The following is a 144179-nucleotide window of genomic DNA, read 5'->3' on the forward strand; positions in this document are numbered from 1 at the left end:
AAAGGTACTGTGTCCATCTATAACTAAAAAAAAAGTAGTGCTCTGCTATATTTCAAAAGGGTTCCTTCTTCCCTATCTCTCCAGGATCTTGAGGGAATTTTTCTCATTCACTGTGAGAACCTAGTCAAGTTTATGGAGGTAAAACTCAAAAAATGTGGATTCCCTTTCTCTTCCAATGATGGGGTTCCCTTGGAGCTTTTGTGTCTCAGGCTTGTACACAGTGAGCTTTCAGCAATTCATTGATTACACTTCAGGGTTTCCTACCCTGGCAATGGTTCCCTTAGAGGCTCATACTCCTTTTTGTTCGTGGATTTCTGCTGATTTTAGTTTGAGATTCTACATTCACTTGTCAATCTCTCCAATTTTGAGGGTGGCAGTTTGTTCTGTTACCTCACTTTCTGATGAATCTAAGAAGAGTTGTTGAGTCTTATGTAATGGAACATGGTTATATTCCCAGTTACACAGGAGGCTGAAGCAGGAGGATCACAAGTTTGAGGCCAGTCTCAGCAACTTAGAGAGACCCTATCTCAAAAGAAAAAAGTAAAAAGGGCTGTGTGTATAGCTCAGCGGTAGAACACCCCTGAGATCAATCCCTGTTCTAAAAAAAAAATAAATTTAAAAAGTTGTTAATTTTTCAGTTTCTTCAACTTTTTACTTGTTGGTAGGATGGAGTAGCAACCTTTCAAGCTTCTTAAATGCTGATTGGGAACCAGAAATTACATTGTAAAATTTAAAAGGAAAAAAAAAAGAGTTTAACCATCTCAGTAGCTCTTATAGCTTTATATATACAAACAAAAAACATGTTTATTAAAAAAAATATTTATTAATTTTTACACCTGCTGCATAGCACAAGACTATTAACACTATAACTCACTGAATGTACAAGAAATGTTCACATTTAAATAATAGGATAGGGTCAACATATTCAACCAATGGGTAAGCTTTAGCATCTCATGAAGTGCTTTTTAGCCCTAGCTATCTTAAGACTTTTCTGAAAGGATAATTCCAAGTCAGAAAATAATTCAAGATCAAAACAAAAACTTTTTCCAGAAGAACAGAAATTTTACATGATGAAATGTCTATTTGGGTATAAATCAAACAATAAAAATGTAAAATTTATATCCACCCTACACCAAAATATCACTCTGCACTGAATAAAGTCTACAGTGTCAGTGTGTTTTGGGAGTGGCCACAAAACAAACATTGGCTACATACGTGTTTCCCAAATTAGGTCTTCAGAGGAATTATACTCTGCTATCTCTTCAAATCCAAGTCCTTTTGAAAATATTACCTTGGAATTAATGTGCACAATACCTGATCCTAAAGAAATGTTGTTTGGCTTTAGTGCCACCTGCATCTCTGGTTGATAACGTTAGTTTTAGAGTCTTAATTTATTCCACATAAGGACTAAAAAAGACAAAGGAAAAACTTAGAAGGGAAAGAGACGAAGTTCTTCAACAAGACCTTCCTCTGTGTATTTTAAAACTTAAAATAACTGGCATAAAACGAACATTCTATTCAGTGATAATTTTTTATTTTAATCAATAAGTTATTCCTGAGAAGAGGGAAGATTCCTTGCTGGATCAAATTAAAAAGAACCCAACAGGGCCAAATATAAGTTACAAAAACCCAAACTGGACCTTTGGAAAAGTCTAGTATTCTCCTCCTAACAAGTCTTTCTAGAGGGCAATAGGCTACTTACAATCATTACATTGTGGAACTTTGGGAACTAGAGTCTGCGTTTTGTGACTCAAGGTCAATGTTTTCTGTTGAAAATATCGATGTTACTTCTTTGTTACCAAAGATAGAAAGTCCATTTTCAGTTTCCAAACATTTTTGAAGAATCTTTCTCAAGTCCTCTTAGTGCCCAAATTTTCAGAGATAGCTATGTGAATGAGGTCTCAAAAATAAAGTGCAAGATCTACATATTAGTAAAGTTAGTAGAAAAGAATTCTTTTTACTTTTCAGAAAGATACCTTTACCATAAAGAAGCTACTATGCTTCTTAATTCATAGAACCAGTTTTCACTCAGAAATATAAATAAAATAATTAGTTGACTTCATTTTAAACGTATTTAGGTCTTCTTGATCTGGATTGATAAATTCACTATACAATAATTATTCTAAAAATGCATGTCACAAAATGTTGTTAAAATATGTACTGACTGAAATGTTTCACAGGTACAATTGGAATGTACAGTAAAAAGAGGGTAAATACTTTTCCCCACTGAATTCATAGCACACAAGACTCCTACTAAACAGGAACACATATAAGACAAACCATTTCCTCTCCCACCTGACAGTATAATATTCATAAAGAGACAATTTCTTCCAGATCCTTTATATTATCCTCATATATTATAAATGGTCCCTGCATTTTAATTTCCCCCTAAGTGTGAAATTGGTCATCTCATAAAAAGGTCCAGATGAGTTACAATATGTTTAAAATTAAAAGTCTTTAGAAATAAGGAAGGCCACCTTTCCATCCAACTTTAAAGAATGTTCATTTTAAGACAGCATTGAAAGTATTAAAATACACTGAATGCTGTGAACAAGAGTTAAATGTAGGGGCTCAAGGTGTAATTCAGTTATTAGAGCACCTGCCAAGCATGCTTGAGGCCCTGGGTTTAAGCCCAGCACCACACACACACACACACACACACACACAAAAAAAAAAAAAAAAAAAAGAGTGGCAGGGGGAGTTAAATGTATACTTGGTAAGAACAAGGAATTCAACTTTTACCAATTAATGATAAATGGATGCTGCAAGGCAGGACAGTGTTTCAGGTCCCCCTCTCCGCCCCCCGCCCCCACAGAATAGTTTTAATTTGGGTAAATTCTCTTGGTACCAATATGCCCTTAATACAACTGCAACCAGAGAATGGAAGGCAAAAGTTTCATGTAGGGGCTTAAATTCTGCTAACATCTAGCAGTCTTTTCTATTTTGGGGAGTCCACCCACCGTTGTGAAATAATAAAGAAAGAACTATCAGGACATGAGGTTCTGCCCTAATCTGCTGAGGACCAAGATCTGTGAAAAGTATTATCAACCACTAACCATAGTCTTTTAATATATGAAAATTAAAAAAAAAAAAAATCATGGTGGCCTGCCTGTAATCCCAGCTACTCAGGAAGCTGAGGCAGGAGGATCACTTGAGCCCAGGAGTTCAGGACCAGCCTAACCAACATAGCAACACCCCTATCTAAAAAAAGAAAAAAGAAAAGAAAGTCAGCAATAAGAAAATTTTAAATGACAGTTTTCCCTTCAGAACACCACTGTCAAACTTTTGTCTCATCATTTTTATTTTCTTATCCAGTAAGCTCCCTTTGTTAAATTACTGAAAACTCAAACTTACAAGTCCTGATTTAAATCACACCTGTGAAATGCCCATTCTCCTTTGGTGCCTGGCTTGGAATTCAGAAGTCCAATGACCATGGACTTGGCACAGCCTGTCTCCACCTTTGGTATGAACACAAATATGCCACTTAATATTTCCATGAAGGAAAGTAAGGCTTATCAGTATGGTAAAAAACCAACTCGAGCAAGACAAAGTTTCTCCATCCTGAAATCTACTTTCCCCTGAAAGATCTCCATTTCGTGGCAGAAGCTCTGAGGGCTTGAAGAGTCAATTTGGTAATGAAGACCTTGGCAAAATAATCCCCACATATGTGTGTGTGTGTGTGCGCGCGTGTGCGCGTGCGTGTGCACGCCAAAATTGTAGTCTTCAAATTCTTTGAGTGAATACTAAATCTTAAAAAAGAGGTCTGGGTATCAGAAGCTTCAGACTTATGAATGAGAAAATACATGATGTGAATGCTCCACGCTAGCTCCACGGTGAAAACTAGGGTTTAGTGATGTGCACTTCACTACTTCCATTCCCATTGGTCGTGGTGGTGATGATATACTGTGTGGTCTGCTGTTGGCTGGTGGTTTGGGAATCCAGAGAGTCACTGTGTGCAGATGTCTGAACCTGGACGCCACTGGAAAGGGCAGAAGTTTGCTTTTCCTCCAATTCTGTTTGACCGTCTGATAATACATAATGACCCTAAAGCAGAAAAAGAAGGATCTTTAGAAACTTAGAGCCTATGAGGGAGGAATAGGAGCTACTAGAGGAGAGGAGAGGGAAACATGCAAAGAAATGTTACAGGGGATCCAAAATAGACACCTATAAGAGATGCTTTACCTATATCCTTTAGAGAGGATAGGGTGGTCACAGTAACTGAATACAATGATAATTCAAGGAAGTACTTGAATTACCTTTGTTGTTACCACTGTATCATTTGGTAACAACAATTACCTTTGTTGTTACCAAACGATACAGTGAAGAACTTCAGATATAGAAATTTGCACGTGGTAGTAACCTATCTGGCAAAGAAAATATGCACTTTTGTACTGTTCCTAAGAACTTAGAATTTCAGAAAAAATATTGCCGTCAATCAAATGTTAAGATTAATGCAAAATGGATCAAAGAAGTGATAAAGAATCCTTAAAGAAGCAGACTGCCCCCCACATAGTCAAGATCAGTGGTTCCCAGATTTTAAGACTTCAAAAACCAGCAAAATTAAAAATAATATTACTAGTCGCAAAATTTTGTTTTGCCTAGTAAGGACATTTAAAATGTCATTATATCCTACCATCAAATATTCACTTTAACATTAAGAGTATAGGAAGGGGTAACTCAGAAGGCTAAGGCAGGAGGATTACAAGTTTAAAGCCAGTCTAACGCAAGATCTGTGAAAAGTATTATCAACCACTAAAAAGACTGTCTCAAAAAAAAAAAATTTAAAGGGCTTTTGCATGTAGCTCAGTGGTAAAATGCCCCTGGATTTAATCCCCAGTACTACAAAAAATAAAAATAAAATATCAGGATGTTGAGATAACTAGACAACCATACCACCCTCTTGGGAAATAATCTTCCCTTGGGGATTATCCCAATGTCCCTAAGCCACTGAAGAGTATTGTTCTTTTTTTCTCCCAGCATCTTAAAGGTATAAAAGAAAAATAAAATTATATATATTTATGGTATATAACATGATTTTTTGTTTTTTTTTTAATATTTCTTTTAGTTGTACACAATACCTTTGTTTTTATTTATTTATTTTTTATGTGGTGCTGAGGATCGAACCCAGGGCCTCACATTCACTAGGCAAGCGCTCTACTGCTGAGCCACAACCCCAGTCTTGATGTTTTAATATATGTATACATTGTGAAATAATTAAGTCAAGCTAACATAAATGAAAAAAAAAATCAAGCTAGTATACCCATCAACATATGTTTACCTTTTTGTGTGTATGTGGTGATAACATTTAAAATCTACTCTCAGTAATTTTCAACTATACAATGCATTACTATAAGCTACAGTCACCATTCTAGATCTGTACTCTGTACCCTAGATCTCCAGAACTTATTAATCCAAGACTATTTTTTTTTTTTGGAGCTGGGGATCAAACCCAGGGTCTCGCACATGCTAAGCATGCCGTCTACCATCAAGCTACACTCAGCCCAAGAATATTTTTCTCAATTTAAATTTGTGTATTGTCTTTCTAAAATGTAAGAAGCAGACCAGAACAAACACATGAAGAACAAAAGGAATAGGTACAATCAATATTGTACCTGCCAAAGTTAAATATTATGGCAATGTTTTTCACCTTGGAGTGGGTAAATTATTTAAAATAGCTCCATAATTGATTCATTATATTATTCTCTCCCAGCCCAGTTGAAGACCAATAGTTTTGAGGACTTGCAATATTTCCAATAAGCGTATAAAAAAAAGTGATCGTATGGATGGGTCTAGGAGGCTCATTATAGTTATTAGTTAAGCATTTGCTACAGTTTAGCTTCCAGAGCAAGGCAGAGGATTAAGTGATAGACACAGCTTCCAAGAAATCATCTACTGAGAAACTATAGAATAAAGCAATAAATAAAGACCAAATTGTGACAAGTGTTCTGGACAGGGTGGCTTACCGGAGTAACCGCCTTCACTTGGCCAGAAGTGACAGGAGTTGCTACACCACTGTCTGTAATCACAAACTGACCTGGGGGAAGTGTCATCATTTGAATCTCAGATGCTGAAAATAGGAAACATACAAATTTTTAATACAAGTTCCAGAAACAAATACAGATGCTCCTTTATTTAGATGATGGGGGTCACATCCCAATAAATCTATCCCACATTGAAAACATGATAAATCATATATGCATTTAATACACCTAACCCCTATATCACAGCTTAGCCTTGCCTAACTTAAACTTTCTCAGAAAATTTATAACAGCCTAAAGTTGAGCAAAAATCATCTAACACAAGATCAATTTTATAACAAAGTGTTGACTATCTCATGTAAATTAGAGAATACTGCATTGATAGTGAAAAACAGAATACAGCCAGGCATAGTGGTGTAGTCCCACCTACTCAGGAGGCTGGGGCAGGAAGATCTCTTGGGCCAGGAGTTTGAAATCAGCCTAGGCAACACAGCAAGAGATCATATCTCAAAAATAAAAACAAAACTCCCAGAATGGTTATATGGTTATGCTTCTACGTCATCATTAAGGTGAAAATCCTAAGTTGAACCATGGTAGTTGAACCATCTGTACCTAACCAGTGCTCATAGTCCCCACTGAGCTATTTCCCATAGATCTCCTTGCTGTGAGAGTCTTGGGATGCAGTGATTTTTTTGATAGAGTGAAAGTATCTCTGATAAGAATAAATCATATCATAAGGCACTACTAAAGAGCTACTAAATATCAGAGACAATTAATTCGTCTCCACTCAAATGTGGCTTCCAAATATCCTCAAATACAAATATTTACCTATTTTTTAAACCTGGAAATATATTACAAAGGCTTATCTTTTAGCTCAAAATTTTTAGCTTTTAGATTCATGTCTGAATTTATGGCACAAATGTATCCACAGTAATCACAACTAAATAGTAATCACAACTAAATCCAACTTGAATTATTGTCATTAAAGAAAATCAAAAGCAAAGTTTACCCTAGCACCCTGTTGATAGTCTCTGAATAATATTTTCTGCTAGAAGGAATTAGGTATTCTCGGGAAAATGGATGATTCCAGCTCTGAGCAGAAGATGGGTAAGATAAGCCTGGAACATCATGTTTTGGGCTTATAGAGTCATATGAGAAAGATGCAGGAGACAGTTTGAAGAGACTCCTGCTAGGCAAAAATGAAATAATCTGAACATCAATAAGGAAAATACTGCAGTAGGTTCAAATATGTCATGTGTTGTAATTCATGAGTACAAAATGACACTAAGACACATATACATATCCTTCATTCGTCACCTTGCATCACACTAGAAAACCCACTCATTATTTTGAAAACTGCTAAATGAAGGTGATTAATTGTGTATCAAAAGCATTTATCCTCCCTTTCCTACACAATCTGTACTCAAGAGTCATCTGGTAATTAGGATAAAATGTTTTTCCAACTAATTAATGAAGAAGAATTATAGAATCCAAATATCACTACTTTATAAGCCCTAATAAAACAATGAAGCTAAGGAATAAACATCAATGACTCCTTACATCACAAAAAGAGAGACAACCAAACACTGTATGCCTCCTGATGAAAGGACACACACCAGGTATGGTGTGAACCTGAACTTAGTCAAGCCTCTAGATTAATGGCCAGTCTACAGGAAATAAAAGAGACAGAAGAAAGTATATTAAACAACAACAATATGCTAGGCTGGTGATGCACACCCATAATCCCAGTGACTTGGGAGGCTGAGGCAGGAGAATCACAAGTTCAAGGCCAGCCTCAGCAACTTGGGGAGATACTCTCTCAAAATAAAAATTAAAAAGATCTGGGAATGTAGCTCAGTTGTAAAGCACCTCTGGATGCAATCCCTAATACCAAGGGAAAAAAACAATGACAAAGTCTGGTTCTCCTCTGACCCAATTTGAACAAACCAAAAGTTTGTTTTTTTTTTTTAATTTCTGAGACCATCAAAGAAATAGGAATACTGACTGGATATCTGAAGTAAATTTGAGGGGATTAAATAATTATTGTCATTTATTTTTAGGTGTGATAATGTTGTATTATGATAATGTTATATTTTTTTAAATGGTCTTTTTTTAAATGGAATATAGCTCAGTTATAGAGCACATGCTAAGTATGTGCAAGGCCCCAGGTTCAATCCTTAGCACAAACTGCACCCCCTCCCAACACACACATGCAAACAACAACAAATAACAAAAACACCAGACTTTTTAATTTTAGGGTTTTTTCCCTTTTCTTTTGGTAATAGGGATTGAACCCAGGGTCATGTTACCACTGAGTTACATCTCCAGACTTTTCTATTTTTACTTGGAAACAGGGCCTCTTTAAATTGCTGAGGCTGGCCTTGAACTTAAATCTTCCTGCCTCAGTCTTCTGAGTCACTGGGATTTCAGGTATGTACTACCATGTCCAGTCAACTTTTCCATTTTAGAGATATATACTAAACTATGTATGGATGAAATGATACAATGGATTATTATTGAGTTGGAGGATGGGAGAGAAGGATGGGATAGAGACGAAGCTGGATGTGACTTGGTAACTACTAAAGCTAAAGGATGAGTACTACCCAAGCATAATATTGGAATTTTTTTATGATAAAAAATTTCAGTTCCAGAATCTTATCTTCATATTAGAATGTTAGCTTATACTTTATAACCATAGATAGCTGGATATCTTTATCATTTACTGTGTTTCATAGGAATTAAACTAACCATAAACATCAGTCTATTTCCCAGGATTCTATTGGTATTTACTCTGGAGTCAGAGTGTCTTTCTATGACCAGAAACTAGATTTGGCCCTCATTGGAACCACCAGTATTTAATAAACAGATTTTCAAAATAACTAAATGGCAGAGCTCAAATCTGACTCCACAGCAAATCTATGTTATATAGCCATGGATCATCCATAACAGTGATGGGCCCCTCAAAAAAAGACATCAATAGTAGGAGAAAGATCAACACTACTTCCCTGCTTCTTAGGGCTCAGAATTCCTACTTGCTTCTATTAAGGTCTGTTATCTCTCTTCCTGTTCCTTCCACATTTTCCATAATAAAGTCTCATATATTTCTAGCCCACACCCAAGGTTTACATTCCAACCTTGATTTCTACCTATTCTGACTTCAGGCAGCTAACCTGATACTCTTCCATAACACTAATGTCAGGGTTTTATAATACATTACATATATATATTTTTTTCCTTTGCTAGATGATTATCTTTCTCTTTCTTTTGGTACCAAAGATTGAACACAGGAGCATTTTACCACTGAGCTAATCCCCAGACCTTTTTATTTTTTATTTTGAGACAGGATCTTACTCAGTTGCTGAGGGTCTCACTAGGTTGCTGAGGCTGGTCTCAAACTTGACATCCTCCTGCATCAGCCTCCCAAGTAGACAGGATTACAGGTGTGTGCCACCCTGCCCAGCAGATGATGATCCCTTTGACCCAAAGACTATTTTATTAAGAGAAACAGCACAGCAGGATAATTTAGAGTATAAGATTTGGAGCCAGACAGCATGGGTTCTAGTTCTCCAGTGACTAGTTATGTCTCTTAGATAAGTTGTTATGTCTAAATACAGTATAAACTGCCTTATCGGTAAAATGCAATTAACAATTGTACTTATCTTGTAGGTTGCTGTCAATACTGAATGTGATATACATAATTTAGAATCATTCTCAGCATACATTAAGAGCTTAATGAAAATTGGCTTACAGCTAGGTATGGTGGCACATGCCTATAATCCCAGCAGTTTGGGAGGCTGAGGCAGGAGAGTCACAAGTTCAAGGCCAGCCTCAGCCACTTAGCAGGGCCCTAAGAAACCTAGTGAAACCCTGTCTCAAAATAAAAAATAAAAAGAACTAGGATATAGCTCAGTGGTAAAGTTAAAGTCAAGTCCCTGGGTTAGATCCCCAGTACCAAAACAAAATTTTAAAAATTATTGTTGACATTGACATTATTGTGTAGCATTACTGATATTAATGTCAACATTAATCTTTGTATACCCAGGGTCTAGCACAGTGATTAATATATAGATATTTAATAATTATTGATGGAAGGGATGAATCATTACCATTGACATATTCTCTCTTCATCTATTCTATTTAAGTCACCTACCTATACTTACTTTATCAACATACCTAATGTCTCTGAAAACATTATATCAAACTGGCTTTCTGAGATCAAAATGCTGCCTTGAATTTTGTAATGAAACTCATTCAAATATATATACCATAGAGTGAAAAAAATGCCCAATTGATATTTTAATCTAAAAACCTATTATAAAGCTGATGAGATGGTTCAGCCCATGAACTATATACAACACTGTACCCATTTTTCTCACTCACAGTAGCCTCGGAAAGAATTCCAAGCATTGGGAAGGTACGTGTGTTGCACAGAGGAGTTTTGCTGCTGCTGCTGCTGCTGCAGAGTCTGCCCCTGTGTGGAAGAACTGCCTTGTATATGGGAGGGGCTGAGCCCCTGCTGAGGCTGCTGAGCGGAAGGGCTCAGTGGCTGCCCAGCCACCTGGGGAGAGGGAGAAAACAAAAGCAGGAAATTATGAAATTTCTATAGATCTAAGACCTGCAAATAACTGAAGGAAATAAAGCAGAATAATATGAATTTTATAAGCCAAAGTATATCACTGCTAAAGTACTAATATTTTTAACTAAGAATGGAATGAACAAAAAAGCAATCAAAACCCTGAAATTCTAATTTGTTTTCAGAAGATAATCTACAGAAGTATCCAAAAAATTAATTTCAATAAACCTTCTAGATAAATGAATGAAAGCATAATTGCATATGTTATATAAGATTAAAAGAAATGAGAAGTAAAATAATTTGCCTATGTCACAAAACTAATCTGGGATCCAAATGAAAATATAACCCACAGATCACAATTTCCATTAAATTGTGCTAAATAATCCCACCCTGGTTGTGGAGTGAAACACAGGGACGCATTCAGACATCTGGTGTAGAGGCTTACTCCTATCAGATAGGACCATTCTCTGTCATCTGCCATTCAAGGTCCTCCAGAATCCAGCTCCAAGCTACTTTTCCTACTTTCTTTCCAAACATCATTTCCCATTCCTAAATAGAATCACTCAGTTTCCTCTAATATACCACAATTTCACAACTCTGTATTCTTACTCACAACTTGAGCTTATGCAGATCACAATGCTTCTATACCCCCTCAAGACCTAATTCAAAGACCACATCCACACATAATTTCTACATAGTCTGCTATATATAACTTCCCTCTCCTCTTTACTCCCATGCTTACTTAATATCTCAGTGACAGACTCAATCATGCAAACACAATACAGAGTAGTACTCCACAAAGTCATTGTTCCAAATCATAGAAGCAATTTAGCAATGCCATTTAAAATGAGAAGAAAAGCTAGTGCTGTTTCTAGGATATCATATCACAGGGTTCCACAGGGACAGGGGAAGTTAATAACTTAATGCAACTGGATACACCTTACTAAAATAAAAATTGGAGGCAAAGGTAAGACTTATTAATTGAGGTCCAAAAATAACAACATAATCTCAGTAGTGGTGGATAATGTCTTTACTGTTCCCTTATGGTCCTTGAGGCCACATTAACTCCTCTGAACAGTCCATAGAGAAGATACCTGGGATGATGACGGGGCTGAGGTTGTGGGCTCAGTGACTTGGATGTGCTGCACCTGGATAGCATGTTGTGTGTAGGTCTGAGGATCATGGAGCTGTCCAACATCCACAGTGGACTGCTGAGACTGGTGAGGGGAAGTGGCCTGGTGGGAGAAAAAAACAGGCCCAGAAACCAAATATATATCACTTGAGGTTAAGGGAAATCTTACCAGAGAAAAAGTTCAGTTAAAAATAATGTCCCAATAGAAGAATAAGTGATACTTCAGAATCTAATGCTGTACATTGCACTCCCAGAGGGCCAAGCTGTCCAGGATTAAAATTCTAAAAATGCTTCTAAAATATAAGGTACTAAAATTCTGGAAGACAAGGAGAAAGAAAAATATGGTTCGTAATAATAAGCTACATGACAGTTGGGTGCAGTGGTATACACCTGTAATCCCAACTATTCGACAAGGAGCAAGTTTGAGGCCAGTCTCAAAATTTGGCAAGAGCTTCTTTCAAAATAAAGAAGTGAAAAGAGCTGGGGATGTAGTTCAGTAGTAGAGCAACCCTGGGTTTAATCACCAGTGCTATAATATAATAATTAGATGATGATAATAATATCAGTAATAAACTGCATGAGAATCTCTCAGAAACCAACAATGTTTTTCCTTTAAATTTCATTAATTTAGTGTCCTATCAGTTAAAAGAGACCAAGGAAGAGAACTTGCTTTTAGTTTATCACTACCTGGTATATGCTATCACTAGGTATTCTTGTAACTATATCTATAAAAGCAATATAAAAAGTATTATTCCAAGAGTAAAACAAAAAATTATAAGAAATACCACATTTTTTTAGTTGTTGATAGACCTTTATTTTATCCATTTATTTATATGTGGTGCTGAGAATTGAACCCAGTGCCTCACATATGTGAGGCAAGTGCTCTACCACTTAGCCACAACCCCAGCCCAAGAAATCCCACATTTTATGAGCAGTTATACACAAAACTATTATAGTGTCTTGAGAGAAGTGCCTCTTAATCATAATAAATTCATCAGTATAAAATGTATACTAAAGCTTTAGTGAAAAATAATATATTTTATACTGATACTGTCTCCCTTTAAAATTAAATGTTGCCAACCTACTGTATGATTCTGGGTACAAAATTATACGTGAAATCCTTGGCTATTCATTAAAAAAGAATTACTTTAAAAGATCTGCCAATAATTATTTCCAAATGTGGGTGCCCATTTTAATAGTAGTCTTAATTAGAACAGTTGAAAAATGAAGATAACAGTAGTGCTTTTTATGTTCAGACCCACTAAAACAGTGGTCCCTGACCTTTTACATATCACAAACATGTTTGAAAATCTAGCCAAAGTATTGCTGGCCCCTTTTTCCAGAGTCAATATATATACATATCATGGGAATGTTTGTTGTTGTTGTTCTTTTCTTTTGTGATACTGGTGATTAAACCTGAGAATGCTCTATTACTGACCTATATCCCCACCCCTTTTTAAGTTTTTATTTTGATACAGGATCTCACTAAGTTGCTGAGGATAGTCTCAAATTTGCAATCCTCCTGCCTCAGACTTTTTAGTCACTGAGATTATAGGCATGCACCACCTCACCTTTCTTCACATCATGTTTAACACAAAACTACAGGGCCTCATAGATTCTTAGCATAAAGCCAAGAACTGTTCCATGTGGGGGGAAAAAAGAGTAAAGAATCGTTGCCAGGCACAGTGACACATGCCTGTAATCCTAGCCCTAGCTACTTTGGAAGCTGAAACAGGAGAATTCCAAATTTAAGGCCAGTCTAGGCAATTTATGAGATCCTGTCTCAAAGTAAAATTTAAAAGGCTAAGCATGTAGCTCAGTGGTACAGCACTTGCCTAATATGCATGAGGCGCTGGGTTCCATCCCCAGTGCTGCAAAAGCAAAAAAGAATAGTGAATGACAGTGGTAACTTCCATGTTGGTTTTAAATTTTCAAAACCAGCTGATTTCAAAGCAACAAGTCCATTTGTGTTTTGAATATACATTCTCACAGCATAAGCGAAGGAAAGAGCCAGGCACAGTGGTGCCTTCCTGTAATACCAGCAACTCAGGAAGCCGAGGCAGAAGGATTGCAAGTTTAAAGCCAGCCTTAGCAATTTACCAAGGCCCTCAGCAACCTAGCAAGACTTTTGTCTCAAAAAAATAAAAGGCTGAGGATGTAGCTCAATGGTAAAGCACCCAATTTCAAGCCTCACTACCAAAACAAACACACAAATAAATAAACAATAGTTCTGAGAGGATTTCTTCTTTTTGCTCCCTAATGAATAAGAATGAGCTATTCATTATCTAGTAGAAAGAACATAGTTAAAATTCTATACTAAAAAGATACTAATAAATAGTCATAGACTGAATCAAAATTATATTTTACAACCTCTCAAATGATACAAGCCATTTGATACCCAAATAGGGATTAATCAAACTAGTGCATTATCAAGTAGTCAACCTGGATGCTACAGCACAAGGATTCATAAGAGGCTAGGTGTCATTAGTACCTGCACACTATGTATGCTAGAGCCTAAAATCTCCTGACTAGGATAGAAAGAAATCTTTTACACTGCCAAGTCCAGAGCCTGCATCACCCTGGGAAGGACAGTAGCAATGGTGTTTTACAAATTCCCCAGATCCAGAATTTCCATACAGAAGCACATTATGTAGAGCCCATGTCCATTTCTGAGACCTGGGTGCTTTCATTGACTCTAGCTACCATCTTGGCTAATAGCAATATGATGCTTTTAAAGATAAACAGAAGTAAATGTCACACAGTACCGGGGCCACCTGTACCACTTGAAGCTGTATATGCTGAGGTTGCTGGAGCCCAGATGCAGACTGGGATACAGGGATGTACTGAATCCTCTGGTAGTCTCCCTGTGGTGTTCGGTAATCAGTTGTTAAGGTCTGAGACAATTCTGTCATCGCTTGGGTTAGCAGGTCTGTTGTCTAGAAAAATCACACAGAACACTTTAGTTGATAAACTACTGATTGTAGCTCTTTCAGTGCTCTTAAATCCTGTTAAAATTTAATTAATCATGCCAATGGACCATGGAACTACAAAATAATCCTGAGTGTCTATCTCTTGCTCAACGGAGCTACCCTACAGATTCTGATAATATTGCAGTGAAGGAGTAACACTGAGAATTCCTTGCTACTTCTTTGACAGAGAGCTTTGGAAAACACTGACTAGGAGACCCAATCACAAGCATAATGCCTTATATAGCAAACTGAATGATAATGGGCTCTATTTGCAGCCAATTAAAATAACAAGATGAGTATTTATAAATATGATGGGCATCAAAGGAAGTTAAACGCTCTCCTAGTCATATACTTACCACCACAGTCTCTCCAGTGGCACTATCTGTTGTCAGAACAGCTGGGGTAGCACTGATCACAGCTGTGGTCAGGGGCGTCTGGATGGTGTTGGGAAGCTGAGCATACTCTGGATGTTTCTTTCGAATATGTTGGACCATCTTGGTCTGAAAAATTTAAGAAAAAAAATCAAGAATAATTACTAAAATTAGTTGTTTTTAATCCTTTTCATATGCAAACCATCCAATGTTTCTGAAGGTCTTTTATTTTGTGCCCTTACAAAATAAAAAATCAGACAGGCTCCATGGCATACTCCTGTAGTCCCAGATACTTGGGTGGATGAGACAGGAGGATCCCTTGAGCTTAGGAGATTGAGGCTAGCTTAAGCAACATAGTTAACCCCATCTTTCAAGTTAATTAAGTAATTAAAATAAAATGAAAAATCAGAGCAACATCAACTCTATGCCTGCATTTCCAAAAGTAATATAAGGATATGAAAGTGAAAGAAAAAAAGTAGGTGGAAAAGTAAAAACTTACATGATCCTACACCATCAGGCAAGTCCAAAATCTTCACAGCATCCCTCACCCCCTTAATATCCATAACAATCAGTCACAATCCCCATCACCAGCACAAATGACCCCCTTTTCAAGAACCACCATTTCAGTTCCTACATAATGCTTCCATAAGCCTAAGCTTATAAACTATGAGTGCAGAATATTCAAATCTGAGACCCTCAACATGCCAAGGGCAGAGGAGAACAGTCAAGTGTTCAGGCACTAACTCTAGGAGTGTACAACATTCTCCTCCCACTCATCACTGTGGGAGCTACCCTAGAGGTTCTGATAATATTGCAGTGAAGGAGTAGCACTGAGAATTCAGTGCTTACAGGGACTAGAATGACGTCTCTTTCAATCCCCCATCAATTAGAAAGGAGACCTCTCGGCCACCTGGATGAGTAGTCACCTTCTGTTAAGACATGAAAACCTCATGTAGAGGTTTTGCTGTCAGATGTGGTCAGAAGGTGGTGCCATACCTTGCTGCTGTACTGCTTGGAGCAGTGAGGGCAGCAGACAGGAGGGGTGGCAATGGTGCCCGTCAGTTGGGTGTGGGTGCTCAGCATGGGGTCTGGCTCTCCAGGACCAGCAGGACGAAGTTTCCGAATGCTTGGTGGGAGCTCAGCTCCTGGATGGTTCTTCAGAATATGGGCTTTACGCTTGCTGGCACTTTTATAAACCTGTAAGTTCAAATACTTTGCCATGAAAGCAGTGTACAATTCCTTTTTCTTGCTTAAAGCAAACTAACAATTTCACTCTAAGGAAATTAAAAAAAAAAAAAATGATAATGCCCCAAAGAAAATATATTAACAGATCTTCTGAAGAATAATATACATAAATACACAGAATAAAACAAGTAAATACTACAGATATGCCAGGCATTTTCCTTGAATTTTTCTGTATATATCTAAGATTTTAACTATAAAAATATCCTTTACCTGAAAGCTCAAAAGGAGGACATAAAGAAATAGAGATTCGTTTTTAAGGCTAGTACATCCTTTAGTCTATCTGTAAAAGCTCTCATATGATGTATGTGACCAACTACTAGGAACCAAAGAATCTTCAAATGGCAAGTTTAATAGCAACTAGTAGCTTTGGTAGGGACTCTATATTTAAATCATATTCTTTACTTTTAATCTGACATAACTACATTCTACAAGGCTATATTATACACACTATTATAATAATCAGTATGTTCTCTTTCTGTCTTTTTTGTAACTACACAAAAATTAAGAATGAAATAGTACAAGTAGAGTACTCTACCATCACAAACTTTTTCACATTCCACTCAGTCCTCTAGAAATCTACCACATATTTACAAGTAAGATGATAAATACTCTCATGTTAAGAACTTAGGAATAAAATGAATTCATATTCTAGGCTCTTGGTAACAAGCCTGTTCTTTTGTAACAAAAGTCATAGAGAGAAGAAATAATAAGAAAAACAAATTCTTAAGAAAAAAAAATTTGGCTAAAAATGAAACTGCATTTGTAGCCCTTTCTGGTCTGAATGGAAAACTACTAAGAAGCAGGGAACCATCTGTTAAGAGTAACTAGTATATATTTACACACATAGACACACTTGGCTCTGAGCAGGGCTCCCACAGTGGCACAGCAGGAAGGATATTTTGCTCTTACCTTACCTTATCACAATACTGGCAAAAGTAATCCCGATTTGGTTTTATGATGGGTAGAGTTAACTCTGGCACTTCTTCTATCTTCATGTCTGGATGCCTCTTTGATAAGTGATTTACCTAAAGTGGAAAAAAAAAAAAAAAAGAAAAGAAAAGAAAGAAAGAACAAATGAGAAAGAGACCCCATTACAGACAAAAGCTAAATAAATGCCTCTGATGATGAGTGCTAGAAGTTGAAATTCTCTGACACAGTGCCTCAAAATAATAAGGTATTTGCCCAGAACCAACATCATCAGACCCATCTGATACCAAAGCATGTTAATAGTTGCTAATAACTTGGCAAATAACTGAGGGGGAAATGGGTCACTCCAGGTCCCATCAATAGTCTCTACCTAAAAGAAATACTGTTAGAAAAAGGAAAATCACATGAACATGAATTTCTTCCATGAATTCTCCTGATGCAAACCTGTCTTTCATTGGAATTTAGTTGCCCTAGCTTTACTGAGAACACTGAATGAATTGATACAAAGTAAGGTTCTGAATTTTGAATATTGTCCTATGACTCTCTAGCTCTTGCAGAAATATTTTCTGCAACAGTTACAAAGTCAAAATAAGTTGAGAGCAATAAATGACTATCCTGATATTGCCTCTAGTCTGGAACCACATACCCTGCTTCGATGGAGAGTTTTCTCCCATTGCTGCAGTTCCCTAGCTGGTAAAAAAAAAGAATCAAAAACGGAGGACAGTTGGGGAGGAGGCAAAAATCCTGCCAAAAATAATATTCAGGAACACAAAAGAGAAGGATGGAAATAAAACAGGACCAGAGCAAAAGGATTAAGAAGGGTTAAAAAAACAAAACTGGTAATGAAAAGTGGTAGAGGGCTGGGTGTGTGGCTCAATGGCAGAGCACAAGTTCAATATGCATGAGGCTTTGGGTTCAAACCCTAGCGCACCAAAAAAAAAAAAAAAATGGTGGCAGAAAAAGACCTCTTTTAAAGGTCACCCAAGAGAGGAACAGTTGTCCAAACCTATAATCCCAGTTATTCAGAAGGCAAAAGGATCACAAGTTTGAGGCAATCCTCAGCAACTTAGCTAGACCCTGTCTCAACATAAAAATTAAAAAGGGCTGACGATGTATCTCAGTGGTAGAGCAATCCTGGGTTCAATCCCCAGTACTACAAAAAAAAAGAGGAAGAGGTGTCATCTAAGAAGTGGTACTGAAGGGCAAAGGCAGATTGGAAAGAAGAAAACTCCAAACTGGGAACTATTAACCTGTTTCTTCCCCTAGCTATTGATAAAAGCTACTGACAAACATAACTTAGTACAGAATAAAAATACCAAAGCCATCATCATTGACAAAAATGAGGTTTGGAGTCAGGAACCTGCCTCCATCTGGCACTAACCAGCATGCCCCGTCGCCGGAAGCCCATCATGCATAACCGGCACTTGAAGGTAAAGCTGTCGTAGTCCGTGGATGTGATTCGAGGTTTGAAGGTCTTGGAGCGGCTGATACGGTCAGCTTTCTTGGCTTCCCTCTCAGGATTATGCATCCTTTGCATGTGTTCCCGTAGTTTGTCTTTTCGCTATTGAAAAGAAGTTTTGGAAAAGGAATAAGAGTGAGGGTAAAACATTTTTATTTGAAGGAATAATAGAAAATATCGATACAAATCATCAATCACCACAACTCACTCAGAGGCATCTGAGTGGCTACAGTGTTGGGACAAAAGTGACTAGGAATCTGTTCACCAGCAAATTAGTGTCTTCTAATGAGCCTTGGTTTAAAGTGGCCACCAAATATGTATTATACTGATATCTGAGAGGAAAGATTTCACATTTATGTAGAGACAAAGGGTACATGGAGTAAGTTAGGTATTAAGAACTATAAGACAAGTTGGGTGCAGTGCTGCACATCTGTAATCCCATCAACTCTGGTGGCTGAGGCAGGAGGATCACAAATTTGATGCCAGAATTGCCAACTTATCAAGACCCTACCTCAAAAAGAGCTGGGAATGTCATTCAGTGCTAGAGCACTGGGTTCAATCTCCAATACCACAAAACAAAACTTATAGTTTTGATAACGAAGGATAGGCAATACTGGATTTACAAAAGCCATACATTTCAACAAACATAATGATTTCCTTCTAAATCGCAAATGAACTTAGGTAAGAAATCTCTCCATTTGTGGACTTAGAAGTTCAAATGTACTGTCCACTACAGGTAGACATCATGCTGATATGAGGCCAAAGAGAGATAATTAGCTGAACACATCCTGAATAAAAACAAATTCAACAATTGCCAAGTCCCTTATCCAGTAGGGCTCTCTGCTCTTTAAAATATCATTAAACTGTTATTAGTCTTGTAAAGATTTTTAATCTTCCTATAAAACTAGTACTTCTGGGGCTGAGGCTGTGGCTCAGTGGTAGCACACTTGCCTGGTATGTGTGAGGCACTGGGTTTGATTCTCATCACCACATATAAATAAATAAATAAAATAAAGGTCTGTCAATAACTAAAAATATATTTAAAAAAAAACAACAGTATTTCTGCTGGGCTTAATAGTGAATGCCTATAATCAACAGCAATTCAGAAGGCCAAAGCAGGAGGATCACAAGTTCCAGGGCAGCCTCAGCAACTTAGTAAGACCCTGTTTCAAAATAAAGAATAAAAAGAACTGCGGATATAGCTCAATGGTAGAGAGCCCCTGGGTTCAATCTCTAGTACAAAAAAAAAAAAGAAAGAAAAGAAAAATAATTCTTCCCATCTTTTGGAACAGGGAATTTTTTTAACACTTCATTTTTCCAGCACATTTATTCCACAAATATTCTGGGAGTGCCTACCAAGTATCAGGAATCATGCTAGATGCTGAGTTCCAATGTGAGGTACCCTTCACTTCTTCTATTATGGATATAACTGCTCTTCTTCCTGTTCTACCACCTCTCATTCCTGGAACGCCCAGGAGAGAATATTCAGAGTTTCTTAGTCTGCAGTAAAATTTGGGTTAAGGTTGGTTGTAGTGGTGCACACCTGTTAATTTCAGACTCAAGAGGCTGAAGTAGGAGGATTGCAAGTTTGAAGCCAGCCTCAGCAACTAAGCAAGGCCTAAGCAACTTGGCAAGACCCTGTCTCAAAATAAAAAATAAAAATGGCTGGAGATGTAGCTCAGTGGTAAAGCACCCCTGGGTTAAATACTCAGAAAAAAAAAAATGGGTTAAAGACACTGCTTTAAATAACAATATTTCTCTCAGTACAGATACAATGATAAAGAACCATTGCCTTTCCACTTTTTCCTGACCATCAATCTCAAATGTTTCTCCCATCTATTCCCTTTAACAGACCAATTCCCCTTAACCAAATAATTTCCTAAATCTCAAAGCTAATACTATATCATATCATAAATCATATCATATTAATACTATATCATGTCATGTTTATAGTGACGAGATTTGAATATCAAATCTCCATGGCTCCTTTCCATCCCAAAATCTCCAAAACCAGATTTGTTATCTCCCCACTCTCTCTCCTTCCCATATGTACCTCCTTGGTATCCACCCTCCCTCCTTCACCCTCACCCAGACCCAAGGTCCTGGGAGTTCTCCTTCCAATGTCTGCCTTCAGTATGGACTCTCTTCTTCCTGTCCACAGCCTCTGCCTGAGATTAAGCTCTACTCCAAAAAGCCTCTGGCTCCCTTCACCAAAACTTTGGTTACTCAGCATAATAAACTGGCTTAACTTACCTCTCTGGCTTCATCCCACCACTAGCCTCTTCCCATGTGCCTCACCCACTCTACCTTTCACCGTCTCATCTCCTTAGTCCCTGCTGCTCCCTCTGCTCTGCACGTCTTCATTCCTCCCTTGTTCCTCATCCACTTCCCTTCTTCAGCTGGCAAACTCTTCCCCATCCTTTAGTGAATCCAAAAGTGTCACTTTGGGATGGTGGTGTAGGTCAGTGCAGAATGTTTGCCTAGCATGTATGAAACCCGCAGTTCCATCCCCAGTACTGGAAAATAAAAAATATCAGCTCATCTATGAACTCCCCTCAGCACTTTGTCCTTTCTTTTATTGTAATATCAAATACACACACACACACACACACACACACACACACACACACTCTCTCTCTCTCTCTCTCTCTCTCTCTCTTTTTTTTTTTTGGCTACCAGAGATTGAACTCAGAACTCAGGGGCTCTTGGCCACTGAACCACATCTCGCCCTTTTTTTGTATTTTATTTAGAGACAGGGTCTCACTGAGTTGCTTAGCACCTTGTTTTTGCTGAGGCTTGCTTTGAACTCACAATCCTCCTGCCTCAGCCTCCCGAGCAGCTAGGATTATAGGTGTGCACCACTGCGCCTGGCATCAATAATATTTTTAATGTCTGACTTTACATTTAAGGTGTACACTCCCTAAAGTCAGAAAGTCCTACCTTATCTTTATATATATGCTGCCCCCTTGGAAATTACAGTTAGCAGGACAGACAGTTGCAATACACAAGTATTAGGGACACCAAGAAAAGGTCTTATGGGAATACATAGAAGAAACACTTAACCCAGGGACCAAGAAATGTCTCTAATGAAGTGACACTAGCCAGGTGAAATGATAAGAGTCTGAAAGTTTATTTAAAGCCAGGGATTGTGAGGGGGAACAAATGTAAGGGCCCAGGGAAAGACCCCATGATGAAGCGGATCCAACTAATTCGTAAAGCCAGAGTGCAAAGTAAAGTGGAAACTGGAGAAACAGTGAGAAAACAGATCTTATACTATCTTTTAGGTGGCAAGAGCTTTGGGATCCATCTGTATGAGTAGCTATTAAAGGATTTTTCAGAAGGGTCATGACATCAGATTGGTTCTTCAGAAAAATTATGCCAGTTATAATCTGAAAAAATATAGTATAGGTATATGGTGGCTTTGCAGTGTGTCAACTTGACTAAGATGAACTGTGTTTAAATGGAATCCCCTTCCAAGCATTGTTCCAGGTTAGAATTAGCCAAAAGAAACACTGGCACCAGATTGGGAGGTAGGAACAAAGCCACCTGGAGGTGGTATTGGTATGGAGGTGCCAATGGATTCCCACTAATCCTCTCTCCCTCCCACTCAGCCACCAGCTCTCTTCCTGACCCTGCTGGTCAATTCCAAGCAGGCTGCCAGATGCAGCCACAATGGACTTCCATGGACTGTGCCAACTCTCCTTTTTGAGCCCACCTTGCAGTTGGAGGTGCCTGAGTACCCAGATTCCCAGGTAAGCTGCCATTTGTCCACTCACAGCAGTGCTTCAGAGGTTGTGCTGGAGACTTCTCTGATTCCCCAAATTCTCCCTTCAGACCCTTAACTCCTCTAACCTCTCCTATAATTAATTTTTTTATCCTTTAAGAAAATTCCTTATTCTATAAAATTATGGTAGTTTTACCTTGATGATTGAACCCTATCTAATATACTGTGTGAATTAAAGGAGAAAATTAAAACAGGTTTTTTTTAATATTTATAGGTATTAAAATGAATCTAGCATGAAAAGGGTAACCAGCACCATAAATATATAAGAAAGCAGATAAAACCCAGACCACTTTTATTTTTCACATTAGAGTCTCCTACACAGTTCTAAACTATGTTATTATATATCGAAGGTCATCACAATTATGTTTGGTAACACACATACCTCAAGACATAGCTTTAAAGGTATTTTCCGTTTCTCTTTGTCTTCACATCCTATACAAATATAACCTGAGTTTTCCCTTGGAAATTATTTTCCAATTTCTATGAACTGTGATCAACAATCATATTCGATAGTGTCTCTCAATAACATTTCTGTAGAATTGCCTGATTTCTGCATACATACATTTCTGCATATATATATATAATTTTTATTATTTTCACATTTATTTATGCAACTCTTATCTCTGAGCCTCCTGCTAGCTTTTCTTTGTTGTCTTCTAAATTCCAGGAGATTAGTGATACTTATTATTTTTTACTTTAATCATTAACATTCTCCAAAGTAGCTTTCACCTTCTCAATGTTCTTCACATTTCCTACCTGTTAGATGAGAGTACTACTACCTATGAGCTCAATTACAGGCTTTTAATACTTAATAAGTGTTCAATAAAAATCTCTTGATTTGAGTGGTATGTAAATGTATTGACCTCAGGAATTCCTCAAGAGCAATTTAGTATACATTTGCTCTTAAAATTAATATACATTTGGATTCTTTCAGGATATGCATTATTAGTCTATTTGAGGATTTGAATTAGTTATTTTGAAAAAAATAAAGTAAGGTAAGCTTTTTCCTTAATATAAATAGGGTATATTTGTATAGGATGTGAAGAGAAAGTACTTTTCAAAGCTTATATCTTGTTGTATGTGTGTTACCAAACATAATTGTGATGACCTTCAATATTATAAACAACTAAGTCAAACATGAAGCCCAAAATTCATCCCAAGCCCAGTATTTCAAAAGTGAGTGGTAAACTGGTGAAATTAATAGGGTTTTTTTTTTTTTTTTTTTTGGCAGCACTAGAGATAGAACTCAGGGCCTCACATATGCTAGGCAAGCATTCCACTATGGAGCAATATCCTCACCCCTTAGCTACAGGCATGTATCCTTAGCTTAACATAATTCCATTGCCTGTGAGTACCACACTTCAATCTGTTTGTTGGCTTCATACCTTAAACTGCTTCCCACAGGTAGAACATAGGAAATCTTTTCGGTCTGAATGCCGGAGCATGTGGAGTCGCAGTTTGTCAGGGCGGCAGAAGGCTTTGTCACACTCTGTACACTGGTAGATCTTTTCTGAGTGGAAGCTGCGCACATGTTTTTTCACCTGGCAGTAAAAACCGGGAAAACTCAGGGACTCTGACATCAAAAGAAATGACCAAAGGTAGCTATCAACGCTAGAGGGAGCCAAAGCATTACCATGGATTTCATCAACCTGGCCATGACTTCCAATCAGATGTGATAATTGGCCTCAATACCACATACTGTCCCTGTCACAAAGAAACAAAACAAGAAGCCAGAAAACCTTTCAAATCTTAACCTCCCAGGTGACCTGAAGAGTAGAACAAAATGTTGCCCATGTTCTTTTTCTTTTTTTAAGACTAAGCAGGGTTCCTTTAGGTTTGAATAAATCTTGCTAATATAATCTATGAGAAGACAAAAAATAATTCTTCCTCATTTTTTTTCTGCCTTCAACACATATTGAAGCAATTTAGCCCCTTTTAGTAAATGATCCTTTTACATCTCCCTATAAATCAGGTTCTGGATAGTGCTGGGGATATATAGTTCAAATGGTGGAGCACTTGCCTAGCATGTATGAGGCCCCAAGCACTGAAACAAACAAACAAAAATATTAGTTTCTGAAGAATTAAATACATGAATTAGATAACAAAGAAAACATTACCTATATATGATTACAACATTGGGGTCATTTCTCCTAAATTTGGACTTATTCTCTTTGCTTTTAGATAACCTTAATTAAAGAATATAGCTTCATCCTCAATTCAATTCCCAGCATACCCTCACCCCCCAAAAAAGAATATAGTTTCTGAACTTACAGCCATCAAAATCACATGAGAAAGAACTATGGGTATAACTAAGTCGTGAGTCAGATGAAACTATTCCTATAAGACATTTTGCTTCATTATTTTTGGAGTTTCAATTCTGCCTTAGCAAACTTTATAATTGTTCGTGTGAAGTATGAAAATTTCTAAGACTAAACACAAGTAGAACTATAATTAAATCCTAGTCTACTTGTGCTTTGGGAATTTCAATAAGTGTATTTTTACAAGTTATTTAATTATTCACTGACTAGCATATAAAAATATAAACACTTAAAGTCCAAATGGAATAATGAATATTTTGGGATTTATCTTCACCTATTTTGTTCCAACAGACAATAAATACTACAGGGAAGCAGTCAGTGCTTGAAAAAAAATTATTAAATACTAATATATTTCTCTTATTTCACTTCCAAAATGCATAACCTTATAAAGTAAGATAAGAAACCACAATGTAGGAAGATGTTTCCAGGAAATGGGAGTATATCTTTTATAGATTCTCTGTAATATATGAGAAATGGATATTAACAAGGTTACAATAGACATTTTAAAAATTATAACCAGATCTGGGTGTTTTTTACTTGCAATATGACTTGAATGTTTAAATACCAATGACTGATCAGGATAATTGTTATAATACTCTTGTTTATCAAAAGTAGTTTGAAAAAAAATATTGTTCTCAATTATAAAGCTGTTTCAAAGAAATTATGAAAATGCAGGTGCTAGGCATTAAAAAAAAATCAGTTTCTTTTACCAAAAGAAGGAAGCAGACATAAATCTCAGTAGCAGACACTCACCTGGATAAAATCTGGGAACCGTTTCTTACAAGTTGGGCAGGTGAAGTAGCCATCATTGATATGAATGGCCACATGATCTTTCAACAAATCAAGGCGGTCAAAGGATTCTGGGCAAAAAATGCAAGAGTAAGTCTTCTGGTCCGAATGGAGCTTCATGTGGCTCTCCAAGGAGGCGCTGCTGATGAAGCCCTTGTTACAGAGATCACAGGTCAATGGGCAATTCCCCTCCCGCCCATGGAAGCGCAAGTGTTGGTCCAGTTTGTCCTTTTCCCGGAAGGCCTTCCCACACTGCAAACACTTAAAAGGCCGGAAGGACTTCCGAATAAACAGATGCTGAAGAGCTGCATTCTGAAAGACAGACACAAATACAATTATGTAGTGAGGAAATGAGTATGTATGTGGATCACACTTCCACAGGGAAACAAAGGATGATCCCTGCAGGACATTCACAGTAGAAAGATTTTTCTGGTGAAAATGCTGAAAATGAATCCCTCCCCAAAAAAGTTTATCTTAAAAAGAAAAAAATTTGTGGTTTATGTCTGTGTATACGTGTTTTTGTTGCTGTTGTTGTTGTTTTGTTTTGTTTTTTAAAGATTGAGATGGCATTCAAAAAAGCATTCCCAACAAAGACTTGCATAAGAAAATAAACTCCAGAGTGGAAAAAGACAAAATTTGGATATTTGGAAAAAAGGACTCGGGGTAAATGACACATGCATGAATGAGGTTGTAGCACATTAGTCAAGAATTATTTCCTGAAGCCCCTGATAGGAAAGAATTTGAAGAGTAATTAAAACATCTAGCAAAAAAAAAGATAATACAAAGAATCAAAGGGTAGTTAGTTCTTACCAGGAGTTGGAGAAAATGGATTTGGGTAATAAAAATGATCTGGAATTATAGTGATGATTTGAGATAAATTGATAGAGATAAGGATAGATAGATAGATAGATGTAGGTATAGTGATGATAGCTATACAGCTTTAGGAACATTCTAAAAACTACTTTAAAAGGGTGAATTTTAGCTGGGTGCAATGGTACATGCCTGTAATTCCAGTGTTTTGGGTGACTGAGGCAGGAGTTTTGTAAGTTAGAGGCCAGCCTCAGCAATTTAGAAAAACTCTGACTCAAAATAAAAATAAAAAGAGCTAGGCGCAATGGTGAACACCTGTAATTGAAACTGCTTGGAAGGCTAAAGCAGAAGGATCACGAGTTCAAAGCCAGCCTCACAAAGCTAGGCACTAAGCAACTCAGTGAGACCCTGTCTCTAAATAAAATACAAAAGAGAGCTGGGGGTGTGGCTCAGCCGTTGAGTGCTCCTGAGTTCAACCCCCAGTACCCAAAAATAAATAAAGCAAAAAGGGTTGGGTATGTAGCTCTGTTGAAGAGTACCACTGGGTTAAATACCCCTAAAGAAAAAAAAATAGTAATAATATAAAATAATAAAAGAGTGGATTTTAGGGCTGAGAGCGTAACTCAGTGGTAGAGTATTTGTCTATTATATCAGAGGCCCTAGGTTTTAGCCCCAGCACACACAAAAAAATGTTTTTTAAAATGTGTGTGTGTGTGTGTATATATATCTATATACACACACACACACACACACATACACATACATGTATGTATACATACATACATAAAAATGTATATATGTGTATATGTATGTATATACACACACAGACACAGACACAGTGAATTTTATGCTATGTAATGTCAGATCTCAACTTAAAAAGAAAGAACTGAAAGGGGGATGAAGAATTCAGATTTATGTGGATGTGCTTGTTCATGAGGCATGACATGTAAGGACACATCATAAATAGAATATATGCATTGCATTACTTCCTTCTTAGAAAATGCAGAGGACAAATTCCTGGGGTAGCCAGTTAGGTCTACTAGTTAGAATGCCATGCTAACAAAGTTAAACTTATTGCTGTGTTTCCTAACTAGGGCAATTTCTCCCCCTCCCTCTCTTACTCTCTCTCTCTCTCCCCCCCCCCCTTTGGCAGTCACAGATTGCACTTCTAATGCTGATTAGCCATCTTGTAAACTCATGCAGTTGTTACAGGGGATTCAAGTGAGAGAAGATGGATATTCAGAGCAAATCCATCACGATTGCTAGAGAAACATCCATGCTCCACTGGGAGCAGACCTACAGAATCATCTTCCACACAGAGAACACAGAATATTTAATTGTGCTATTATGGAGACTCATTCATAAGTTCCTCAAAAACACCAATGGAAAGCTCTAGATAGCTTTAAGGGAGAAAAATCCCTCAAAAAGTACACCTGTTGAGTGAGTATGTCTGTTAGCTATAAAGGAGTAGTAATTGAAGGATTAATGAGATCTTTGTGGTATGAAGAAATTACAGTGAACACTACTTTAACTCTTAATTACTTAGCAGCAACTTCTACACTAATGTGAAATAATCATTTGGGAGGAAAGCAAAATATTTATATTTAATTTATTAAAATTTCTAAACATACTTCATTCCATATAACAGAAAATTGCCTTCTCTAGCTTTCTCTAATAGGGTTAGGAGAGATGTTTAAAGATGCTACCTACGCATTTATCTTGAGTAGGTAAATAACAATTCTGCTGTCTTTCCAAGCAGACTGGGGCTGCTAAGGAGAGGGGGAGGACATCATATTTTATTCATTTATTAAAGGATTAGCTTAGCTCATAGGATACATCCAATAGTAGTTTGAAAATTAATAAAATATATTTCAAATAAAACTCAAAAAATTATTTCTAGTTTTTTTCTACAGTATCCATGAAGATCTTTACAAACAGACCTTTTCAAATCAGCCACAGAGCTTGCTTTCACTTCCTCATAATGCTTAGCTATCACCTCATCTTTTTACTCTATCTGGACACATTTTTACATTACATAAAAGTTCTTACTATTTTCTCTACTTTCAAAACTTTATGGAAAGATGCCATATAACAGATGCTATTCTTAGGTTGAGAGAAGATTCAAGATTTAGAGCATGTCTGCCATGGAAGAATAATTTCCTTTATCCAACTTTGGTCAAGTTTCCAAGGACAGACACAATGCACAACAGTTGACAATGGTCCCGCTAAGGATTCCATTTCTCCTTGGGTGCCAAATCCAAAGCTAAGTTTTGCTTTGGTCCATTATGCTAATCAGTCTTCTGTCATTTCTGATTAGCATGAATACCTTCAGACACTTGATTTAAATTGAGCAGCCTCTTGACTCCACTTCCTTAGCTCTATTGACAACTCTTATCATCCCTTTGATTTCCATGGAGCCCAGAACACTGTCTAAATACTCAAGAACTAGCCTGTATTTCTCTGAGCTAATGATACTTATGTGATCCCCATATTACAAGGTAGTAAAAGTGCTGAAACATTTCCCATCCTTTGACCCACTTGCAGGCCAGCTCTGCTCTAAGGTAACTTCTATAGTGTAGAGCCACAAATGGTCCACTTTCTAGAAGAAATCATGGCAACTGAAGAGGCAGCACATAGATGTATCAGGATCTTCTGATCCCTGAGCACCTGTCAGTCAACCACATCACACTGTATGGCACATCTGCTGCTCTAAGGATGCCAAAACACTATTTTTGTTAAGTTCTGTGAATCACATTGCAATGAATTCTGATACAAGATTCTTTGTTTCTAAAATGTTCCTAAAGTTTGATATTAATAGCTAATGGAGTGTCTGGTATGGTGGCACAGCCCTGTAATTCCAGTGGTTCCAGAGGCTGAGGCAGGAAGATTACAAGTTCAAAGCCAATCTCAATAATTTAGTGAAGCCATCAGCAACTTAGTGAGACCCTGTCTCAAAATTTAAAAAAAAAAAGGGCTAGGGGCTGAGGATATAGCTCAGTTGGTAGAGTGCTTGCCTCACATGCACAACGATCTGGGTTCAATCCCCAGCACCCCCCCCAAAAAAAGAGGGGGCGGCTGCAGATGTGGCTCAGTTGGTAAGCACCCCTAGGTTCAATTTCCAGAAACCAACAAAAAAAGCTAAAGGAATCTACATTATTGACCAATTTTTGTACTATTTTAATCCTGAGCCTAAAAAGAAATAAAATCATCATGCTTGTTTCTTGGTTGTTTGTTTTTAACAACTTTTCCTTGGACTATTTTTGGATTTTAAAGCCTTTGGTGGACTAGACTTGCTGAATATACCTCATTCTCCACTATTCTTCACTTACCACCTACTCTAGGGTCAAGCTACTGTTTGCACTGTCCTATAACTACACCAAGCACATCCCTGTGTCTGAGATTCTAATTTGATGGCTCCCCTCCTCTGGGATGATTTACCTTCTAGAAGAGACTCTCTGTTTCAAGGACTCACTCTATGTCTCCCCTCATTTATTAATTATTCCCTGCCTCCTCCACCTTTCTTTAGTCTTTCACTCCTCCAAGTTCCTAGAGCAATTATAAGCTGTACTTTTACATTTCACATATAACTGTAAACAATCTAATGCTATTTTTAGACTGTCAGCTTTTAGATACAGAGCTCAAGGGAAAGTTCTGTCAGATACCTAGACAGTTAGAACTCAGTACCACTCCATAAGTAATTCAAATTATTTTAGAACTGGAAGGGACCTTGGAGATCACTTAGTCCTAACCTCCATTTCATACAGGAAGAATATGCAGCCCGTAATTTACTCATGAATCTATTTGCAAATGAATTATAATTATTCATTAATATGCATTTACTGGAGCAACCAAATTGTGCTTTTCATCAGGATTTAGTAAATAAAGGTTGCAATGAACAGCAGGTCAGGCAAACACTTAAATAACATTCTGTTATGTGAAACACAGGAAACAAACCTACCTGCAGCTCCAACTGAGCAGGCAGCATTAGAGGAGAGAAAAATAGTTACATTACCAATTGGATTGGAAGACTTCCCTTCAGTTGGTCATTACCAATCTGGATAAAAAAGATGAAAAAATACATAGCCCTGCTTTTTAGAATATGTAAGAGGAAAAAACAAGATAGGTCAACTAAGACTGACTTCTAAAAGCCACATGCCTGTGGCTTTTGTTGTGACACAAGGAAACTTATACAGAACCTGTACCCCAACTTCTTCAAGAACAAGTACAGAATACACTATGCTTATACATCTACAGCTTCACTACATGTGTAAGCTTAAAGTCTTTTCCTTCAAAGAAAAAATAAAATAAAATCTAGCAAGCATTTCTCTGGACTTAGTAAAATATCAGAATAGCCAAAGCAGAAAAGATAGTAATTGAAAAGAGAAAAAAGTGAAGATTGGGAAATAAAGTAGAACAATGGATAAGAAGATATTCATAGCTTTTTGTTTTTCTGGCCTATGTTTACATGTTTATCGATCCTTTTGAAGTAGTACACACTGAGCCACAGTTGTATGTGTTTCAGTTTATAGGACCCTCATAAAGGGTACTGAGATAAAGAGTTCTTAAGAGCCCCTCAAAGCTGTCATGTACCTATGAACGTTTAAAAGTATTTTTACATGAAGGCCTGGACTATTTTTCAAGGTCCCTTCTAGCCTATAGGCAAATAAGAAAACCAAAAGAGGTAGCTGAACCCAATTTCTCTTACCCACAGCAAGATCCCTTCGCAATGTTATCTGTACCTACTACCATGGACCCTCTGAATACAGTTTAACTTATCATCTTTTTTTTTTTTTAAAAAAAAAAAAAGAAGACCAAAAGAAACATAATCTAAACCAATCATCCATTTAAAATTTGTAAAGCCTGGGAAGTTGTGTAAAAAATCTTTTTCATCTAAAGTCAAGTACAAATCAAAGTCTTTTTATGTTCAGCTGGCCACAAACATGGGTTTTATGTCATTGCTTTTTGTCTGCATAGACATCACACAAAACCATACTGTTTTCTACAATGCAATCCCTGCAGTTACTGAGACTCAAATGCTGACTGTGAAATAGTAAGAGAAACACACATCTTAACTGGAAATCATGGAAGCCCTGTAGTCTCATGATCTAAGGCCAAGACACAGGTCACATAAGCGAGATGTTAGTTAGCTCCTGACATACAACTTTACTTCATGCTGTCCCAAGTGTGTGGACTATACCTGTCATATCAACTTGGACACAGTTCCCTTTGCATTGACAAATAGTAGTGACACTTGCCAGTCTCCCCTTGGAAATAGTAGATAACCAATTTTAGTTCCCCACAATTAACTTGAGAGCTATGATTAGAAACAGACAAGCCTGGCTTAAAATAATTAACATAAATAATTAGGGATAGGGATGTAGCTCAGTGGAATAGTGCTTGCCTAGCATGCAGGAAGCCCTAGGTTCCATCCCTAGCACCAAAAAGAAATAAAAGAAAAATATATATATAATAATTATAATTAAGTATACTTATTTCTCCATTTCTAATCTATGAACTTAGAGATGTGAAGAGCTATCTTATTTTTACTATACTAATCCAGGAGCTGCCAAAATCCAGGCTGATAAAATCTAGGACCAGCCATGCCAGCCTGCCATAGGATATGGAAACATTAAGAAAGAGAACTTTCTTGCAAGCATATGATAGGCTAGATAACAAGATTTCAAAGTGGATGGTGAACAGGCTGGAACACCATGCGTTGAGGGGAAGAAGGAGACCAGCTGTAAGAATGAGCATCCCACTTACTCGGATGCGTTTGGCCCTGCGCATGTCATCTGCGGTCAAAGTGCTCTGGGTGGGTACCACACTCTCTTCATGCTGTGGCTGTAGGTGAAGGGTGTGAGTTTCTGGTTCTTGTTCCAGAGACGACCGAGTTTCCTGTGGCAGCTGAGGGATTGGGATAGTGGTCTGTTCCGGTTGATCCAGCCCATTCAGAGTAGCTGGTTCAGCCTCATCAAACTGCTCCTTTGTGGGAAAATGTAGCAAGTCCTGAAATTTGCAATAACCAAGAATTATATACTTACCTAGATAGAGATCAGTGCTAGAAGGACTACCGGCTCAGATTTAGAATTGCTGCTTTTTAAAAAATTTTTCTTAAGAGACAGCGGCTTGCTATATTACCTGGGCAGGGCCCAAAATCCTGTACTCAAGTGATCCTCCCCACTCAGCCTCTCAAGTAGCTAGCCACTGTGCCCAGCTATTGCTTATTTTTAAATGACCAGATTCATAATACTCAGAGAAAAAAAAATACTCTCCCTCTGGGAAAATTAATTAAATACACACAAAATACAAAAATCACGAGATATTTCAGACCACTGAATGGGGAGGATCATGATATGAACCTTCACAAATATCAAATTTTGTAATGGTTTAAATTAATAAAACAAAATTGCCTCTTTAATATCTCTGGCCAATATCAAATTTTGGGGGGGCAGCAAAGTTGAGTTTTTGAATAACTGTGAATAATTGTGAATAACACTTGAAAATACATGCTTTCTGCCCTTCTCCAAATCCCACTTAAGTTAACAAGCAGCAAAGCTCTGATTCTTTGACAGGACTATTAACATCTGAAAGGTGCTTGTGTTTAAATCCAGCCAGAGTTCTGAAAGTTCTCTAAACAAGCATCTAAGAAGGAGTTCTTTCCCAATTCCCAGTACCTGTGTCCCATCATCACTTTTCTCTCCATTTTCACTGGTTATTTCCAAGCGGATAAATTTTGGAGGACGCCCTGGCCTTCGACCTGGACCAAATCGTCTCTTGCCTCGTCCCCTCCCTCTGCCTCTTGTTCTGGGGACAAAAGATTGGGTTACGGATAGTTATAGTTACATCATACTCCATAAAATGTTTCCCTAAATGGTCGTTACTAACCCCAGATTTTGAGTTCCCCTCACTTGATTAATTTCCCTGATTTTTTTCTCTAATGGAAACACTTTCTAAAGTTCTTATCTTTGCCCTCTCTAAAGCATAAAGAGGTGTCTTCAAATTATTCTGGGGGAAAAAAGAGAGCTATGTAAACACAAAGTGCTGACAACATTTTGCTTCTGAAAGGAGGTGAGAAATGCAGACAGAACATGCTAAGCCTAGTGTGTTTTGAGGACATGTTATCTTAAACAAGATTCCAGCCTTCCTCTCTTAACCTCAGTTCAAGATTTCTTCCACAAAATGTGGCTAAATGCAAAGTATTTTGTTTTACCAAAATCTTCAGGAGAGGGCTGGGGATGTGGCTCAAGCAGTAGCGCGCTCACCTGGCATGCTTGCGGCCTGGGTTCGATCCCCAGCACCACATACAAACAAAATCTTCAGGAGGGTTAGTACAAATTTCTAATTCAACTATTCCAAACACCAAATTGTTTTATTTTATTTTATCTTGCTGTTGACATTGTAACTGGCACAACCCTTTTGTTTCCACATTTTTTTATTAATGCATTATAGTTGCATATAATGGTGGGATCTGTTGTGACATATTCATTCACCACACAATATAATATAATTTGGCCAATATCATTTTCCAGTATTTCCCCTTTCCCTCCTATCCTTCCTTTCCTTGGTCCCTTCCCCCTACTGATTGCCCTTCCATTTTCATGAGATCCCTCCCACCTTTCCTTTTTCCTCTCCAGCTTCCACATGAGAGAAAGTATATGACCCTTGACCTTCTAAGTTTGGTTTATTTTGCTTAACATAATGTTCTCAAGTTTCATCCTTTTTCCTGCAACTAACAATTTCATTATTCTTTATGGCTGAATAAAACTCCATTGTGTACATATACCCATTTTCTTTATCCATTCATCCATTGATGAACGCCTACTTTGGTTCCACAGTTTGGCTAAGATACTGAATAAATTTTACCTCCTTTAATGAATGACTAACATACAAAAATTCCTTATTAAGATATTTCAAAAGTACATCACAAAACATCTTTTAGATATTTTGTGAATATCCATCATATCATACTCTTCTACATAGCTATTTAACAAAATTTTTCTTTTCTTTTTTTTTTCAATGTTGCCCAGGCTAGTCTCAAATTCCTGAGCTCAAATTCCTGCCTTAGTCTGCCAGGTAGCGGGAACTACAGGCACATGCTCTCTACTCACTCTCAAGTATGGAAAATTCTAAACACACACAATACCATTATCACACCTAAAAAAAAATCAGGTAGTTGCTCAATATTATTATATCTAGTCAAAATTCAGATTTTGCTCATTTGTCTCAAATTTATTTTATCAGATAGAAAGTGAACACTTTTCTATGTGTCATACACTATGCTTGGCACTAAAGATATCAAGTTAAAGGTGATCTTATCCTCAGAATTTAGCAGAGGCAGCAGGCCTGTAAGTCAAAAATCCTAATATAATATAAAAAATGATGTAATAGAACCATGAAAAGTGAGAAAACCTAGGAGTAAATATCTTGAATCTCATTGCATCCATCACCTTCAGATATTTATCCCCAAGGTCATATCTTAGACCTGTCATCCTCAATACAATCCCACTGCCCCTGTTTCCACAAAGGCCCATTCTGACACACTATCTCCTACCTCTCCAGCTCACTCTCTCCAATACCCAAATTCAATAACCCTTCCACTCCCGTCATCTCCCAGTCCAATCCTTCCTTTGTCCATAGCACACCTCAAAGGTCATTCACTGCAATCAATCCCTTGTATTTTCTCTGATCCCCATCCGAGTTGCTGCTTCTTTGTTGTCACTGTGTTGGATGCTCTCAGCAAAACCACATTTTTTGTAACCCAGTTCCCTGCCTGCACTGCAGCAGCTGGATGGGGCTCGAAAACAACATACAGTCTTGCTTGTAGTCTCTCATTTTATGACTGTGAACCTCATATGGACATTCAGTGTTGCAGGCAACTGTACAGTACTTCCCTAGAATATTCTCTTTCCCACTTTCCTAAGTGAGGTTTCACACCATCTTGTATCTTTCCAAATCCTTTAAGTGGACAATCCTACATCTGTCCCATCTAATCTAAAGAACACTCTTTCCTCACCTGAACTGTTGCAATAGTTCTGACTGAACTCTGGGTCTTTCCTCTTACTCCAATATACCCTTACCCTGATGTTTAAATGCTATCTGAAGGATTCCTACTTCATAATCTCTAGTTAAGGGAGACTTAACTGAAGTAAGGGGATTTTCCATTGTTGGGTATTGGTTATGCTAGAAAAGCAATAAATAGTAAATAAGGAAGGGGTTAGTTATGAAAGACAATCCTCGATAGCTACCTAACTGGTTACCTGTGTAAGCATACACACTCATTAGTCTATGTACAAAAATGATTCCAAACCTGATTTGTGAGCCTTTGTCCTCATACATACCTGCTAAACACATCCAGTTTCTCATCATGAGAATTGAGATGCTGCTGCAATTGCTCTGAGCTTATAAACCGGCGGTTACATTCATAGCAGGGCCAATTCTTCTCTTGCTCTCGAAGAACTACAATCACAGGAGAGAAATCATGAAAGCTGATGATCAACAGACACCAGGAAAACTCAGATGCCTGTTTTCTCTGCCATTCTTATCTTCCTGCAGACAGTATCTGCTATTTGTATGACTTTCTTGTTATAAAATCAAAGACTAGAATTTGGCACAGAGGTGAGTTATAGGCTCTTATTTTCTGACACATTCATGCAGGACATCAAAGGAACAACACGCTCACACCACTCTACACACACACACACCCTTCACCCAGAAAGAGAGAAAGCACTGTAAGGAGATCTGTATTTAGATAATCCACTGATTCAGATCCAAGTTTCATAATATTCCTTTTCTTTTATGGTACTGGAGATTGAATCCAGGGGCAAGTTTTACCACTAACCTATATTCTAGCCCTTTTTATTTTCATTTTCAAACAGGGTCTCTAAGTTGCTGAGGGTCTTGCTAAATTGCCCAGGATGGCTAGATTTAAAGGTGCGATTCTCCTGCCCTAGCTTTCTGAGTCACCAGAAATACAGGTATGCACCACTATGTCCCGCCCAAGTCTCATAATTTAAGGGTATATTTTATCACAAATAACTTAAAAATCAATGCCCAATATAATGACTTCAGTAAAATGTTTGGAAGTAACTCCTAAAGCTGAATATATGCATAACATAGGACCCTGTAATTCCACCCCTAGATGTACACCTAAAGGAAATGTGCACACGTGTTCACCAAAGACATGTACAAAAACAGTCAGAGCAGGCACTTTTTAAAACAGCCCAAAACTACGAACAATCCTGATATAAGATAAAGAATCTGGCCAACCTTAGTCTCTGGCTCCTGGGAGGAAAGCTCTTAGTAGCTGGAATTTCCTGAGTGATAGAAGTGCCTTTGTTATCATCATGGCCCCTCATCCTACCTGAGTTTATGCTAAGGAGATGACTCAGAGTCAGGGGTAGCAGTGTTAGAAAGTTCAACCTTGTGATTAGGTTGGTGCTTTGCCAGGTGCTTGGCACACACCTGTAATCCCAGCCACTTTAGAGGCTAAGAAGAGAAAATCACAAGTTCAAGGCCAGTCTGAGCAACTCAATGAGACCTTGTCTCAAAATAAAAAATAAAAAGGACTGGGATAGAGCTCAGTGGTAGAGCGCCCTGGCTTCAATCCCCAGTACCACAAAAAAAAAAAAAAGGAGGGGGGGGGGGGTTGGTGCTTTGAATCAGTTAATACCAGCCCTACCTCCCAGAGGAGAATGAGAGCTAGAAATTGAGTCCAATCACATGACCATTAATTCAATCATGCCTATATAATAATGCCTCAATAAAAACTCTGAACGGCAAAGCTTAAATGAGTTTCTATGATTGGCAATGATACATCAATGTGCCAGGAGAATGATATATCCTGAGAGGACACAGAAGCTTCATTGGGGACCCTCCTAGACCTCACCCTAGTTCTCCTCATTTGGCTAATCCTGATATATATATCCTTTATAAAAAAACTGTGACCATTAAATAAAGTGCTTTCCTAGGTTCTCTATTGAGTCATTCTAGTTAATTATCAAACCTGAAGAGCAATAGAGAGCTCCCTAAATTATAGCTAGTAGTATAGGTAGGTTGGGAACCACGGAGCTTGCATCTGATATCTGAAGCGAGGGGACTCTTAATGAAAACTGTGCCCTTAACCTGTGAAATTTGACCTAATTCTGGGTACTTACTATGATAATTGCACTGTACAATCAAATCTACAGCATAATAGATAAATAAATGGTTATACATTTATACAACAGAATACCAAACAACAATAAAATGAATAAATTGCAATCATATCCAATAATATGGATGAACCTCACAATGCTGAGTAAGATGCCCAGACACAAAAAAATGTATATATAATTCTATTTATGTGCAATTCAATAACAAGTAAATCTTATGTGTGGTATTGAAAGTCAGGAGAGTAATCACATTTGGGAACTTACACAGAGAGTAATCACATTTGGGAACTTACATGAGTTCACTGTAAAAATTCATCAAGCAGTATACATAATAATTTGTTCACCTTTTTATACAGAGATGGCATTTCAGTTAATATTTACATTAAAGATAAAGTGAATGCCTGCTTTACCATGTCCTCAAAGATGTTCAAGTCCAGATAAGAATTCTCCTCTGATCTAGGTTCTAATTTAGTATTTGCAGGTTTTTATTATATTAAATACTATTTTCTAGCACCCATGAAAGAAATGTAAATATGTCATTGTAATTTGATCCTACAGTTAGATGGAGGTGTGTAGCTCTAAGAACCTGGAATATCTTCTGAAATACACTGAAATGAAAAAATTAGAGGTTGCATGAAGATGTAACATATACAACTTAGAATTCATGTAGAAAATATACAATATAAAAGTCCAACCACCTTTCCTTTCTTCCTCAGAGATGTCATGAATTTTCTGGTTCACAAACTCAGCATAGGATGCAGCATACCACACCTGCAAGAACCAAGGACATCAAGAATTAAGGAACATCACCAGATGTGCTTTGCATGCTTACATTATTTCTCCTGTTAAATGAAACAATTCAGGCTTTTTCACAGCCCATTAAAAAAAAAAACCACACTGTGAACCTGGCTCCCCAACACCCATCTGGCAGATCATCTGTCAAGAAGTCAAGACACATTGCCTGTTTTCTTTTCCCTTTTTAAAAATTCTGTGTTTTTTTTTTAATTAGAATAACTCCAGAAGAACTTTATTCATAGTCTCTTCATCTAGATAAAATAGCCTCTTCTGATTTGTAAAATAATAATAATAATAATAATAATAGAGCTATATTTAAACACAGATTTGAATACAACTGCAATCATAGTGGCTGCCACCAAATAACTCACACTGTGATCACAAATGGGACTGTACCAAACACTTCCACATTCTCCCAGGGCTCTTCTCTCCTACGCCAGTGATAGCTGTTTCTCTCCTACCCCAATAGCTGCTTCTGCTCACTCACCTTAGCTGGCTCCTCTTCCACCTAACTTCCCAATATTAGTGTTCCTCAAAGCTTAATTCAAGTCCTGAGCCTTCTTATTTTTCCCTCCACTGATCACATCAATTTCTAACCACTCTATACTAATGATTCCCAAATTAATACCTTCATCCCAGATGCCCCTTCTCTGATCACTCCAAATGTATTCTATTTCTGATCTGATATTTGGGATATTTCACAAACAACTTAAATTTAACATGCCCAGAATGGAATTCTTGATGCTTCCCAACTCATATCTCCACCTCTACCTAACTTCTCATTTCAATTGCCTCACCTTCCCCCGAAGTGCTCAGACTTAAAACCTAAAATGTATCTTTGGTTTCTCCATTTGCTTCTGTAATCCTTCAGTAGAACTGTCACTTCCTCAGGTGTTCTCCATCTCTGCTTCTTCCACCTGGAGGCATGCCACCACCATCTCTTGCCTTCAAACTAGCCTCCCTTTTTCCTTGCAATCCACACAGGAGCCAAAGTCTTCTTAAAATAATTGTCTTCTTAAAACACAATTGAATTTTGTTTTACCAGAAATGGCTTATTTCATAATAAACCTGAAATGTTCATGATAATCCTCCAAGGGCTCCATGATCTCCTCTATCTTACTAAGAAACCTCAGCTCCTATCACTTTGCCCACCTTTAAGCCAAGATGGCCTACACTCAGCAACTCAAACATGCCCAGTGCCTTCCCATCCAAGCCTTTGCCCTTGTTGGCTCACCCCCTGGAGTGCAAGGTTCTTCTCCTTTGCTCTTCTTATAACCCTCTGCAGGACTGGTCTCTTCTCATTCCCAGTCCTCAGCCTATCACCTCTTAAGCAAGGCTTTTTCTATGAAGCACATCTAAATTGGTCCCTTTCCCGTTATTTGCTCTTTCTGCACCATGAAACTTAACTCCTATTGGATATTATTTATTTGTTTACATCTTTCTGTCCACTTCCCCCCTAGAATGCAAGTTCCCTGAACACAGGGAAACAAGCTTGTTTTTTTCCTACTGTCTGAAACACAGTAGGATTTCAACTTATTAATCACTAAATGACTTAATCATATGTAACTTTTATAGAACATTAATTTAAATATAAGGGAATATTTATAAAGGCAGACTTCATTTTGAATGGTGGAGTAATATTATGTAGAATCTGTATTCCATAATAGACTCAACTGTGCCCCTATGGTTGTACTTTTAGGTGGTTTATATTTTGCTATTACAAACACACACTAATCCATCAATTCCAAGATGTATCTTTTTTCATATTTAACATCTCAGAAATCAGAAAGCATCTCCCACTCTGGTTGGCATCCTACAATTGCTGCCATGATGCAGCACTCAGAACCTGCACAACACTCCTGCACAAGTCTGGCCCAGCTCTCTGCACTGTTCTTACCTCATTCAGTTATAAGCCCCCTTTGGGTTCCATGACTTGTTGACACCTGCCAAGCACTACAAATGAAAGCCAAAAAAACTGCCATTTCCCTCAGAATAAGAAAAAATTTCAAAGTGGTTAAGAGACTGGTTAGCATTCTACAGGCCTCTCATTAAGGCTTCAGTCAGAACTGTCAGAAACTTCCTACTGACTTGATCAAAAAACACTTCGCTTCCAAGGGCCTGTGATTCAATTTAGGAAAAAGACACAGATGAATTCAAATGAATGTGAAAGCACAATATTCAAACTTGATAGGGGTATGGCTCAGTGGTACAGCACAAGTGTCAGGCCCAATTCCAACCACCATGCATACAAAAAGTTACGTGGTATGGAACAAGATCCCAGAGGCAATAGTGGAATATTTATTTTTTTACTACCTTTATTTGTTTTATTTTGATGTGGTGCTGGGGATCAAACCCAGTGCCTGACACATGCTAGGTAAGCACTCTACTACTGAGCAACATCCCCTGCCCTGGACTATTTATTTTTAAAAGATTGTGAGGAGTTGGGATATGGCTCAGTAGTAGAACAAAATCCTACCGCATGCGAGGTCCTGGGTTTGATCCCAGGCGCAAAATATATATGTAAATATACATATAACAATACCAAGGACTGGAAATATACATATAACAATATCAAGGACTGGGATGTGGCTCAGGGGTAGAGTATTTTCACAGCATGCATAAGTACCACACACACAAAAAAAATATATCATCAATATCATCTTAATGGAACAGAAGATGGCAGAAGACAGAAAAGCAAAAACATGAGGCCTATACTTATAATCCCAGGTACTTAGGAGGATTACAAGTTTGAGGCCAGCCTATGTGACTTAGTGAGACCTTGTCTCAAAATAAAAAACAAAAAGGGCTGGGGAGGTAGGTCAGTGGAAGAACATTTACCTTAGATGCAAGAAGCCAGGAGTTCAATCCCCAGTACTGCCCCCAAAAATCACAGACATCATGATGTAAACCAGTGATTGAAAGGGGAAAAAGTGACAATGCATAAAAAGCAGTTTTATATCTTAACTTTTTACCTAAGTATGCATTTTCATGCATGCACAAGGATGATATGATTTAAAAATTATTTCTAATTAAATCTAAAATAGCTCTTTTGATAAGTATAAAGTAACCATGTTTATCAATTTAAAAAATGCAGGCAGGGTGAGTGGCTGGACCAGCAGCGGTGGGTACAAGGCCAATTCTGGGTGCTTGGGATCCCCATTATGAACAAAAGGAGAATACGCCTGAGAGAAATAGCAGCAAAAAACAAGCCGGAAGATGGTGGGAAGAACAATAGTAGCCATGTAAAAACTGGTTTTTCTTGGTTTTGTTTTTGTTTTTAAAGCTGATTGAATGTCTGCCAAAATGTTCAAGTCCACCAAAAGAGAGGCACTGTTGTGACACTAATGAGAGATCATGACACAGCTGTCCTTGGTTGGATTTCTTTTTAATAATGTGTGACCTTCATCTTTGATCCCCTGATCTGCATTACATTAGATAACATTTCATGTTTTAATTTAATTCTGTTTTTAAATTTTTGGTGTATATGTTGGAACATCTCATTTCTCAAAGCTTAGCACACTGATTTCCTTTAAGTGATAATGAATTTGCAAACTGTCGTCTTCATGTTCTACATTATAAATCATTTTAGTTTTAAATACACACACACACACACACACACACACACACACACACACACACATATATATATATAAATAAAATTTTAAGCATTTAAAAATAGTTTAATTGGGGACATTTTTTTTTTGTTTTCTCTTTTGTCCATTCTGGATATGGAACCCAGGGCCTCATACATGCTCACTCTACCTCTAAGCTATAACCCCAGCTGCACCACACCCTCATGCACTATTGGGGAATGAACTTTACCACTAAGCTACATTTCCAGCACCTTTCCTTATTATTTTGAAATAGAATCTCATTATGTTGCCCAGGCTTATCTCAAACTTTCAGTCCTCCTGCCTCAGCTTCTTAAGTCACTAGGATTACAGGTATGCACCACCACACCTGGATTAAGGGTTAATTTTTTTTTTTAACATTTCTTTTCCCTTTGTAAATAGAGTCTATTCTTGGTATTTGTTCATTTGTCCATCTGGATGTAGCTAAGTTGAAGGTATACAACTCTTTGTATCAGTCATCATACTTAAAATCTTTTACCCTGTATTACAAATACTTCCCCATTTTCTCATTCCTTCTATCTGTTGTTTTGGTTGTTTTATTGTACTCAAATATTAAATTCCTATTTAATTATTTCTATTCATCTTAACCTCTACAGTTACACTTACTTTTTTACAAGAGAAAACAGAGCTAGAGTAAGTTAGTTCAGTGGTGCAGCACTGGAATAGATGGCATGAGATGTTAATCTCCTTTGACATTCTTTTTACATATTTTCTTCATGGCTGGTGGATTATCTAGCTGATGGTTTCCAAGACAGAGGTTTTGCACCTTTTGAATAAAATCCAGGACTTTGTTCTCCCACTAAAGAGGAGCAATCAGTTTCTAACATTGAGACACTATGCAATTCAGTGTTCATGTACTGATATAATCATTTCTCATCTATTTTGTTATTTACCTCAGGAAGTTAAAGACTACTTTGGCCCCCCTCTTTTGTCCATGTTCCTAATATATGCTAAAGAAGGAAGGAAGGAATCTTGGGCAGGAAGAGTTGCTTATTGATCAAGCACTTGCCTAATGTGTAAAGCCCTGGGTTCTATCCCTAGCAGCATAGGAAAAGAAAAAAAAAAAGAATTTTTCTTTTGGAATCATACCAAAATTTCATTATGTCATCAAAAGTCAATATTTAGACAAATTCTAACAGGGTTACCCCCAAAATACATATTTCTGAAATCAGAAGTCAAAGAATTCTTTGAATAAAATGAAGTATTCAGATAAAGAAAAGGAATCTTGCCCATCCATCTGAATTTTATTTTATAAAATCCCACATTTCACAACAAATTCTTCTTTAGTTATGTATAAATGACATTAAGTGATACTATCTTTAATTACCCCATCACAAATATCAGTCAGCTCCCCATACAATCACTTTCTTATCCCCAGACCTAATGCCTTTCTGTAGGCTCTTGATGAGAACAGAGCCCATCTACTTCTCATTGTTTTATTTACAAGATTATTACTGATCTGTAGTACATAGTACAGTCAGCCCTCTATATCCATGGATTCCCCCAACTGCTGACCAAAAATACTGTCCAAAAAAATTACATCTGTACTTAATATACAGAGTTTTTCTTGTCATTAGTCCCTAAACAATACAGTATAAAAACATTTATATAGCACTTATATTTTATTAGGTATTATAAATAATCTAGAAATAATTTAAAATACATGGGAAGAATGTGTAAGTTCTATGCAAATATTACACCATTTTACATAAGGATCTTGGGGGAATCCCGGAACCAATTTCCCCTAGGGATGGCTCCAGAGGTAAATAAATTACCAGTAAAGAACCATTTTAGTAAGAATCATACTTACTAGAAGGAAAAAATTAGGATAAGTTCTTTTTTAGCAGAGAGCCCTCCAGATCCAGCACTATACCTTCAGTTCCTGCTTGGGTTCCACATTCTTTATCGTTGTATAATACACATGGTGGCCATATTGGTAAGCCACCAGGTTCTGCTCCAGGTGGTTTTGGGCTGGACGTACAAACATCATCCAGTTACACAGGGTCTCATCAGACAACTCAAACCATAGGTCTTCATGCAAATCCCTGTCTTTTCTGTCCCCTTTATCAAGAGAAACCTGCAACCAAAGAAAAGGTAAAGACCCACACCAAAAAAACAAAACCTTCAATATACTATTAGCAATAATATACAAAATATTTCTCCTTAAATTAACCATATATCTTCCCTTTGTATCTAGAAAGATACTAGAATTGTGACTTACCAAACATAAAGAGAAAGAAAGGATACTTCCTGAAACCTCTCTTACCTATAGGAGAATTACATGGCAAAATCTAAAAGTTCACCAATAAAACTACATAGCTTTAGTTAATATCTCACAAAACTAGCACAACCAAAAATGCTGTAAATAAAAATCAAGCATAATACTCTCCACTTCATTATAATTTGCATCCTTTGGAGATTCAACTGTATCCATTTATAATATTCAGCCCAAAGACAGGTAATATTCTTGCTTGGAGATCTTGAGCATTAGTTTAAAAGAAATCCTCCCTACAACAGCAGCTAATTTCTCTAAATAACATTTCAGATATTCACCCTTTCTTACTGCCCTTTCTTAGTGCTTCAGAGTAGCTATTCAAAACAGCAGATAGTAAAGAGGGTTGGATAGAAGCAAAATCATTAAAAGTAAAGAATGCGATCAAAATAAATATTCTTCAACATACAGCAAACTTATTTTTTGTTGTTTTGGGGTAGGTTTCTTATTTGTTTTTTGTTTTTGTTTTTGCAGTGCTGGGGATCAAACCCAGGGTTTTGCACATGCTAGGTAAGAGCTCTACTACTGAGTAACAGCCTAGCCCCAGTGAACAATTATTTAACAGAAAAAATTCAAACCGAGCCTGTTTTAATATTGAAAAGTGGGGTATTTTGCAAACATTAATGGCACACAGCAGATTACATACATCCGTGTAATTTTCTGTATTCCAAAGTACTGTGTTTTGGGGCTGGGGATATCGCTCAGTTGATAGAGTACTTACCTTGCATGCACAGGGCCTGGGTTCCATCCCCAGCATCCAAAAAAAAAAAAAAAAAAAGTATCCAAAGTATTTTGTTTTTGTTTTCCTTTGTTTGTGGTACTAGGGATTGAACCCAGGGGCACTATAACACTGAGCTATACCTCAGCAAGCTTTTTTATATTTTTTATTTTGAGGCAGGATTTTGCTAAGTTGCCCAGTCTATCCTCCAACTTGAGATCTTCCTGCCTCAGCTTCCCAAGTTGCTGGGATCACATGTGTATACCACCATGCCCAGCCACATTCCAAAGTTCATTTTAAAAAAAGAAATGAAAAAAAAAAAAAAACCCACACCAATTTCTCTGTTTTGTGTTGAATTTTGTGTCCCTCAACCTCTAAGTCATGTGGGGACCCTGTAACCTCCAGTACTTCAGAATGTGACTGCATTTAGAGATAGAACCTTTAAAGAGGTAATGAAGTGAACATAACATAATTAAGGTACACCCTAATCTAATATGACTGGTCCATTTAATAAGAGGAAATTAGAAAAGACACACATAAGTACAGAGGAAAGACCCTGTAAGTGCACAATAAGAAGACAGTCATGTGCAGGTCAAGGAGAAACCTGCCAACACATTAATGTTAGATTTCTAACTCCAGAGCTGTGAAAAAAGAAATTTCCATTGCTGAAGCCTCTCAGTCTATAGCATTTTACTATGTCAATTCTAGCATATTACTACAGACCCTAAAAACCACACTTCTCAGAATTATTCACAGGGGTCTAAAATTATGACCTCCATTTTATTGGGGCGGGGAGTAATGTTTCCATTTAAAATTAAGCATAAAAAGAAAAATACTAGCAAATGACTGTTATGAAATGAAAACAAAAGACTCAGCAAAAGAAATGAATGCCCCTTGAAAAACTGTTAAAGAAGGGAGTGAAATAGGAAAAAGTATAAATTACCTTTAGATGAATGTAACAGTCTTTCAGTTCAGACCCCCTGACAAGGGGTCCCTCCACAGGGCCAAACTGGGTACGCTTGGGAATGCGCCTTTTTGAAAACACTCCTCCAAGGAACCTGTCTATGTAGAGGACCAGGGGGAGACTCGCTCTTGCCCGAGTGAGCACAGGCCGATTGGGGATGGGATGCAAGGGGCCATGCTTGGGGCACACTGAAGAATGGGCATTATTACATTCCTCACACCCTGCAAAAGAAAAAAACCTTGAAGAATAGTCAAGTTTCTTGACATCATTTTACTCTCAGGTAAAATGCATGCATTTCTAGCTCATTCTAAAAAACTCAGTTTGCACCAAGCCAGTCACATTTCCTGTTTGCCAGTAGCACCCATGTATACATTATCCACCAGAATAAGATGTACATCACCATAAAGCAGGGGAACAGTGGCTGGACCATACAGTATTCACATTCATGTTTCACCATTTCACCTCCTTCAGCAATGTGGTAATCTGGTTTAGATATTTTTAATTCCTATAATTCTCAAATAATGGAGAACAACTTTGTATTAATATTTATTATTAAAGTGGCTTTCTGTGCATTTGACTTAGGAGTTCCCCTGAAAACTTGTGAGTTCAAGGAAAAATTAAACAAGTAAGTTTTCTGTTGGGTAATAATTAAGTACAGGGCTGAACACTGGCCCCCTAGAGAGAGAGCTTACCAGCACCACATGGATGGCCCAGGAGAGGTACTGTAAGGCCACAAAGCTCTGAACAATCTCATTCACTCAAATGAACGAGGTCAGAACTTTGCTATATGTACGTGAAGATCCACAGATAAAACAATGATTTGGTAATGGAAACTCTTAATTTTTTTGTTTTGTTTTGTTTTTTTAGTACAAGGGACTGAACCCAGGAATACTTTACCCCTGAGCTTCACTCCCAGCCCTTTTTATTTTGAGACAAGGTCTCACTTAATTGCTGAGGATCTTGCTAAATTGCTGAGGGTCTTCCTAAATTGTTGAGGCTAGCCTTGAATTTACGATCCTCTTGCCTCAGCATTCTGAGCCACTGGAATTACAGATGTGTACCACTGCACCTGGCTGGGAAGCTCTTCTAGTGAAGAAAGTGACAAAGCAAACTTGTTAGAACTGATATGGCTGAATAGTCCAGGACTAGGTCAACTACAATAGAAAGCTGGTATCAAGAGTGACCAGACTCAGATGCCTCATCAGCCATTCACCCCATGTCACCCAGAGCAGTTGCCTAACCTATTCTGGGCTTGTTTCCTCATCAGGAAAATTGGAAAACAAATACAAGTGTCATGACTCCTTCCCTGGGCTACTGTGAAGATGAAGTGGGATGATGCACACAGAGCATGTGACACAATGTGTGGGATGTGGGAAGGATTCAGTGCAAATGAGCCATGTTCACATTCACACACACTCATAAAAAAGATCATGTGGCTTCCTTTGAGAGTCCAGTGACTGCACTTACACAAGTCGTGGGGGTCAAAGGGCCGGGGTGGGTCTGGCTCCCAGTCATCCAAATCTGTGTCTTCACCGTCTTCTTCCTCCTCTTCTTCAGTATCCTCATCCTCCTCCTCCTCCTCTTCTTCTTTTGCCTCCAGTCTAGCTATTGGATTCTGCAGAGTTGCCAAAGGGTCAGAACCATCCACACTTTCAATGGAAGGCAGTACCTGGTTATGCACAGGTAATGAGGCCTGGAGGGAAGTTTAAGGTGGAAAATAAGCAGACATCTGCTTTCAGTCAGTTGGCACACATGCATACACAGAGGATAGGCTGTGGTGGAATATATTCTTTAAACTAGTTCTCGGCAAGGAAAATGGAAAAATGGTTTCTACCTGTAGGCTGTAAGAAATAGTCTGACTCTTTCAGATGTCTGATGCTCACAGCTTTTAAGCTCAGCTCTCTTTCCTCCCATTCTGCCTGTTATCTGAAAGGCTAAGAAGAAAGCCTGGGTCTCTCTCCTCTGATTCCAGCAGGAGATTCAAACCTAACAAGGCCCTAATCTTAAGCATCTAACTCCATCCTTTAGAAGCAGTGATGCCAAGGCTCTATTCCTTGAATTGCACCCACAAGTCAATTCACACCTGCTCTAGAGGACCACCATGCTTCCTCAGAGACTTCCAGAATATGCAACATCTTTTCATCATCTCTTGGGGTATGGGGGATCCTCAGTCTTCACAGTATAAACTAAATCTGGGGTGAGGGTCCCACCTGCCCTTTCAGGATACCACCACACAAAGGAGAGAATGACTTGGCCACTCTTCAACCACTTTGTTTTTGTTTTTGTTTGTACTGGGGATTGAACCCAGGGACATTTTACCACTGAGCTACATTCCCAGCCCTTTCTATTTTTTTATTTTGAGATAGGGTCTCACTAAGTTGCTGAGGCCAGCCTTGAACTTGTAATCCTTCTGCCTTAGCCTCCCAAGTTGCTGGGATTATAGAACTGTACCATAGCACCTGGCTCTTTTTTTTTTTTTCCTCAAGAGATGGGGTCTTGCTATGTTCCCCAAGCCAGCCCCAAACTCCTGGGCTCAAGTGATACCCTGCTTTAGCATCCTGAGTAGCTGGAACTATAGGTGTGCACCCAGTCTGCTTTACTTCCACCACTTTTTTTCCCCCAGTTTTGAGGATAGAACTTAGGGTCTCCCTATGCTAGGATGCTGGGCAAGTGCTCTACCACTAATCTATATCCCCAGCCCCCACCTACTTCACTTTTAAATCCAAACATGGTACAATACATGGTTGGTTTAATTCTATGGTTGACAAGTCTCCTTTCAAACACTTCAGGGAGCTAAGGTTTTCAGGAAGGAACAAAGGAGATACCTATTGGCTTCCTGATGTTGAAGTCAGGCTCTTGCAAATAAAACAAGATTTGGGTGACATATTGGATCAATATTATCTCATCAAATACATGGGTAGAAAATAAATGGCACCTTAAGAAGTTCTCCTAAAAAATAAAAATTAAAAAAAAAAGAAGTTCTCCTGCTTCTCATGTGTTATGAAGTTATATTATACCCTAGATTCCTTTTATTCAGTATTATCTCTCCTGCCCAATTAGTTCATAGGTCATATTCATGTCATGTACCCTTCCCTATTCAATGAATCAAGCATCTAAATATATCTACTCCCTTTTCTTTCTACTTCTCATATACCATTTTCTTCTCCTAGAATGTTCTTCCCTCACCAATCTTCTAAATCAAGTTATGTTTCAGTTTCCCAATGAGCCCTATATGTTGCTTCTAGGCCTCTCTGACTAAACCCCCTATGTTCCAAATTCCTATAGCATTTAAGAGTCACAGAATCCAGATCTCCACAACCCTGAGCCTCATTTCCTTACCAGGCAGCCCAGATCATTCTGGGATAGCCCCAACAGCTTCTGCTTAGTCCAAATCTCCCCACACACATCTTCCATTCATTGGTCAGGGCCTAGGACTTTCCTCTGGAATTAGGTAGAATAAGTCTAATCCTTCAGCAATGTGAACTAAACACTTGAGGACCAAAAACCCCTAATTCATTCAATCATTCCTCACATGCCTGAACTACCAGGTCTCTGATCCTCTTGCCTTCATTTATTTCTCAATGGATTCCATATTTTTATGAATATAGCATCAAACAGTATTAGCATCTATGACATCTACTCTTCCAGTATGAACTGAACCTGAACTTGCCAATAATTAAAATTAATTGCCAAGTCCTTTTTTCCCCCTCACAGAGTTTATTAAACCATCTTTCCCCTCCTCAGGACTTAAATAGCTGCTTTTTTACTTAAAAGGGGGATTTTGCATTTATCTCCAATGAATTTCATTACTCCTGTTATTCCAGTCTGCTAAGATCTTTGAGAATTTTGATTCTGACATCTCACACATTAGCCATTCCTCATAGCCTTGTATCCATTGCCAACCACCATCTGCTTTGTCCCTGAGTATTCACTTCCACAAGTCCATCTTGGCTGTCCAACTATGCCTTAGGAAGTAAACCATGGTCTCAGAAATCAGACAGATTTTAGAAAGAGTCCTGACCCCACTACTTAGCAAGTTATTAAATTTCTCTGAACCTCGGTTTCATCATTTGTCAAATGGACACATGAATATATACCAAAATGGTTGTTGTGAGGATAAAGTGAAACAATATACATGTAAGGGCAGTAACAGCATCGTTGGCACTTAGTACTCAGCGTAATTATTATAATTATAATCTTAACTTCATTAAGAACCAAGGTGACGGGCTGGGGATGTGGCTCAAGCGGTAGCGCGCTCGCCTGGCATGCGTGCGGCCCGGGTTCGATCCTCAGCACCACATACAAACAAAGATGTTGTGTCCGCCGAAAACTAAAAAATAAAATATTAAAAATTCTCTCTCTCTCCTCTCTCACTCTCTCTTTAAAAAAAAAAAAGGACCAAGGTGACATCATATACTTCCTCTATAACTTTAAAAGACAATATTGCTGAGCATAGAGTATTTGTTCAACTAAGACTGTGTGAATATAGTTTGTTGAACTATATGTGGCCTTTTGGGAAATGACTTCAATCCCTTCAGGCAACTAGAAAAACTCTTTGCTACTATTCACAGAGACATTCTTTTGTTATTGTTGTTGTTATGCATCTAAATCTATGAAGAAACAGTACTGAATGTATTTATAGAACACAGCCTGTTGGGATAGTTTAAAGACCACTGCTCAATATTTGAAACACTCTGGCTCCAAAAATCACATAAAATCAGCTACCTCAAATAGAATACATGTTTATTTGTTTGGTTTTTTTTATTTTTTTTTTTTTTAGTTTTCGGTGCACACAACATCTTTGTTTGTATGTAGTGCTGAGGATCGAACCCACACGCATGCCAGGCGAGCGCGCTACCGCTTGAGCCACATCCCCACCCCTAGAATACATGTTTTATTTTTACTATTTTTAATTTTTAAAAACACTTTTATTAAAAGATGAGGTCTCACAGCTTGGGAAGCTAAGACAGGAGGATAACGAGTTCAAAGCCAGCCTCAGCAATGGCAAGGCACTAAGCAACTCAGTGAGACCCTGTCTCTAAATAAAAGACAAAATAGGGCTGGGAATATGGTTCAATGATTGAGTTCCCCTAAGTTCAGTCCCCAATACCTCAAAAGAGAGAGAGAGAGATGAGGTCTCAGCCAGGCACAGTGTTGTATGCCTGTAATCCCAGTGGCTCAGGAGGCTGAGGCAGGAGGACCATGAGTTCAAAGCCAACCTCAGCATCTTAGCAAGGCCCTAAGCAACTCAGCAAGAGTTGCTTAAAGAGTCTTAAAGAGTCTCTCTAAATAAAATATAAAAAGGTCTGGGGACAAGTCACCACTCCCAGCCTGCCTCAGCTTCAACAGAAACAGAAGAAAATACTGCCTGAGGGTGAGAACAAGGGGACATGGAGACAAAAAGAGGACAGGGGACTTCTGGCAATGCAATGGCTTTGGCCTCCTCATCACATCCTACAAGAAAGCTACTTCATTCTCCCCATTTCAGAGCACTGTTTACTCTGTCACCCTTTATTCTAAACCACTTAAATTTCATGCCAGCATTAGTGATGAATGTTATCACACACTAAACAAACCAAAGCATACAAACACCTCTGCTCCTCATAAATTCTTTATCTCTCTGCCAGGACATCCTGGAAGAATGAATTCAGCAATTCAGAGTTATACTAGAAAAGCTAAGATGATATATATTTTGTTCCCAATAAATGCTGTCAGGACTCTCATTCAGTAAGGTAGCTGTTGGTTTCTTGCCAGTGCTGAGAAAGCTGACATCAAAATATCACCACAATCTTCACCTCCCCCATGCTGGGATACTCCCAAAAGACTGTCAAAGGAAAGACTTGAATACTTCCACATTATCTTTTAAGGACTCATGCTAAAGCAGTTGAATGTACACCAGAACCAAGAAAACTACTGTTGAAGGGCTGGGGTGGGCCCGGGTGGGGGGGTTGATGATCGTGTCTAGATAAGAGCTATGTATTTCTAGCGAGTATAGACCTGAACACACAGTAGGATGCACTGCAAATTTGTCTGATTCAAATTCAACTGACATTTACTGAGTGCCAGGCATATATTTAAATTCCTTTGAGTCCAAGTGTTATCACACAGCTCCTAAAAGGCAGAGTGAAATTCAAATTTTGCCTCTGCCCTGCTTTTTCTACTTCATCACAATGGCCCCCAGGGAATTCAGAATTTGGAATTCAATCTATCCAACCAGGGCAGAAAAGGTAAACTTGGATGCCAGGGCAACACACATGCTCCTAAGGTATTAGCCAGGCAGTGAGTTGGTAAGCAACATGTGCTATTTTATTTACAGGAAAAGAATAAGAAATGAAATTATTTTAGTGTCTATATGTGTTGTCATGTACAATCAAATACAGTAAAAGGAAAAGGAATTGGTTTAAATTATGGTATTCTTTCTTCTTCCATTTAATGCCACTCTATAATTATTTCTGAAGCTACACAATGTATTTTAGGATACAATTTATCTGAGAAGTGGAATATGAAACGCCACTGGACAGCAGCAAACACGACAGAAGGCTTCTTGGTTCCTACTGAGACCAATTATCAGTGCAGCATATTTTCTTCTCAGTGTGTGGGGAGTCACACATGTTCATTTTCAGAAACAAAGTGGAGACTGTGCTTTCACGTCTAGAGACTATGCATGCTTTTCTTAAGGACAAGGGAAGGCACATATGAAAAGGACTTTAAACAGATTTTGCTACCACTAAAAACAATTGGAAATAGAAACCTTTTCACTAAGGCAACAATAACAAATGCAAATATCATCTGTGTTAAACCCTCATCCCAATTTTCTATCCAGAATTTATCCAGGTCACCACGTAGAATGACAACTGCCGAGGTATGAAAACCAGAAATAAAAGCTGTGCTGATTGAAAGGAAACTACAATAAAGAAAGATGCTGGGGCTAAGGGTGTAGTTCAGAGATAGAGCATGTGTCTAGCATGCACTAAGCCCTGAGTTCCATTCTCAGCATCAAAAAAAAAAAAGGAAAAGGAAAAGAAAGATGCTAACACAACAGTTACACTGCCTTTACAATGCCAGGATTCATGGGGATAAGAGCAACTTTCCTTTTGTACAAAACATGAAGTAAGTAGATTGTTTCTGGAGATTGGAAAAGATGAAGGGTGCTTTGAAGTGCAAACAGCAACAAGTCCTTTAATTAAATCTATGCCTTAATATTAAAATCCTCTGACCAACAAATCTGCCAATCTGATATTGCTTATCAGATTGGCAAAATTTGAAAAGAATGTAAATAACCAATGTGGCAAGGCAGCATGAAAACTGGCATACTCATATATTTTGGGTGAAAATATACATTTTTAAAATATTTTTTAGTTTTAAGTGGACACAAGATCTTTATTTTACATTTATGTTGTGGCGGGATCGAACTCAGCGCCTCAATCATGCAAGGTGAGCACTCTACCACTGAGCCACAACCCCAGCCCCAAGAATATCCATTTTTTCAGTATCCAAAAGCAACTTAAAGTCTTATCAAAATAGTTTTTTCCATTTGTAAAAACAAATTTCAAAAATATATCAAATAGAGAATATTATGATAAACCTAATGCACTTGCCATTCTACTTCAATAATTATCAACTCATAGCCCATCTTTTTTTTAATTTATATATGGCAGCAGAATGCATTACAATTCTTATTACACATATAGAGCACAATTTTCCATATCTCTGGTTGTATACATAGTATATTCACACCAATTCGTGTCTTCATACATGTACTTTTGGATAATAATGATCATCACATTCCACCATCATTAATAACCCCATGCTCCCTCCCTTCCCCTCCAATCCCTCTCCCTATCCCACTATGAATCGGCCTCTTTATATCAAAGAAAACATTCGGCATTTGGTTTTTTGAGATTGGCTAACTTCACTTAGCATTTCTTCTCTAACCCATCCATTTACCTGCAAATGCCATGATTTTATTCTCTTTTATGGCTGAGTAATATTCCATTGTGTATATATGCCACATTTTTTTATCCATTCATCTATTGAAGGGCATCTAGGTTGGCTCCACAGTTTAGTTATTGTGAATTGTTCTGCTATAAACATTCATGTGGCTGTGTCCCTGTAGTATGCTGTTTTTAAGTCCTTTGGGTATAGACCAAGGAGAGTGATAGCTGGGTCATATGGTGGTTCCATTCCCAATTTTCCAAGAAATCTCCATCCTGCTTTCCATATTGGCTGCACCAATTTGCAGTTCCACCAGCAGTGTATGAGTGTACCTTTTCCCCCACATCCTCACCAACACTTATTGTTATTTGTATGAATAGCTGCCACTCTGACTGGAGTGAGATGAGTGGTTTTGATTTGCATTTATCTAATTGCTAGCGATGATGAACATTTTTTCATGCATTTGTTGACTGATTGTACATCATCTTCTGAGAAGTGTCATAGCCCATCTTACATCTAACTAATCTCCTACACTTTCTTCCTCTCTAGATTATTTTGAAGCAAACCTAGATGTTATACATTTTCATTTGTAAATAGTTTAATATATATCTACAAAATTATTTTATATTTCATATATTATATCTAAAAAAATTGTCTTAGTGTTATCAATATCCAGTTAGTAATACTATTTCCCCAATTGTCTCATAAATATTTTTACCTTCAGTTTGTTCAAATCAGTTTCCAAACAAGGACCATATATTGCGTCTAACTAATAACGTTCCTAAAGCCTCTTAATCTGTTAGCTCTCTTACCTCCTCTTTTTGCTTGTGTTTTATTTGTAGGGAAAAAAAGTCAAGGACTAAGGGGGTAGCTTAGTGACAGAGCACTTCTTTAACATATATTAAGCACTGAGTTCCATCCCCAGCAAAAGAACAAATGAATAAATAAGCCAGACCATTTATTCTAGAGTTTCCCACAGGTTAGATTTTGCTAATTACAATCTTGTGTGTCTTTTTAACTTCATTAGTGAACCATGCTCCCTATAATCTGGCAGCTGAATCTAGAGACTCAATCAGATTCAGGTTTGATTTTGGGGGGATGAATACTTCACACATGGTATACAGTAATGTCAGAAGTACCCAACACCAGGAGGCATGTAATGAATGGTTTTCTCTCTTCTAGCAATACTAAGAAGGGTCAGAGGTTTAAGTTGCTATTATTCTGATTTATTATAAAATTCCTCTCTAAAACCAACTTTTCTTAGTGGTTTTAGTATGCTGTTGCTAATCACTGCCTAGATTCATATGTCATTAGGGAATACAAATGGTGCTATATTTATTAGTTGGAATGCTTCTATAAAGAAATTTCCACCATGGGCTGGGGTTGTGGCTTAGCGGTAGAGCGCTTGCTTAGCACGTGTGAGGCCCTGGGTTCGATCCTCAGCACCACATAAAAATAAATAAAGGTATTGTGTCCAACTACAACTAAAAAATAAATATTAAGAAGGAAAAAAAAATTTCCACCAGTGAAACTACACATCATGTAAAACCACAAGAATGGGATCCTAATTAGAATAAGTTATACTCCATGTACATAAGATATGTCAAAATACACTCTACTGTCATGTATATCTGAAAAGAACAAATAAAAGAGAAAGAGAAAGAGGCGGGGGAGGGAGGAAGGGAGGAAGGGAAGAAGGAAGGAAGGAAGGAAGGAAGGAACGAACGAACGAACGAACGAACGAATGAAGGAAGGTCCTTCATGAAGTAACTGGTTACTTGAATACTTCCAGAGAGAAAGTACTTCATTCCCTTCATTTACCAGTTTTCAGGATAATGTGGTGGTCCCTAGCATCATGAAAAAAGTGACCAATGAGTTATTTCTTTCAATATCAAAACGAATATGCAGACTATAAGTATATTTAAGTACTTTTAATCGATTATAGATATTAGCCTTTCTGACAGATCAATTGTCCTATTTTGGCCCCTGCAAATTACATCTTGAGTTGCTTCCGTAGGACACCAGAAGTTTTTAACAACTCCTTTGCATTCTGAGAAGATGAGATGCTCCAAATTCATCTTATATATTCCTTCCCCTAGTTTTGAAATCTGACATTTCTTCAAGAAGCTCTAATTCCTTATACTGGAGATCTGTACTTAGAGACCACACTGAGGGGTGGTAGGGATGCTCGGTAATACGAGACTGATCCTTATGTCTCTACACCTCTGCAGTGACCAGAACTACAGAACATTTTTTGCAGTGCTGGGGATCAAATCCAGGTCTCATACATGCAATACATATGCTCTCCCACTGAGCTACACCCCAGTCCTGATAACATGTTTTTGTTTTTTTTGTTTTTGTTTTTTTGGAAGAAAAAATATATCTTGAGTTCGTATTGATATTCCAATTCAAATTTGGGATTCTAGGCCTTTATTTGATTTTTATTCCTGTATTTTTACGCACTTTCAAATAAAACCTTGGTTCTTATTTCTTTTTATTTTCAATGCTGAGGATCCAAACCAGAGCCGTGTATATGCTAAGCAAGCACTCTATTACTGAGCTACACCCTCTAGCCCAAACTTGGTTCTTAAATAACTTAAAATGTGAATATCTTTTGTCTCTACCATTCCTCCTTGGGAGACTTAGCCAAAGGAAATAATCTAATATAACATCCATGATAGTGTTCTTTACAGTATTAAAAAAGAAGAGAAAATCAAGAAGAATTTCAGTTTTTCAGAAGCCAGAATGAGGAAGGCTATCACCAAATTGAAATATAATTTAAGCTAATATTTCTTCAGTATTTAAAAATAGAACAAGTACAAAAACATTTCCAAAAAAAAAAGACACATTAAAAACTCATCATTAGCAGGGGGCAAGGTGGTGCATCTCTGTAATCCCAGTTTTTGGAAAAGCTGAGGCAGGAAGTATGCAAGTTGAAATCCAACTTTGGCAATGTAGTGAGACCCTGTCTAAAAATAAAAAGGGTAGGGGATATAGCTCAATGGCAATGCACTTGCCCAGCATGTGTTAGACCCTGGGTTCAATCCCTAGTACGAAAAGAAAAAAGTTTCATGATTATTCTTTGGAGCATGAACCAATGTACTGCTTATATCCTTTTTTGGTTTTTAGAGATGGGGGTTTCACTATGTTGCCCAGACTGATCTCAAACTATTGGGCTCAAGTGATTCTGCCTCTCCAGTATATGTTTTTTTTTTTTTTTTTTTTTTAAAAAAACTTCTCTGACAAATCACTTTTTATTACCAGCCATTCTAATATTTACTGACTAGAGTGTGTTAGTATTATGTTACGTTTTGCTTTGTTTCCATGAAAAGAAGCTCTCAGAGAATGTTCTTAGTATTTAAGAAAAAAATATTCAGAAATAGCACCAGGCAGAGGATTAGAGGAAAATTCCAGGGAACTGACAGTCACAGTATTATCCACAAACAACAAAAACGTAAGTCATTACCTGCTGAGCTGTAGTATCCTGTTGGACATAAGCTACCTGGCCTGGGTCTGTAAACAGAGTCTAGACCAAAAAAAAAAAGAAAAAAAATTATCAATAGATCTTTAGACATTTGCCTACACAGGAAAAATCATACTACTGCTAAGCACCAATGCTTAGGAGAGTTATCTACCATCATAGCTGATAATTCTTCATTAATAAAGAAGATATAGATAGCAATCTTACATTTGGCTAAAGAAAGCTTTTCATTCAGATGGCTCCAATGAGATGGTATGTCTAACGATCTCACATGGCTAACATGTTTCACTATTTTACTTTTAACCAAAGCCTATCTTGAGGTTGAATGTCATACCTAATTAAAATGGTATGTCATGAAAATATACAAGACATGTAAGAACAAGGTGTTATATATATATATATATATATATATATATATATATATATATATATATATATATATTCACATAACATCATTCACTGGAACAGATTTGTGATTCAAAGAAAATGGAAGGAGATATATAGACACAGAGAAGATTATCATAAAAACAGGGTTTTCAATGCTATCAAATACAAACTCATGTTTATTATCAGAAGAGAAGTAGAAGTAATATAAATTGAACTTAATGTCCCATAGGTTTGGAAAAAGCCAGTAAAGTCACAATACAAGTTAAGAAAAAGTGATAACAATTAGTGGGGTCATACTGCAGCAAAGTAAGAAAATCTTCAAGACTATATCATAGCCAAGGCACCATGGTTAACATCCTGACCCCAAAAAATACGCTCTCTTCTAAAGCTTTTAAAAGATTTTAATTTGCCCAAGATTTTAACAAACTTACGGGAATAAGAACTATGATTAAATCTTTTTTAAATTTTTTTTTTTAGTTGTAGATGGACACAATACCTTTATTTATGTATTTTTATGGGGTGCTGAAGATCAAACCAAGTGCTTCACATGTGCTAGGCAAGCATTCTACCACGGAGCCACAACTCCAGCATCCTATGGTTAAATTTTAATTCCAGAGAAATGTAAAGAACGGTTTCAGGCAGGATCAGATTTCTCATATTTGACTTTTTTAAATTATCAAAATTTAGATGTTAGGGGCTAGGGTTGTGGTTTAGTGGTAGAGCGCTTGCCTAGCATGTGCAAGGCCCTGGGTTCAATCCTCAGCACAGCATAAAAATAAATAAATAAAATTAAAGGTATTGTGTCCAATTACAACTAAAAAAATAAATATTTTTTTAAAAACTTTAGATGTTTAGTAACATCATAATAAACTATAGTTGGGCACAGGACATTCTTTTCATAAATTATGTGGTCTTATTTTAATAGAGTTAGAGGACTAAACCTAAGCAGAGGAATTCCAAAAGTACCATCAAAGTATTTGGCAATTTCATCATTATATAGATTAGAAAAGTATTAACTAGGTGAGCCTCATATCTTCTTGCGAGTGATTGGAAGTCTCTTGATTAAATATTGTATGAGGGGCGAATTTTATTATCAGGATCCTACCACAAAGTATATAATTTGTTTTTTAAAAACATGTGTTTGGCAATTGGGAATAGGCTCATGGTAAAGCATGTGCTTAGCAAGCACAAGGCCCTAGGTTCAACATTAACACATAAAAACATGGAGGAGCGGCACAAAACCCAGACCAGGGGGCTGGGGATATAAAAAAAAAAAAAAAAACATGTTTAAAGGTACTTTACACGTTGTAAAGTATGAACAATAGAAAATAACATTTGTAAACTAGGGTCGTATCTTTGGGAAGTTCAAGCCACTGGGAAAAAAATTAAAGTAGCTAAAATTGTACAGCTTTTACCAGTAAACACAATGGCTTCTGTTATAGACTAAGAATCAGTAGGTTATTAATAAAGGGTATTTAATAAGCTATTAGAACTTTTTGCTTATACATTTAACTGAAATAAACAATACATTTTCACTGAACCATCTATGATTAAGCTATATAGAACTAAATGCCTGGTTACTGATACTCAAAAAAAGTAATAAATTCACAATCTAGTCACTAGAGAGAAGAACTGATATAAAACTAGTGCTCTAAATACTTATTAGCCTTAATTTAAATTAAATGAACGATCTCTTCCTCTGATGAGTTGGTTATGAGCTCCTTGAGAACATAAATCTTATCTGAACGTTACCTGCTTCACCAGTACCTAGCATAATGACTGGCATAGAATAAATATAAGTAATTGCTGAATTAATTAATTAATTAATTAACAAATTAAAAAACACTAATTCTTCACATGCCTGTGCAGCTTCCACAGGATGGATGTATACTAGTGTGTGCTCGGGACCATCCACTGAAGTGTAGGAGGCACCATCTGCCGTGTACACCACCTGCTGGGGTGGACGGACCTGGTCATCAGTGTAGACAATCTGAGCCACAGTTCCAGCATCTGGAACAAAGTGCACCTGGTGCAAAAAAACAAGACAAGTTATAGCAATTAATCTTGTAAAAAGAAATCAATCTCACAAAGGTACATAGCCAACCAAGCACATTTGCACTCCTAAAATATCCCCAATGAAAGAATGAGAATTTAGGCAGTTCCATCTAAGATACTAGGAGACAGAGTGTAAGAACTGTGTCATAGATTTATCACTTAATGTGAGAGAATGACTTAAATTCCTCTGCCTCAAATGTCCAATGCAGATAACTCCTTTGGGGAGTCATAGGTGGTAGGGGGTTAATTGATCCTGGAAAAGTGACTGCAGATTCCTCTTTGACAACACCAAAAAAAAATATAAAATACAAATTATTCTGCAATGTGAACAAATATGTCAAGACCTCAAAAGCCAATTGCTCTCAGCATATCACAAAAAAAATCTATTTTATAACAGTTCCTTTAAGTTAGTTATTAAAATAAGGCCATATTAGGAGCTGGAGTTGTGACTCAGTGGTACAGCACTCACCTAGCACATGCGAGGCACTGGGTTCGATCCTTAGCATTACATAAAAGATAAATAAGTAAAATAAAGGTATAATGTCCAATTACAACTAAAAAAAATTTTTTTAAATAAGTCCATATTCTTTCCTGTAAGTTCTTTCACACTAAAAGAACATACTGGAGGCATATCAGGAAATGTCAGCAGAATCAATAAATGAATAACAAAACTCTTCTTTGCCAGCGAGGTAAACACACAGAAAATCCTTATAAAAAACTTTTAAGGGGTTCTAGACAAATATTTAGTTGTCATCAGGGTAAACAATTTTCTATCTTCCAAAACCTAAAGAACTAAAAGCAAAAACTTGAGTTTTATAAAATACTTTCTGAGTGGTCAGCATGTAGGACTGCATTTATGAGGGCTACAGCTTGGAATGTGGCCTAATGCCCAAGACTGAAGGTCTAGAAACAGATGCTTGAAGTACACATTTAGGAGAGAGATCATTTATGTACTGATGTGGAAATCACGCTTTCAGGTTAGGACCCTTACCGTTCCACTGCCTTGGCAGTGGACCTAACATTTTTGTCAGTTTTCTCCAGTGGGGAAATAGATTCCAAAGCGGATATAAACTAACTTAATCCCCAGAAAGAAACCCAGAAGCCAAACGTAAATTAAACATCACAGGAATACAGCAAACTTCCACTTCTATACTAAATGATTAGTCTGTCTTCTATGTAAATTTGATTTATCCATGAAGATAAAGTTTATACAGATTTGTTCATTAACAAAGCTTTGAACTAGGTCCAGTGCTTAAAGAAGGAAAAAACATTTCCCAAAAAGATGAGCCATCTAAGATATAAACTTTTCTGCTTGGTCTTCCTCACTCAGATTCTGCCAATCAGAATTTGAAGAATTAAAAAAAAAAAAAAAAAAAACCACCAGAATCAGATTTCCTAGCCAAGAGCATGAATGACTAGGAAAAAAAAAATATAAGGGGCCAGGCGAGGTGGCCCTCAGCTTGGAAGGCTGAGGCAGGAGGATCATGAGTTCAAAGCCAGCCTCAGCAACTTATTGAGGCCCTAAGCAACTCAGTAAGCCCCTATCTCTAAATAAAATTAAAAAAAGGGCTGGGGATGTGGCTCAGTAGTGGAGTGCCCCTGAGTTCAATCCCCAGTACAAAAAAAAAAGAGAGAGAGAGAGAATATAATGGAGGATTCCTGGCCTTAGCTATCTGTTATTTGGTTATCCAGAGATAGGGACTCTGGTTATATACCACATCACAACCATATTCACCTTTGTTTTGCTTTTTGATAAGCAAAATATATGAGAACACTATGAAACTGTCTCTCTTTTTTTCTTTTTTTTTGTACTGGGGTTTGAACCCAGGGTGCTTTACCCTGAGCTATGAGCTACACCCTCAGTCTTTTTTATTTTTCATTTTGAAACAGGTTCTTGCTAAGTTGCTGATGCTGGGCTTGAACTTGTGACCTTCCTGCCTCAGCCTCCTAAGTCTTAGGATTGCAGGCATGTGCCACTGCACCCAGCTACAACTGCTGTTTTTTAAGTTTTCAGACTGAGACTTTTAATTCATAGCAGATGATCAGTTTTACATATTATAATATAAATGATATTGCTTAAATTAAATAAGACTTACCTATTTGAATGTTTCAATGTTGACTTCCTGATTTTTATGATAGTACTGTAGTTATGTGACTGAATAAAAATTTGAACAAAAACTTCACATTTATCCTAATGAATAAAAATTAAGTTTTATACTTTGGTCACAAATAAAACATGGCTCCCTAGTACTGCTGACCCATTCCAAATTCAAATCCACACCAAAAAAAAAATGCAGAGATGTGCCTCTACCAAGAAGTCAAAAGAACATGCAGGTGAATCCAGGTGGTTGTGGCACGAGCCTGTAGTCCCAGACACTCAGGAGGTTAAGGCACACAGATTGCTTGAGCTCAGGAGTTTGAGATCAGCTTGAGCAACATATGAGTCCCCTTTGCAAAGAAAAAGAAAATGCAGCTGGTTCCACCAGCAAGTCAAAAGGTAAAGATCAGCCAGGCAGCAACTCAGGAAGTAGCTGAGGCAGGAAAGCACGCTGGAGGCCAGCCTCAGGCAATCTCACAAGACCCTGTCTCAAAATAAAATAAAAGTCTAGGGATTGAGGCTGGAGTTGTGGTTCAATAGTAGAGCACTTGCCTAGCATGTGTGAGGTACTGGGTTCAATTCTCAGCACCACATACAAATAAATGAATAAAATAAAGGTCCATCAACATCTAAAAATGTTTTTTTAAAAAAAACATTTAAAAAGGCTGGGGATATAGCTCAGTGGTAGAGTGCCCCTGGGATAAAGAAAGAAAGAGAGGTGGGGGGGGGGGGGGGGGAGAGAGGGAGAGAGGGAAAGAGGGAGAGAGGGAGAGAGAGAGAGGGGGAGAGAGAGAGGGAGAGGGGGAGAGAGAGAGGGAGAGAGAAGGAGAGAGAGGGAGAGAGAGGGAGAGAGAAAGCTAACAGAAAAGAAAAAGCCAGAGATTATCAATGACAATAGTATTTGAATAAATGACTAACCAAAATTTGTGACTCATAATGGGACAATTTGCATTTAGAAGTTTACATTTTAAATTTAAAAGAAAAGGCCACTCACTTTATAAACATACATTGTTATCTTATAACTCACATAGAATCGAAACCTTATACTGAATGGCATAATAGAAACAACAGTTTGAGGCTTTCAACACCAAAAATGAAAAATAAAGTAGGGTCTAAAAACTGAAACTAAGTTGCAAATAAGGCAGAGAAGCCTGGGGCAGGGAACCAAGACTGTGGGGCAGTGGATATGGGTTTTTCTAAATCACAGTGAAACATGGCAATGGAGCATTCAGAGTGCTATGCACAAGTTCTTCCTGTCAACTCCCTCCCAACTACTCATTACTATAGAGTAGCTATTATTTCTTTAGCTATCAGCAAACTGAACCCAACAAAAACACTGCTATCATTAGCCAGCTGGAAGAGAACACCCTTCACCTGTGCGGCATTCTGTTCATGCTCTGCAGACGTCGGCCACACGTGTGAGCTTTCATCTTTGGAATCCATACTTTCCTGCTGGACAGCTCCAAGTCTGGGCCACCTACAGCAGCACAGGGCAGAGGACAATCATCTGTCCAGCATCTGTGCGCTCAGGAAGGACAGAAAGGTCTCTCTGCAGTGTGTCTGGGAAGAGACAATGTATTTTAATTAATTACTTTTTATCAAAGAAAGGGGAGAAAAAGCTTTGTTAAAAGGCAACACACCGGGCTCTGGTTGTAGCTCAGTAGTAGAGTGCTTGCCTAGCATGTATGAGGCACTGGGTTCGATTCTCAACACCAAATATAAATAAATATAATAAAATTAAATAAAGGTCCATCAACATCTTTAAAAAAATAAAAAAAAAAAAAAAGGCAACACACCTATAATTCCAGTGGCTCAGGAGTCTGAGACAGGGTGATTGCGAGTGCAAAGCCAGCCTCAGCAACTGCGAGGCACTAAGCAACTCAGTGAGACCCTGTCTCAAAACAACCTACAAAATAGTGGATGAAGCTCAGTGGTCAAGTGTCCCTAAGTTCTAATTCCCGATACCCCACCAAAAAAAAAAAAAAAAAAAGACAATACACCTGAGCAAATGAAGAAATCATTTAGAATAATAATACCATGTATCGTGTGTTTGGTGTGTTCTAGGCACTCGTCAGGAAGAGTGTAAATGTATATACACTGTATATATACTGTAACCATCATTAAAAATGCTGAAGGTAATTTTAGTTATCTTGAGAACAGTTTTCCAGACATTAAACACAGGCAAATTATAAGTTCATAACCTAATCTGATCACTGTGTAGCCCAAGCTTTTTTCTGGTAGACACTACCTGCCTATACCATCTCTCCTTAATATGAATAGAATAATAATAGCAGACATAAAACAAGGAGGAAAATGACAGGTATAGAGAACTAGACTTTCTGGGTCACAATTTGTGAGTGAAAATATAAATTTTGTTTCCCATTTGGTCAGTACAGGAATGATCAATGACCAAATCAAGTTTTACTAAGCATCAATATGCATAAAATCTACATCTTAAGGTCTTATTCCTTTCCAAATAGACTTTTAAAGCAATAATCTTCCTATTTAACAATAAGTTATTGACATTTTAGATATCACATGAGAAATGCTGTGTTAACATGGCAGCAGCCAACCTGATAGTTCTTCCCAATCTCCCAGTAAAGTAGCAGACGTAGACAGGAAAAAGTAAGATGATCAGAACACCAATAAAGTCAGATAAGAAAGACTATGAGCCAATTGCCAGTCAGAATGTTCTCCATTATTAATTGCACATTTTTAGACCACACATCCTCTAATCTCTGAACCAAAATATATCCCAAAAAAGAAAGATACTAGAACACCCTATGTCTGTGCCTAGCTCTGGAATACAGGAACTGCTGTGTCCAAATTGCATGGGAACCATCTTCTGAGTCACTCAGGAGCCTGTTCCTGCCATCCTCACCCCTCCTACACCATCCCCCACACTCACTCACCTGGCATACACCTTACTCTTCCTTTCCCCATTCAAAGAGTACTTAACACCCATGTCCACCAAAAACTGAATGTATAAACAAAGGGGCATGAAAGAACTTTCTGGAGAAATGGGAATATCTTTTATCTTGAATCTGGATTGGAGTGATGGTTACATAGAGAATATATGTATCAAAAGTCATCAATTAGGGCTGTGGCTGTAGCTCAGTATAGAGCACTTGCCTAGCATGTGTGAGGCACTAAGTTCAATCCTCAGCACCACATAAAAATAAATAAATAAAATACAGGTATTGTGTCCATCTATAACTTAAAAAAAAAAAATTTAAAATCAACTAGGCCAGGCATGATGGGGTATGTCTGTAATCACAGCAGTTCAGGAAGCTGAGGCAGGAGGATCAAATAGGTCAAGGTCACCCTCAGCAGACCCTGTCTTTAAAACAATATAAAAATAGGCTGGGGAAATGGCTCAGTGGTTAAGTTCCTATGGGTTCAATCCCCCATAAAAAAAAAAAAAAAAAAAAGTTATCAACTAGCCAGGTTTAGTAGTGTACATCTATAATCTGAGCAACTCATAAACCTTGAGGTAGGATTACAAATTTAAGGCCAGCCTGGGCAACTTAGTGAGATTCTGTCTCAAAATAAAAATAAAAAAGAGTGGGGATATAGCTCAGTTTCAGACTGTTAGCTTAGCATATATGAGGCCCTGGTTTTTTGTTGTTTTGTGGTGCTGCGGATTGAACTCGAGACAATGGTTTTAATCCCCAGTACTGACAGAAAAGAAAGAAAAAAAGTCATCAACCTCTTCAATCAAAATATGTGAATTTTATCATATGTAAATTATACCCTTATAAAGTTGATTTTTAGAAAAATGCCTCCCTTATATAGTGGCAATATTTAAAATCTATGTAAAAAGATCTTCAGGATGAATTGCACATGGTATGTAATTAGACCTCAACAAAGTTGTTATTTAAAAAAACAAAAATATTAAGAAACCTAGGGAAAAAAATGTCACCAGTAATATAAATATCTATAAAAAGAGCCAATCATGCTGTTACACACCTGAAATCCCAGCTACTCGAGAGGCTGAGGCAGGAGGATACCAAGTTCAAGGGTGAGATGTAGCTCAGTGATGGGGTGTCTCCAAGTGCAAAAGCCTGGATACAATCCCTAGTACTACAAAAGAAAAAAAAAAAGTTTTTATTTTGAAATAATTTCAGACAGAAAAGTTACAAAACTAGTACAAAGAATTATTGTATTTTTCAAATACTAACATTTTACCATGTTTGCTTTATTATTATTCTTTCTCTTTTTTTCCCCTACCTGAACCATTTGAGAGTAAATTGCAGACCCAATGACCTTGTACCCCTAAATTCTTAAGTGCCTCACTCCTAAAAACAAAAACATTTTCTTATAATTCCAGTAGTATCATCAAAATCCAGAAGTTAACATTAAATTTGATCAGCTCAATTATCTAATTTATAGACCTTATTCAAATATAGTCAACTGTATAATTAATGTCCTTTATAGCCAAAGAAATATTTTTCCTTCTGGCCCCAATCCAATCTGGCATCCTACACAGTGTATTCAATTGTCATGTTCCTTCAGTCTCCCTCAATCCAATAGTCTTCTGCTCTCTTAAGTCATTTATGACCTTGACATTTTTGAAATGCACAGGCCATTTATCTTTCAGAATGTACTTCAATTTCAGTTTGTCTGATGTTTCTTCATGGTTAGATTTAGGATGCATATTTTTAGCAGGAATAACACAAAAGAGATGAGTCCTTCCAATAAGGGAATTTGCGATTTTCTTTTTTTTCAACTTGGTTCCTTGACTGCACAAATACTGAGTGCACACTAAGCTAGGCACAAAGCAACTGTGAGAATCAGGCAGGCATAGCCTATGACCTCACAAAATACATAGCCCAGATAGAGTGTCTTACTGCCTTCATTTTCTCCAATCACAAAGAGAAACACGCTATTAGGGCTCCAGTGTAGCTCAGTAGTAGAGCTCATGTTTTAAGTGCAGGAGGTCCTGGGTTCAATCCCCAACACCAAAAGAAAGAAACATAACTACTGATTCCTTATAAAGTCCCTTTTCTTTTATACCTTGTTCATTCCATATAACATCATGCTTTTTATATCACTGCACATCTGTATATACTTTCCTCATTATTTGTTATAGCTGCACAATTTCATTGTATGAATATATCATGATTTTTTAAACTAATTTTGTATTGAAAAACATTTAGGTTCTTTCTAATCTCTTGCTATTACCTGCAATACCATGATGAGTAACTTTTAATATACATTGTTTTACCTGTGTTGCACTGTATGTGTTAGTATACTGTGTCCTTTTGGAAACTTTTTTCTTTGGGGGTGGGGGATCTACCGCGGAGCTACATCCCCAAACACTTTTATTTTTTGAGACAAGGTCTTACTAAGTTGCTTAGGGCCTCTCTATATTCTTAAGGCTGGCCTTGAACTTATGATCCTCCTGTCTCAGCCTCCTGAGTTGCTGGGATTACAGCTATGTGCCACCATTCTCAGCTCCTTTTGTAATCTCAAAGGGAAGATACTGAAGCAGTTAAAGTGGTTGTATGAAAATTGAAGTCATTATTAGTTTCCAAATACCTACGCTGGCACTATTCTTTGAATAGTGCTTGAGACCACCTGAGACACAGAACAAGTGCACTGATGCATGTAGGGGCAAGAGGAAGAGTGGGGAAGGACAGGAGCTCTAGATCTGGATTTGGGTAGCTATTCTGAGGCTTAACTGACCTTGGTTAGGGTAGAGCGCAGAAGTCTTCTATATTTCTCTTCCTTCTCTGTAAAATAAGGATCATAAGATTATTGAGAGAATGACACAAAATAATGAACACAAAGTGCATAACACAATGCTTGCTACATAGTAATCAGTTTTTGAAAGTTATACAATCATGTTGCATTTTCTTATCTACTTGTCTGCCTCCTCTATATTTCTTAAGGTCAAGGAGTTATGTTTTGTTAACTCCTGGCTTGTGATAGACCTAGATGATTTTATTGAGTGATTTAAAGATATCATAATGTGCAGTGGGAACACAGGAAAGGATATCTGCTCCAAATAGGGGTGATCAGAGATGACTTCTTGGAATAGGTGAGTAGGAGGAAAACAGCAGGAACATAAAGGATAGGACAACTATTCCAGACTGAAGGATCTCTTCTAATCTTACTAGTATAAGGAAATAATACATGACATAAAATACTGGCGAACTAGGCAAAGATTTTGAAGGGGGTAGTAGGGAATAACTACTTAGCAGATAGGATCAAACAAAAAAAAAAAGTGGGGGGGGGACAATTAATATATTACCAAGGAAAACATACCAATAAAATTTAATAATGTGAATTACTGTCCATAATGGCCCCTCCCAATAAATTTTAAATACTGCTAGCAAATAAAGCCCAGTGTGATTGATATAAAACACATATTTGGTCTTTGTCTCCTTTACCTGATATACAAGTCCTAAAATTCTTGGATCTTCAAAGGGATAAGTATCTTTGACATGACATGATCAATGGCTTCAGATGAAAACTGGTCACCAGAAAGACCAAGGCAGGATTAGAGGGTTAGGACTTTTAGCCTGGACCCCCAATCTGGGGTTAGGAATGGAGGAAAGGGGAGGTATAGAGGGGAGGGGGGCTGAAAAGGTTAACCTGATCACTAAAGGCCAGTGATTCAATCAAGCATGCTATGCAGTGACCTTGGTTGGGGTAGAAGCCTCCCAAAAAACCCTAAAAGACAGAGTTTTGGAAAATTTCAGATAGCTAAGATCATGGAGGTTCCTGGAAGATGGAACACCCAGAAAGTGTCTGTCTCCCCTACTTGCCCTATGCATCTTTTCATTTGGTATTCATTAATATCCTTTGTGATGTGCCAGTAAATGTAACTAAAGGTTTCCCTGAGTTCTATGAACCACTCTAATAAATTAATTGATCTGAGAAGGGGGATGGGAACCCAGATTTATACAGGTCAGTCAGAAGCACATGGAAAACAACCTGGAGCCTTTGACTGGCATCTGAAGGGGGGGTAGTCTTGGGGGCTGAGTCTTCAACCTGGAAGACATGAGCTATCTCCAGACAAATAGGGTCACAGCTGAAATGGATTAGAGAATACCCCACTAGTACAGAATTGATTGCTTGCTTGATAGAAGGTTGGGAGCCCCTACACAAGTGGCCAGAGAAGTTTTCTATGCTGATTGTTCAGTGAGAGTATACGAGGAAAGTTGTTTTTCTTTTTTTATTTTCCCAAGATGGTGAAAACACTTTAATTAAAAAACTGTCTGGGGTGTCACTCGGTGGTAGAATGTTTGCCTAACATGCATGATGCCCTGGGTTCCAACACCAGCATACAATAAAAAAGTGTCTGGAATCCAATGTAGTGACACCAGATATCCAGTTAGTAGTTCTTGTTCTTTAAGATATGGCTATAAGACACATGGAGTTTCTATAACTACTAAACTATTTGAAACACCAGTATAATGTTCTGCCATTATGTATTATTTAATACATTTTTCAGAAAACTGAACCCTAGGCATGACTCCACTAACCAAGTAAATCACCTTAAATCCTCTGGACATTTGCAAAACAAGAGCATAAAATGGTTTCTAAAGTCTACTCTAGGGTCTGGGGATGTAGCTCAATGGTAGAGTACTTGCCTAGCATTTGCAAGTCCCTGAATTCAATGCCCAGTATTGCAAAAAACCAAAACCAAAACCGGTTTATCAGTGGGCTGGGGTTGTGGCTCAGTGGTAGAGCACTTGCCTAGCATGTGTGAGGCACTGGGTTCAATTCTCAGCACCACATAAAAATAAATAAATAAAGGCTCATCCACAACTATATATAAATAAATAAATAAATATATATATATATATATATATATATATATATATATAACATTTTTAGAAAACAGTTTATCACATCTCACATTGGTCAAATCTCTGAAACTCAACATCATCATATGTAAAATGGAGATAATAATTCCTAAAGTAATTCTAGGCACAGGTCTAGCACATCATGGATTCTCAAATGTATCAACTTTCAAAATTTGTAGATAAACTATACAGTCCTTCTGTATTTTCAAAACATAATCTTTTAAAAACTAACAATTCTTAGTCCATCCCTATACAAGAACTTCTTTTGTAATGAGTCTGTATATAAGACTTGTCATGTTTATTTTCCTTTTTTTATTTATTTTTAATATATTATTTGCTTGTTCATTTATTTATTTTTTCAGAGCTGGGTATTGATCCCAGGGCCTCAGGCATACAAGGAAAGTGCTCTACCACTGAACCCATATTTATTTTATTTTTAGCTGCACAATTTATAGAGCTCATTGATGATTTATAGGAAACACAGGAAGAACCCCAGGAGCCATGTTAGCACTGTCCAGCAGGCAGGTACTGATGGGCATGAACTTCCTTCTACTCTTCCATTTTATTTATCTCCTACAGATCTGAGAGAACAGGAGAACCACACCTACACCTTGTCTAAAAGGAGGCATCATTTTCTCTCCTTTCCCCATTGTCCAAAAAGAGAGACTTCAACTAGATGTGGTAGCACATGCTTTTAGTCCCCGGGGGTTAAAGAGGCTGAGGCAGGAGGATCACAAGTTCAAAGTCAGTCTCAAAAACTTAACAAGACCCTAAGCAACTTAGTAAGACCCTATCTCAAAATTAAAAATAAAAGGGTTGGAAATGTTGCTCAGTGGTTAGGCACCGCTGAGTTCAAACCCTAGTACAAAAAAAGAGAGCAAAAAAGAGAGAGTTAATGGCTTCATTCCCAGGAAGAAGACAAGCTTCAAGCTTGCATTTCTACCTCCTAATGATCAACTTTACTCAACAATATTTATTAAGTACTTTGTATGTGCCAATCATTGTTCTCAGTCTGTAAAAAACACCAATGTAAGGGCTGGGAGTATAGCGCAATGAGTTCAAGCCCCACAAAAACAAAAACATCAGTATATCAAAAAAGGAAAAGGGAAGGGAAGGGAAGGGAAGGGAAGGGAAGGAGGGAGGAAGGAAAGAAGGAAGGGAGGAAGGAAAGGGGGGACAGTGAGGGAGGAAGGGAGAAAAAAAGAAGAAGAAAAAAAAAAAAAAAAAAACATGTGCAGGGCACATGCCTGTAGTCTCAGCTACCTGGAAAGCTAAGGCAAGAGAATCACTTGAGCCCAGGAGTTCGATGCCTGCATGGGCAATACAGCAAGATCTTATCTCAAAAGAAAAAACTCTACCCTCCTAAAACTTTACTGTTTTTTGAACATGTTGTATAGTATAGAATGTGAGCTTTAGAATCAGACAAATCTGAAGACTAAGCCCTCAAATCTACCAACTACTTGATAGATGAGATCTTAGTAGTCACACGCTCTGATCTTTTATATCATCTTTGGAAAATTCAAATTATCAGCCCTGCATGGTTACTGTAAGAATTACAGATTTGTAAAATTAACAGTCTATACATATTTCATCAAATCTATGATGCACTTTCCCCCACATTTTAACATTGTTGAAATAGGAAACTATTTCACATTCAATGGTATGGCGCAGTCACTATCATCCAGATGCAATCAGGAAGTAGGGTCACTGCTGGCCCATTAGTGGCCTCCTTGTTCATTGTAATTCATTATGAGTCTGGCCTCACTTCAACTGAGTCAGGTATATTGTTGATAATGGACACAATGAATCGTAAGTACTTTTTTTTTTTTTTTTAAACTTTTTTGTTTGTTTTCGGCAGTACTGGGGATTAAACCCAGGTACTCATGTACAACTGAGCTACATATCCAGTTCACTATCTTTTTTTTTTTTTTTTTTTTTTTTTGAGACAGGGTCTCGCTAAATTGCCCAGCTAGGCATTGAACTTGTGATCATCCTGCCTCAGACTCGCAAATGACTGGGATTATAGGCAAGCGCCACCATGCTTAGCTCTAACTGCCATTTTAAATGTCCTCAAAAAGATCACACTATAACTTGATATTGAAACTGGAAGTCATGAAAACAACAGCAAGGCACAAATTTGATTACGGAAAGAAATATTCACCATTAGAATAATGACCTGAACAATCAAAGTCTTTACAGGACCTAGATAGAAAAGATAGCCCACGTGGATAAAACTACAGGAAGTGTTGATATTACTGAGATTTGTGGGGAAGAATGGCCAGTTACAGGCTGAATAAGAAAACCCCAGGATCAAAACTTATAGAACATTATACACTCATCATATTCCTGGAGATGGTGGTGTGCCCTCTTAAGAAATGCCACATCACTCACATTCTTGTTAGCACAGAAAACAACACTATGTGGGAAACTACCATATCACAACTATGAGTCAAAAAGATTCTCAAAAATCAGACTCTTAGAGTGAAGAAATCTTAGGAATACTTTAATCAATTTATCTTACTTATATTTTCCCTTTCATGTACGCACATGATATGATTTAAAAATCTAAAGGTAAATAAATTTCAAAGAGCTCTTTCAATAAGTATATAACAGGGCTGGGGACAGCAGTTGAGCTCAAGGGGAGAGCACTTGCCCAGCATGCACAAAGTCCTGGGTTTGATCTCTAGCACTATAATGACAATAGAAAGTACATAACAAACATTCTAAGTTTAAAAAAAAAAAAAAGCACTGGAGTCTGAATTTAATTAACAAGGGTTTTTTTCTTTCTTACTGATACATCTTACCATCAGCATCTTAGATTCCATAAAACATGGCAACATTTGTAATCTTGTTCAGTTTAATGATGAACATTCAAGAAATGGTAGCAATGAGCCGGGCAAGGTGGCACACACCTGTAATCCCAACAGCTTGGAAGGCTGAAGCAGGAGCATTATGAGTTCAAAATCAACCTCAGCAACTTAGCGAAGCACTAAACAGGGAGACCCTGTTTCTAAATAAAATACAAACAAGGGCTGGGGATGTGTCTCAGTGATTGAGTGCCCCTGAGTTCAGTCCCTGTTATCCCACTCTCCCCACCACCACCAAAAAAAAAGAAATGATAGCAATGAAAAAATGGTAGCAATTTTCTCTTGCCTGATAACATCAAACACATTAGTACATGGAAAGCACTGGGGATTTAAACAATAATAACAACAACAAAAAAAAAAGCAAAAACCCTGCTTCCATGGAACTCATCATCTAGTAGGAAAGATGACAGCTCACTTTCCCAGCTCCCCATAGGTGATACTTATAGGGTAGCACTGATAGTAATAGAGAGTAAAGAAAAAGAAAAAAAAAAAAAAAACTCCCAATTATCATAGGGCCCCAGAGAATGGAGTTCCCATCCTGCTACCCATCCCACAGCCCTACCCACTCTTATCATCCACCAGCACTGTACCCACCCATCACAAGGTCCTTCTCTGCTAAAGCCACTACTCCAGTAGTTCCTATATGAAGAGGAGGAAAAGGCCCAGCTCCATCTTCAAAGGTAGATGGGTGCCAGGATTCCAGGTTGAACCATAAATACAATTTTCACTTTAAAAATGTTATGATACAGCCAGGCACAGTGATACACGCCTGTAATCCCAGTAGCTTGAGAAGCTGAGGGCAGAAGGATCACAAGTTCCAGGCCAGCCTCAACAACTTAGTAAGACCCTGCCTTAAAATAAAAAACAAAAAGGGGCTGGGGACATAGCTTAGTGGTAAAACACCTCTGGGTTCAATCCCCAGTACCCTCTCAAAAAAACAAAACATGTTATGATACATAGTGGTTACATTCCCCAAAATTGTTAATACATTATTAACCTGAGAAAAACATTAACCATCAACAGAGGTCAGGCACAGTGGCACACGCCCATAATCCCAACAGATTGGGAGGCTGAGGCAGGAGGATTATGAGTTCAAAGCCAGCCTCAGCAACAGTGAGGCACTAAGCAACTCAGTGAGACCCTGTCTTTAAATAAAATACAAAAAAGGGCTGGTGATGTGGCTCAGTAGTTGAGTGCCTCTGAGTTCAACCCCAGTACCCAAAACAAAACAAAAAAAATTACCAACAGAGGTTTCTGCACTGATGTGGCCTCTTATATGCTAGACATAACATTATTGTACTGGAAAGAAGAGAGCTACACTCCAGACAATGCACTTACAAGTAACCTTGTCTGGCTCAGTACAAGCTAACTAGCATATACTGCTGGCTCCCTCCTGAAAGCCAACACTAGACATACCAAAGAAATAAAGTACTGGGAAAGTGAGGAACTTGAAAAATGATCATAAAAATGGACAAGTTGAGTCTCAGTCCGATTAGAAGCTGCAGATGGACCTAAGAAGCAGCCCAGGAATCACAGAAGCGGGAGGTGAAGGCAGAATTTGTCTGTTGTTCTCTCCATGGTATAACTTTAAGTGCCCACTGCTCACACCTGCACTCATCAGCACTGCAAAGCCAGGTGATGCCCAGCAGTGGGGAAGCCTCAAGGAGGCACAAGAAGATACCAAATGCTAAGAGAATGGCTAGCTGCTGGGCATTCACTTCTGCCACACACTGCCTCCCCCAACACTAGGGAATAAAGGTTTGTCTAGGGTAAATAGGAAGCAGCCAAGCCCAGAGACTCTCTAGCCTAATGAACAAGCAATTGCTTATTTTAATCTTTCACATTTCTTTCAATGAATATGTTCAAAAAAAAATGAATATGTTCCAGCTACATAGTGACTTTTGCAGACTGAAGCATCAAAGGAACATTCTTCTGGAATACTTACATAGAAATTAGTCTCTATTTAAAGGAATGATGCCTGAATTTGTTTTAAATAAATGACCACACATACTATAGTCACTGGATTAGGAATTTGGATTTGCACATACTGATATTAGAGCAGGCTTTAGAATCAAGACAGTGTGTCTTAAAATTTTGGATGTGTCACTGACAGCTTTTGGCAATTTGCTTGATCACTGAGCTCCAGTTTCTTCATCTATAAGAAAAAATAACCTAAAAATATTACATATTTAACAAATAAATAACAATTGTAGCTAATGTATGTATATAACACAAAAACACCATGATAAGAAACAGGAATCCCTTGTGAACTCATATTTAAGATCAAATTACATTTGGTAACTGAAAAAAAGTGTTTTCCCTCTAGGTTACAGAGAAAATACTTCTTCACAACACTGAGTTATAAAAAGGGGGAAAGATAACAGGAAATCCAATTCTATAGCATAGAATAACAAAACTGGTTTCAGTATTAGAAGAGAAATTCCAGGCCCATGATTCTCAATTACATTGAGATGACAGAGCCCCTGAAATTATGATACCATGAAATATTAATATATATGTTTACATCACATAATAAGAATAGCTAACACTGTATAGCACTATGTACCAAGCATGTACTGGTTCATTTAATCCTCATAATAATCTATGAAGTTGGTACATTTCGTCTCCTATTTACCTTGGCAGGCTGCCTAATGTGGGGTTTGATTGACAGTGATTTTCTTCATCATTACTCTGGCTCAAACTTTTCTTTGATGTGAAGGTGAGGGACTAAGAGGGAGATTAAGTGACTTGTTCAGGGTCACAGAACTAGGACACAGTGGAGCTGCAATGCAAGCCAGGCTTTGGCTGCAAGTCCATATATTTAGCCAGCATCTACACAACTTCTCATCCCATACTAAGAACCCTTGGCCTGTGTATAAAGGACTCCATTGATGATCTACATAAAAATCACATCCAGGTCAGGGGGCATAGCTCAGTTGACAGAGTGCTTGCCTCGCATGCACAAGGCCCTGGGTTCAATCCCCAGCACCACCACCAAAAAAAAAAAAAAATCACATCCAACCTTACTATCCTATTTTTTAAAATGTTAGTTTAAGCAAAATTAGGTATTCCCAAATTTCCCACTTTTTGCTACTTGTTCATTTATTACATCCTTGAACTGGCCAAGATGATAAGCAGCAACAGCAACAAAAAGTTAAGGTGACCCAGGCACAGTGGCAACATGCCTGTAACCCCAGCAACTTGGAGGTTGAGGCAGGAGGTTCCCAAGTTTCAGGCTAGCCACCATAACTTAGTGAGACCCCGTCTCAAAATAAAAAATAAAACAGGCTGGGGATTTACCTGAGTGGTAAAGCTCCCCTAGGTTCAATCCCCAGTATCATAAAATTTAAAAATAAAAAGTTAAGGTCAAAGGAGCTGGTTGCCAACACAGTCCCTTTTGAAATTCCTGAGAGCCAATCAGCAACTCTATTAGAAGGGTGGTCACAATATCGAATCTTCAAGAAGCTTGGCACAAAGTAAGCAAACAATAAATAGCAGTGACTTCCAACAGTGCTCATGCCCTATCAAACTTAACCTCAGTATCACTCTCTCACTTCCTAAGCTGTTGTGTTTAGTTGTACTAGAGGTGGGGTCATGGGGAAAAGGCAGTGATATTTGGTCTTATATAATACATTATCTACATAGGTACCTCTAAGACACTTTGGGGGGTGGGCAGGACAGAGGGGGAACAGAGAGAGAGAGAGGAAAAAAAAAAAAAAAAAGACAGACAGACAGACTGGAGAGGCTGCAAAGAATGCCCTCATGAAGTTCACAGATGAATCAGCACAGCCCTATGGACCTATATGAAGAGCTTCTTTTCCCCCACGTCCTGGGTTTCCTAATTCATAAATTCTCAATTTCCGGTTTGAGGTTTCAATTTTGAATTTCTGACTTCTGACCTAATTCACATGCTTTATATGCAGGTGTTGAGAGCCACAGTTTAGTAGGATTGATGCCTGGCATTTTGCTAGAGGGAATGGTTGAAAGGTGACCCTGCTCTGGGATTAGGGCGGATCCTGCTGGGATTAGGGCGGATCCTGCTGCCTTTGGAGTTCCCACTGAGTTCTCTGGGGGTTCTGAGAGAATTGGCGTGGAGCCCAGTGGAGGGAGTGTGTTCCCAGGAAGTGTGTGTAGAGTGCCGGTGAGAGTTCGGGAATAAAGAATTGCTGTTTGAACCTACAAGGCTTTGTGGCAGCTCTGTTATTTTGTGCCCAGACAGACTGCAGCATGCAGGATTTGGGGAAATTCCCCAATGCATCAGCCACACTAGAAACTACAAATGTAGGACTTTAATCTGACCCTACACTGGCCCACCCCCGGGCAAGGTGAGGGGAAGGAAGACAATGGGTTCAGGGCCAATCACAGGGACAGAACATGAGGACAGCTCACATACACTGAGAGCTTACCATGGGCTATACTGGCCCAAGCAGTTCACTCTTATCAATTGATTTAATTAGTTAATGCCCACACCAACTCAAAACTCATGAAAACATATAATTTATACTAAATAATAAACTAGTGCTGCACTCTGAGCAGCTAGTTTAAAACAGTTAAACTTGAGAGTCATAAAATGAGACCAAGTACAAAGAAAATAAAGAGCTTCTAGTGCATTCATTCATTTGCAATCAGAAGTACAGATTTTACATTTAATTGATATCTGGAACAAATAGTTTAGAACTCAGAAGAAATGAAAAAATACTGAAGCGGGGTGAGGTGGTACATGCCTTTAATCCCAGTGACTCAGGTGGTTAAGGCAGGAGGATCACAAATTGGTGGCCAGCCTCAGCAACTTAGCAAGACCTGTCTTAAAAAAATAAAAAGGGTTGAGGGGCTGGGGATGTGGTTCAAGTGGTAGCGCGTTCGCCTGGCATGCGCATGGTGCTGGGTTCAGTCCTCAGCACCATATGAAAATAAAATAAAGATGTTGTGTCCACCGAAAACTAAAAAATAAACATTAAAAAATTCTCTCGGAAAAAAATAATAATAATAAATAAATAAATAGGGCTGAGGATGTAGCTCAGTGATAAAATGCCCCTGGGTTCAATCCCCCATACAAAAACAAAAACTGGGTGAGTAGACAATGGAAGAAAAACTTTAAAAGAGTAGTACTCTTTGATGTTACTAGACTGAACTATCTGATGCAACCAAAAAACAGGTATATAATACATCCTAAAAAAAATTCGTTCCTGCTAGGCAGGAATACATACACACCTGTAATCCCAACTACTCAGAAAGCTGAGACAGGAGGATTACACAAGTTTGAGGCCAGCCTCAGTAACTCAGTGAGACTCTGTCTCAAAATAATTTTAAAAGGGCCGGGGATATAATTCAGTGGTAAAGCACTTGCCTATCATGCAAGGCCCTGGATTCAATGCCCAGCACTGATAAAATGAAAAAGATAAAAGAAATGTTCCTCCTTTGTTTCTAGACATCATTTGGAAAGATACTGTGGGGGCTGGGGGCATAGCTCAGTGGTAGAGCACTGGTCTATCATGCAAAAAGCCCTGGGTTCCATCCCAGCACTGCAAAAAAGAGAAGAAAAAATACACACACACACACACACACACACACACACACACACACACACGGTGTAGCCGAAGAAAATTGAACCAAGATTTGAAAACAAAACAACCAAGAAGACTCCACTAGACTGGAAAACTGGACAACAAAAGTAAGCACAGGAGTGAAGCAAATTAAGCAGACCTGACCGCCCCTTCTGGGGCACAGGTCCTTCTGTCCCTAAAGCCAGGTAGTAACTCCTCCTACTTTTCCTGTGTGCACAAAGGGCTTCAGGGAGTGTCACCTAAGGGTTTTTTTTTTTCAGTCAAGATTGTAGCACTCCTTTCTTCATGCTTCAAAAGAGACATGCAATTAAATCTTTCTTCATGTTAACCCAAGAAATGTGGACTTTTTTTTTTTTTGCCCTAGTTCAGATAAGAACTTTTCACGTACCAAAACAAAGACAGATCCTCCCATCCATTTTGATGGTTCATGATGCATCAGGGGCCATCTAGTCCTTCAAAAGAGTCCTTACCATTCACTCAAAAGAAAAGAAAAACCCAGGCTGAGAGACTTGGGGGTCTGAGCCTGACAATCCTACATGAAAATTCTTGTGAGTTCAAAAGGAACCAAGAGTCAGTATGAGTTCTAAGGAATGACATACCTTGATGTTTGCTTTTTCCTCTATAAAGAATGGCTGGTTGGCTGGTAAAATGTGAAGACAATTTCAAAGAGAAATCTGTCAGGGATCCTCCAGTTTACTCTCACAAGATGTTAGGTGGAAACCTCAAAGCAGCTCAGTGTGTCCCATGCCTACAAAAAACTGCACAAATCATAAACATCCAACTTGGGACATACATCTGCCTCATGGAACAGACCACCATACCCAGAAACATCCAGATACACCATCTTTGTCCCAGAGCCACCCTCTGGCAGGCTGCAGAGTGCAGGGCAAATCACTGAGCTGACTTGAGTCTGATCTCTACTCTGTTTGCCCCATGATCTGACCTTCCAAAGCTCCAAGGGAAATTCTGCAGTGTACATTAGAGCACCTCTTCCTTAGTAGCCTCAGACCACGCTTTCTGTCTCTTTAGCACCAGGAAACTACAAAACCCCTGCCTCTTCTATGCAGCTATGTTTTAACTTCTTCCCTTCTGACCAGCTCTGACAACTTAGTTAGCAAATACCTCCAAGGAAAACCAGCTTCATGTCCCTGAACCTCCCTTCTCTAGGTGTTAACCTCTGGGTTCTCATTGCCTTAACAGCCCTTCTACTCACAAATTTGTTATCTCCCCAGTTCCATAATATTGCCTAAAGCTTTCAAGCTTCTCTCTCAGCAGCACTTCTGATAGGCTCCCCAGCCTTTCCTCCCATCTCAAGGATAAGAAAATGCCCCAGGATGAAAAAGCAGGTGCAGAAGTTACATTTATTTCCCTAAGTATACCCTCTCTACAGGGTCTGACCAAGACCTGGCTGCCTTGATAGGAAACTGAGGGCAATCCCAAAGGTGTAAGACTATAAAAATACTTCTTTTTACTTTATGACTATGTTTATCAAAAATTTGAAAACTTGTGGACACTAGTGTGGGCAGACTGTGGTAAGAAAAATACGTCCTGCTGGGCGCAGTGGCACATACCTATAATTCCAGTGATTCAGGAGGCTGAGGAAGGAGGATCGTGGGTTCAAAGTCAGCCTCAGCAAAAGCAAGATGTTAAGCAACTGAGTGAGACCCTCTCTCTAAATAAAATATAATAGAGCTTGGGATGTGGTTCAGTGGTTGAGTGCCCCTGAGTTCAATCCCCAATAGTACCCCCCACCCCAAAAAAGAAAAGAAAAACCAGGGTCCTATGGTATATCTGACATGACAAAGTAAATCTTGCAATCAAGAAACAACCACAATCACTGAATATGTCTCAAGAGGCACACAAATGATGAGAAAGTTTTAGAATATAAGCAGTATGTAAAATTTTTCTGTTGTTATTAAAATATAATTCTACTGTTTGAGATTAAATACCACGTGCACTATTTTTTAAAATATTTTTTAATTGTTGATGGACTTTTATTTTTATTTATATGTATGTGGTGCTGAGAATTGAACCCAGTGCCTCATGCATGCTAGGCAAGCACGCTACCACTGAGCCACAACCCCAGCCCCGCCACGTGCACTATTTTCTACATACTATTTTTTTATGTGTGTGGGAGGGAAATACTAGGGATTGAACCCAGGGGCACTTAACCACTGAGCCACATCCCTAGCCCTTTTTTTTTTTTTTTTTTTAAGTTTTTTAGTTGTAGATGGACACAATACCTTTATTTTATTTGTTTATTTGTTTATGTGGTGCCAGGGATGGAACGCATGCTAGGCAAGTGCTCTACTACTGAGCCATAACCTCAGCACCCGCCAGGATCTCGATAAATTACTTAGGGCCTTGCTAAATTGCTGAGGCTGGCTTTGAACTTGCAATCCTCCTATGTGCAAGCCTCCCAAATTGCTGGGATTACAGGGATGTGCCATAGCGCCCAGCCCAAAGCTTTTTTTTTTTTCTTTTCTTTTCCTTGGTACTGGGGATTGAACTCAGGGGCACTTAACAAGGGAACCATATCCCCAGCCCTTTTTTGTATTTTATATTTAGAGACAGGATCTCACTGAGTTGCTTGGGGCCTTGCTAATTGCTGAGGCTGGATTTGAACTCATGATCCTCCTGTTTCAGCCTCCCAAACTGCTGGGTCTAAAAGTGTGCACCACCACACCCAGCTAAAACATACTTTCTTTTTTAATACCTTTAGTTGTAGATGGACACAATACCTTTATTTTATTTATTTTTATGTGGTGCTGAGGATGGAATCCAGTGCCTTCCACATGCAAGGCTCTATCACGCTACCACTGAGCTACCCCAGCACGTCCCCCCATTTGTATTTTTTAATACAAACTTTCTTAAAAGCAATTTGGAAACAAACATCAAGAAATTTTACATATCTTAAACTATACTTCAGAGCAATAATAACCAAAACAGCACGGTATTAGCACCAAAATAGTAGACCAATGGTACAAAATAGAAGACACAGAGACAAAACCACATAAATACTGTTATCTCATACTAGACAAAGGCACCAAAAACAACCATTGGAGAAAGATACCCTATTCAATAAAAGGTGCTGGGAAAACTGAAATCCACATGTAGTAAAATGAAATTAAACCTCTATCTCTCACCCTGCACAAAAATCAACTCAAGGTGGATCAAAGACTTAGGCACTAGGACAGAGACCCTAAACCTAATAGAAGAAAAAATAGGCCCAAATCTTCAGGCTTACAACCTGACTTCCTTAACAAGACTCCTAAAGCACAAGAAGTAAAATGAAGAATCAATAAATAGGATGGATTCAAACCAAAAAGCTTCTTCTCAGCAAAGGAAACAATGGATAACGTGAAAAGAGAGCCTACAGAATGGGAGAAAATCTTTACCACACGCACCTCAGATAGAGCACTAATCTCCAGGACACATAAAGAACTCAAAAAACTCATCACCAAAAAAACAACCCAATCAATAAATGGGCTAAGGAACTAAACAGACACTTCATAGAAGAAATACAATCGATCAACAAACATATGAAAAAAAATGTTCATCATCTCTAGCAATTAGAGAAATGCAAATCAAAACTACTCTAAGACTTCATCTCACTCCAATCAGAATAGCGATTATCAAGAATACAAGCAATAAGGGCTGGGGCTATAGCTCAGTTGGTAGAGTGCTTGCCTCACATGCACAAGGCCCTAGGTTCAATCCCCAGCACCAAAAAAAAAAAAAAAGAATACAAGCAATAATAAGTGTTGGCAAGCATGGGGAAAAAGAGTACACTCATACATTGCTGGTGGGACTGCAAATTGATGCAACCACTAAGTAGCATGGCAATTCCTCAGAAAACTTGGAACCACTATTTGACCCAGTTATCCCACTTCTCGGTTTATACCCAAAGGACACAGCCACATTAATGTTTATAGCAGCTCAATTCACAATAGCTAAACTATAGAACCAACCTACATGCCCTTCAACTGATGAATGGATAAAGAAAATGTGCTACATATATACAGAATGGAATATTACTCAGCCTTAAAGAAGAGTGAAATTATGGTATTTGCAGGTAAATGATTGGAGTTGGAGAATATCATGCTAAGCGAAATAAGCCAAACCCCAAACCAAAGGCCAAATGTTTTCTCTGATAAGCAAATGCTGATCCATAATGGGGAAAAGGGAATGAAGGAATTTTGGATTGTGCATAGGGGAATGAGGGGAAGGGAGAGGGTATATGGATGGGAAGAACAGTGGAATGGAACCGACATTATTACCCTATATACATGTATGATTACACTACCAGTGTGACTCTGCACCATGTACAGCCAGAGGAAGAAGTTGTGCTCCATTTGTGTACAATGTATCAAAATGCATTCATTCTACTGTCAAGTATAACTAATTAGAACAAATTAAAAAATAAAAAGAAGAGACTTTACATATATAGAGAAGGGGAAGGGGTATATAATATTTGCCATTAGAGCAAACATGAGTGCATTTTTTTAACAATGAATTTTTTTTTTTAGTTGTAGTTGGACACAATACCTTCATATTATTTATTTATTTTTATGTGGTGCTGAGAATCGAACCCAGCGCCTCACACATGCTAGGCAAGCACTCTACTGATAAGCCACAACCCCAGCCCCCAATGAGTGCATTTTTAACAAGTTTTTTGAGAAAGTTCCAGGGCAAGAAATTAAGGATATGCTTAGGGACTAGTGACTATGAGAGAGAAAAGCCTCAAACAGTTAGGATGGATCTAAAAAGGTCTACAAAGGCCACAAGTGCAAGGTGAAGAATTTAAACTTTATTCAATTAGCCTACAGTTTATAAAGTTTGTGGACTAGTTTTACTAGGATCAAATACGGAGTTAGTTGAAAAACAAACTCCAGAATCTCACCCCTGAAGATGGTAATGCAATTAATTACAGGGGTAAAAGGAAATACAAAAATGTTTATAAACTTCCCCAAGTGATCCTTAAATGAGCCAAATCTGGCTTAACTCCTGCACAGTAGGGAAAGAAAAATACCTCATCATAGCAGTGACAATTTGGGAAATCACTCTAGAAGTAACGTGAAGGCCTGATTACAATGAGGCCAGACCACCTTTGGTAAGCACTGGACAAAGATTAAAGCTCTGAATTCCTACTCTGACTTAGTAACATTAATAAATATTCTTACACAAACTATCAATGGACAAAGTCACCACCTTTAAAAAAAATTTTTTTATTGGTAAACAAAACTTAGTTAAAAGACTTGTATATCTTCTTTCAAAACAACAAAGCAAGTCAGGCACAGTTGCACACATCTGTAATCCCAGCAATTCAAGAAGCTGAGGCTGGAGGATCCCAAGTTTGAAGCCAGCCTCAGTGCTTAGCAAGGCTCTAAGCAACTTAGTAAGACCATGACTCAAAATAAAAAATAAGAAAAGCTGGGGATGTAGCTTAGTGGCAAAACATTCTTGGGTTCAATTTCCAGTACCAAAAGAAAAAAACTAAAAACAAAATTTACAAATCACCATCTTCCCTAATGTCTGTATGATCTTTATATCTCAGAACTTAGAGAAGGCTGGGGTCCAATTATGGTGAACATAATTGTTTACTTTGCCAACCAGACTGCTCTCATGGGGATTATCTCCTAGCTCCCCTTTACCACATAGTTACAGGCAAATTTACACCTGAATGTAAACACAGATTTGCAGAGGACATTTGAAGACTGAGAGATTGCTGCAGATGACTCACTAAACAATACTAAACATTCATGTTTTTCACTATGGATACTAGACTTGCAAAAGCTCCAAGAACATGCCCAGGTCCCTTCTCAATAGCAGCTTTCATTCACAAAACAACTAGTAGGGAGATAGATAGCATCTATGGCTCTGGTTTACCTCTGCATGGAAAGTATCTGCCCCACATATCTGAAGTTTTTCTGTTGAAGTAGCAGTTGCAGTAACTAGGAGACTCCCAGGTGGGTCGTCTATGGCCTAAAAAGCCTTCCTTACTGGCGATTCTGGGTAGTAACTATGACTTAAGTCACAACCCAAGTCCTTAGGATAAAATCCTGCATTATGTAAAAAGAGGCACAGGCTTAAGTGTTAATCTGTTTCCTTAATAAATTCAAGTGTTTCAAAATATTCTAAGAAAAAAAAATAAGTATTATAATTGCTTAGAAGAAAAGTATTTTAGAGCATAGTTTTCCTAATTAATGTAAGAAAAAAACAATTTAATTACTATTCACTCTTCCTCAACTCCTGAAAAATACAGTTATTAGTTCAAAGAGACTGAAACATAACTCTGACCCAAGGCTAAGAAGCAAAAAGATATTAGTCTGAAGTAATTCCCTTTAATATCTAATTCCTACCTGTTGTAAAGAGGTTAATGTGGCCTGATTTTCATTTTCAAATTCCCATTCCTCATCCTCAGTCCCTTGTTAGCAAAGCTAAATGTGAAATGCAGAAGAGTTTTAAAAAAAATTTTAATTAAAATTTTTTAAAAATACAAGTATTTGATTAACAACATGGTGAACCCAAGTAGAAGACATATTAAGGCAGGTATTGACATCATTAAAACTTAATTTTGGGTTGGAGGTGTGACTCATGGTAAAGCACTAGCATATAAGAGGACCGGCATTTTATCCCCAGCACTGCAAAACAGTGGGAGGGAAAATCTTAGGCAGGGGCTCAGTGGTACAGTGTGTACTTTGCTATGAAGCTATAGGTTCAATCCCCAATACAAAACAAAGCAAAAAAAAAGGCCAAGACTGTTGGCTCTCCCCTATCATACCAGTGACTCGGGAGGCTAAGGCAGGAGGATCACAAGTTTGAGGCCAGCCTCAGCAACTTAGCCCAAGCAACTTATCCCAAGCAACTTAGCAAAACCCTGTTTCAAAATGAAATTTAAAAAAGGGCTGGGGATGTAGCTCAGTGGCTTTTGCCCAGCTTGTTTTTTTGGTATCAAAATAGTATATTCTAAAAAACAAGCCATTCTGATTGGGACAAGGTGAAAAACTCAATGTAGTTTTATTTTGCATTTCCATGATGGGTAAAGATGTTGACCATTTTGAAAGTCTCTTTTATTTCTATTATTAAACTTGGGAATAAACATCTCTTGACTATAAGCATGGGTTCGCTCTCACCCAGTATATTTCACCAGAAAATATATTTCGAATTCAAATTGATAGACTTTTCAAACTATGGTAATTAGCATTTTTTTTCTACATTGAGAGTCAAAATAGAAGCTTTCAGGTTTAGAGCACTCAGCAGTAAGTATTCTTTGCAAATACATAACTAGATCATTTCATTCAGGTATAATGTAGGACATGCTAGATTCCTTTGTAAATTCATTGAAGGAGTTAAATGAAATTACAAAATTGTAATCCTTTAACAAATGTAGCTCTTTTTTAAAAAAATCAGCATAATTGGGCTGGGGCTGTAGCTCGTGGCAGATCACTTGCCTTGCACATGTGAGTAACTGGGTTCTATCCTCAGCACCACATAAAAGTGAACAAATAAAATAGAGGTATGCTGTCCATCTACAACTACAAAAAAAATCAGCATAATCATAGGCCATTTGATTCAAAATGTACACTGTAGAAAGGCAGCTACTTAAGTAAACAACTAGTGAATAGTAACAATTACAGCTGCTGCCATTTACTGAGCACCTATAAGGTACAGGCACTGTGAGATGTCCTTTAAATATTAGCTTTCAAAACAATTCTCACCACAACCAAGAATGGTTACTTGACCATGGTCGTAGCACTAAGTGGGATCTAATCCCAGATATTTATTACTACAGAGTTTGGACCTCTTTTCCTTTCCCCAGAAACAGCTTTCACCCTAGGCAAAGCTGCCAAGAACCCCAAGAGGAAATGGACTGGCTACTGTCTCCTTGTCTCCCACTAGATGATATAATCAGGAGGCTAGACTTCATCTCAAGGAAACTAGAGGAGGTTGTAATTTACTAAACCCACACAAGCAGATTTAATTGAGCAAATTGCTCAACAGCCCGGGAGCTGGGCAATTATAAACCTATAGTGAAAGGTTCCCATTGTAAAAAATTGAATAATACTTTTTAAAAACACAGTATTTATCAAATGCCTGTTCTGTGTACAGCATTGTCTTAGGAAAATGGAAGAACATACTGAATGGAATATTTTGTGAAAATATTCAGCAGTAAAAAACAATATTCAGCAGAGGAGGATAATGTAAATAGCATTTATCCACTGCTATGTGTACAGATCATAGAAACCCTCAAATATTAATTGAATCAATTCAGATCATAAAAATAAATTACTCCAAGTATTTTTTTCTGGTTCTCAAGAGCATATATTTCTCTAATAATGGAAATGATAGGTTTACAGCAGGCTTTTTATTTTCTTGATAATGCTGAATTGTCTTTCAAAGTAGTTACACTAATTTATACTCTTTCTAACCATGTATGAGGGTCTCTACTGCTCAACATGCTCAGGATTTGGTATTGCCTACCTTAACTTAGGTGTACAGTGTTAAGGCATTTACATAGTGGGTATAATTTGCATTTCCTTTGCTACTAATAAAATGGAAAATCTTTTCATATATTTATTAGAAATGTGAATTCTCCTTTTCTGAAGTGCCCATTTGAGGCTGTTCCACTGTCTATTAGTATATGCTGCATCTTGCTTATGAATCCCTTCTCGATACTACTAAAACCATAAATATACTCTCCTATGGGCCGGGTTGTGGTTGAGAGCTTGCCAAGCATGCATGAGGCACTGGGTTTAATCCTGGCACTACACAAAAATAAACAAAATAAAAGTATTATGTCCATCTACAACTAAAAAATATTTTTTTAAAAATAAATATCCTCTCCATACAGGTTGTAATTCTGCAACCTATACACTCAGAAAAATGAGAAATTATATCCCATCTGATTCAAATGTAGGATATGTCAAGATCATTGTACTGTCATGTGTAACTAATTAAAACAAATAAAAAATAGATTGCAAATAAGTATAAATGTAAAATAAATATAAGTCTGTATACTGAAAAACATATATTTTTTAGTTGTTGCTAGACCTTTATTTATTTATACGTGGTGCTGAGGATCGAACCCAATGCCTCACACATACTAGGCAAGTGCTCTACCACTGAGCCACAACCCCAGTCTCTCCTATATTAAACTTTTAAAAGCTTTATTGTTTTGCCTTTCATCTGCCATGCCTCTTAGGTCATTTTAATCAAGTGTTTTTGCATATAGATGAGACTATTTCCAGAGTCCTTATATTTTTTACTGATCTAATACTATTAATCCAACTGATGCCAATATCTCACACAGTCTTAATTACTGTAGTTCTAAATCTCTAGAACAGAAGCTTCCAACTTCTCTTTTTCAAGGGTGTTATGCATTTTCATGGGCCATTACAAACGTTTTTAAATTGTCTAGTTTGTAAAAATTTGCTAGGATTACACTAAATTTATATCAGTTTCCAGAAGATGGGCACCTTTACAAAATTGAATCTCTAATTCTTGAACCACTGTGCTGTACATTAACTTAGGTTTTATTTAAAGTCACACAATAGTAAGTCTTATACATATTTTGTTACACTCAAAATATATCTGCAGAGCCAAAGGTTGCAGTTCAGTGACAGAGTGCTTACCTAGCATGAGGAAGGCCCTGTGTTCAATTCTCAGCATCACAAATACATACATATATATTTATATTTACATATATGTAAATATAAACAAATATTTACATATATGTACACACATATATAAGAGATTTATAACAGTTAAAAACTGCTGACTTGAGCCCAGTGTGGTGGCACACACCTGTAATCCCAATGACTTGGGAAGTGAGGCAGGAGGATGGTAAGTTTGAAGACAGCCTTGGCAATTTAACAAGATCCTGTATCAAAGTAAAAAATAATATGGGCTGGGGATATGGTAGTGCACCCCTTGGTTTGAAAGAAAAAAAAGGAGAGAAAGAAAGAAAGCCAGCCACTCAGTCATGGATCTGAACAAAGGTATTATTTTTTAAATGATATATGAAAAGATATAATTGGGGGGGGGGGGAATTACCAAGTGGCATGGTTTGGGTGTCTCCCAAAAGTCCATGTATTAAAGGCCTAATCCCCAGCTTGGTACTATTAGGAGGTAGTAGAAATTTTAAAAGGTGGTGAGGTCTCCAGGTAACTAGGAGCATGTCCTCAAGGGGGGGACTGTGGGACCCTAGTCTCTTCATCTTTTTACTTCCCAGCTATGAGGAGAGCAATTTTGCCCCTCTAACATGTTTCTGCCATGATTTTGCTGCCTTATTACAGGATCAAAAGCAATGGGGTCAACTGAACATGGATTGGAAATCTCCAAAACTGAGCGAAATAAACCTTTTCTCTTTACAAGCTGATTATCTCAGGTATTTACAGTAATAGAAAGCTAACCAACACATATAGAGTGCACAGGATGAATATATATAAATATGAATGTAAAATTCCTTAAAATTTTTAAATGAAACAAAGTTCATCAAAATGCAATGGCTGCTGCCAGGTATGGTGGCACATGCCTGTAATCCCAGCAGTTTAGGAGGCTGAGACAGAAGAATCAGACAGAAGAGTTCAAAGCCAGCCTCAGCAACTGCAAGGCGCTAAGCAACTCAGTGAGACCCTGTCCCTAAATAAAAGACAAAATAGGGCTGGGGATGTAGCTCAGTGGTCAAGTACCCATGAGTTCAGTCCCTGGTACAAAAAAAAAGCAATGGCTGCTACATAATTTCATGTTAATTCTTAAACTATAAATACAATTATATAATATAGTTATATCGTAGTTATATCTCACTTCAGCAGGTTTAAGATACTTGAGATAACCTGCATGTCACATAAACAAGTGTCTTAAACATTACTCTTTGTAAGTTCTTAAATTTATCAAATGATGAACTATTTAAAATCCAGAGACTGGATGGCTAAGGATGTAACTCAGTGATATAGAGCTTGCTTAGTGTGCTCTAAGCCTTGGGTTCAATCCCCAGTACCAAAAAAATCTGTTTTCAAAATCTAGGGGCAGGTGTGAGGGTAACAGTCCAGTGGTCAAGTGCTTGGCTGGTATGTCCAGGCCTTGAATTTAATCCCATCACTGTATAAATAAATAAATAATACAGAGTAATTTTGAACTCATCAACTTCAATGGAATAAAGGAAGAGATGAACAAATAAAGACAAAGAGATTGAAACCTCATTAATACATGTACCATTGCTTGAGACTGAGAACCCAGCCCTTTGTTCCTATTGGCTATCTCCCCACTCTTGTCTAATTCACTAAACTTCTGTCATCTTTTTCTCATTTGTAAAATTGAACATTTCTATCAATGTCACATGTTAAGAACTAAATATAAACAGGTGCCTTGGAAAGGATACTTCAAAAATTAGTCAAACACAAAGCAATAGTTAAAGGAATTATAGCTATTCCCCTACCAGAAGAACATTATATTACGAGTGCCTATAATCATGGTTGTTGCAACACTGAAAATAACCCCTAACAAATTGCCTTCAAAATCTTCAAGGAATGGTAGGATTTGCTTTTTAAAAGAATTTTTGGTCTTGCCATGTGATGCCCTCTCCCATGTTGGGATATAGCAAGAAGGCCCTCACCAGAAGCCAGCACCACGCTCTTATACTTCCAGCCTCAGGAACAATAAGTTAAATAAAATTCTATCCTTTGTAAGTCATTTAAAAAAAATTTCAGAAGAAAAAAACATCTGAAACCATTTCTAATGTCTTAATGAATTCACTTCTGCCAGGCGTGGTGGTACACACCTATAATCCCAGGGACTCAAGAGGCTGATGCAGGAGGATCACAAGTTTGAAACCAGCCTTAGCAACTTTGTGAGACCCTGTCTCAAAAACTGAAGAGGGCTGGGGATGTAGCTCAGTGGTAAAGCAACCATGGGTTCAATCCCCAGTGCTGGGGGGAGGGGGGAAGTAGAAATAGGTGAAATTAATTGTAATAATATATTTTATCGAAATCAAACCAACATATTATCTTTTCACCATGTAATCAATATTTTAGATACTGAGGTGTATTTTTTTCATACTAAATCTAAAAATCTGTTGTTATATATTTCACACGTACAACATTAGCCACTTTCAAATGTTTAAGAGCCACAGGTAGTCTAGTGCCTACAGTACTGGACACAACAGATCTAAGGGACAGCTCTTCTAAAGATCACAGCAAGTAACAGACTGTGAATTGTAACATCAGAGTCAGACTGTAAAAGTGGGCAAAAACCAGGGGTACTTAGTTCTAATATTATGAAATTAAATAGCTTAATGCCAGAGTAGGGAAAAGGATAGCATCTTCAGTATGGACCAAAATAATGAAAAGCTCTCCACTAACCCTCTGTTCCTTTCCAAATTCCAGAATCAGGGCAGGACCATTGTGGAAAATGTCCTCCCTTTTTTTGTGTGTGTTTTTTTTTGTTGTTGGTGGTGATGGTGGTGATAATGGAGGTGTTAGTACTGATACTAAGTACAGTACCCATATGCTAAGTACACACTCTACCACTGAGCTATACCCTAGTCCCCCAATTTTTTTCTAACTCACTAGCCAAATTCTCTTCATTAATTTATTAAAGTACCTACAACAAATTGTCTTATTTTTTAGGGGGGAATAGTACATGCCATACCCCAGCTCAGCAATTTACCACTGAGCTCCATCCTCAGCCCTTTTTATTTTTTGAGACAGGGTCTCATTAAGTTGCTGAGGCTGGCCTCAAGTTCGTAATCCTCCTAATTCAGCCTCCCAAGTCGCTTGGATTACAGGTGGGGCTCATGCCCAGCTCCAGGACAAATTTAAACAATAACTTCTGCTTGTGAAAAATAAATTGCTGAACTGGGTGTGTTTATACTCTTCCAGGTGGGGTTGAGAGAAGACTGTGTATTTTAGTGGCAATAGGTCAAAGTACATTAGCTTTCTAGTTTAAAACAAACTGTCTAAAACGACAAGGAGATTTAATATTTGTTTTTCCCAAATCATTTTTACCAAGTTAAATTACACAGATACCATCTATTTACCAGTGCTTAATATGTAAATTTATTGAGGACACTAAAATTACAGCTCAGTAGTTTCAGCTCTGATTAATTCTGCTTGTTATCCAAAAATCTATCACTATCAATTAGGTGAAGCTTTTAAAAGGTAAAATGTATTAAAATCTTATTCTCCCAGCAGGTCAGGAGTCTGAGGCAGGAGGATTGCAAGTTCAAAGCCAGCCTCAGTAATTTAGCAAAGTCCTAAGCAACTTAGTGAGACCCTGTCTCAAAGTAAAAATTTTTAAAAAGGGCTGGAGATGTGGCTCAGTGGTGCAGTGCCCTGGTTCTAAATAAAATATTCTTTTAATGCAAAGAACTTCATGATGCCCCCTTTTCAAATAATGGGATAAACTACTAAAAAAGTGGCAAATCATCAGTGAAATTTTTAGGAACCTATTAAAACAAAATAGATACTACACTTAATGCTACATTTGTGAAAATATTTTATGCACAAACACAAAGATTAAAAACACTTTAAAATATCAGGATTATCTCTAATTATAATTTAGGGTTTTTTAATGCTCTTTCTATGTTTTCTATCATGGATGCATTATTGTTAGAAGAAAAACAAAACAGGCAAGTGGAAGCTGAAGCAATGCCAACCAATTTGGGATTACATTGGATTGACATGCCATAATTTCTAAAAGCATCCAAGGACCTTGCCTTATACATTATACATCCTCACCTACATTTAGATTTACAACATAGAATGCACACATTATGTAGTAAAGTAAGCTGTAAAACATTAGAGAAAGTAAATGGCTTTTTTTGGAAGAACAGAGAACAATTCAGCACCCTTGCAAAATAAATAACATTATAGCTAAAACTGAGTGCTTACAGAATCAGAGGATTCACAAGACGGTTTTTGCCCCACCCCCCCACCCCTGGAGTACAGAAAACAGGAGGAGTTCTCTGAACCACACCTCTAGCCCTACAGATTTGAGACAGCAGCTCAAGAAATTGCTGAGGCTGGCCTTGAACTTGGGATCCTCCACCCTCAGTGGGATTACAGGCAAGCACCACCACCACCCCTGCTGGCAGGAAAAAATGTCTCCAAAGTACAAAATGTAAACCTTCTACTAAATGCCACTGGATTATTCACTTTAAAATGGTTCGTTTTACGTTGATTTCACAATTATTTGGGAAAAGTAAACACATCAAAAGTTAACTTGATTAATACACCAGACTATATAAACACTTTGCTTTGCCCCCCAAACAATACTAATTTTCTTTTTAATCTTGTTTTCTTCATTCTAGAGCAACAAATAAGCATGTCCAATGTAAAAGCTACTGTGATACTGGCGGTGGAATGGATAAATACAAAAGAATACAGTGTAACACTGTATATCCTCCTGCCTTCAAGAAGCTTACAGCTGTGGAGTTATTACATCAAAGAGGGATACAGGTCAGAAAAAGAAGCCACAAAACAGGAGTGATGTTTTAATGAAGGTAAGTACTGTTGAGTTAAAAAAAAAAAAAAAAAACCGAGGGATGATTAGCGGTCAAAACTTGGAACAGGTGAACGAGACGAATTAGGACACAGGACTCGGTTGAGTGATGTTTAATCCTAGATGACAGGACAAAGCCACCCCTCCTCTTCCTCTAAGTGTACACAAATATTGATTGAAAAATGGGTTAAAATCTAACTATTCTAAGTAGCAAAACCAAAAGAACAAAGCAAAACCCCAAACCGCTTTCATGTGCCTGGAGGGCAGACGGTGACTATTCCATTTCACTTAATACCTAATACCTGGCTACACACTTAAGTTTTTACTTAATAAAAGCTGACAGTCGGCTGGACTGTCAACCCGCTCCCGAACACCCACTGGCCTCGCCGGCCTTGGCACTGCTCCGCGGGCGCAGGCTGTCAGGAGCAAGGCCGGGAGCACGACCTTGGCCTCCGACCTGCCCACCCGAACCCGGCTTTCACAGGACTGTCCCACAGGGCCGTCCCAAACAACTGAAAGCGGCTTCCCTAGTCCAGGCCACGCCAACTTGTAAATAAAGGTTGGAGGACCAGCTATCAATGGCAGGTGGGCGGCTCGGCCTCGCCAAACAAAGCTGGGGCTCCATCCCACAGACCTCGGCCGTGCACGCCCGCTGCCCGCCCGCCGCGGGCCCGCCAGCCAGCCCCGAAGCCCAGACCGCGCCACCACCCCCCGCGACGGCCATGGGAGCCCAGCCGATGGAGACTGGCCGCCGGAGACAGGCCGCCGCACCCCGCGCGCCCGCACAACCGCCGCTGCCGGAACGCGCAGGCAGCCCAACCGCCGTCCCGGCCCAACCAACGCGGGCAGGGGAGGAGAGGTGCGCGCGGCCGGCAGAGCGTGCTAGCCACTCGGGGGTCGCAGGGGGGAGGCTGAGCGCGGGGAAGGAAGGGGCGAGGAGGCGCTGAAGCCATCGCTGAATGCAGCGCCAGGAGGGCCTCCCGGAGGAGGTTTTGCCCTTTTCCCCTTAGAAGGTGTAGATGGTTTGACCCCCCACCCCGAGAGAGGTGCCTTGTCCCAGCCCCGGCTGGACTGTACCATCGGGCGGTGCCGCCGGGATTTCTCCCCCCCACCACCACCATCAATTCCCCCCCCACACCCGGGTCCGCGGTCGGTTGGCCCCGGCCGGGCTCTGAGACGCGGAAAGAGTTGGGCGCCATTTTGGGTGGGACTAAGCAAAGACGAAACACCCTCCCAGACTATGGGGTACTCTGGACCCTGGCTTATCCAGTTCCCTTAATCCTTTAGGTACTTACACGACGTTGGCTGAGGGGAGCTGGAAGATCAGCGGGTCCCCGATCCTCTCTCCCTAGGGGTGATGGAAATCAAACCCCCCCGCCACCTCCAGGTGGTTCTTCCCGCCGCAGAGTGGGAGCAGCATAAAAGGCGGGGCCTTATTAGCATAATCTGCCTGGCAACCTGATCTCGACGTTATATGATTGGTTACACTCTGTAAACTCCAGGCCGTGCCTAGAGACGAGAAACGCTGGGGCGAACTGACAGGCCCAGATTTAAGAGTCATGACGAAGATCCTGAGACGCTTATTCAGTCGGCAGAGAAGCCAAAAGGAGATTCACACAATGGCCCAATGACTGAAGGCCTCTTTATTTCGTGCTCTACTGTTCACGTAAAATCCAATCGAAGAGCGGGTCTCAGGCGGCGCTCGCCTGCGTTTGTACTCTAAGCCAATCAGAAAGCCCGACTCTTTGCATTCAGGGTCAAGCCCCCTCTGGGGCCTGGACAAGGTGGAGGAAAGTATCCAGCGGTGTGTCCACAATAAGAGGACTGACTGTGCGCGGGGATTCCCAGCCCATATTCCCGCACGCCTGAGAGGCTCAGAGTTCTGGGGAGCACACCAGGGCTGTGGCGGGACAGGCGTCAGCTGGGGCCTTCCCGCCCCACCAGGAGTTTTCATCCCAAGGGGCCTGCCAGCCTCGCGCGGGCGAAAACCAAACACTACCACAACGCTTCCAGGCTCAGCGCGCCCAGGACACGCCTCAGTCTTAAGTCTTTCAGGGTGCGCCCCGCTGACCCAGGCGCAGCCCATCCACCTTTCAGTCCTTGGGAACCTATCTGCGTTCAGTTCCTGTCAAACCAGAAACCGTCTTCACTGCATCTCTCCTCCCCCCTTTACCATTCTGAAAATTAAATTGAGTTCCATAAACACTGAGAAGCATTAGTTAACTCTGGTTAAACAAGTGATTTAAGCCATTCATTTCTCAACCTCAGACTTCCACATCTTATCCTCTCTTAAAGTTGCCTTCTCAAAGGGCAACAAAGTAGATAGCAGCTCAGGCTTTGGAATACAAACCTCAATTCTAACTACCCGCTGGCAATAGGGAAGGCAACTAGTTTTCAAAGACCTTGGACCTTTGTACTTTCAGGGAATAGTTTTCTCATCCACGTTTTGAAGATTAAATGAGATCTCTTTAAAATACTGAGTAAAGTGCTTTCCTTAGCACACTGCCCAGAACTTAAACAGAATGCTGATGATAAAACCTACAAACTGGCTAAACTATTATCTAACAAAAAAAATAAGGAGAAAATGGGGGAGGGGGGACGACAGATATTTCCCCTTGTAGATATTTTCTTGAGAACAGAAAATATCTACAAGGGGAAAAACTAAAATTCATTTGATATTCTCTTTACTGATTTGTTTAAATAATTGAAAATAGTGGAAAGAAGAGGAGAGTGTTCTGTTTTTAAAAATTCAAAAACAGCTGGGCACAGTGAGGCAGGCTGTGATCCCAGGAGGCTGAGGCAGGAGAATCATAAATCCAAGGCCAGTCTCAGCAATTTAGTGAGGACTTAAGTAACTTAGCGAGGCCCTGTCTCAAAATAAAAAAAATAAAATAAAATAAAAAGGGCTGGGGATGTGGCTCAGTTGTTAAGTGCCCCTGGGTTCAATCCCTGGTACCAAAAAATAAATAAATAAAGGTTAAGAGTAATAAACCTTGCTGAATTTAATTGAAAAAATATATAAGGGGATCTGATGAGGTAAACTTTAACATTTTTGGTGAGAAGTGATATTCATTATTCACTCTTTACTGAGTATATGAACATGGAAGTCATTTGCCTTAAGAATGAATATATTGGCTAAGAGAGTCATTAAAATGATCTCTTTTTAGTGTTGTGAGTGACATATTATGCCAAAGGTTGGACAAAAGCTCCCACGCCTTAAAACCCTTGGCCTCTGAGGAGAATTCCTTTTGAGATTCATTAGAATTGGAAGTCTCTGAGGTCTGCTAACCAGAAATGACACAAGAAACCAAAAGAACATTCATCATGAGATGTCGGCCTATTTGAACCAGAGTGTCCCAGTTATCCTCACGAACTTAAAGAAATGTTCTAAAACTTCGAAGTACACAAATATTACAAGTAGACACCATCCCACAGCTTGTTTTTATTCAAGATGGTCTGAAATGAATCTTAGGAATTTGCTTTTTATATGGTTTTAAATAGTTTCTTAAAATTTACACAGTAAAGGGCTGGGGTTGTGGCTCAGTGGTAGAGCACTTGCTAGCTCATGCAAGGTGCTGGGTTCAATCCTCAGCACCGCATAAAAACAAATAAAATAAAGGTACAAAAAATTTTACAAAGTATAAGCCATTTATTGTGGTGTACAGAAAATATTTATTATATATGTACTGTATACCAGTCACTGTTCTACACAATGAGGATAGAAGAGGGAACAACAACAACAAAAAATTAACTCCCTGCTCTCATGAAGTTTCCAGTCCCAGGGAAGCCACCTAAGAAAATTCATAAATAATTTTAGGTGATAGCCAGACACAATAGTACAGTGTAATCCCATCAACTCAGGAGGCTAAGGCAGGTGGGTTATAAATTCAAAGCCAGCGTCATCAACTGGCCCTAAGCAACTTAGCAAAACCCTGTCTCAAAATAAAAATAAAAATGACTATGGATGTAATTCAGTGCAGTAGTGCCCCAGGTTACATTCCTAGAACCTAATAATAATAATATATCATAATAAACATAATAATAATTTCTCTATTATAATTAATATAATGTGTTATAATAAACATAATAATTATCATTATTCCAGGTGATGATAAATGCTGGGAAGAAAATAAAGCAAGAAATACAAAAATGTGAGAATGCTGACAATTCAAACAGGGGGTCAGAAAACTCCTTTCTAAAAGATACTAACATGGGCTGACAGTTAAATGATTGGGGGGGGGGGGGCGGGGGTGGGTGGGTAGCCAGTCATGCTAAGATCTTGGAGAACATTCCAGTCTGAGAGAACAGCAAATGGAAAAGCCATGAAACTTTTTTTTTTTTCAAAGTAGTATGGTGTGCACAAATTCATTCAATTTTCCATTGAAAAAGTATTAATTGGGTGCTTACTGTATGCCAGGCATATATTAGGTGCTTTAGGATTCATCAATTAACAGACCAAAGGAAAAAATACAAAAATTTGTGCCTTTAGGTACTTTCACTCTGATACACTTAAAAAAAAAAAAAGAAAAAGAAAATGAAAATGCCCTGCTGAACACAGGGCAAAGGGCATAGTGATACAAGACAACTTGGGGAACCAGGGAACAGATCATATAAGACTTTGTGGTATTGGAGTTGTTTTAAGTTCATTTTAAGCAAAGGAATGAAACAATTTTTTTTTTCTAAGATAACTCTAGCCACTATGGTGCTTATTTTGTTGGTGGAGGGTACAAGATACTAGAGGCAAGGAATATATATTTCAATGTGCTCTAAGTAGAAAATGATGGTGATCTTAACCAAAACAGGAGCATGAATGAGGGGACATGTGTAAGCACATATATATTTTGGAGATGAAACCAGAGAACTTGCAAATGGATAAGATATGGGACAGAATGATGTTTGCTGATAATGACAAGAGAATGATCAAAAATTACTACAAAATTGAGACTTGAGCCCGGCATGGTGGCACACACCTACAATCCCAGCAGCTGGGGAAGCTGAGACTGGAGAATCATGAATTCAAAGTCAGCCTCAGCAATGGTGAGGTGCTAAGCAACTCAGTGAGACCCTGTCTCTAAATAAAATACAAAATAGGGTTGGGGATGTTGCTCAATGGTTGAGTGCCCCTGAGTTCAATGCCTGGTACTCCCCCCACCAAAAAAAAAAATTGAGACTTGACCAAGTAAATGCTGGTATCTTAACTGAGACTAGAAAGAATGGGAGAAATATAGTTAGATAATTGTAGGTAGTCATATTAAGTTTGAAGTATCTTTTGGAACCTCCTAATACTTACCACAGGCTATGTTCTTATACTAACTATATAGAAAGATGACAGTATGCCAATGGTACACCTCAGCCCAAGCCCTGTGCCTGGTCTGTATTGTGAATGGGGAGACACAGAGAAGAAAGAAAGGGAGGGAGGGAAGGAAGGAGGGGAAAGAAAGAGAGAGAAAGAAAGATTTTTTTTCAGAAATCCAAAAAGACACACTATAAAGGCAGCTGGGTTTCAAGGGAGGGATAGGGACTGGAAATAAAATTTTGAAATAACCAAATAAAGCTTTATTTAGCTACATAGACTTAGAGCAGGGATGTAGTTCAGAGTTGGATCATTGCCCAAATACATATTAGCTGAGGTCTAATTAGTTGCAGCCATCTAATGACGATTAGAGAAGAAACAGAAGCCTGATGTGACTATAAATCTAGCTACCTTGGAGGATTTCAAGTTCAAGGCCAGCTTGGGCAATCTAGCCAAACTCTGTCAAATAAAATAACATAAAATAAAATAATGGCAGGGGATGTAACTCAGTGGTAGAGTACTTGCCTGGCGTGTGTCCTGGGTTCTATCCCTGTTATGGTTTGGATATTAGGTGTCCCCCAAAAGCTCATGTGTGAGACAATGCAAAAAAAGTTTAAAGATGAAATGATTGGATTATTAAAGGTTTTACCTAATCAGTACATTAATCCTCTGACAGGCAAGTAGGGTGTGGCTGGAGGAGGTGGGTCTCTAATTGTGTGCCTTTGGGGTTTATATTTTGTCCTTGTTCTCTCTTTCTCAGCTTCTTGGTGCTATGTCCTAAGCCACTTTCTTCCACCACACTCTTCCCCATGATGTTCTATCTCATCTCCAGCCCCAAGGAATAGGGCCAGTCTTTTGACTAAGACCTCTGAAACTGTGAGCCCCAAAATAATATTTTCCTCTTTTAATTGTTCTTCTCAGGTCTTTTTGGCCACAGCAACAAAAAATCTGGCTAAAAACAATCCCCAATACTGAAAAAAAGAGAAAGAGAATATATATAGAAAAGACAAGAGTTCTAGGACTAACTAAGTTCTTTGGAGCTGCTGAATTTTAGAGATAAGTGACAGGAGAATAGCCATCAAAAGCTGAACAGAACCAGGCCTGGTGGTATATGCAGGTAGTCCCAGCTGCTTGAGATTTGGGAGTCAGAGGCAGGAGGATCACTTGGGCAGCAGTTGTAGGCCAGCCTTGGCAACAAAACAAAAGAAAACAAACAAAAAGCACCAAAGTTATTGGGGAAGAAAAAAAAAACTCATCATTACAGAGAAAACCAAAAGGAATGCTAGAGAAAAAAATCATATGACAGCAACCATATCATTATTAAAATTTTTCAAGCAAGAATTATTCATGGATACTAAATATAATTGGTGAATTTCAATATCAATATGTTCTCAAAATATCTCCCCCAAACAGCCAAGCATGGTGCACATAATCCCTGTGACTGAGGAGGTGGAGGCAGGAGGATAAGAAGTTCAAGGCCAGCTTCAGCATCTCAGAGACCCTTAGCAATTTAGTAAGCACTTGTCTCATAAAGGGGGTGGGGTATGGCTCAGTGGGAAAGCTCCCCTGGGTTCAACCTCCAGTACCCCCCCCAAAAAAATTCCCCAGAAAGAACCCCACACACACGGTGCTAAGTTTAGAATTTATAGCCTAGGCAAGCACTTGAGCACTCATCTACAACCCCAGCAGCCCCACAAAGATACTTATTAATTACAAAGAGAAAAGCAATAACCTCACAGTGGAAAAGTCTGCAGATAATTATCTTAGCCTGTTGATCAAAACTAATATACTCACAGCTTGGTATACTCACTGCCTCAGCCTCCCCAATAACTGGAACTACAGGTGTGCAACATCACACTCAGTGATGATTGAGTTTTAATGTCCCGTGAAATGTGCCTCCCACAAGACTTGCTATGATGTGGGCACATCTGATGTGAAAAAAAAGTAACAAAAAATTAATATTATGAAACACAAACAAAGCCCAAAAAACTGTTGCAGACTAAAGGAGCCTAAAAAGTATTGAGTAAATGCATGCCCTGATTAGATCAGACCTGGGGGCGGGGGGGGGGGGGGGGGGACTGAGTTTGTTTATTTGTTTTGTTTTTGTTTGGTATTAGGGATTGAATCCAGAGGTGCTCAATAACTGAGCTACATTCTCCAGCCCTTTTTATTTATTTATTGTTTTATTTTTGAGACAAGGTCTTGCTGAGCTGCTTAGGGCCTCACTAAATTGCTGAGGATAGCTTGGAACTTGTGATCCTCCTGCCCCAGCCTCTCAAATCGCTGGAATTACAGGTTTGAACACAGAACCTGTGAAACACATTTTTAAAAAATAAATTTATGAGTGATGTTAGTGGGACAATTGGTACAACTTAGAACAGCATTGTACATGAAAGTAAGATCTATATATTAGACAATAATCCCATATGAATGATAATTTTCTGATTTGACCACTGTAGATACATAAAAAACCGTATCCTTCCTTTTAGGAAACATACCTTGAATCACTTATATTCAATTCAGAAAAGAGAAAATACATACATTTATATGCAGAGAGTGAGAATGAAAAATCATGCATATGGGATTTCTTTTCTGGGTAGGCGTGAGATAGAGATTGAACCCATGGCCTTGCACACACTACCACTGAACTATACCTAACAAAATATAAAAATTCTTGTATTGTTTTTACAACTTTTCTGTAAGTTCGAAATAAAACAAGATACTATAAAAAAGAAAAAAACAAGTGGGGCATAATGGCAGTTTGAGGCCAGCCTGGACAACTTAGTGAGAACCTATCTTGAAATTTTAAAAAATTTAAAAAGCTGGGGATGTGGTTTAGCGATAGAGTGCCTGCTTGGCATACACAATACCCTGGATTAAATCCCCAGTCCCACAAAACAAAGGAACAAAAAATGCCAATCATCTGGTTACAGGCCTGCGTGGTGAGGTCAGGCAATGACAGCAGTAAACAACTGATGTGGCAACCTGGTGGGCTGCAGAAAAAGAACCAAGGAGTTTGTGTCCCAACCAGCATTGTTCAGAGCTTCAAATTTAGGATAAAAAGATTCAAATGTAAAAGAGGGGCTGAAGATACAGCTTAGTTGGTAGAATGCATGCCTCTCAGGCACAAGGCCCTGGGTTCAATACCTAGCACCACCAAAAATTTTTTTTAAAAATGGGTAAAAGAGGCCAAAGAGATGTAGGTATGGGTGACCACAAATGTAACTGAGAATTCAAAATTTATTCCAAAAGCCCAGCAACAGCCAACTCAAGGAGGAAGGAAAGGGAAAGGGAACGAGGCCTGCCCACAACTTGGATTTTGGACATCTAACTTCTAGAACTGAGAAAGAATATCTTTCTGTTGTTTTAAGCCACCCAATCTATTGTACTTGTTAATGACAGTCATAGAAAACTAATCCGATATTATAAAGGGAATAAAACTATGTGGTACAAGACTGCAGGTGGGGAGGAGAAAGAAATTATCTGAATGTAAACAGCTGGGATTTTGAGCCATCAACAATGTATATTTGTTTCTATTTGTACTGGGGATTGAACCCAGGGGCACTTTGTCAGTGAGCTACATCCCCAGCCCTTTTTTGGTGAGATTACAAGGATTACAGGCATGTGCCACCATGCTCAGCACAACAGCTCTTTATATATTTATTCATTTTTGTTGTTGTTGATTATGATCATATTGTTTTTTTTTTGTTGTTTGTTTGGGGGATTTTTTGCAGTGCTGGGGATTGACCCCAGAGCCTAGTACATGCTAGGCAAATGCTTTACCATTGAGCTACATCATCCCTAACCCTTTTCTTTCTTTCTTTCTTTCTTTTTTTTTTTTTGTGTGTGTGTATTACTGGGGATTGAACTCACCCCCAAACCATATCTCCAGCACCATCACCCCCTTTTAAAAATTTTGATACAGAATCTTGCTAAGTTTCTCAGACTGATCTCAAACTTGAAATCCTCTTTCTCAACTTCCCAAGTAGCTGGGATTTTAGAAATGGGCCACCATGCTCAGCTTGGAGGTGATTTAATATGAAAGATTTGGACCTTAATTTAGATTTTGAAATGAAGGAAGCTGTTCCTATGTATGCTAATTAGTTGCCCAGGAGCTGGAAGCTCCTAGGTAGCTTCAGGATGGCAGCCAAGGCTAGATTAGAGGGTTAGGACTTCTAACCCCACTACCCCCAAAGGTTAGGTTGCTCACCAATGGCTAAGGATTCAATCAAACATGTATATGTAATGTGATTCTCATAAAAACCCAAAAGGACGGGGTTTGGAGAGTTCAGGTTAGCTGAGCATGTGGGAGTTCCTGGAGAGTGGCATACTCAGGGCATGGATGCTATTATGGTTTAGATATGAGGTGTCCTCCCAAAACTGATATGTAAGACAATCCAAGAATGCTGGGAAGTGAAATGATTAGATTATGAGAGCTGTATCCTAATCTGAGGATTAATCCCCTTGAATAGATTAACTGGGTGGTAACTGAAGTCAGGTGTGGTTACAGGAAATAAGTCAATGGGTGTGTGCCTTTGGTGTTTATATTTTGTTCCTGGCAAGCTGAGCTCACACTGCTTCCAGGCTGTCATTAACTGAGAAGTTTCCTTCTCCACCATGATATTCTTGCCTCATCTGGGACCAAGCCATGAAGTTGACCACCCATGGACTGAACCTCTGAAACAGTGAGCCAAAATCATATTTTCCTTCTCTAAGTTGTTTTTGTCAGGTGTATTGGTCACAGTGATTCAAAACTGACTAAAACAGATGCTTTGTATCCCTTCTCTCATAACTTGCCCTATGCATCTCTTCATCCAGTGTTTATCAATATCCTTTATAATATCTTTATAAAAAACTTTAAACATTAAACGTTTCCCTGAATTCTGTGACCTGCTCTAGCAGATTAATGGAACCAAAGGAGGGTGTTGTGAGAAGAACCTGGGATTTGGAGTTGGCATCTAAAGTGGGGGACAGTCTTGGGGACTGAGCCCTCAATCTGTCGAATCTGACACTTTCTAGGTAGACTGCTTCATAACTGAATTGGATAAGAGGATACCCAGCTGGAGTCTAGTGCTGTAAAGTTGATTCCTTTCTTGATGTAGGGAGAGAGGACTCCCATATCTTCGGTCAGAGAAGTCTCCTGTATTAATTGTCGTGTGGAAATATAATAGGAGAAACCAAGTTTGTTATTTTCCCTCAATGTATCCTCAGAGCTATGTTCATCCTATTTGTAGTAGTTTTCTTTAAGGGCAATCATTTTGAGAAGTCTTTTCCCAGAATTAAGTTATAGGCACCTGAGAACTGGTACAAAAGACAAACCATAGCATTTAAGAAATGTTGGAAAGCATCCAGCCAAAATAAAATCTTCAGCATTCAAAAAAAAAAAATGTGATGAATGTAGACAAACCTTTAGCCTGAAGCAATACTTCATAGATACTGAGCAAATGCATATTGGAGAGAAATAATATGCATATGCCCAATGTAGTCAAGAATTTTCCTCTTCCCCCAAATGATATCCACCCCCACCTTTCTTGTGGTGCTGAGACTGAACCTAGGGCCTCTGGCATGCTAGGCAAATGTTCTATCACTGAGCTCCATCCCCATCCCCACAAATGTTCTCTTAAGGCTGGGGGTGGAGCTTAGTGGTAGAGCATGTGTCTTGCATGCTTGAGGACCTGAGTTCAAGCCCCAGTACCAAAAGAAAAGAAAAAAGAAGAAGAAGAAGAAGAAGAAGACGATGACGACAATGAAGAAGAAGAAAAGCCACAAATGTTGGGGCTGGGATCTGTGGCTCAGTGGTAGAGCGCTTGCCTAGCATGTGTGGGGCTCTGGGTTTGATCCTCAGCACCACATAAAAATAAATGAATGGAATAAAGGTATTGTGTCCAACTACAACTAAAAAAATAAATATTTTTTAAAAGAAAAACCACAAATGTTCTCTTGAATCCCATCCCTCTTTTTTTTTTTTTTTTAATTTATACCAGAGATTGAACCAAGGGCAACTTAGCTACTAAGCCATATGGACAGTCCTTTTTAAATTTATATTTTTGAGGCAGGGTCTCACTAGGTTGCTTACAGCCTCACTAAGTTTGTTGAGGCTGGCTTCAAACCTGTGATCCTCCTGCCTCAGCCTTCTGAGCCGCTGGGATTACAAGCATGTGCCACCATGCCTAGCCCTATCCCTTGTTTTACATTTAAGAAGCTATATATAAGTGATGAATGTGGAAAGTCCTTCAGCTATAATTGAAAACTTCACACTCATGATTCTAGGAACAAGCCTTATGAAAATGGGAAAGCTTCTAGTAAAATGTCAAGCCTCGTTAGACACCAAGGACATGCTGGGAAAAAAACCTATGCATGTAAAAAAAGTGGGAAAGCCCTCTGTAGCACATCAAATCTCACAGAACATGAGAAAATGCACATAGGAAAGAAATCCCTAACTGTATCAGTGTAGAAGTGACTTTAGCTTGAAACAACACCTGATCAGAATGTTCACACTGTAAAGAAACACTATGAATGTAATGAATGTGGGAAATCTTCATTCAGAAGAAAATTTCATTATTCATCAGATAATCCATACAAAGTAGAAATTTTTCGAATACAGTAACATGAGAAAGCTTTTAGAAAGAATCCAGGCCTCAAAAGGAACAGAATTTATACTGGCAATAAACTCTACTACACTTGTAAGAAAGGCGAGAAAGCACTCAGTGGTAAATCAAATTTTACTGGGTATGAAAAAATTCATATTTGAGGGATACCCTATAAAGACAATGAATGTGCCACAATCTTCATGCAGAAGCTGTACCTCACTAAATATTATAATATTCTTCCGGGAGAGAGACCCCTGAATGTTGGAAAAGGATGTCTTTCCAATCACATTGCTTATTGTTCATGTGAGAACCCATACAGGGGGTTGCAGTGTAGATCTGGAATGTCCCCCAAAGGCTCCTGGGATGAAAATTTGTTTCCTAATGCAGCAGTGTTCAGAAGTGGGGCTTTGGGGGAGTAATTGGATCATGAGAGCTCTAATCTCATCAGTGGATTAGTCCATGGATAGAGTCATAGCTGAATGGACTTTCAAGAAGTGGTAGAAACTATTAGGGGTGGGACCTAGTTGAAGGGAATAGATCCTTTGGAACATGCTTTGGAGGACTACATCTTGCCCCAGGCCCCTTCCTCTCTTTCCCTGCTTCTCAGACACCATGAGACAAGCAACTTTGCTCTATCATTCCCTACCTCTATGATGTTACTGTGTCACCAAAGGCCTAGAAACAATGGAGCCAACTGGCCACAGACTGAAACCTCTAAATCCATGCGTCAAAATACATCTTCTCTCCTCAAAGTTGATTTTCTTTCTTTCTTTTCTTTTCTTTCTTTCTTTTTTTAAGGATGTCTGCTCTCTCTACTCTTTTTTTTTCTTTTTTTGAATTGATTTTTTAAAAATAAATGACAACGGAAATGCATTACAATTCTTTAAAGTTGATTTTCATAGATATTTTGTCTCCATGACAAAAAGCTCACTGACACACAGGCCATATACAATGTAAGATGTGCGATAAAGCCTTCCCTCAATTTTTAGCTAATGCTCTACTTGTGAACACTGATCCTACGTCGGGGGGTGGGGGGGGACTATTATAGTAGACATGGAATAACTCTCAAACAGAAGTCATGCCACGTTAGAAACCAGTGAATCCATACTCTTAGAATCTTATGAAAAAGTTTCATCAGGAATTCATATTTTATAGCACATCAGATAATTCATTATAGCAGTAGGAGAAACCTTAAGCAGCAACTTAATTTTACAAGATACCAGAAATTTTTAATAAGGAAAAGTTTCATCAGATAATGGAAATTGGGTCTAGAATGCTATCATAGCAAACCTTAATGCCAAGTTTTAAAAGCATTCTATTTGAATGTTAGTAGTAAGTGATGGATGCTATTACCCTACTGCTAATTTCATGGTCCTAGAGAGAGTAAGCAGTGCAATCTCTTTATATGTTTACAAACATATGAACAAAAAGACTAAATTAAAGACTTAAATATAACAACAAAATAGTAAAAATTCTACAAGACAATATAGGATGTGCTATCTCTTCTACAGACAACAATGACTTTTTTCACCAAAATTTGAAACCAAGGAGTTATAATGTAAAAGGTTAAAAAAAATTTTAAAGCTACAATGGAGACAGTAGGCATATTTTAATTAGCTATAAATAAACATTTTGGCAATATATCTCATAAACAATTTCAATAAACAATAAATGAAATTTTTTGCTATACAGAGAACAAAGAGCCATTCTATTTCTTTTGTCTGTTTTTGTGGTGACAGTGTTTGAACCCAGGGCCTTGCACATTCTAAGTACATGCTTTAACAATGGAGCTACATCCAAAGTCTCAGTAATTTCTTAAAATTTTATAAGAGGAGACTGTGGGTATGGTGGTGCATACCTGCAATCCCAGGTATTTTGGAGGCTGAGGCAAGAGGATCACAGATTCAAGACCAAACAGTTTAGGGAATGGAGCTCAGTGGTAGAGCACTTTTCTACCATGAGTTCAATCCTTGTACTGAAGGAAAAAAAAAAAAAAAAGGAAGAGGCAAAACAACCCAATGGAAAAATAAACAAAGAGAATTAAAATTTCAGGGAGAAGGAGGGCTAGGAATATGACCCAGTGGTAAAGCACTTGCGAGGGTTTGATCTCTAGCATCTCAAAAAGAAAAAGGGTTAGAGAGCAGACTTCAGTAACAGATGAATCCAAATGCCCAAAATCATATTTAGAGATGCTCAAGCCAGGCTTGGTGGCTCAGGTTTGTAATCCCAGCAACTCAGGAGGCTGAAGCAGAAGGATCTTAAGTTCAAGGCCAGCCTGGACAACTTAACAAGACCATGTCTCAAAATGAAAATTAAAGCGTTGGTTCAATTCCAAGTAGTGTGGCGGGGTGCTAAAACTTAAGGTATCGTGAAAATTAATTATTAGATATCACTCATATTCTTCAGAGAGAAAAAACTTTTAAAAAGCAATAGCATCTATTTTTAGAGTACTTGCATATAATATTGGTGGCAGTATGACTTGTTCCAGTCTACTTGGGATGCAAGGTCATAATATCAATTAAAATTAAATACGTTTATAGGTATTTAGATATTGCAGGTTATATCTATGATGAGGTTCAACAAATGAACTTCCCAAAATATGACTGTCTAGTGTGTCAATTATTTTATTTATTTTTAGTACTGGGAATTGAACTCAGGGGTACTTTACCTCTAGAGCTATATCCCCAGTCATTTTTATTTTTTGAGATAGGGTCTCGCTGAGTTGCTGAAGTTTTCACTAAATTGCTGAGGCTGGCTTCAAATTTGCAATCTTCCTGTTTCAGACTCCAGAGTTACTATTATTACAGGCATGTGCCACCTGGCTTGATTGTTTTAAATTATAAGCACTTGAAGAACAGCAGTTGCTGAAAGAGGCTTTATTCTGACATTTCTTTATCTGTTTAAAGACCAGACAGACCCTCTGAAGAATAAGACAAGTACCTTTGGTCCCTCCCTAAGTATTTATTAACCAAACTCTTATCTTTAAGGAAGGAGATTAAAGAATGTAATCATACTTGACAGATTTTGTCACAAGATATTGGCCATCTCCTGGACCCATTAAATTCCCAAAGAAAAACATTTACTATTATCTAATCATTGAGTCCCCTCATTCACTTGAAATAATTCACTGCTCCTCAAAATGGTCACCTTCCTACCTTCCTCTCTGAAAAACAGTATATAAGCATCTGGACCCCACTGGATTATTGGGTAACAACAGTCCTACGATTGTTCCCTAAGCACATTAATAATTGTGCATGTTTTCTTTTCTTTATTTATCTGTCCATTTTTTGGTTTATCCCAGAAAATGTTCAGAGGAGGCAGGAGAAGCTTTCCTTCTGCTTCTATATTTATAAGATGCTTTAACTCAGCAGTCCCCATTCTGAGATTCTATCTGGAAGAAAGAAAAGCACCAATACAAGGCATTTGATGCAGCATTCTTCATAATAGAAAGAAATTGGAAATAGTCAAATAATAATGGTATATCATGCCATAAAATAGTATGCAGTAGTGAAAGATAATGAACTAGAGCTTTATCAGTGGACTTGGAGTAATTTCTGAGAAATACTGATGAATAAAAAAGGCAAAGTGAAAAAAAAAAGCATACGGTATCAGTCAGGGCTCAAATAGAAGAGCAGAACTAGTAGGAATTTATTACAGGAAGTTAACTTACAGGATTGTGGGGCTAGCTAGGCAAATCTGAGTTCTGTAGGCTGGGCAGTCAGGCAGGCAGCAGGCACTCTGCACAGTTGAATCAGCTGGAATTTCTTCTTCCTAGAAGGCTCAGTCACATTCCTAAGGCATATTTCTTTCTTTCTTTTTTTTTAAAATCTTTATTTTATTTTTATGTGGTGCTGAGGATCGAACCCAGGGCTTCACGCATGCTAAGAGTGCACTCTATCACTGACCCACAACCCCAGCCCTCTTTCTTTTTTTTTTTTTTCTCTCTGTTTAGTGGCTGGGAATAGAACCCAGGGCCTTGTGCATGCTGGGCAAGCTCTCCACCACTGAGCTACACTCCCATTCCATGTGAAAGCCTTTCAAATGACTGAATGAGACCCTCTCAGATCATCTAGGATAATCTTCTTTCCTTAAAGTCAATTGATTATGGATTTTAATCAATACAAAAATACCTTAACAGTAGCACCTAGATTAGTAATTGATGGAACAAGCAAATTAACACATAAAACTGACCATCTCAGGTGTAATATTTCATTTTATTTCTACATTTGATCTTAGCCAAAAGGCCAAGAATCAATGAGACATTTAATTCTTGTAAAGCAATGAGAAAAACCTGCATGGTACTTTCCCTTTATTCATAGTTTCATTTTCCACAGTTTCAATAACTGTAATCAACTGGACAGCAAAACTATCATGAATTTCTTCTTCTTCTTTCTTCACTTTGACAGATTTGTTTGCTGTAGATCTTAGCAACATCTATTAAATTCTTTCCTTAAAACTTAAGAATTTTCACCTTTTCACTTAAGAAAGCAGTTTAGGCATATTCAAATAGTCAGAATCACTATTATTGTGCTTTTGGGCCATTACTGGATAAAATAAAGTTTAGTTGAATACAATCATTTCAATTCCCCCAAAAGTTGATCTGATAACTAAGGTAGTATTTTGAGAGACAGAGCAGTCATATTCATATAACTTTTATTTACAGTATATTGTTATAATTGTTCCATTTTATTATTGCTAATCCCTTACTCCCCATTTGCAAATTAAACTTTACATGAGATGTTATGTATGTATAGGAAAAAAAACATGATACACACACACACTATACACACACACATATATGATTCCAGACTATCCACGGTTCCAGACATGCATTTGGAACATCTTAGAGCATATAGATAAGGGGGGATGACTATATATATATATATATATATATATATATATATATATATATATATTCAAATATCTGAATATTTGTAAATATATATATATATATATATATATATATGTAACATATATATTGTACATATGGTTGAGCTTGAAGAAAAAAATGTTGTACAGTTACCAAGATATGTGGGTTAGAGTGATATAGGCAGAGGACTAGGAGAACCAAGTTTAAAAAAAAAAAAAAAAGGAAGAGAAGAAAAAAGTAGTCTGCAATATGGAAAACATAAAATCCAGATATATTATGATCACATTTATGAATTTATGTAAAATAATCTATGTACATATAAAAATGGGGGCTGGGATTGTGGCTCAATGGCAAAGCACTTGCCTAGCACACATGAGGCACTTGGTTTGATCCTCAGCATCACATACAAAAAATAAGCAAATAAAGACACACTGTCCATCTACAACTACAAAAAAATTTTTTAAATATTTTTACTTGTAGATGGACACAATACCTTAATTTTAAAAAAATCTTTTTATTTGTTTATTTATGTGGTGCTGAGAATCAAACCCTGTGCTCACACAGGCTAGGCAAGTGCTCTACCACCAAGCAACAACCCCAACCTCTGCAAATTTTTTTTTTTAATTAAAAAAATGATGTACATACACTTTAGCAAGTATTCAATAAATTATAAAAAGTCTTTGGTTAAAAAATATTTATTGCTTGGAGCTGGGGTTATGGCTCAGTGGTAGAGCACTTGCCTAGCATGTGTGAGGCACTGGGTTCTAGTCTCAGCAGTGGATATAAATAAATGAATAAAATAAAGGTCCACCAACATCTAAAAATTTTTTTAAAAAGTAATCTTTCTTATTAATTTTTATTTTCTTTTTAACTTTTATTTTATTTTTGCTTTTTCGTAGTTCTAGGGATGGAACTCAAGTGTGCTCTACTATTGAGCTACATCAAAGAGAAGTGAAAGTGTTTTTATTAAATACTTATTTTAATTTTAATTTAATTTAATTTTTAAGAATGAAAAGAGTAGGGCTGGGGTTGTAGCTCAGTGGCAGAGCCCTTGCCTAGCACATGTGAGGCACTGGGTTCCATCCTCAGCACCACATAAAAAATGAATTATAAAGTAAAGGTATTGTGTCCATCTACAACTTAAAAAAAAAAAAAGAATGAAAGGAGTAGGATTCATTTGCAGTATAAAAAATAGAAACAGAACTACTGCAGAGGCAAGAGGATACCCATAGGGGTTGCTTAAATACCTATTTTGGGAGAGAGGAAAGGGCTTACCAGGGTTTGAACTCAGGGGCACTCGACCACTGAGGCACATCCCAACCCTTATTTTGTATCTTATTTGGAAACAGGCTCTTACTGAGTTGCTAAGCACCTTGCTTTTGCTGAGGCAGGCTTTAAGCTCATGATCCTCCTATAACCAAAAGCTCGGTCCTTGTCCTTGAGGTCAATATGCCATAGAATAATATGTTTATAGCTAGTCTACTATGCACTTTGGTGCTTTAAGAAATAAGATATGTGAGATGATTCAGTTATGAAGAGTGACTTCTAGAGGGTTGACATCTCTGCCCCAGTCATGCTCAACCTGCTTCACCATTTTGTCTGTGGTCTGTTCACTTGCCCAGGTTACTTATGTCCTCTTTGTAGCCCTCACAGCTGAAAACACAGCTAAACAATCTGTGCTTCTCTTTCCTCTGATCACACTGGTTGGTCCCCAAACAGTTCCTATGTAGCAACCAGGGGCCCATCCTTATGCTTTTGCTTTAGGGTAAAGAATAACTGGATTTCTGGTTGTTTACTGGAGCAGGTCACGTTCTAGCCAAGTACTTTCTAGCCAAGAGCTGTTAAATACAGACTGTTTTAAAAAAAAAAAAAAAAAAACTGACCTTTTGCCTACTTTGCCCTTCTTTTTATGATTCAGATTCAGTTCTAGGGAACAATGATGGGGGAAATGACAGAAGGGAACAATAGGGAAGGACGGAATAAGACAATTGCTGTTTTTGTTTTTGGTTTTTTTTTTTTTTTTTTTGGTACCAGGGATTGAACTCAGGGGCACTGGACCACTGAGCCACATCCCCAGCCCTATTTTGTATTTTATTTAGAGACAGGTCTCACTGAGTTGCTAAGTGCCTTACAGTTGCTAAGGCTGGCTTCAATCTTGTGATCCTTCTGCCTCAGCTTCCCAAGGCGTTGAGATTACAGGCACTAGCACCGACCCCACAACTGTTGATTTTGAGCCAGTAGTTTACTTGTTTTCCTTACAAATAAGAGCAGAAAGGTAGTACTTGGTAAAACAAGAACAACAACAACAAAAGACTTATGAGTAAGCTAAAAAGATATGAATGACTACTTTTCAAAAAGATGACTGTCAGAGAACATTGAAGAAAACACTTTCTAAGAATTTTCACCAACTAAGCATACAAACATCTTTTTTTGGTTTACTTAAATTTTAAGTTTTAAAACTCAATGCATGGCAAGGTATTTCTGTTTTGAGTAACTCCCCTGTTTTTTGTATAATGCTCTACAACTTGCCTCGCCTTTCCTATGAATAGCCCCATTTGAGCCAAGTGAGATTGCAAATATAGTGGCTGACCAAATGTTAAACTAGGGTGAATTGTATGCTGAATGTGGAGAAAAGAAATGGAAAATTTTTTAGAAAATGAAACTCTAAGCCAAATATAGCAAAGATTAAGATCCATGGGAACATGGCTCTGAATATTTATGGGTAATCCATGAATAATCCTTAGAAATAGATATTGCTGATGCAAATCAGATGAAAAAATTTGGATGGATTTTTCCATCACATATGGCTATAAAGCCTATGAGAAGACTAAAAAGACAGTGATATTGTTATGAGGGCTAGGGATGCATAATTTTAAAGACAAAGTACCACTGGTTAGAGAAATAATCCTTCTCTGCTAGTAAAGAGAACATTTCTCTAATGATTAAAAGTAGAAGACAGAGCTGGGTGTGTAGACCGGTGGTAGAGGATTTGCCTATCATGCATAGAAGGCTTGGATTTGATCCCTAGAACCACAAAAAAAGACAAAGAAAAAAGAAGGAAGAAAGAGAAAGAGGGAGGAAGGGAGAAGAGTAGGAGATAGGAAGAAATGAGGGTAAAAAAATTACTTGTATTTTAAATGCCTGACATGATATTTTTTGTGTTAAGTTGCTCAAGTTTTCACTTCTTCTCAGCAACATAACAAGAAACAGACCTTGCATAGATTTAAATTTAAGTTAAGACCTTCCCTCCTTAACAACATTTTTAAAATTTACTTACTCTCATGGTCATGGAATGTAAATATTCTCTTAACTGCCTTTCCTTATCACATTACAATAACCCTCAGAGCTTGAGAACTAAGTAAGATACTTTGTTCTCAAATATTAATATTCCAATGTAGCATCCAACAGCTTTTCATTGCCATCAAGACCAAATGTAATTTAAGTTTAATTATTTAAATTTTCTCACCAGAAAGAAACATTAATCACTATTACCTAAAGTGCAATCATTGCTGTTGACCAGATTTATAGAGAAAATAATTTTAGCTTTATTTTTAAAAATAAAACTTTCCTTCTCAGAAAAAGACATACACATATGTAAACATCTGGACAATTCATGTTGTGCTCATGACCTAATCACTTAGTCCATTCATAAGCAATTTGTTTAAAAGCATTCCCCCAAGTTAGGGAACAAAATAAGCTCCTAGGTTTAATCTTAAATCTATGAATCCCTCTAAATACTGTGTTTGAATTCATATGTGTATTTATTCTGAGGAGAGACTTCATAGTCTCTAGCCATTCCTCAAGGAGTTCAAGACCCCATAATAACTAAAAATTGTTTGCCTTATAGTTGCTGAAAACCAAAGGACTTCTATGTTGATTTCACAGATTTCTTAATTGGCTACAGCAGTACTTCCCAAATTTTTATTCAAATAGGATCATCTGGGGATTCTGTTTAAAATGCAGATTATGATTCAGAAGGTCTGGGGGTGGGATGTAGAATTCTGAATTCTGCATTTTAAACAAATTCCAAGCGATGTTGTTTCTGCTGGTCCATGGATCACACTTTGAGAGGTAGCAAAAATATATCATACACATAAAGAATGTGAGCAAGGTTCAGAAAATTTCACCCATTAAGAATATTCTAGTACTGTATCATCAACACACCCTAATGTCTGGTAAAGACAGGACAGTAAGCAATTACCAGCATTGACTTTTGCCAACTTGGAATAAACAAACATGGAATATATTCATGGGATGGAAAGTTATACCACTCATCACTAGTTAGAGGCCTGAATTGGATATTTGCAGATGTCATACATCAAGGAGGTTCTCTGAATTCTCTAGATTTGATTTTATAGGAGTTTAATAAAATGCTGTCTTTTCCCCACATACAGACATAGATAGAAATTGATTATGCTCTTGGTCATATTTTATATTAGTGCATTACAGTTGTACATAACAGTGGGGCCTCTGTTGTCATGTATTTTTTAAAAATAATAAAATCAATAAAAAAAACAGTGGGGTTAAGTTTGACATATTCATAAATGCATATAAGATAATTTGCTCCATTTTAATCCCCAGTTGGTCATTACTGTTAGTCATTGTTGCCTTGTCTTCAACACTGTGAAAAACTGTCTTTTTATTCTCAGGCATATAAAGCCTTGTTATTAACTATTTTAGGAATAGGTACAACTGCTGGGGGTATAACTCAGTGGTAGAGCACTTGCCTAACATGTACAAGGTCCTATGTTCAAACCCAGCACCGTGAATAAAAAGAAAAGTAAAATAATATATTGTATCACTCCAATAGGGACAACATCATCTCTTTCTTAGGCATTCATCTTATTTTCTTCTCATCTGCTTGTTGTGATTGATTTAGCCAAGATTATCAATACCTATCTGGAAGTTTTGTCAAAATCTGAAGCCTAACACAAAAACATAAACCAACACTTTTCATTTCTTATGATTATATATGTTCCTTGGTACAAGCAACAACTTTGTGATCAAAATTTCAATTTTTTTACTCTGTCAAACTCCACAATTAACTTTTTATCAAATCCTATTAAATCATCCTGTTTTTTTCTAGAGTTATCCAGAATTTCAAATGGTAAAGAAAATAAAGAATTATATCAGTTTTCTCCCCTACAGCCACAATAAAACATGCAGCCTCCCCTCTGAGATCTGAGTGGAAAAGACAGCCATGAGAATAAGTTACAAGGAATGGAAATGGGGTTAGCAGGATGGCAGCAGCTTTTAACCCCAGAGAATTCAGAGGCTGAGGCAGGAAGATGACAAGTTTGAAGCCAGCCTCAGCAAGTTAGCAAGATAAGTTGTCTTATCTTATCTGTCTCAAAATAAAGAGGATTGGAGACATAGCTTGTGGTAGAATGCCTCTGAGTTCAATTCTCAATACAAGAAAAAAAAAAAAAAAAGGGTAACACAGGGCTTAGCATATAGTAAGTATATAATAAATTTTAGTAGTTATCATTGCCATTGTTACCACTGGCTTCTTCATTCTCCACCTCTGGGCCTCAGGACCCTAGGTTCTCAAGCATACTAGGAACATGCTCTACCACTGAGTGGAAACTCCAGCCCCCTCTCCTATCTTGAGCACAAGCTGTTTCTATTCTACTTCATTTCCACACCATTCAGTCAAATTGAGGTACTCATTCATTATATTAACACTGGATATGATCAACCCATAGAGTATTTTAGTTATATCTTGAAAGATAAATTATTTTAGAAAGGCAGATAGAAAGGATGAGGGTTTTATCGGCAAGGGAGAAGAAAATGATGTAAACACAGGTAGGGAGATAGGAGAGCAGAATATAGCAGAAATTCCATGCTTTTATGGAGGATTAGTGGGAGATACCATAGAAAGCTGGGTTGGAGCTGGATTATTAAGGGGTTTCTGTGACCAGCAATGAGCAAGCCAAGGAATGTGGAGTACATTTCTCATGGAAAAACATTTCCAGTACTGGGGATTGAACCCAGGGTCTAGGCAAATGCTCTCCCACTGAGCTTTGTCCCAGCCCTTTTCATTTTATTTGTTTTAATTTTATTTTTAGGTTGTGATACTGGGGATTGAAACTAGGGCCTTGCACATACAACTTTTTAAAAAATTTTATTTGGGGACAATATCTCACTAACCTGCCCAGGTTAGCCTTGAACTTGTGATTCTCTTGCCTCAGCCTCCAGAATAGCTGGAATTACAGGTATGACCCTGTACCTGGCCTGAAAAAAATATTTATTTTTTTAAAAGGAAAATAAGATGATTAATTCATTTTTCCCATTGTTCCAGCTATAAAAACTTACATAATAAGTAATATAATTATATAATATATACTATATTAATAAGTAACAATAGTAATATGACTTTTTCTTGTATGTGTGGTGCTGGGGATTGAACCCAGGACTTCTGCAAGCAAGGTAAACCCTCTACCAACTGAGCTATATCCCCAGCCCTATGATAGTTACATAATTTTTTATAATTTGAGTTTTTCAGTGCCAGGGGTTGAATCCAGGGCCTCATATATGTTAAGAGTTCTACCACTGAGCTACATCCCAAGTCCTTTTTTTTCTTTTGAGCAGAGTCTTAATATTTGCCCAGGCTGTCCTCCTATTTGAGATCATCCTGTCACAGCCTCATGCATAGCTGTGATTACAGGCATGCACCAGCATGCCCTGTCCTAAATTTGGTTTTTGTGTTTTGGGGTTTTGGGTACTGGGAATTGAACCCAGGGGTCCTTTACCATTGAGCTATATCACCAGTCCTTTTTATTTTTATTTTGAGACAGGGTCTCACTAATTGCTTAGGTCCTTGCTAAATTGCTGAGGCTGGCCTCAAACTTGCCATCCTCCCGTCTCAGCCTCCCAAGTCTCTGGAATTATAGACGTGCACCGCCACATCTGGCTCCTAAATTTGCCTTTTAACTGACACATAAAAACATGGAAATTGCCGGGTACAGTAGCACATGCCTGTAATCCCAGCGGCTCTGGAGGCTGAGGCAGGAGAATCATGAATTCAAAGCCAGCCTCAGCAATGGTGGGGCAGTCAACAACTCAGTGAGACCATTTCTCTAAACAAAATTCAAAATAGGGCTGGGGATGTGGCTCAGTGGTTGAGTGCCCCTGAGTTCAATTCCCAGTACACCCACTCCCCCACCCCCCAAAAAAAACATGAAAATTGTAGGGTACCATGTGATGTTTTGATACATGTATACACTGCGTGATGTTTTGTTTCATGTTTTGTTGTTGTTTTTGTTGTTATTGTTATTGTTTGGTATTGAGGATTAAACCCGGGAGGGTGGAGGGGGGTTTTACTGCTGAGCTACATCCCCAGCTCTTTTATTTTTTATATTGAGAGAGTCTAAGTCGCTGAGGTCAGCCTCAAACTTTTGATTCTTCTGCCTCAGTTTCTTGAGTTGCTGAGATTACAGGCATACACCACCATGCCTGGCTCACTATGTGATGTTTAAATCTGGAAATGTCTTTCTCAAGCATTCATCATTTCTTTATGGAGAAAACATTCAAAGCTCTTTCTACTACATAATATTTTAAAGTTGTCACAAATTACTTAAAACATACCCAAAATGTAGAGAATAATAGAATGAACAACCCAACATCCCCAATGAATTTAAAATTCACTGGAGCTGGAGATGTACCTCAGTGTGAGAACATGTGCCTAGCACGCACAAGGCCCTGGAAAAAAGAAAAGAAAAGGGAAGAAAGAAAACATTACCAATGTAATTCATACCCTCTTTGGAATCCTCCTTATTTGCAGCTCTCTCCCTCTTTAATGATATGTAACCACTTTCTGAAACTGAATAATTAGCCAACCCATGCATTTCTTTATATTTTATCAAGTATATATGTATCTATAGGGGCAGAGTTACTAGGGATTGAACACAAGGGTACTCTATCACTAAGATATATCCCCAGCCCTTTTTGGAATTTTGAGACAGGGTCTCACTAAATTGCCCAGGCTGACCTCAAACTTGCAGTCCTTCTGTCTCAGCCTCCCCAGTTGGTGGGATTACAGGTGTATACCACCATGCCTGGCTTATATGTATCCTTAAGAAATATGTAATATATTTGCATGCTATAAGCTTTATATAATTAGTGTCACACAGTATATATTCTACAACTTTCTTTTATTTTTTCTCAATATTATGTTTATAGGAGTTGTCTATATCAAGTCATATTTGTTATTTCATATTTTATTAAATAAATATACTATAATTTCTCTTGTGTTCTCACATTGCTCAATATTTAAATGGTGTGCAACTACAAATAAAGTTTTAACAGATATCTTTTGGCAAATTCTATTTATTTTTTCCTCATTTAGGATTATTCCAGAGGTATAGATCCCAGAAGTGAAATCACCCAAGAGTATGAACATTTTTAAGATCCTTGCACATTTTGCCACACTGCCTTTCAGAAGGAGCATACAACTTCTATATTGCCACCAGATATGTATTAGTTTCTTGTTTTATCACATACTCACAAGATATGCATGATACTACTAATATTTTCTTGAATTTTAGTTAATTCTCTCAGCAAAAACTGATATTTTGGGGTTGGGTCTGTGGCTCAGCAGTAGCACACTTGTCTGGCATGTGTGAGACACTGGGTTCGATTCTTAGCACTACGTATAAAAAAATAAATAAAATAAAGGTCCATCAACAACTAATAAAAATATTTTTTAAAAAACTGATATTTTTATTTCTGGTGAACTTGAAATTGAAAAACTTTTCTAGTTACCTATTAATCATATTCTTTTGTGTTCTGTCTTTTTATGCTTTTTGCCTAACAAAACTATTGAAGACGGTGTCTTTATCTCATTTTAATAGCTTTTTATGTAACAATATATCGATTCTGCCAAATTTGCTGCAATTTTTTTCTAGTTTTTTTTTTTTTTTTTACAGTAGTTTGTTTGTTTGTTTATGGTACTAGGGATTGAATCCATGGGTGTTTTACATCCCCAGCCGCTTTAATTTTTTTTTTTTTTTTATTTTGAGACAAGTTCTCACTGAGTTGCCCAGGCTGACCTCTAACTTGCAATCCTCCTATCTCAGCCTCTTGAGTTACTGGGATTACAGATGTGCATCACCACTCCTGGCTCATGGTTTAGTTTTTAAATAATGGCTATAAGATGTAATCAAACATCTTATAATTTTGTGAACTTGCTTATATGACTGGTCATTCACATAACAGAAGTGAACAACATGACTTTAAAATTATTAATATATAATTAAAATTTGCAAATATGTCAGCTAATCTGAAATTGGCTAAATCTTGTAATTCTCCTGGTAATTTTAATTCACCCATTTTCCAGAGTAGCACTGATGGACTGTTCAATGTTTACCTCCCTGTAGTTTGTAAATTATAGATAACCTATGATATCCAATGGAAATCTTTCATTTGTATTTTCTTTGTCTCTTTTATACTGCTGTAACAAAACACCTGACACTGAAATTTTATAAGGAAAAGATGTTTATTTTGGCTCACACATTTAAAAGCGAAAGAGTCTAAACTTGGGTGCCACATCTGGTGAGGGACTCATGTTGCCTCATAATATGACAGATTACATTACATAGTGGGAAGAAGGTACCAAAGAAATGGTGTGGCCTTGTTTTATAACAACCCTCTCTCATAGTAACCATTCTCTCAAGATCTAACCTACTCCTTAGAGATAAGCATGAATCCCTTCTGAGAGCACACCCCAATGACCTAATTACCTCTCATTAGCCCTCACCTTTTAAAGATCTCAGTACTTTTACATTGGGGACCAAGTCTCCAGCACATGAAACTTTGAGGGTTTTGATATATGTCAAAACCATAACACTTTCCTCATGCAATCCGGGCATTTGCTTTACCACTGAGTTACCTTCCTAGCTCCTTCCTTTATTTTCATGTTTTCTTAAGAAATTAACTAGCAGTTCAGGTTTAAATTACCATTAAAATTTTTTTTAATTACATTTCATTAGATTAGCTAATATTGGGAAATTGGCTATTTATATATCTTTATTTTTATTTGCTATTTCTTTATGATTTATTCTACTTTTAAAGGTGAACTCTTCTATGATTTTAAAATGAAGATTAGGACTCAGAGTATAACTCAGTGGTAGAGCACTAGTCTAGTATATGTTAGGTCCTGGGTTCCATGCCTAGCATTTGAGGGAAAAAAAGTTTTGGCCTTCAAAAAAATTTAAGACATAGGTTGAACTAATCAGTTATCAGTGATTGCACTCTAAGGAGAAAGGTAAAAATATACAGTAATTATTTCCAATTCTTTTTTAAAATATTTTTTAGTTGTAGATGGCTACAATATCTTTATTTCATTTATTTATTTTTATGTGGTGCTGAGGATCTAACCCAGTGCCTCACACATGCAAGGCTAGTGCTCTACCACTGAGCCACAACACCAGCCCCTATTTCCAATTCCTATACCTCTTGTGTTATGAAGAAAGACACAGAAATTAGTAGAAGCTTCCTTTGAAGACATACAGAATTAAAATAGCTCTTGACAGGTCAAAACAGCATTACTGAACAATTGCTTTATGTTCAAGTCTGAGAAAATGCTAAAAATTATAGAGAGTGAATAAATAGCCTTTTCAAATAGAGAAAACAGGAATAGTAAGAAATTACATTGCCAAATCAGATTATAGATGGTCTCTTATGATTTGCTAAAGAAATATGGATTTCATTCTCTAGCAATTGACAACATTTAAATATGTTCACTTATTTTGCTCATCCCATAAGTCATCAGGCATCTTCAGTTTTTAAAATTTATTTATTTATTTATAATTTAAAATTATATATAATTTAAATTTTATTTATTTATTTATTTACTTACTTATTTACTTATTTACTGGAGTTGAATCCCAGGCCACTTTACCACTGAGCTACAACCCCAGACCGTTTTTTCTTTCCTTTCTTTTTTTAAATTTTGAGATAGGATCTAGCTAAGGTGTTGAAGCTGTCCTCAAACTTCTGATTCTCCTGCCTCAGCCTCCTAAGTCGTTGGAATTACACGTGTGAACCACAATTCTGGGCTCAGTAGGCATCTTTAAAATACATAGACAAGGCTTGGGATATGTTTGTGTGTGTGTGTGATTTGTCTCTCATGCTCAAGTCCCTGGGTCTTATTTCTAGCCATGCAAAAATAAATAAATACATCAAATACAGAAACACATTTGGAACTACCTGGACCTATTGCAATACCATAAATCTACTTAAATAATAAAATTCTGTTTTCCCTTGAATTAAAAACAAATGTGTATTACAAAGATAATGCAAGAAGCAGTGTAAGAAATGGCCTGGATAGAGGAGATAGGAATAGAGAGCGGCTTTTGGGACACTGATTGATTGCCACAGTCCAGGTGAGACATGAAGAAGGTCTGATGTTACAAGATGTCATGCCATGCACTGCAGGCTCCTGCTGTCAAGGATAAATGAACGAGAAGGCCAAACTCTATGCTTGTTTACCCTAACATAATGTCCCTGGAGGCAGTCATGTAGAAAGACACAAATAAGAAAAGATATAGTTTTTAGAAAATCTTGCTGAAGAGAAAGATTATAGGAAGCAATGGTTTTTGCTCCATCCTTTCAATTTGACTAAGCATTCCCTGTGTATTTATGTAATCAGTCTATATACTCTGTTGTTGGTGTTTTGACCAACAATACATAATAATGCAATGGGAACAATGTAGTCAGCTGTTGCCTGGACTTGTTAGCAGATGTGATTTCAGTAACTACTTGCTGATTCAGAGACAAGAAGAAAGTCAAAAATCTCTCCCAGCCCCATGGCTGGCCAAGAGATTACAGGAGTGTCGAAATCCACAGTAGTGAAAACCTTTTTGATAGTGGCCTGCTTATTCATGTGTTGTGTCACTAGTTAGTCTGGACTGGAATTCTGTTCTAAACTTAAAGAAATAAATGAGTCATGTAAATGATTCCCAGGGCTTGGTATCCTGGACCATGTGACAAAAAGACTAGTCATTCCATCCTTCTTCCCTGGCCGGGGGCATCATTATTCACCTTTCTCTTGTGTGGATTCATAGGCTCAGCTGAGCTACCATAATACACCTGTTAAAGAAATATCCAGAAAGAGATCATCTCTTAATAAAAAAAAGGATGAATTTGGAAGCAGATAGAGTTGAAAATGGGTCTTCTCAATGGAGAATGACTTGCTGTGAGTTAGTTTACCTCTCTAGCAGCCACAGTTTTCTTACTTTCAAAAACTATGCAACCACACATACCATATACCAATTTAAAATAATAGATATGCAGTACCTTGTACCCTTGTTCTTTACTAATAGAAATGTAAAATGGGGCAGCCACTTTGGAAAACAATTTGGCAATTTCTTAAAAAGTCAAACATAAATGTACCGTACAACCCAGAAATTCTACCCTTTGACTTGGTAGTACAAAGCAAGTTCCTGAACTTTGTTTTTATTGTTGTTGTTGTTGTGTGTGTGTGTGTGTGTGTGTGTGTGTGTGTGTGTGGTGTTGGGGATCTGAACCCAGGGCCCCATGCATGATAAGCAAGTGTTCTACCACTGAGCTACTTCAATGCCCCCTCCTTTTTTATTTTTTATGGTACTGGGGATTGAATCTAGATATGCTCTATCACTGCCACATCCCCAGCTCTTTCATTTTTTGAGACAGAGTCTCAAAAAGTTGCCCAGGCTGGCCTCAAACTTGGGATCTTCCTGCAGTCTTTAGGATTACAGTAGGCGATACCATGCTCTGCTTTTTTTTTTTTTCTTTTTCTTTTTTTTTTTTTTTTTGGTGGTGGTGTTTTTTTTGTTTTGTTTTGTTTTTGAGAAAGGGGTCTTGCTCTGTTTCCCAAACTGTCCTCAAGTGATCCTCCTGCTCTTGCCTCAGTTTCCAAGTGACTGGGACTATAGGTATACACCTCTGTTCCCAGCCAAGGCCCTGAACTTGAACGTTTTCTTATCTAAATTGAAAATACATAACATAAAGTTATTTTTTTTGATGATGATGATGATGCTAGAGAGTGAACCCATGGCCCTCTGCATTTTTGGCAAATATTCTACCGCTGAGCTACATCCCTAGCCCCACCATAGGGTTCTGTAAAAATGTTTCCTTTTATTATTGTGGTGGTGGTTTTTGATAGAGTACTTTTTAGAAATCGTTTTTCTTATTTGTGTATCCTGGACCATATATGTGTATCTGTTTCAACTTTTCTCAGAAACGTAAAATTAAAAGAAAAGAGCAGTTTGTAAAATCACATGCAATATGATTCATTGTGAATTTTAAAACTAAAACATGTGTTTTACATATGGTTCATGAATATATGCATATATAAAAAAAGTACTTAAAATGGGTGGGAAAAGACTAAATTCATGCTTATGGTTACTTATGAGGAGGAAGGAGCCAGGAGACTGGGAAGGATACACAGGGAATGTTGGTGCTGCTGTAGTGGCTTTTTTGTTTTCGTAGTGCTTGGAATCAAACCCAGGACCTCGTGTATGCTAGACAAGTGCTCTACCACCAAGCTATACTTCCAACCTTTTATTTCTTAAAAAAGAAGGAGGAGGAGAAGAAATAAGCAAAGCAAACATAACAAATTATGAACAACTTTCCAGTCTAGGTATAAGTGTTTACTATATTATTCCCTGTGCTCTTCTCCTTAAAAAAAAAAAAAAAAAATAAGGCTGGGGCTATAGCTCAGTAGTAGAGTGCTTGCGTAGCATGTGTGAGGCACTGGGTTCGCTCCTTAGCACCACATAAAAAAATAAATTAATTAAATAATGGCATGCTGTCCACCTACAACTATTAAAAAAATCTTTTAAAATCTTTTTAAAAATGTTTCAGTTTAGGGCTGGGGATGTGGCTCAGGCGGTAGCGCGCTCGCCTAGCAGGCATGCGGCCCGGGTTCGATCCTCAGCACCACATACAAACAAAGATGTTGTGTCCGCCGAAAACTAAAAAATAAATATTAAAAATTCTCTCTCTCTCTCTCTCTCTCTCTCTCTCTCCTCTCTTTAAAAAAAAAGTTTCAGTTTAATGCTGAAATCTAGAGAAAACATAAAAGAATAAAGAAAATAACGATGATAACTTTCACAGATTTAACCACTATCAACATATTTTGGCATATGTACCTCTCATCTTTTTCATTCATTTATATGTATAAAACTTAAAAACGACTGGATAACTTTATTTTGGTATACTAAAGTCGCCTGCTGGCAGCTGAGTTGGATTGCCTTTGGCCTAGGTGTCAAATGGCAGGTCTTACATAAACAAGACTATTCCCACCCCCTTTTATTATTAAAGCTTCTGGTTTATAAACTTGCCTTTTACAAAAGATCTGTTGTGTAGCATGTAAATATTTAATATGATCCACATCTACTTAGGCCTGCCTGATGTTTGTTTTTCATTTATATTTCACTGTATTGCATAATACCAAATTCATCTGCCAATTCACTCCATTCCATTTATTAAGAAGAAAAGAAAACAAACCAAAATTGTTTGCCAGTTTTTTGTAGATACCAAATGTCCAGGTGATCAATTACATTTTTTCTTTTTTAACTACTTGGTTTGTAATTATATATGTGTCTTCCTTCTACCTTAATAATGATAACATTTTTTTGTCCTTATCCTTTCACTTCTTACATACTTTTTTCCTTGACTTTGAGTATAAACTAAAGAACTGACTAAGGTTAAGTTTTCAATTGTAAACCAGTCAAGAAATCTGGATTTGATGTCTAATAACACGGAAAAGCCCCTGAGAGTCTAGAACTGCACTGTCCAAAATAGTACCCACTAGTTACTTATTGCTATTTTAGTTTAAATTCATTAAAACTAAGTAAAAATTAAAATTCATCTACTTAATTATGCTAGGTGCATCTCTCCTTTTTTCATTTTGGGGATTCACCCCAAGGTTTCTTGCACGCTAGATATGAGGTTTCTACACCTTTAGCTCACACTAGGCACATTCAAGTGCTCAATAGTCACATGTGCCTAGCAGCTATGGTACTGGTTGCACAGATAGAGAACATGTCCTCATCTCTATTGAGTAGTGCTGATCTGGAATTAGGTGGCAGCAAGCAGCTATGGTCATTTCCTGCACTTTCCAAATTTTCCACTTTCATTTTCTTAGCTTTGGAAACTTCTGTACGTGCAATTGTAAATAAGCAAACTGCAGGGATACATGAATGATAAAGACAGAGCTTATCAGAGGCAACTCTGCCCTTCCCTAGAGACTGCTACTCTGCTTTTTTTTTTTAATGCTGGGGATTGAACCCAGGGTCTTTAGCATACTAGTCAGTAGCTTTACCACTCAGCCCACTGAGACTGCTATTTCTGGTAAGCTTCTCAGGCTCTGTCCCAGCCCACACCTTCGAGATTTTCGGATAAAGATCTTACCAAGAGACAGAAGTAGATTCATCCATCTAAGTCTCCTTGTTATGTTTACTTGTGATAGAGTTTAAGAATTTGAAGCAAACATATCAGAGAATTCAATTTCATCTTCAGAAAAACGTCCAGTTTCTGGATCTATCCATAGACAATCTCTGACTTATTGATGGTGTGACTTATGATTTTTAAAATTTTACAATGGTGCAAAATGATAAAAATGATAAACATTTAGTAGAAACCATACTTTTATTTATTTGCAGTGCTGAGGATTGAACACGTGGCCTCAAACACACTAGGCAAGCTCTCTATACTGAGTTACATCTCCAGTTCTATATTTTGAATTTAGTATTTTGATTTTTTCCCCCTTAGGCTAGCAATACATGGTATGATCCTCTCTTGTAATTCTGGATAGTGGCTGTGAGCCACAACTCCCAGTAATCCCCGAGGTCAGGAGGGAAACCACCAATACTCTGTAGCTTACTGTGTTGCTAAGCTAGGATGTTCTGTAGGTTAGGTGTATTGAATGCATATTTATTTATTTATTTTTTCAGGTGCTAAGGATGGAACTGAAGGTCTCAATCATGCTAGACCAGTGCTCTACCACTGATTGAGCTAAACCCCCAGCCTTGACTTTGAGGAGTATCTGTACGTCCATCTAGGAAAGAAAAAAAAAAAAAAAACTAATAGTAATTTGTAAAAGTGGGGTATGGAAAGCAGAAAATTGGCAAATAGGTATGAGATGAGTCCAAAAGGCCAATAAGTGGTCACAGCTAAGAGTAACTCCTACTTTTATAAAGGACACACTCTGCTTTTAAAAGATAGGGCAAAGAGATAAGTTAACACCTCCTAATCATTGCATCAAGGAAAAACAATTAGCAAATGAAATTTCTGATGAAAATATCTTTCAAAACTTAGGAGGGGCTGAGGATGTAGCTCAGTGACAGGGCATGTGCTTAACATGCATGAGTTCAATTTAACATCCAGCACCTGCACTATCCCCCCACTCCCCCCAAAAATGTGAGATTCTCTTACAATTCTTTCCACTGTTTCTGAGATCTCACCTAGTGGACTATATTTAATCTTTCATTGGTTTCATTTTCTCTCTTGATTTTTTCATTTTGCTTTTCCAGAGATAAGTTCTACTGCTATTCTAGAATGACTCAATATACCATTCAAACCTGAAATCACCACATTTTATTAGATTACCTACAAAGCATTTATTATTTCAATTAATAAAAATATGTCCTTTGCAATAATTGCCTTCGGCCATAAGCACAAAGTTGAAAAACACTCAGTAAGTTATGTAAAACTATAAAAGTCCTCAGCAGATAACAAATGTGTGCTTTAGGCATTAAGCCATTTCAAGTAATTTTAAAGCTGCTTTCACAAAATACTCTTGAGTGGAGAGGCCAGCTGAGGAAAGAAAAATGTTGGCCCAAACTCTGAAAGAAGCCAAGTTGGAGGCTTTACCAGGATTGCAGTGGGGAGGAACTTATGTAAATAACGGTTGTTCATGGAGAGGCCTGTGCAGTTCATCTCCTCTTCTGTAAATGGAAGTTGGGAACTGCAAGTAGATGTGGCCGACCAGATCTCAAATGGCTGTATGTAGCACTGCAGAGGGAAAAGACAGTCTCTGGGTAACCAAATCCCAGACCACTTAAGTCTTTAATAGACATGGTCAACACTTACCAATTCTCCTTTGAAGCAAATAGGCAGCTTGTCTAGGTCCCTCAAGACATATTTAATCTCCTACTTTCAGAGTTTTGGAGGTAAAGGAAATAAATCTGATTCATCTTTATTTAATCGTGTATCTTCCTCTGAATGCTGGGCAAATATTAGCAAGGTACGCCGCCACCATTGGCTCCTCCTCAACTCACTAGGGGCTAATCATCTCTTCCAGCTACTCATCTTTGCCTCTTTGTATTAGCAATAATGAGCTCGGAAAGAGGATCTGAGAAGGCTCTTTGATTTTAATCAGCCTCACAGACTTACTTGTTACAAACAATCTCACTTGTTGTTGAATATGTTATTTAGGGCAATGCTCAGATTCCCTGAATAAGAATAGCTACATGCTTATGAAAAAAGCATATTCCTGAGCTCCACTTCCAATGCATCACCATCTTTGGAGAGAAGTGCTAGGAATCTGCATTTTAATAAGCTTTCTTTGTGATTCTTAGGCACATTAAAATTAAAGACTGAGGACTGGGGTTGTGGCTCAGCAATAGAGCTGCTTGCCTAATACGTGCAAGGCCCTGGGTTCGATCCTCAGAACCACATAATAATAAATAAATAAAATAAAGGTATTGCATCCAACTAAAAAAAAATTTAGATTGAGTGAATACCCACTTGAATCAAATGTATGAAGTATGATATGTCAAGAGCTTTGTAATGTTTTGAACAACTAATTAAAAAAAAAAAAAAAAGATTGAGTGGATAAGCCAGTGCAGTGGCTCACACTTGTAATCCCAGTGACTCTGGAGACTGAAGCAGGATATTTGCAAGTTTAAGACCAGGCTTGACAATTTAGAGAGACCCTGTCTCAAAATAAAAAAATAAAAAGGCTAATGATACAGCTCAGTGGTAAGGTGCCCCAAATTCAATCTCTAAAGAAAAAAAGATTGAATGGATGAAAGAGAAAAAAAAAGGTTTTATATACTTTTTACCATGAAGAAACAAGACAATTCAGAAATTGAGCTAAATCTCTGGGCTTAAATAAATAAAAATTAATAATTGTGAAATAACTCAAAGTCAAAAACAGAAGTAGGAGAATTTTGTAGTTTACTTCTAAGGAGTCCTATGACTTAGCAAACAGTGATGATATATAGTCCTCTCATTTTTCAAGCTAGTCTTAATTTCAAATATTGTGTTGTAGGTGCTAGGGTGTTGCTCAGTGTTGGAGCATTTGTCTAGTATGTATGAGGCCCTGGGTTTATTCCCAGCATTAAAAAAAAATTGGGCATTAGTTGTCAAAACCATCAGCAAGTGTCTATCTCCTCTTTATTTCCATTTCTCATTTAAAAAATAGAATGTTCATAATCTTTTTTTTTAATTTTTATTATAGATAGACACAATACTTTTTTTTTTTAAGAGAGAGAGAGAGAGAGAGAGAATTTTAATATTTATTCTTTTTTAGTTTTCGGCGGACACAACATCTTTGTTTGTATGTGGTGCTGAGGATCGAACCCGGGCCGCACACATGCCAGGCTAGCGCGCTACCGCTTGAGCCACATCCCCAGCCCAAGATAGACACAATACTTTTATTTTATTTATTTGTTTATTATGTGGTGCTGAGTGCTGAACCCAGTGCCTCATACGTGCTAGGCAAGCACTCTACCACTGAGCCACATACCCAGCCCTACATATTTTTTTTTGTTTGTTTTGTTGTTGTTGTTTGTTTGTTTGTTTTTGTGGTGCTGGGGATCAAACCCAGGGCCTTGTACATGGGATGCAAGCACTCTACCAACTGAGCTATATATCCAGCCCGTGTGTAATGTTTTAATAAACATGGATCAAATGAGATAAGATGTATGAAAGCAATTTGCAAACGATAGAGTGCTTTACAACCATTATTAAATCCAGGGAATAGTGAATTGTATTATTGTTTCATTGACTAATTCTATGTCATTTTGAAAAAAATCAACTACTAATTCAATATTTTCATTTGTGAATTAGGGCCATGTCTTTGAATCATGAGTGAGCTATATTGTGGCACAATGAATCCACTCATTGTTTGTCTTTGCAAATTGAGTTACCCATGTGGTAATTTATGATTGTGGAGATACTCAGCTAAGATGTGTAGTTTAGGGTTCTTTGTTTTAGTTGTAGATGCACACGATACCTTCATTTTATTTATTTATTTTAATGTGGTGCTGAGGATCAAACCCCGTGCCTCACATGTACTAGGCAAGTGCTCTACCACTGAGTTACAGCCCCAGCCCTTAGGGTTCTTCTTAAGTGCAAACACAATTGAAATCCTCATCCCTCTCACCTTTATTCTTCATATTGTTTATCTTCTTTTTGTTGTTTGTTTCACTTTTATTACTGATTTTTTTAAAGTAAATAATGCATTTAAAAAAAAATAAAAAAATAGCTGGGCACGGTGGTGCTTGCCTGTAATTCCAACGTCTCAGGAGGCTGAGGCAGGATGATTGGAAATTCAAAGCCAGTCTCAGCAACTTAATGAGCCCCTGTCTCAAAATAAAAATAGAAAGAGCTAGAGATGTGCTCAGTAGAGTGTCTCTAGGTTCTTTCGCCAGTACTGCCAAACACACATATACATACACATACACAAAGCTATAAAATAAAACATTTCTTTCTCCCACTGTTACCCATTCCATACATCTATTTCCCACCTACCCTTTACAGGCAATCACTATCATTGATTTCATGTGTATACTTTAAAATTTATTTTTATTTATATGCAAGTATATAAATATATCATTCCTATTTGTTTATTTATTTATTTATTTTTATGTTGCTGGGATGAAACTTAAGGCCTCACGCATGCCACACAAATGCTTTACCACTTAGCTACATCTGCAGCCCCTTGTTTTACTTTTTAGCATACTACATACACAGTTCTGTACCTTGCTTGCTTTACTTAACAAAGAAAGTTGGAGATTGTTTTCCATAATAGAACATAAAGTTTCCTCAGTTTTTTTTTGACAGCCACAGTAAATTCCATTGTATAGACATGCCATCCATCATTCACTCAACCAATCTCACGTTCATCTTTTAGATGGATTTCAATCTTTTGCTCTTATAAATAAAATTATGACAAATAAACTGGAACAATCATTATTTCCCATTTGTGGGAGTACATCTGTAGCATAAATTCTATGTAGCTTATTTTCTAGCCTCTGAATATTTTGATTGATTTTGGGGGATGATTCCCAAGTTGTGCATATCTTTTTCAATTAGGGAAGCCAAAATTATACACAATATCTAAGAATAATCTTCCCAGTGCTGAATATATCAGGATCACATTTCTCCCTTTTTGTTTTTGCAAATCAGATCTGCCAGAACAATAAAGGATTTTTTAAAATGGCCCAACAACTGTTCCAAAAAATAAAGTTAATTAAAGATAATGATCTAACATTTCTGAAGAATATTAGCACTGGGGTTGTAGCTCATTGGTAGAGCACTCACTTAGCATGTGTGAGGCACTGGGTTTGATCCTCAGCACCACATAAAAATAAATAAATACAATAAAGTCATTGATTGTGTCTATCTACAACTAAAGAAAAATATTTTTAAAATAAAAAAAGAATATTAAACATCTGAGCACCATGATTTCCAGTTGTTTTGTTGCTACTTAGTTTTAGATTTCTTTTTATCTTTAACACACACATTCATTGTTTTGGTTCCCACCTTAATGGAAGATTTGATTAAGGCCAAAGCTGCCCAGTACAAAGCAAAGAAAGCAGTTACAAACAGGGAATAGAGTGTGAAAATATTACAGCACACATTCAGAATTTTTGATGGCTAATGATCTGATTTTAAATTTCATCTTGTGAGGTACCATGGTGTACACCTATGATCCCAGCAACTCAGGAGGCTGAGGCAAACGGATCACAAGTTCAAGGCCAGTCTGGGCAATTTAGAGAGACCTTGTTTCAAAACAAAAAATAAAAATAAAAAGGGCTGGGATTGTTGTTCAGTGGTAGAGCACGCCTGAGTTCAATCCCAAGTTTTTAATGTTGATTAATACACAACGTTTCAATGCCACTTAGTGGCAGGGAGAATTTGAAGTATTTATTGAGTATACATAAAACCAATAGGCACTGGATTTATTTTTGATAAGATGTAGAACTCAAATGGAAAGCTACAAATTACACCCAAAGTTCAATTTAAGTAACTGTCCTGCTATGATTTTCTCTATGTTTTAGCTGTTCTTTTCTTCCTTTCCTCATTCCCAAATGCCCTTTTGCCAGAATTGCTTAATCAGGGGTAAAATAGACTTAAAAAATAAAAGTCTGTCCTTGCATTTCCTCAAGGGATTGACTAAAAGGAGGGTTAACAGTTTGAGAAACTAAGACAGAGGTCTTAGACAACACATAAAATATATGTGTGGTTGAAAACTGACTTTGGTTTTCATCAGACAACTCTGTACTTAAATTGGAGTTGACACATAACATAAACTGAGTGATAGGAAACGAGAAAATTCAGGATTGAATACCAAAAATATTTTTCTGAAGAACTAAGCAAATTTGCCATGTAGATGAGGAATTAGATTTACCTATTATTGAAGTCAGAAATTCTTAGATCTGCTGCTACTGTACCCTCGGTCACTCTAAATTCAACCTCATAAATCCAGAAAGCTTTACCTTTAATCTATTTAGGGCAGCTGCCAAGAGCAAAAGATTAAAACAACCACTACAAGAAAAACTTCTCCTTGCAAGGATGGGTTATTGCCCCATAGATCAGTCTTCATGACTTGAAATGGTTACAATCTTTTTATTTGATGACTGTTAACTTGATCTTGTGATATTTGAGTATCGCTATTCTCACCTAACATGTCAGCTCTTGATCTGTGTGCCTTATAGTTTGTCTTTACTGCAACTTTCGTGCAAATAATTTATTTCTGTGTGAAAGGTCACACATAGGGTCCAACAGTGATTTGAGAAACTGGTATGCATAGTTGGGCATTATGTCGCATGCCTGTAACTTAGCAATTCTAGAGGCTGAGGCAGAAAAGATTCCATGTTCAAAGCCAGCCTCAGCAATTTAGGGAAGCCCTCAGCAACTTGGTGAGACCCTGTCTCAAAATTTAAAAAAAATAGAAAGAGCCTGGGATGTGGCTCAGTGTTAAGCATCTCTGGGTCCAATCCCCAGTACCAAAAAAAAAAAAAAAGAAAAGAAACAGGTATACAGGTATGCATTTTTATTTATCATTTAATATGAGTATGCACATATTAACTATTCACTTGTCTCCTTGCAGTCTCCTATAGAGGCAACCTCTTACTTTTCAGTGTTACCCCTAAATACTTTTTAGTATTCATTCAAAGGCAAAAATTATATTTTTATCATATAACCAGAATGCATTGTTATATTTAACAAATTGGACAAAATTCTTAAGATGAGTCTTGATTCCATAATATTTTACCATATCTATGTAATCTAGTGTGTAAATACCAGCAAAGCACAGGTTTGGTTTTCTGAAAACACTTTGGTTTTCTGAACAGATCTGGAGCAAATGTGAACAGTCCAAGATTAGTAATATCTGAAGGCACGACAGTGGTATTAGTCACCACATGGTGACATGTGCTTAGTCTAATCGGCAACTCACCCCAAACAGTGAAACACAGCTTATTGTAGTAGGTCAGGAAACAGCTCAAGTCTTTCCCAGCCTTCATCATGTAAAATGTAACAAGGGATTTAAAGCCGACTTTTGAATATGTTTCTGGACTGCTGGATGCAGAACTCTTTTTATCTCAAAATAGTACAGACATCATCAAAAGTCCCTGTAGGGCAGGCATCCAGGGGCTTCTTTGAATGCTGCTGACTGTGCTTTCAAAGAGGCGTGCCAAAAAATGTGATCAGGAACCAGTTCTCTTAAGAAGTCAGGAGAGAGAGCCACATGAAAGGCCCTCCAGAGATTGGAGACCAGGAGAACTGTCTGCAAGTAAAATTACTGATTTGGTGTATACTCCTTTTTCAAGGTGTCATCTATATAAATAATGGTGTCATGGTAAAAATGTGGAAAACACCCATTTCTGACAAATGGACAGTAAAATATTTAGTGTTGTTTGAGAACTATGTGTCTAGCCTAGTACTCGAGAGAGAGAGAGAGAGTTCTAGAAAGAAGCAGACCTGGGTTCAAATTCTGTTGCTTCTACCTATTGTCTATGTAATGTGGAACACAGTAGTCTCCCCTAAGCCTCAGAGAATTACTGTATGAAATTAAAAGTTAATATTACATTTCTCATATACCTTAATATTGAAAAGGACGTTCACCAAATAGCTAGTATGAGTATTTTGGTCTACTGAAATCTGAACAGATGTCATTAATTAATGTATATCTTTTGGTTCTACATGGCAATCTCTTCCTCGGCAATCTCTTTCTTGAGATAGTGCTTTTTTTTTTTTTTTTTTTGGCAGCCCGTACTAGGCAAACGCTCTACCACTGAGCTATACTCCATGCCCATTATTCTTTTTTTTTTAGATTGAGAGTGAGAGAGAGAGAGAGAGAGAGAGAGAGAATTATTTTAATATTTATTTTTTAGTTTTTCGGCGGACACAACATCTTTTTTTTTTTTTTTTTAAATATTTATTTTCCAGTTTTTGGCGGACACAACATCTTTGTTTGTATGTGGTGCTGAGGATCGAACCCGGGCTGCACGCATGCCAGGCGAGCGCGCTACCACTTGAGCCACATCCCCAGCTCCAGAAATTTATTCTTAATAGTCAAAAAGTGGAAAAAAAACAAATGTCTGGGCTGAGGTTGTGGCTCAGTGGTAGAGCACTTGCCTACCATGCGTAAGGCACTGGGTTTGATCCTCAGCACTGCATTAAATAAATAAATAAAATAAAGGTCCATTAACAACTAATAAAAATATTTTTAAAACCTCCCCAAAACAAATGTCCATCAACTGCTGAAGAGATAAATACAGTCTATCCATATAATGGAATGTTATTTGGCAACAAAGATGTGGAGAGTATAGCTCAGTGGTAGAGTGCTTGCCTATCATGTAGAAGGCTCTGGGTTTAATCCCAGCCTAAAAGAAGTAGGAAATACAAGCCAATTGCTGTGGTGCATGCCTGTAATCCCAATGACCTGGGAGGCTGAGGCAGGAGGATCACAAATTTGAGAACAGCCTCGGCAATTTAGCAAGACCCTGTCTCAAAATAAAAAATAAAAAGAACTGGGGATGGAACTCGGTGGGAAAGCATCCCTGGGTTCAATCCCCACTCCCCCCCCCACCCCCAAAAAAGTAAGAAATACTGATACATGGTACAATATGGTTGAATCTTGAGAACATGCCAAATGAAAAAAAAAGTCACAAAGATCACATATTTTATGATTCTATTCATATAAAATGTATAGAAAAGGCAAATCTATAAATATGAAGAGTAAATTAGTGGTTGGGTGAGGACTGGAGAGAAATTGGAGTGACTGCCTGTGGACACAGTGCCTCTTTGGGGGGTAATGAAAACAGATTCTAAGTCAGATGTGGTGGTGCACACCTGTAACCCCTAAAACACGGGAGGAATAGAGAGGAGATTGCAAGTCCAAGGCCAGCCTCAGTAACTTATGGAGGCTGTAAGCAACTTAGTGAGATCCTGTCTAAAAAATAAAAAGAAAGGTTTGAGGATGTGGCTCAGTGGTAAAGACCCCTGGGTTAAATCTCTGGTTTGAAAAAGAAAGAAAGGAAGGAAGGAGGGAAGAAAGAAAGGAAAAGAAAAGTTTGTCAAATTAGTTGTGGTGATGGCTGCACACTTCTGTGTATATACTAAACTTCATTTAATTGTGTACTTTAGTAGGTTAGTTGTAATGATATGTGAACTGTGTATCAATAAAAGTGCTACATAAAAAGTAAAACAAAAACAGAACAATAACAATCAATAAGTTAGAAATATACCTTGGGGTCCTCCCAATTCTCTTACTTAGGCCTGCCTGAGATGCTAGCTGGGCTTACTCTCTGGCATTTTAAAATAAAAATATCAAATAAATAAGACTGTCAATAGAAGCCAAATAAAAATATGAGTGAAGAACCCCTTCTGCATCTTAACTTTGACTTGGAGATTTTCTAGTTTAATTTCAAATTTCAAAGTAATTTAAAGTTGAAGGGTTTCATAAACTCTACTAAATCAGTATATATTCAATGATACACAGAATAACAAAAACAGAATCAAAAAAATAAGAGAGCTAGGAAGAATATATGGGAAGGGGGAAAGATGAAATTTGTGGCTAACCTGGCAGTAAGCTCCAAACTAAACTGAAGGTTAAGAAAAACAGTAACTAACAAACATTAACAAACATAACTGGTCTGTTGCCTAGTTAGCATCCTATCTCCCATTTCCCCTTCCGGTTTGATTTTCATTCAATTATTCACCTATTGCCCAACACCATTCCCATCTCCAATTGAGAGTCCTGGTTGCTTTAGATACTCAGCACATTTCTATTTTCATCCTCTCTTCCCACCCCCATTGCCTAATTATTGATTCAAGGGTGGGCATGTGACATAACATATTCAACCAGAGAATCTCAGAACTATTGTTTGAAAGGCTGGCAGAAGTTGTATTTTCTTCTGGACAGTTTCCTGTGCAGATGTAGAACAGGATCTGAAACTGTAGCAAAGGACTGCCTTAGCCTGCTGATGAAGCAGCCACACCAGCAAGAACAAGAGGATCATAGACACATGAACTAAAGACCTGATTGGAACCATGCCGGATCTCTACCCCTTTATCTTTAGACTTATCCAGTCCAGATAAGCCAATAAATACTATTGTCTAAGTCGGTTTGGACATTTATATTATTTACAGCCAAAAACATCCTAATGATATATGGGCTATCTATGATTCTTTCTTTTCTTTTCTTTTTTTTTTTAGTGCTGGGGATCAAGTCTAGGACTTCGTAAATTTCATGAATACTAGGCCACCAAAAAGCTACATCCCTAGCCCTTGAATGCATTCTAACTGAGTTAATAACTATTAAAAAGTCTAAACTAGGGTGTGGTGGCACATGCCTGCAATCCCAGAGGTTCAGGAGGCTGAGGTAGGCAAGTTCAAAGGAGGATGGAGAATTCAAAGCCAGCCTCAGGATTAAGAGAGGCCCTAAGCAATTTAGTGAGATCCTGTCTCAAAAAAGGGCTGAGGATGTGACTCAGTGGTTAAGCATCCTTGGGTTCAATTCCTGGTACCAAAAAAAAAAAAAAAAAATGCTTAGAACAATGTCCAGCATGTAGTGAGTACTGATAACAGATAGTTGTAGTTATTATTATCAACAGAAGTGTATTATAAAATGGAGATTATGATGACTACCCTGTCTACCTAATATGGTATTGTTAAAAAAAAAAAGAGAAACAAAAGAGAAGTGGATCTTACTCTCTCCATTATAAAAGTAATACATATCTATTATTGAAAATTTAGAAAACACAGAAATATGTTAACAAGTGTGAAACAATTATCGAAAATCCCTCCATGCAGAAAAATTAATATGTTGACTTATTTTCTTCTTGTTTACTTTAAATGTATAATTAAAATTATTTTATATATGCAATTTGCATTATGCTTTTTAAAAATTTATCATACCTCAAATGTGTTTTTCATTTGGATTATTTTCCTAGAATGGAGTCCTAGAAACAAAATAAATAAGACTTATAGGTTCTTTTGAATATGAAATGAGGTAATGGATGCAAAAGAAATTTGAAAATTGAAAAGCACTATACAAACATGAGCTATTATAGTAATATTATCTTTTCTTCCCCCAAACTTGCTGCACCACCCCAAACAACTATGACTACATACTGTCCTGTACTAAGTACTTATTATGTGCTGTGTGCTGAGCTAACACAAAAGCACTTTACCCATTATTCTATTTAGTCTTTATAAGACCCCTGCTAAAAAGGTGGTATTATCCCATTTTACAAAGAGAATATGGAGCTTTGATGAAATTAGAGTAGCTAAGGGCACACAGCCAGAAATAATAAAGCAGGGATCTAAACACTGAACTTCCCTGAATCGAAATTCATGGTGTTATCTGCTATTCCACCCTACCTTCAACCATCCTCCACCATTGTGCTATGCCCTAGACCCTTGTATTTTTTTCCTTATTCCTCAAGTCATGAGGTGAGGTTCACATGACTACTTCCTCTTGCCTGATTCAGCCCTCTTACTGTGTTGCCCCTAAATTATTGCAGTCTTCTCCTGGTTTGGCTCATCCCTAATCTATCCTCTAGTCAACAGAGTAATCTTTCTAAAATGCAAATGTAACCATCACTTAGTGGTCTCCTATAGCTATCAAAATAAAGAGCAGGGCTAAGTTTGCAGCTTAGTGGTAGATGCTTGCCTAGCATATGTGAAGCCCTGGGCTTGATTCCCCAGCATCAACAAAAAGTAAATAAAGGACAAAATCTTTGTCTCTCAGGATTTCTTTTCCCACATAGATGTCTCTTCTGGACAGTGTGTACTTAGCATGAAAAATATTGTGCTCAGTTTTGGATTCCCCATTTTTAGGGGCTGACTGATAAATTGGAAAGTATGTCTCTATATATGATCTTTTTTTTTTTTTTGGTGGGGGTTACTGGGAATTGAACTCAGGGGTGCTAACCACTGAGCAAACATCCCCATCCTTTTTAAAAATATATATTTTATTTAGAGACAGGGTCTCACTGAGTTTCCTAGGGCCTTGCTAAGTTGCTGAGGCTGGCTTTGAATTCACAATCCTCCTGCCTCCTGAGCTGCTGAGATTACAGGCGCGTACTACTGTGCCCGGCTTTATATACGTTCTTTATTTTTTATAAAAAATATATTTTTAAATTATAGATGGACAATACCTTTATTTTATTTATTTACTTTTATGTGGTGCTGAGGATTGAACTCAGTGCCTTACGCATGCTAGGCAAGTGCTCTACCACTGAGCTACAACCCCAGCCCTACATACATTCTTGATTATAAAAATGATCAGAATATCTGAAAACAATGTCACATGTAAAATGGTTTAAAAAAGGAGTAACTTTACAGTAAAGAAATAATTTTGAGAGTGAGGGGGCTGAATGAAGAAGGCAGACATCTTCAAATATGTGATGGAGCACTAGGCATGAATGGCAGACTCCTGTATTCTTCCCCTCACCTACTTGAGATACTAAGGTGGGAGGATCATTTGAGCTCACCAGTTCCAGATGAGACTGGGTAACACAGCAAGACTATGTCTCAAGAACAAAACAAAACAAACAACAAAAATTGTGCAAAATTAGCTTGACTAAAAGACAACATTTCTAGCCAATGGACTTGTGAGTTTCTGTATCTTACCATTATAGATATTGTAGCTTCGTGGTGTTTTTGTTGTTTGTTTGTTTGTTTTTAGTGCAGTTCTCACTATATTTCCCAGGGAGGTCTTGAATTTGGGGAATCAAGTGATTCTCCTCACTGAGCCTCCTGGGTAAGTTGGGACTATAGGTTTATAGAACCTCAGCTGGTTCTATAAAACATGTTGTAGAAAGAACCTTACACAGAGTAGAAAGATGATCTACCTTCAAACTCTTAGACTTGTGGTATCTCTAATTCCACATCAGCTTTTCTGAAAAGCAAGTACCATGCAGAAATCACCAACAATAAGAGGTTGGGGTTGTGGCTCAGTGGTCGAGCGTGCGCCTTGCACATGTGGGGCACTGGGTTTGATCCTCAGTACTACATAAAAATAAATAAAGTTGTTGTGTCCATCTACAGCTGAAAAAAACATTTTAAAAAGAAATCACCAACAATAAGAACTTTTAATGTATGCAGTTCCCGGAACTGAAGTTTGTACTTATATTTCCTGTACTAAAGGTAGAAAAAATGATTATTCCAAGAAAGACCAAGCAAAAGCACTACAAAATGTGGCATTGTTATGAGAAAATAATCACAGCCCACAGGTAGAATAAACCAACTAAAGTGCAAGGAATGGGTTGGCTTCTTTCAAATAAGACTTAGGAACAACAGTAAATGAAAGAAGCTAAACAGGCAGCTCACATAGAATGACAACTCCTTCAAACATGCAAACATGATTTGCAACCAGAAACATTTTTTCTGCAGAGTTAATGAACAGTAAGTTTCAGGGCCACTCGGTTGGCCGTCTTTTTCAAGGCTCTGGTAGGAACCCTCATAATCTTACACTGTCTCTTTCTTTAAGAAGGCTCCCTAGATTGTCCTTACAAAACCTGCTTGCTTCAAGCCTGTAAACCAGTTTACCAGCAAAACAAAACTTGGTATGTGCATAGGGTGTTTAAAAGTTTTTTTTTTTTCCCAAGCATGTGATTTCAAACATGTTTCCATATGTAGATTATAATCAGTTCAAGCAATATTAGTTTATTTTCTTTCTTTTTTTTTTTTCTTTTGGTACCATGGATTGACAGGAACACTTGACCACTGAGTCACATATATTGCCAGCGGGCTTTTTTTTTTTTTCCCCTTTGAGACAGGGTCTTACTAAATTGTTCATAGCCTTGCTAAATTATTGAGGTTGGCAATCCTCCTGCCTCAGCCTCCAGAGTTGCTGGGATTACAGATGTGTGCCACCACATCTGACTAGGATTTGATATTTTTGTCTACTTGTCTTATTTTTTTTTTTAAAGAGAGAGAGAGAGAATTTTAATATTTATTTTTTAGTTTTCGGCGGACATAACATCTTTGTTTGTATGTGGTGCTGAGGATTGAACCCGGGCCGCACGCATGCCAGGCGAGCGCGCTACCGCTTTAGCCACATCCCCAGCCCCTACTTGTCTTATTTGATAAATCCTTTCGTCTACATCAGCAGGAGGTAGGAAAAAAAAGACCATAAATTAAACTCGTTAAATCTTAATGATGTATTTATGTGGTAAAGGTGTGACTCACCTCAAGTTAAACCTGTTCTGCTCAAAGAAACTACTTTACTTCCCTCTGAGAAGAGATTCCACCTGCTCAGCATAGGTGCAGACAGAACACAGAAGCATTCTAGGCAGGAGAAAAAGATGGGACAGCTAGATAACGTTCAAACTCCTCTTGAGTCACATTTTTAATTATCAATAATCACGCTTCAGAGAGACCTCATTGGCTACAATACTGACACTATGCAAAGTGTCACATTTTTGACACTATGAGTCACATTTTTGCTTTGTTTTATTTTGTTTGATACTGAGTATTGAACCAAGGGGTGCTCTACCACTGAGCTATATCCGCAGTCCTTTTTATTTTTTATTTGAGACAGGGCCTTGGTAAATTAATTAGACTGGCCTCAAACTTTCGATCCTCCTGTGTTAGCCTCCAGAGTCACTGGGATTATAGGCTTTCACTACTGCACCTGACAATGAGTCACATTTTAAAAATATTTTTTAAAATTTTTAGTTGTAGATGGACACAATACCTTTATTTTATTTATTTGTTTATGTGGTGTTGCTGATCAAACCCAGTGCCTCACACATTTGAGGCAAGTGCTCTACCACTGAGCCACAACCCCAGCCCATGAGTCACATTTTTATGGTGGCTTATTTATTATTAAAAATGTGATTTTGCTGAGCACAGTGATGCAAGCCTGTAATCCCAGTGTCTGGGGAGGCTGAGACAGGAGGATCATAAGTTCAAGACCAGCCTCAGCAATTTAGCAAGGCTCTAAGAAACTGAGTGAGACCCTGTCTCAAAATTTAAAAGAAAGGGGGCTGGGGATGTAGCTCAGTTGTAAAGCACCCCTGGGTTAAATCTGCAGTACCCCCCTCCCAAAGAGTGATTTTTCAGAATATCACAAAGACAAAATAAAATACAAGTAAAAAGCTGGATGCGGTAGCGCATGCTTATAATTCCCAGTTAAGTGGGATGCTGAAGCAAAAGGATCACAAGTTCAAGTCCAGTCTCAGCAACTTAGCAAGACCCTATCTCAGAAATTTAAAAAAAAAAAAAAATTAAGGGTTGGGGATGTAGCTCAGTGGTAGTGTGTCCCTGGGTTCAATCCCCAGTATTACAAAGTAAATAAATAAATAAATAAATATTTTAAAAATAAAACAAAATGCAAGTAAACAGAATGGCAAGGCATTGAAACATTTTTCATGTGTCTGTTGAGGGATCTATCTAATATTTTTTAATATGTCATGAGGAGATGGCTAGTAGAGATGTGGTTAGAAGATCATCCATTTCTGAGCCAGAAAAGACAGGATTCAATTTCCTTCTCTGCTAGAACTGGTTTGGGCTATTTTTTTTTTTTTAAGAGAGAGAGAGAGAGAGAGAATTTTTTAATATTTATTTTTTAGTTTTCGGCGGACACATCTTTGTTCATATGTGATGCTGAGGATCGAACCCGGGCTGCACGCACGCCAGGCGAGCGCGCTACCACTTGAGCCACATCCCCAGCCCCTGGTTTAGGCTATTGATAAATTATTTAACCTCTCTGAGCCTTAGTTTCCTCATCTGTAAAATGGGAATGATACTAACCTTACACATTTTAAACATCTCTCTGGCCTTTTCAGTTTCTCTCCTACAAGCACACTCCTTTTTTTTTTTTTTTTTCAGAACTGATTTTTTAAATGTGTTCTTTTTACCAGCACTTTCTTATCAAGAGCAAACAGCAAAACTCTGTACTCCACAGGAGACAGTTTTTGTTCCCTCTTTCAACAGGGAACATCTTGGAAGAGATGACTGTAAACTATTAGCTCTCCTCACTGAGGAGCCACTTAAATTTTTGTTTTCTTCAGTGGCCTCCAAGGTCAGTGGTTCTCTCTCAGTCCTCATATTACTTTTCTAACTTTTTAAAGTTATTTGGGATTGAGTCCAGGGGAGCTCTACCATTGAGTTACACCCCCAGCCCTTTGTATTTTTTTATTTTGAGGCAGAGTCTTGCTGAGTTATCCAGGCTGACCTTAAACTTGCGATCCTCTTTCCTCAGCCTCTGAAACATCTGGGATGACAATGTGTGCCACTATGTCTGGTGGCTTTTCTAATTTTTGACTGTATTCTGTGATTATAAATATTAATTGAATGAAAAATAACACATCCTTTTAGTTTCTCTCTGCCTTTCTTGTTGCAGTCTGCATTGGCTATCTTATGGATTTAATTAATAAACTTTGGGTTGGTAACTCTTCATATTTTAATTCTGACTCTATCCTCTCTTTGTGCATCCCCCCCACCCCCGAGTAATTCCTAAGCATCTCATGCTGGAGATGTTGCTGGAATTTCACGTCTCCATATGCTTCTCATCCCAATAATCATTTTTTCCCTATTTCTGTCAATGGCATTTTCATTACTGTGTTCTCCTAGGTGCCACTTTGGGGCACTCAAGTTTCTTTTCATTCCTCCTCCCTTTTCTTCACTCTACTTCACTGATTCCCTGGGTCAGTGACTGGCCAAAACTACACATTTTTACCTTTTCACCTGTCTCCTTTCTAATCCTACTGCAACTCTCTCAGATCTGCCCTACTGATTTTCCCCCAAGATTATAGTATATACCTAGCTGCCTCCTTACCTCCAGCTTCTAGTTCATTCCTCATCTAGTTATCACATTCATTCTTGCCTAAAAGCCAAGAATTATGTTCTTATCCAAAGGATTCTATGACTTCTTTTGGTAAACCCATTGGACTGTACTACCTTAATCATGTATCATGAACTTTGTGTTCTAATTAAGTGAAATGTTCATGTCTTAGCTTACCTATTTCACATTTTTCTAATCCCATGCTTTGCTTACACTGTTTCTTCATACTTCATGTTCTCTCCTGACACTACTTATGTACATCCTGTATATATTCCCAGGAAATTTTGCATATCTCCTTTATGACCTTGGTCTGAGGTCCTTACCTAGGTGTAACCAATTTCCTTTTCCTCTTTTTTTTTTTTAAAGAGAGAGAGAGAGAGAATTTTAATATTTATTTTTTTTTAGTTCTCGGCGGACACAACATCTTTGTTTGTATGTGGTGCTGAGGATCGAACCCGGGCCTCACGCATGCCAGGCGAGCGCGCTACCGCTTGAGCCACATCCCCAGCCCTCCTTCTCCTCTTCATTCCCCCAAAGCCTTCAGTTCTCCCCATATGCATTTATGACTTTCCACCTAGTACTATCTTATGAACGTACAAGTTTCCTCCTCCCCAATAGATTGCAAAGCTCATTTGATTATATATTTCATTCAGTAATTTTTTATTTTTTTTGGTGCTGGGGATTGAACCCAGGGTCTCAAACATGCTAATCATATGTTCTAACACTGTGTTACATTCCCATTGCAGCAATATTTTTTGAATGTCCACTAAGTACAAATAGAATGCTACAATGTGGAGATAATAAAACATGGTTCCTCCCTTCAAGGAACTCATGATAAAAACAAATGATTCATACTTAGTTTACTTAGTAATATTGTGATAGAGATGTGTACACAATGTTTTGGGGAACACATTCCAAACTCATGCTGGAAGGGGAAGGAGAAGAGAAGAATATTCCCATAAAAAGGTGATGCCAAACCAAGTCAAGGCAGCCAAGGCTGAGTGGGAAAAGGGCAATTTGGGTAACAGGAGGCAGATATTTCAAGGTTACCAGTGGTAGGCCAAGGTATATAACTGATTCACACTTATTTCCCTTCCTTCACAGGTTACACCTGTGTTAAACCAGGATTGTTGCATTATAAAGTCTTAACCATTCTGATCTGTAATGAGAATAATAATACATCTTAATTTAAAAATTTAAAAATCATAACTATTCTTTTTTTTAAGAATTAGTCTATTACTTTATTTTTAACTGTTTTTGTATACTCCCCCTTTTAAATCTTTCTCAAGATCACAGCCTTCTATTAGTATTTCCTTTGTTTAGAGAACACTCCTTTTTTCTTTTTCTTTTTGGTATATGTGGTGCCAGGGATTGAACTCAGGGCCTTGTTCATGCGAGACAAGCACTCTACGCACTGAGCTACATCCCTAGCCCCCATAATTATTCTTACTATTTGTTGTTAAATTCTCTTTCTTTAATTAAATGGTGGTGATAATAAATCGTGTCTTCATGAAATAAAATATTTTAAGAGGTGGTGTCTCCAGCTGGGGTTGTAACTCAGTGTAGAATGTTTGTGTAGTAGGCACAAGGTTTTGGGTTCAATTGCCAGCACTAAAAAAAAAAAAAAAAAAGAGCAGATGGGTCTCTTATGTTGCCCAGGCTGTGCTTGAACTCCTGGGCTCTTGCAAATCTACCTTAGCCTCCTGAGTAGCTAAGATGCACACCACCATGTCTTCCTTATGTGTCTTAATGCTTTTATTTAAAAAAAAACTAAAAATACTCTTAATTTTAAGTTAGTTCTTCCAATTAAAAATGTTTTTCCTTTTCCATGATATCCAAGAATCAAGCAACTACTACTTTAGAGCAGCTGTTCTGAAAACTATTAGCGGGCTGGCGATGTAGCTGAGTGGTAGAGTACTTGCCTAGTATGCTTAGATCCCTGTGTTCAAGCCCCAGCACTACAAAAAGCAAACCAACAACAACACAACTATTGGGAAGAGCTTTGAACATATATGCATATACTGATTCCCTTGGATATCCCAGCCTTAGAGATTTAGGATTTCCGAGACTTAAAAAAAATTTTTTTAGTTGTTTAGGGACCTTTATTTATTTATTTATTCACATATGGTGTTGAGAATCAAACCCAGTGCCTCATACATGCTAAGCAAGTGCTCTACCATTGGGCTACAACCCCAGCTTGAGACTGGGACTTAAAATAAAACTCCTTGTTGAGGCTGAGATTGTGGCTCAGTGGTAGAGCGCTTGCGTAGCACATGCAAGGCCCTGGGTTCTATCCTCAGCAACACATAAAAAAAA

General features: G+C 37.9%; 1 protein-coding gene and 1 pseudogene across 3 annotated transcripts; one reads left to right on the plus strand and one right to left on the minus strand.

The window, feature by feature from the left end:
- Window positions 1-803: 803 nt before the first annotated feature.
- Window positions 804-94243, minus strand: Prdm10 (PR/SET domain 10). 3 transcript variants are annotated; one of them, XM_071616870.1, is made up of 26 exons: window positions 79662-79789; window positions 78690-78848; window positions 68238-68320; window positions 67531-67577; window positions 65812-65925; window positions 63217-63402; window positions 59551-59715; window positions 57288-57347; window positions 47354-47579; window positions 45866-46107; window positions 43806-44009; window positions 38204-38276; window positions 35694-35811; window positions 33030-33159; window positions 32119-32361; window positions 25510-25857; window positions 23824-23979; window positions 18577-18756; window positions 17183-17293; window positions 16020-16220; window positions 15009-15152; window positions 14449-14619; window positions 11646-11786; window positions 10359-10536; window positions 5964-6067; window positions 804-4044 (listed from the first exon to the last, which is right to left on the minus strand). In XM_071616870.1, the coding sequence occupies exons 6-26, from the start codon at window positions 63283-63285 to the stop codon at window positions 3841-3843; spliced, it is 3468 nt and encodes a 1155-aa protein (XP_071472971.1). In that variant the 5' UTR covers window positions 63286-63402; window positions 65812-65925; window positions 67531-67577; window positions 68238-68320; window positions 78690-78848; window positions 79662-79789; the 3' UTR covers window positions 804-3840. The 3 variants fall into 3 exon arrangements, with proteins under 3 accessions (XP_071472971.1, XP_071472970.1, XP_027801342.1); XM_071616869.1 differs by lacking the exon at window positions 68238-68320; XM_027945541.2 differs by lacking the exons at window positions 68238-68320; window positions 78690-78848; window positions 79662-79789 and adding an exon at window positions 93888-94243.
- A 3622-nt stretch (window positions 94244-97865) lies between these two features.
- On the plus strand, window positions 97866-97989 carry LOC114100754 (small nucleolar RNA SNORA51; annotated as a pseudogene).
- The last annotated feature ends 46190 nt before the right edge of the window (window positions 97990-144179 follow it).

The sequence above is a fragment of the Marmota flaviventris genome, chromosome 9 (assembly GCF_047511675.1).
Source record: "Marmota flaviventris isolate mMarFla1 chromosome 9, mMarFla1.hap1, whole genome shotgun sequence".
NCBI classification, from domain to species: Eukaryota; Metazoa; Chordata; class Mammalia; order Rodentia; family Sciuridae; genus Marmota; species Marmota flaviventris.

What these genes read in the sequence shown, in the direction of transcription:
- Prdm10 (XM_027945541.2), bottom strand. Translation starts at nt 63,285, where the DNA reads ATGGATTCCAAAGATGAAAGCTCACACGTGTGGCCGACGTCTGCAGAG. An exon ending in GGTTCCCAGATTTTATCCAG is followed by an intron (nt 23,980 to 25,509) that starts GTGAGTGTCTGC and finishes TTTTACTGCCAG; the next exon opens with GTGAAAAAACATGTGCGCAG. An exon ending in AAGTGAAGGCGGTTACTCCG is followed by an intron (nt 4,045 to 5,963) that starts GTAAGCCACCCT and finishes TTTCTGCTTTAG; the next exon opens with GGTCATTATGTATTATCAGA.